The sequence below is a fragment of the Hibiscus syriacus genome, unplaced genomic scaffold, assembly GCF_006381635.1.
Source record: "Hibiscus syriacus cultivar Baekdansim isolate YM2019G1 unplaced genomic scaffold, ASM638163v2 tig00111008_pilon, whole genome shotgun sequence".
Taxonomy (NCBI): Eukaryota; Viridiplantae; Streptophyta; class Magnoliopsida; order Malvales; family Malvaceae; genus Hibiscus; species Hibiscus syriacus.
In genome coordinates this window covers 329,459-466,690 of record NW_024062951.1, presented here as the reverse complement: position 1 = coordinate 466,690, position 137,232 = coordinate 329,459, and the positions used below count along the sequence as shown (strand labels likewise).

At 33.1% G+C, this 137,232-nt stretch overlaps 9 protein-coding genes, 1 long non-coding RNA gene and 6 pseudogenes across 12 annotated transcripts; 6 read left to right on the top strand and 10 right to left on the bottom strand.

The window, feature by feature from the left end:
* Positions 1 to 2,602: 2,602 nt before the first annotated feature.
* LOC120149711 lies at positions 2,603 to 7,437 on the bottom strand (annotated as a pseudogene).
* Positions 7,438 to 9,458: 2,021 nt separating this feature from the next.
* Positions 9,459 to 19,438, top strand: LOC120149582 (calmodulin-binding transcription activator 2-like). Its single transcript, XM_039162315.1, has 13 exons — positions 9,459 to 9,632; positions 10,609 to 10,728; positions 11,115 to 11,230; positions 11,369 to 11,457; positions 12,150 to 12,192; positions 12,334 to 12,505; positions 12,636 to 12,752; positions 13,992 to 14,296; positions 14,837 to 15,364; positions 15,802 to 16,487; positions 16,726 to 17,266; positions 18,208 to 18,531; positions 18,984 to 19,438. The coding sequence occupies exons 1-13, from the start codon at positions 9,593 to 9,595 to the stop codon at positions 19,104 to 19,106; spliced, it is 3,204 nt and encodes a 1,067-aa protein (XP_039018246.1). The 5' UTR covers positions 9,459 to 9,592; the 3' UTR covers positions 19,107 to 19,438.
* A 574-nt stretch (positions 19,439 to 20,012) lies between these two features.
* On the bottom strand, positions 20,013 to 20,765 carry LOC120149584 (tobamovirus multiplication protein 1-like). Of its 2 annotated transcripts, XR_005518480.1 has the most exons (4): positions 20,715 to 20,765; positions 20,506 to 20,551; positions 20,366 to 20,429; positions 20,013 to 20,273 (listed from the first exon to the last, which is right to left on the bottom strand). XR_005518480.1 is itself a non-coding variant. In XM_039162317.1 (3 exons), the coding sequence occupies exons 1-3, from the start codon at positions 20,580 to 20,582 to the stop codon at positions 20,175 to 20,177; spliced, it is 240 nt and encodes a 79-aa protein (XP_039018248.1). In that variant the 5' UTR covers positions 20,583 to 20,671; the 3' UTR covers positions 20,013 to 20,174. The 2 variants fall into 2 exon arrangements, 1 of the variants encoding a protein (XP_039018248.1); XM_039162317.1 differs by lacking the exon at positions 20,715 to 20,765 and having other exon boundaries at positions 20,506 to 20,671.
* A 12,068-nt stretch (positions 20,766 to 32,833) lies between these two features.
* LOC120149583 (protein EXORDIUM-like 2) lies at positions 32,834 to 33,921 on the top strand. Its single transcript, XM_039162316.1, has one exon. It carries the CDS (start codon positions 32,886 to 32,888, stop codon positions 33,765 to 33,767), a length of 882 nt encoding a protein of 293 aa, XP_039018247.1. The 5' UTR covers positions 32,834 to 32,885; the 3' UTR covers positions 33,768 to 33,921.
* Positions 33,922 to 35,747: 1,826 nt separating this feature from the next.
* Positions 35,748 to 36,734, bottom strand: LOC120149850 (annotated as a pseudogene).
* A 568-nt stretch (positions 36,735 to 37,302) lies between these two features.
* LOC120149851 lies at positions 37,303 to 37,880 on the bottom strand. Its single transcript, XR_005518493.1, has 2 exons — positions 37,664 to 37,880; positions 37,303 to 37,557 (listed from the first exon to the last, which is right to left on the bottom strand). It is a non-coding gene; the product is annotated as an uncharacterized LOC120149851 (long non-coding RNA).
* A 16,553-nt stretch (positions 37,881 to 54,433) lies between these two features.
* On the top strand, positions 54,434 to 55,931 carry LOC120149571 (annotated as a pseudogene).
* Positions 55,932 to 57,714: 1,783 nt separating this feature from the next.
* On the bottom strand, positions 57,715 to 59,405 carry LOC120149853 (annotated as a pseudogene).
* Positions 59,406 to 63,326: 3,921 nt separating this feature from the next.
* Positions 63,327 to 64,075, bottom strand: LOC120149770 (vegetative cell wall protein gp1-like). The gene has a single exon (XM_039162478.1). It carries the CDS (start codon positions 64,057 to 64,059, stop codon positions 63,643 to 63,645), a length of 417 nt encoding a protein of 138 aa, XP_039018409.1. The 5' UTR covers positions 64,060 to 64,075; the 3' UTR covers positions 63,327 to 63,642.
* Positions 64,076 to 85,938: 21,863 nt separating this feature from the next.
* Positions 85,939 to 88,236, top strand: LOC120149710 (annotated as a pseudogene).
* Positions 88,237 to 93,117: 4,881 nt separating this feature from the next.
* LOC120149822 lies at positions 93,118 to 93,956 on the bottom strand. Its single transcript, XM_039162531.1, has one exon. It carries the CDS (start codon positions 93,922 to 93,924, stop codon positions 93,280 to 93,282), a length of 645 nt encoding a protein of 214 aa, XP_039018462.1. The 5' UTR covers positions 93,925 to 93,956; the 3' UTR covers positions 93,118 to 93,279.
* A 421-nt stretch (positions 93,957 to 94,377) lies between these two features.
* LOC120149824 lies at positions 94,378 to 95,040 on the bottom strand. The gene has a single exon (XM_039162532.1). The coding sequence runs from the start codon at positions 95,023 to 95,025 to the stop codon at positions 94,414 to 94,416; it is 612 nt and encodes a 203-aa protein (XP_039018463.1). The 5' UTR covers positions 95,026 to 95,040; the 3' UTR covers positions 94,378 to 94,413.
* A 5,707-nt stretch (positions 95,041 to 100,747) lies between these two features.
* On the top strand, positions 100,748 to 107,548 carry LOC120149823 (annotated as a pseudogene).
* A 755-nt stretch (positions 107,549 to 108,303) lies between these two features.
* On the top strand, positions 108,304 to 127,547 carry LOC120149819 (guanosine nucleotide diphosphate dissociation inhibitor At5g09550). Its single transcript, XM_039162527.1, has 15 exons — positions 108,304 to 108,459; positions 108,733 to 108,795; positions 108,926 to 109,009; positions 109,544 to 109,651; positions 109,753 to 109,925; positions 110,120 to 110,231; positions 110,367 to 110,447; positions 110,536 to 110,598; positions 111,388 to 111,489; positions 111,602 to 111,726; positions 111,887 to 112,097; positions 112,236 to 112,310; positions 112,461 to 112,584; positions 116,258 to 116,267; positions 127,536 to 127,547. The coding sequence occupies exons 1-13, from the start codon at positions 108,373 to 108,375 to the stop codon at positions 112,512 to 112,514; spliced, it is 1,338 nt and encodes a 445-aa protein (XP_039018458.1). The 5' UTR covers positions 108,304 to 108,372; the 3' UTR covers positions 112,515 to 112,584; positions 116,258 to 116,267; positions 127,536 to 127,547.
* Positions 114,059 to 116,432, bottom strand: LOC120149825. Of its 2 annotated transcripts, none has more exons than XM_039162533.1 (6): positions 116,065 to 116,432; positions 115,877 to 115,972; positions 115,732 to 115,772; positions 115,462 to 115,579; positions 114,795 to 114,875; positions 114,059 to 114,321 (listed from the first exon to the last, which is right to left on the bottom strand). In XM_039162533.1, exons 1-6 carry the CDS (start codon positions 116,257 to 116,259, stop codon positions 114,265 to 114,267), a joined length of 588 nt encoding a protein of 195 aa, XP_039018464.1. In that variant the 5' UTR covers positions 116,260 to 116,432; the 3' UTR covers positions 114,059 to 114,264. The 2 variants fall into 2 exon arrangements, with proteins under 2 accessions (XP_039018464.1, XP_039018465.1); XM_039162534.1 differs by having other exon boundaries at positions 114,303 to 114,321; positions 115,482 to 115,579.
* Positions 127,548 to 127,743: 196 nt separating the features above from the next.
* On the bottom strand, positions 127,744 to 129,698 carry LOC120149816 (probable boron transporter 7). Its single transcript, XM_039162525.1, has one exon. It carries the CDS (start codon positions 129,696 to 129,698, stop codon positions 127,770 to 127,772), a length of 1,929 nt encoding a protein of 642 aa, XP_039018456.1. The 3' UTR covers positions 127,744 to 127,769.
* Between the last annotated feature and the right edge of the window lie 7,534 nt (positions 129,699 to 137,232).

Below are 137,232 nucleotides of genomic sequence, written 5' to 3'. Positions count from 1 at the left end.
AACATATCAACTTAAACTAGGATAAAAGTGTAAAAATATTTTTTTATTAAAAATTATAATAAGTGTACATGTTAATCTATAAAGTTTAGAATAATTTTTATCCAAAAATTAACATTTTGTGATATAAAACTTTTAAACTCGTAAATAATTTATTTATCATATAATTATATTATGATTAAAAAATTATAAAGTTACAATTTAATTATATTTTGATTAGTAAAATGATAATTTTAAATTTAATTTAAATAAACCTTACTGTTTTACTATATTTAAATAAAATGTAAATATTTAATTCTACTCAAATGTGGAAGCTATGGTTGTGACATTGACAGTGAAATATATAATATCTTAAGATTTATTATATTGATTGTTTATTTTAAACTTGTCATGAATTTAATTTAATTCAACCGATGAACCTATCAAATGACTTCAAGGATAAAATGAAATGTTATTTTTTTCAAAATATCTTTTTAAACAATTGCATTTGTAAGATGTATTAATTAATAAAATTCTGAATAAATATTACCTTATAATCATATGATATTATTAAAAAAATTAATTTAACTGTCTCAAACCGAACTCTGTTGTATAGTAATAATATAAATTACAATTTTTCTCTTTGGATCTTGATAAATCTCGTAAGGTTTTATCACTTCTAAAGAATATTTATTCTCCGAAAAGTGTACTTATATGTGTTGTGATGTGAAATCATATTTCTGGATATGTTTTTAAAAGTAAAAAATAAAAATAAAAAATCTTATAGGAATTGTAGAGTTATAAAGTAATAATTTCAAATTATGCTCTTATGGTACGCTACGAACGCCACATAAACTAAATCAGGTTAGTTCGTTATAGTTATTTTATTTTATTTTGAATAATTTAAGATAATTATAAGGTAATTTATATTTAAATTTTTTATTAATTTATTGACGATGTGCTGCTCAAATCTAAATCTTCTAAACAAATAACATTTCCTATTACCATTCAGACCATTTAATGAGTTCATGATTGAAATTATTCAATAGTTACAATATTGATATAATGATAAATGACTTACATTATTATAAAATTTAAATTAATACTAATTCTGAGTTTAAATCTGACAATTTCCCACTCTCTAAATATTAAAAAACAATAATCCTTACAAATAAAGTTGTTAGTTGAAATTATCCACACACAAAAAGTTGTTAGTTGAAATTAAATACCATTCTCTCTCATTATTGGGTTGAATGATGAAAAATTCATAGTTGCACTTGACAAGAGACATAGCATACAATGGTCTCTTTCATCTTAGTTGGACTTGGTAATCAATTGGATCAAATTAATCTTAGATTAAATTAATTTGAATTGGATTAACCAGTGTTTAAAATTGAATCATTTTAGTTTTAAATTTTTAGCTATAAGCTATTTAGATTTAAAACAAAAAGATAAATACAAGTTTTACAAAGATCTAATATAAGAATGACTCTATCAACCCAATTTTCTCTATTCACAGATACTGAGATTTAATGTCTCGTTTTACTAGATCAATTTGTTGTTGATAGATTTCATACTTGAATCATAATTGATAGGGATTTAATTTAAAATTGATCGATTTTTTAAAAGGTAAACTATACGAATAATCTCTTATGTATTCGGTCTAATCAATTTTGGTCACCAGTTCAAGAAGAAGAAGAAGACATGTGGATTACCTTTTATTTTTTTAATTGCCAACTTATACTTCTATTAATGTGTTAACAGGAGTTAACGGCAGAAGGCCTAAAATCGAATGGACCGAATAACGTATGGGACCAAAATCACTTTTTTTTTTACCGATGACCAAAATTGATCAGACCAAAAACATTAAGAACTATTCGTTGAGTTTACCCTCTTTAAAAAAGGTAAAAAATGAAAATAAAGAAAATAAGCCCAAGCTTGATAGAGAGTTAAATAGTTTGGATTAGTAGAAGTGAGGGTAAGAAACAGAGAAGCGGGAAGCTATGGAGGAGATGAAGGGCAAAAAAAGAGAAGAGAGATGAGCGGAGTCATGGCTTCAAATCTAGAATTCTCTACAGAAACTACTTCTTAACAAAGTCATTTTTTGTCGACGAATATACCTTTTTCCCAAAGCCCGAACCACCATTAAGGTTACTCTTCATTGTTGAATTCCTAATCTGGGTTTTTGTTAGTAATCTGATCTACAATCAATTAGTTAAGTGGATTAATGACACCCTCAATTTCATACTTACTGTTTCAGCCCCTTCAGAGAAACGACTGGCCGAGGCTGCCCAAAAGGCGGCTGAATCACGTGCTCAGGAGATTACAAAAGAGCTCGATAATACCACAAGTAAATCCCATCTCAATCTGTGTTATACCTAGTTTCGTTTCAGGCTGTTTTATCAAAACAATGATTGGTTAGTTTTTCCTTTTTGGGTGCAGAAGTATTTGAAGTGTAATAATCAGGAAACGTGATCTTACTTGGTAAAATAAACCAAGGACAAAATCATTTTGTTTGGGTACAAAAGAAACCGCAACCTCTTAAAAATGACTTCAATTCGCACACCAACTAGGCTTAGTGTTCGAGATCATTATAACTACAAACTGTAGAATGTTAGATCTCAAAAGCAAATAACATTTGAGGAGCCTATCCTATGAAACATACTTGAAGATGAGAATTTCACACACCTTACTTTACAGCCTGTATAACATCCTACGCTGCAGCGGCTACTCTCAATTTATGCAGATGCAACCTCCTTAACTTCATCATATGTTCAAGTTGCCTCATCAAAGGAATACCTATATCAGCGGAAGAGATAAGATAGATGAGGTTCTAAAGCAGGCATATGCCGAATGTAACCAGGCAAACTGAAAACCAGCTTATGATGCCAATGCATTATTGAATTGAATTAATCAAATATGCAATCTCTAAACGCTTTCACTGTTCTAGCTTTTCCGAACAGGTTAAAGAAATCAAATTGTAAAATACGGGTAATTAAAAGCATCCATTGTCCAATGGATTCAGATATTATAAGTTTACTTCAGGATAATTAATGATAATAGATATCTTACAAGTTTATTTTCGAACTAATTAACAGTACTGTAATAATCTAAAACCAAAACCCATCAAGTGATAAAAGGGAATATTGTTCTCCCTATAGGTCATGTTCTGCTACTTTTCTTATGCAATTAAGTCCTTTTCAAATTGACAGGTGAACCACCAATGATAACCTAGGAGTTGGTATTATCTATGAATGAACCACAGCATAAGTGAAAGTGCAAAACACGTCTACCAGAAAAGAAACATTACCATTGCCCTGATACTGCTTAGCAAACGAGTCTTGTAGGTGGATCATAATAATATCCTAAAGTGCTACTGTAGTAGTACCTGAAAAAAAAATAGCAGATAAGATCAAATATTACCCAATAGTCCAACACCAAGATACATATTTATTTATTAGTAATTCTGCCTTCAAAATATCTCTCACTGCTTCATAAAACACGACAAAATCCTAGAAAAGGAACTCCTGAAGAGAAAAATATATATCCAAATCCATTTGAAACTATAGCATATGGAGGCAGAAAAGGATCAAAGAAGGGTTACCCTGAAGACTCATCATAGACATAATCATTAAAGACATCTCCGGCTGCAAATGAAGCGAACGAAAAACTAGACAAGTAAGTCAAGCAACATTTACTCTTTATTTAATCCAAAATGCTTCGTAATATCAAAAACAAATTATAACTGACAATACATACTCTCAGAAAAAGTGTTGACAGCTTCTGATGATGACTGAATGTCAGCGGAGGAATTAGGCTCAGATGACAGTTTAATATTTTCACCATCGTCATCATCTGCAAACATATCATAACTGTCGGCAGCATTACTTGAAGCTTCTGCAGAAGTTATATTTGAATTAGAAGTACCCACAGCCGAGTCAGAAAGTACGGAGGAAGCTACTCCAGGATAATTTGCATCTGTGAGTATATCACTTCCCAAGTTGGGATGAGAATTTGCCAGTCCAGCATCAGTAGATAAGCTTTTGCCCCTGGCCAGAGCTAACTTCTCATATCCCTCTGCAAGAATAGATATCAAGAGCATAGTTAATAAAAGCTATTCAAATATACACCTGCCCTAAAAAAATTATGAGTAATACTTATATATGACGAAAATTTCTGCATAAACCATCGATATATATGCATAAATAGAAAGAGCATCTTAAAAGAATATGGAAACAGTGCACCAACCTGCCTCAAGCTGGAAAACTTCTTGCTTCTCATGGTACACATCTGCATAAAAATAAATACGCCAATAAGTACAAACTATGGCCAAAGATAAATACACCTAAAGCTACGCCTACACCTGCTTTTAAAGTTATCACATGAAGTGGAGGGAAAGTTATATATATATATATAAAAAAACAGATTCACTTTATTGGAGATAACGGGCTATTGGTGATCAACAAAACCATATATCTCAAGCTAAGATTCAATCTTAAACAAGTATAAATCTGCTTACTAATCCTCTTCCAGGATAAGTTATCATATCCATTAGCAAGAACCAGTGTCCAAAAAGGTAAAGGTGACATTTAAGGTCCTTAGTTCAGTTCAACTTTGCCTCAACACTCTAAAAACATTAGTCATCACACCTTCTTTCGTTTGGGATGGAGAGATGGTTGCATTAAAGCTAAGAATCTTTAAGGTAACTTCTCAGCCTAGTGAAGTAGAAGCACAAGGAAGTGCTGACTTAACTGAAATCACCATTCTCCATTAACTTAATGGCATCCTCAGTTAGCTTGTCAAATACAGCTTTGTCTCAGCTGACATTTTCTCTTTTCTGTTATTTGAAGTTCCTTTCAACCTTCTCAGAGCTTGTAAAACCTGTCAAGAGAAAATAAAATTAGCTTTAAACTGTTCCCTTGTAACTTATTCAATTACCGAATAGATAAACATGTCTAATATCCTGTGCATGTGGGATAGAGCTTAGAACTGAAAATGAGAAGTTCTTTTTCCAAAAAAAATACTCTCTATCTACCATTCAAAAGCAACCGTGACTTTTACCAAAAAAGGAAAAAATATCTAGAAGAGATTATCTACAATACTTGACAGCCTTAGTATAATTTATGCCCTAATGTGAGCAGGTTTATGAACCCAGATTAGCCACATAAGTTCTGACCCTGAATAGAATTACTGTGAACATCTAAAATAAGCATTACAACTCAAATAAATACATTAAATTCCAGCATAAAATCATAATCTAATATAAGAACCAGGTACGGAATCCGCTATTCACTTTATAGTTTATATATAGGGCCCTGATATCATGAAAATCAAAGCTAAATGGAACCCAAGGTTTAGTCCAGTTGGTACATGCAATTCTTAAAATGTGACCTCATCATGTTGGACATTCGGACCCCAGCATCTACAACCCCTTTCCTATCCTAGACTGTAGCCTCTTCTGTATGTAAAAAAAATGCAAATTCTGTAACGTGTAACACAATTGTTCTTTGGAAGTATACCATTTTTTTCTCTCAGAAAAATTATTCATCATGATGTACATTACCGTTTCTCCAGGTTCAAGCACATCAGCAATCCGTCTCTTTATTTTCCCAATGTCTTGAGCGGAAAGTTCCTTTGCGGCAACTTCATTATTTTCACCATTTGTTGTTACAGATGCTTTTCTTGTATTTTTTACATCAGCTTCAACACTATCAAGCCAGGCATCCTACAATAAACCCATGAGATAGTCAACAGAAGCTCTGGTAATTATATTCACCATCTTCAGGTCAATACAACGCTTTACCTTGATTTCCTTGTCGGCGACATATTCAACAAAGTTCCCTTCCGCATCAAAGTATCCTTCTTCTCTTTCTTTGTCAAGATTGAAGGGTTCTATTTGAACTCCATCATCAATGAAGTTCTCATTATCCTGCAAAAAGAAATTCCTCATCATTAACTAATCCTTTCCCCTGAACCAAAAATTTAGGACTCTAGCAGTCATCTTGACTGTAAAAAATGCTCCCAATTCAGGAAAGAAGCATCATAAAATTAAGAGCTCGCTAAATAACAAAGTTCAAATCCAGGTGCGTGATAGTTCAGAGTGGCACTAAAAATTGTAAGAGGCAACACCTAAACTACAGCAAATTGAAGATGAAGATGCTTTTTTGAATTAGAAATGAATAGGAAACCACCCTTCTACCAATTATTAGAGTCAGAGACTAAACTTGGAGAAAGCTGCTGTACATAACTGGCAGACCACCAAAAACTATATAAGAATACAAAGATTGAGAATAATATTCTACCCTTTGAACAGCTAGGATAAATTGGCATTAATTCAGAAAACATGGAGCGCATAATCAACATCTTATGGCATGTTCATTCTATCAAGTTCAATACAGAATCCAAAATTGGACAGACTAAGAGCACAATAAACTTACCTCATATGAAACTTCAGCAGCCAAGACATCATTAAGCATTCCTCGTCCATCTTCAGCAATAGTTCTGTAGTAATTTCACTGCGGCATTTGGCACATTCCATAGCGGCAAAATGAGGATCCGTCAAGTCAACCAAACCGTCTTCAATATCAACTCTATTCACGGCTTCTTCTCCAGGTTTACTTTCTTTCCCTTGGGAAACCTGACCCTCTTTGCCTGTAAATAAACATACTAATTTAATTCTAAAATTCAAACAGTCAATTAAGCCACTGATGTAATGAGAAAGGTGACACCTACTACTGGGTTCAAACCCGAGCAATCTCAATCCCTTCCCTCCCCCTTAAAAAGAAAAAATTATAAAATTCAATTATAAACGATTCCAGGAGAAATGGAAGGAAAGAAAGGGGAGACATAAAAGTAACCCCAGTTTCCTTCCAGGAATTTAACTTATCGATGCTACCGAAGACTTGACTACAATCGAAAGGGGGAAACAAAAAGCTTAATTCAAACCCTAGAAAGAAACAATAAACTAAGAAGCACCCTAAAATATATTGACAGATAAAATTTTCAAGAAGAGAATAGGATATAAACGGAGAACGAGCATAACTACAAGATTAAACAGCTGCTTCAAGATATTGAAATATGAAAGGGAAAACGAAAGAGGATTGGAAGAAAATAATTACGCAGGAGGCTTGTTGAAGTCTTGGTCTTCGAAGAATTGGCGCTTGAGATGAGAGCGCGGAGGGTTTTCTTCCATCTCACCTCCAACGTTTTTTTGTTTGTTTGTTTTCCCCTCAAACGATTAACTGACTTCGAGGGTTGTTACGCCGAGAAGTGAGAGTGGGCGAGAAAAATAAAGGGTAAACTACATTAGTTCTCACTGAAATTTTAGTAATTTTTTCTTTTCTTGTTTGATGTTTCAAAAATAATGATTTATAATAGAATATTAGGGTCTGTTTGTTTCCCGTAATTCGAATTACGGAATCGATTTTCCCCGAATTCCAGTGTTTGTTTCACGTAATTCATTTTCCGGAAAATGTTTTCCCGTGTTTGTTTCACGTAATTCGTTTTCCGGAAAACGTTTTCCCGTGTTTGTTTCACGTAATTCGTTTTCCGGAATGTAATTCATTTTCCTAGTAACAGAATTTCCTTTGTGTTTTCTGTAAAATGACTTACGGATTCATTTTCCGTAAGTCATTTTCCGAACTTTTCACTTCAAAGCAAAAATACTCAAAATAATTTTATTTTATGAATTTAATATTTATAAAATATTTTAATATCATTTTCATCAAAATATTAATTATTAAAATATTTAAAATATATTTATTAATATTTATAATAATATAATATTATATTTTTAATATTATATAAAATAATCAATTATATTATAATAATATAAGATATTATATTTTTATTTTAATAATATATAATAATTTTTTTTATATATTTAATAATGAATAATATTATTTATATTTTCAATAATATTTTAGTAAAGATATTAAAATATACTAATTAATATTTTTAAAATATAATATAGTACTATTACTTTAATAAATAATTAAATATAATTTATAAAATTTTATTTCACTAAAAATATACCGAAAAAATGTTTAAATAACATCTTTCAAACATCATAAAACGTTTTCCAGATGTTTTCCAGAAATGTAATTCATTTTCCAGAAATGTAATTCATTTTACAGAAATGTAATTCATTTTCCAGTAATTCAAATTCCAGTAATTCAAATTCCAGTAATTCATTTTCTGGAAAACCAATTACAGCTAAACAAACAGACCCTTAATGTAATGTATTAAATCAATTGATTTGTCACTATTTGATTATGAGACAATAATTTTAATCAGTTTTAACTCTTTCTCTTTAAAGAGGAAGAGTTAAAGTTATAGAAATCTATAAAATTAAAGTAGGATCCCCTCTCCTCTTATGTGCTTGTTATAGTCAAATAACTTGATACAAACTCTCTCACAAAGTAAATTTGAACATGTTAGAACAAGCAAAAAGGAATGATATCTGACGTGAAAGTCTTTTCCCGATGCTATATTCCATCCTTTTTTAGGTAGATCAGTACTGACGGATTCACATATATGTTAGGATATTTATGTGTCTATATTGAAATTTAAATTTCTTTTAAATAGTATTTATTTTATTGATGATATTTATTTTAAAATTTTATCTGTGTTCACTACATACATTGATGCATGTTTGTGTTAGGGTGGCTACATACCCACCTTGAAAGTTGATTTTGTTTAGTTAATGACCTATTTTATTAATTATGCTCACCATAAATTTTTATTTGTACTCACTCCATACGCAGATTTACGCTTGTGTTAGGGTGGGTACGTGCCCACCTTGAAATTCAAATTTCCTTAAATTAGTAACTTATTTGTGCCCATTACATAAATTAACTGATCATATTCTCATATGTAATGGGGTAACGGGGAGGTAGGGTAGTAGGCTGTTCCCAACGCCATGTTGAGAGCAACTTCCATGGAAGACCTCCGGCAGTCAGAATTATGAATTGCCCACCGTGGGACTCGATCCCACGACCACAAGGTTAAGAGCCATTACATATTAAGATGAATTTGAAGATGAAATTAGACTATTTAAAAGCTTGGGAACCAATTTAGAAATAGAGTCATAGTTTAGGGATAAAAATTAGAATAATCAAAAGTTTAAGTATTAATTTAGATTGAGAGTCATAGTTTAGGGATGAAATTGGAATATTCAAAAGTATGAGGATGAATTTGAAAGGAATATTGTAGTTTGGGGACATATGATGCAATTAACTCTTTAATCTTTAAATCAATGTAACCCGTCAACGCCATATGTCGCGTACCAATTCGTCAACTGATTAAGCTTGCTTTCCATTCCATTCCACGACATGAACTTTCTCTGCCTTTCCGCTTTTCAATAAGCAGAAAAACAAAACAAAAGAGAAAAGAAAGCAAAATACCAAATCATTTTTCATATTTGTTTATTTCATAAAGTCTAACTACTTGAAAACAAAAACAAAATAAAACCCAGTAAGACAGTCAAAAGGCAGAAAGACCTCTCCTCTTCTTTCGTTCCCATCCTTTGCTTATCTCAGCAATCAAACAAATCAATTCCAAAAAAAAAAAAAACAAATCAAATCAAGTCCCTCGATCTTTTTTTTGTGTTCAGCTCATGGCGGATCGAGCCTCCTACAGTTTGGCTCCTAGATTAGGTTGGTTCTCTTCCGGTCTCTTTCACCTACTTTTTTTAATTATATATTTATAATAGGTCTTCAGATTTGCGTACTATTTCAACGCGTTTTTAATCTCAATTTTGCGCCTAGTTCCGTTATTGTCATTAGTACTTAGTTTTAGTTTTAAATTGATCCGTGATAGAATTGTGTTTGTTTTAGTGGATATTTTACGGGGCTTTCCCTTGAGGAAGTTGGAGTTAGGTCTGGAGTTATAACTTAGTTCAATTATTGAGGAAAATGGAGATTAGTTTAGGGATATAACTAAATTCAGTTACTAAGGCTGGATGGGAGGAATTGATAAATTTTTAGCATTGAGGAACTTATTATTATCTGAATAAATCTGGATTTAGGGTTTGACTGTTCAATTATATAATTTATGATGATTTGAGCTTTTCTTGCTTGCATTGAGGAGTATAATTTATTTTCATAATAACTTCAGTTTTGAAGTGAGAACACTTTGTATAACTTTAGAAAGCTTTGAGGGGAAAATACTTAAAGACACTATCAAATACGCCACTAGTCTGTGCTTTGGTAGTGCAAATTCATGCTTTGTTTATCTGCTATAAACACAGGAAGTTTCGCTTGCATCCTAGGTTTTGCTGACTGAAGCTTTTGCATTATGGGCAATTTGTAGTTTTAACTCTCTTAAGGCACTGTGAATGCTCCAAACAAAATTTAACAGCGTGACTTATTTTTTTGTATTGCAAATAAATTTGTGAGTGATTGGAGTTATAACATCATTCATTATTAGACTTTCTTAACTTTTGAAAGTGGAATATAGGTGAAGAGTGTTATTTAATGATAATATGATTGAAGCTTTTTGCTAAAATAGTTCCCTCTATCTCTTGGACAAGTGTGAACTCTTAATATGAATGAAGTTTCTATTTTTCCATGTCATATGTTTTCTTGTGCTAATATATCTTTTACTAATTATATTTTGTTTCCTGATTTGTAGATATTGAACAGATATTACTAGAAGCCCAGCATAGGTGGTTAAGACCTGCTGAAATTTGTGAAATTCTTCGAAATTATCAGAAGTTCCAAATTACATCAGAGCCTCCTACAAGACCTCCAAGTATGAAATTTGAAAAGCATTTCATGGTTGGGACAAAATTTCATGACAATTTATGTTTGTTGTGAATAAACATAATTATATTATGAATTTATGATTATTAAGTGCTTTGATAAAAGCATACAGGAATAATCATTTCAGTAGTATATTGATGTTGTTTTGAGTGTTCCTTACTTTTTTTATTATTATTTAATCTTTAATTTTTGCTTTCTTGTACTGTACATTCCTAAAAAATTGTTTTGTTTGATCATTAAAGCTGAATAAAAATGCTTTAAGAAAACATGCAACGTGGATATTATCATTGTGATTTATTTTTATTATTGTTATGATATTATGGTTGATTTAGGGTTAAACAGCCAAATGGATTGACATGAATTTAAACTTTGTAGGTGGTTCGCTCTTTCTTTTTGATCGAAAGGTGTTAAGATACTTTAGGAAGGATGGACATAATTGGAGGAAGAAAAAAGATGGGAAGACTGTGAAGGAAGCTCATGAGAAGCTGAAGGTAAGTAATGCAGCCATAGAAAGATGAAGTTTTCTTGTTCTTGTTATATAATTTTATCAGTTCAGGACGTCTTTATTTAGTGACTATACTATCGATTGGAAATTTTGCCTAAGAATAACTTCTTTAAAACTATTTTAGGTTGGGAGCGTTGATATGTTGCATTGCTACTATGCCCATGGAGAAGAGAATGAAAACTTTCAAAGGCGCAGCTATTGGATGCTTGAACCGTATGGCTTAATTATATATATATATATATATATTATATGTGTTTGTGGTTAGTCATAGACATTGTGGGGATGTTATCATGTTCCTATACTTTTATGTTTCCTCTCTCTTTTGGTTTATTTCTTTATTCCAGTTAATTACACATATTTTGCTTTGCAACTGTGTGCTAGTTCCGCAGTGCATAGAAAAAGGTACTTCTATGAGTACCAGCTATGTGGGCATAAAGTAATATCAATTTAACAGTGTTCAATAATTGTTTTATGCATGAGCCTCATTTTCCATGTAAAGCATGCAGGTTTTCTTAGAAGCCTCTACTGGTTTTTAATGTGGGAATTTGTGGAGTACAACAGAGTATGATTCATTTTCTTTAAAATCTGTCACAATGGTTGTTGCATCATCTTTGCTTACATTGACTTTTACAGCAATTGAGGAAGTCAATATTTAAATTTCTTTATAAGCGTTTTTAGGCTGAGTAATTTCAATCAACAATTTATTAGCAATTAATGTAATTATTCTGTGACTTGTGTTGTTTGGAACCCTCCTAGGGCAATGACTTCATTGGTGGTCTGATATGTATATGTAATTTATTTATTTAATTTTTTTTGGGGGGAGGGTGATATTTGGAATTCCAAATGTAATTTCTTGTCCCTAAGCGTTGTTAATTTTGGTTTGAATGGTTTTGTTACTATTGTAGGGACTTGATGCATATAGTTTTTGTGCACTACTTGGAGGTTAAGGTAACCACTCACTTCTTTTATTTCTGATGACAATTTTATCTTGACTAGGCCGCTGTTTTACCTCCTTTGAGCAGTCAAATCTTCCACATGTTAAACTTTTCCTTTCTTCAGATCTGACTTTATTGGTATCTTTTCCTTCAGGGTAGTAGAACAATTGGAGGCATAAGAGAGACCAGTGATGTATCAAATTCGCAAACAAGCAGTCCTTTGACTTCTAGCTATTCTGTTACTCGTACAAAAGAACCTTCTGCAAATGCAAATTCAGCAAGCTCAATTACCAGTTTAACATCCTTATGTGAAGATGATGATTCTGGTATTTTTTTATCCTGTGCTCTGTCCTATTCACATCCTTCTGCCAATATAGTGTAATGGTATTAAGTTCCATCTTTATTCTCTCATTATGCATACAAATTTCAATTCCACTTATATGAGGTACTATGCAGAGGATAGTCACCAAGCAAGTTCTAGATTCCATACATCACCCCAAATAGGAAATGCTACTGTGATGAACAAGTTGGATCCCAGTTTTTTTAATCACTATTCTCCACATCCCTTTCAAGGTAAGCATTGTTGTTTTATATGTCAGCTCGTTTCTATTGATTGCTTTATGCATTAATTTTTTGCATGATGTTGCATTTGAGTGCTTGGTTTTAAAAAGCGTAAAGCGCCCTAAAGCGCCTAGGGTCCTAGACGCCGAAGCGCTAAGCGAAAGCGCTCGCTTTATGCACAAGAAGCCCCAGAAAGGCCGAAATTCACAAAAAATACAAAATATTTATAAATTATCTTATAAATACTTAAATATCAAAGTGTCAATACATATATTCAAAACTTATAAGTACTTAAACACCAAAATATAATTCTCAATTTACTTATAACTTATAAGTTATAAACACTTAAATACTTATATACGATTAACCATACGACTATACGAGCATACTAATCTCAAAAGATGGTCTACACTAAAAGTAGTCTAAAGTGAGATGAACAAAAGTATTTTTCTAAACCCTCAATTTCTTATAACTAAAAATCCTCTAAATCGTCATCGTCATCAACTCGGACAACACCATCTCCTTCATCACTAGACACTCCAATATCTTCTTCCATCTCATCTTCATCAACTAAGCATCTACGAGATGGTCTACTAGAGATAGGATTATGAGAAGGAGATTTACCTTTATCATTTCTCGATGGTCTGGCTCCATCATTCACTACTTTTGATGCTATAGTTAGATAACTAGGCTCATATGCACCGGAAGCGTTAGCAACATCACTCTATGTCAAATCCTCACCAACAAACACCGCCTCATCATCATCTTCATCTTCTTCCATTCTTCCCATCAACCACTCATTGCTCTCATCAATATCTTGCAAAAGAATGGGATCGATCTCCTTACTTTTAGCTCGGCGCTCCAAGGCATGATTGAATTTCACAAACACCATGTCATTCAATCTAGATTGTGCCAATCTATTTTGTTTCTTAGTGTGAAGCTACAAGAAAAAAAAACCAAAACTGATAATTTAATAGCCCGCTAAACCCTAAATAAGCCCAAAAATCGTATCTGCTAAAGCCCAGAATCGTATCATCTAAACTCGCGATTAAGCGCCGATTAGCGCTTTGCTAAAAGCGCTGCAAAAGCGCCGATTACTACCGCTTAATGAATTCGTAGTGCTTTTGCTATGCTGAAGCGCCAGGGGCCTCGCTCGCGTCGCTTAGCGCTTTAATCGCGCTTAAGCGGCGCTTTTTTAAACTAAGTTTGAGTGTGATGGAAACTTGAAACTCTTAGAATATGATTATGAAGGCCAAGTATCAATTCCTGGAACAAATGAAGTTTCACATCTTCATGGAGATAGACCTGGGGATATTAATTATGGCTCTTGTATGACCGGATCTCAAAGAACACTTGATTCATCTTGGGAACAAGACTTGGAGCAATATATGCCTGTATATACCGATGCATCTTTTAATGCTTCACCAAATTCTAGTCAACATGATGCTATTAGCACTAGCCTGCAACAAGAAACGGTGATGAAAGGCAAGCTATTAACTGTTGAGAGTGCTGGCGGGGAGTTTGGAAATCCTTTGCCAACACAACCACATTGGCAGGTATTCTTGGTAGTTTCATTTTGTACCTTAGGTATAAATCATTTAGTTTCTACTTCATGTTCATAAGTTTTGGATCGTACCTTAAAAACTGCTATTTGTAATATTTTTCTTCTGTATATTACCTATCATATTATGTAGAAATTGTTTGAAGCAAAATAATTAATTATTAACAAAAATGGTTTATTGGTATCATTTTTTTTAGTGTTAAATGTTTATATAATTCGGTTTATTGCTAGAAATTGTTATTCTTTTTCACTTTCCTTTATTGAGCATACAGCATTGAATAGTGTCAGAGCTGAATGAAATTTAGATGGTTATAGTAAATTGTCGGCTTTCAATTTTATTTTTTTTAACTGATGTGTAATGCCTAAAGGATTGATTAGAAGTAATAGAGCATACAGTCACAAAATATCCAATTCTTAACCAAACTTCTTTTTCTATATTTGTTTTCTGTCTGCACTTTTGATGTTTAGACTTATTGGATCTTTTGTCAAATTCATGATATATATATATATGTTCTAATTCAAGTACATCTTTCAGATTCCTTTGGCTGACAATGCCTTAGAGTTGCCCAAATGGCCCATGGATCCATCATCAAATTTTGATTTGCCATATGATACTAAGTTATTTGAGCAGAATGCTCCTGCTTTTCATTTGCCAAATGCTCTTGAGGATTTCTCCGAGCATGATGACTTAAATGATCGGCATCTGCATAAAGATCAACAAATACAGAGTAGCAATGCAGATCCTAATTCTTTCATGAGAACATATCCTGAGAACGATATGCGTTTGGATGGAAATGTCAACTATGCTTTGTCTCTGAAAAAATCGTTACTTGATGGAGAAGAAGGCTTGAAGAAAGTTGACAGTTTTTCACGATGGGTTACTAGAGAACTTGGAGAAGTAGATGATCTGCTTATGCAATCCTCATCCGGTATTGCCTGGAGTTCTGTTGAATGTGGAGATGTTTCTAATGATGCCTCTTTGAGCCCCTCTCTCTCTCACGACCAACTCTTCAGCATTGTTGATTTTTCGCCAAAGTGGGCATACACAGACTTAGAAACTGAGGTATGAAAGCTTTTGTTAGATTTGAAAAGTTAAGTTTCTGCAGCGACTAGCATAATGAAGATTTTATTTAACCACTTGCTTATTCTCTTGGCCTTTTCCTCACCTGTTTCTTATTTAAAAGTTGATAAATTGTAATGTTTTTATTACTTGTGCATTCTTCGATTTTATTCTTCGTCTTACTTTTGGCTGGTACTTTGAGGCGTGCATAACCGTAGCATGCTAACTGCTTAAAGTTCTCAGTGGCTTCATCTGCTAATGGTTTTACTCTCTTTTGCTTAGATTTAATTATTACACCTCCAATCACTCCTCCCTCCTTTAAATGTATAATTAGCTTTTGGTTTTCTAGAATTTTGTGATGTCCATTCTTATTTGATAGATGCCCAACTTAGTAAAAAATGGTTCCCCCCCCCCCCCTCATTTTTTGCATAATGAAACAGGTGTTGATTATTGGGACATATTTGAGGAGTCAAGAGGAAGTAGCAAAATGTAACTGGTCATGTATGTTTGGGGAAGTGGAGGTTCCAGCTATGGTTATCGCAGATGGTGTTCTTTCCTGCCATGCTCCGCCTCACAGTGTTGGGCAAATCCCTTTTTATGTTACATGTTCCAACAGGTTAGCTTGTAGCGAAGTCCGAGAATTTGACTACCGTGCAGGATTCACTAAAGAAATAAATATTTCAGATATCTATGATGTTGTGTCAAGAGAAATGCTGATGCGATTTCAGAGGTTACTTTCTCTGCAATCTTTCAGTCATACTAATCATCACTCTGAAGGTGTTGGGGAGAAGCGAGATTTGATTACTAAAATTATATCAATGAAAGAGGAAGATGAATGCCACCAGATTGTTGATCCCTCTGAAAAGGATTTGTCTCAACATGAAGAACAAGAGTGCCTCCTTCAGAAATTGATGAAAGAGAAGTTGTACTCTTGGCTTCTTCACAAAATAATGGAAGATGGTAAAGGACCAAATGTATTAGATGAGAAGGGTCAAGGTGTACTACACTTAGCTGCTGCACTTGGTTATGATTGGGCAATGAAGCCTACTGTTACTGCTGGAGTTAGTATAAATTTCCGTGATGCAAATGGATGGACTGCACTTCACTGGGCTGCTTTCTGTGGAAGGCAAGGACCTCTAAACTTGTTTCTGTTATATGCACCTAGAGTTTTCAATTTATAATGTGAAAAATTCTCACTGAACTGACAGTAATTACGTATGTATTGTGGTTATAAAATCATTTGGCAACATCTTAGGTGTAAATGAATGCATTAATTTCGTGGCTTTTTATAAAGTAAATGCTCTATTAGAAGAAAAACTTGTATACTTTGGTTATGCGTCTGAATCTTTGTTTGCAAAATCCAGAGAGCAAACAGTTGCTATTCTAGTGTCCCTGGGAGCAGCACCTGGAGCTGTTACAGACCCTACTTCAGAATTTCATTGGGGCAGAACTCCTGCGGACTTGGCTTCTGACAATGGACACAAAGGAATTTCGGGTTTCCTTGCAGAATCTTCTTTGACCGGTTTCCTTTCTTCTCTTACAATGAATGATAAAAAAGAAGCTGTACAAATAGTTTCTGAGCGAGTGGCAACTCCAGTTTATGATAGTGATGTACAAGACCTATCACTGAAAGACTCAATTACTGCTGTATGCAATGCTACACAAGCTGCCCATCGTATACATCAAATGTTCAGGATGCAATCCTTCCAGCAGAAACAGTTGAGTGAGTCTGGTGACGGTGTGTCAGATGAGCATGCCATTTCACTTCTAACTGCAAAAGCACGCAGGCCATTGCAAATTGATCGTGTCGCCCATGCTGCTGCAACACAAATTCAGAAAAAGTACCGTGGTTGGAAGAAAAGAAGAGAATTCTTATTGATCAGGCAAAGAATTGTCAAAATCCAGGTTCATTGCTGCTTTTGTCTTTGCTGATGGCTTCATTTCTTGGTTTATATTTTCCTTTCTCTTCTCTGAACTTTTTCTTTGGAAAAGGGTTATTTTATAATCTGATCGTATGTGTTTGTTGTATGGTGAATTATATGCTATCCTGTGTTTGGAAATCTTAAGCGACAATAATTTGATGTTCGAGGTGTTACATAGGCAGTTTTTTTATGATTATGATTTTACACTTCTTTTAGAGATAATAACATGAAAGGGATTTGAGTATCTCATATTTAGGGGGTTTGGCCATTTCATTGAAAGTGATTGTAAGCTTGTAGTGGATTGGATCAAAGACCAAGCTTTAGTTCCTGTTTTCCTTACAAATTTTGTTAAGGAAATTGTGTCTATTATTTCTGTTAGAGATTTTATTGTTAGGTGGATTCCAAGATGTTGTAATTGCGAGGCTGACAAGCTAGCAAAGGAGGGGATCGGGTGATTTTGCATTCTGTTTTCAGTTGGGGATTGTTTTACAGATATGTTACTATAGGAGTGTGTGATGTCTTATGTTGTTTGTAAAAGTGTATTTGAGTCTTATGTAATTCAACTAACATTAATAAATTGAGGTACTCTTTTCCTCCTTCCGCTAGTTGGTTCTTACCTTAGGGCAAAGAACCACTAAGAGGGAGGTTTTTAATGAGACCTCCTATTCCTATCAATTTTTTTTTTTTGCTGACTGCTACTGTGATGACTTTTACCATCTTTTAATTGTATGAGTGTTTACTATATGTTGTGTGTTATTTTTGGGTGATTTATATGTTGTTTATTCATGAAAATTTGGAAAAGTGAATTCATCATCTTATGAAAAAGTGTAAAATTGCTAGTTTAAGGATTTGTTGATGTATTATTTACCTCTAAGCTTTAAAATCTTGAATTCGAATAATGATTTGAAATTTTATGGTGCGAAGGCCCATGTTAGAGGACACCAAGTGAGGAAACAGTATAGAACAATCATATGGTCCGTAGGAATTCTGGAGAAAGTTATTTTACGGTGGAGACGTAAAGGGAGTGGCTTGCGAGGATTTCGACGGGATGCAATTACTAAGGAACCTGACCCACAGTGCACGCTCTCGAAAGAGGATGATTATGATTTTCTCAAGGAGGGAAGAAAACAAACCGAGGAAAGGCTGCAGAAGGCACTTACTAGGGTAAAGTCCATGGCTCAGAATCCTGAAGGACGAGGCCAATACCGAAGGCTGCTTACATTGGTTCAAGGGATTCGTGAAACCCAGGTAAATGTTATTTTCTTTTACATAGATTTCTACTTTAGCGACGTTTACAATTCAGCAGACTTCAATGATGTTAGTTAGTTACCCTTGACAAGTTGATCTGTCCGATATTTTGTCTTTGCACCTTGAACTTGTTTTGTTTCTGTCATTCGCTGTTGCTTCATCTGGATGTTGTTAACTGGCCAAGGCCAACTATAATCTGGCTAAGGTCTTCTTTGATTATTCTGAGACCTTTCTATTACTTAAGGCCAATCAATGGCTTGGTCTGATCTATCTTTCCTTTGATTATTAAGATCATTGCAAGCGTCTCATTAGACCGATTTTAAATTCTTGAGATTGTATACCATAGTTTTAATTGTGAAAATGTGTTTATTACTCAACAAATTCGCATTCGACAGCCTTTTTACCTCGATATCTTATCAAAACACTGACCATTTTGAGATATTTTTCTACAGAATTGCAATATGGTACTGAGCAGTACAGAAGTGGGTGATAGTGAGGGAGACGGCGATGAAGACCTCATCGATATTGGCTCTCTTTTGGATGATGAAACTTTCATGTCTATTGCATTTGATTAAGCTCCTTCAAACCTTGCCCCAACATATCCAACCTGTACATAAACTGGTACAGCAGCTACGTAGCCAGCAGTATGAAGGGTTTTAACTTGGGTTGTCTGTCAATATGGCATCTAACGTACATGGTTTGTTTGTAAGTAACATGGAAATTCTGTTTTACTTTTTCAGGTTAAAAATAGTGTTTTTAATCCCATAAATTCGTTAATTCAAGGGTTAGAGTGTAGTATTTATTGATTCCTGGGAAGATTTAGTTGTAAAATCTGTTGAGAGGAAGGGATTATGAGTGACATTTTAGAGTGTAATTATAAACATATTGATCCCCTGTGTGTGCTTATTTTCTGCTTAAATCTCTCTTCCTTTTTTATCACATGAGAAAACAAAATGCATGTTATTTCTCCATGCCACTTTTGAGTTACAGCAACAAAAAGTTAATGAAATGGATTTCTATTTTGTGCTCATTAGTGAAGTGGATTTCTGCTCAAGAACAAAACAAGTGTCGTGAGAGTGAATGTACATATCGAGTCCTTTGGCATTGAGGAAATTAGAGCATTGGCACACGTCCTCCCATGCACTTCACACATTTTCCTCTCCATTTTATTCTTCCCTGTTTCTGGGCACAAGTCATTTGATTGGATGGTGCTGATCGGAAACTAGCTTTGGAGGTAATTTCCGAAGTATAAACAACACCAAAGCTGACGAAAGAATCTCTACCAACTGCCAAAAAAGAAGTAACACAACTGCCGTCAATATCTATTAACCTAAAGTGTTTGTCAAAGAACACCAGCTTTAGTTATCATCACACAAGAACCTCTAGGAAACAATCATGTACGGTCAATATTCATAATGCATTGAACGTCTTAAACAAACTGGTGGAACATGACCGAAGTTCGATCTAATCGTATAGCATGAATGAATGAGTTGCACACTCCAGAAATCAAATGTACCACGTAGTAGATAAGGTTTAGGAGGGGATGGTATATAACATCGACATCAGCATCCTCATCAAAGGCCGAGACCGTGACCTGCAAAGTGAAACCAATAGAAACAATCTCTTGTTATGTATAAAGAAGTTTATGTAGTATTTACAATTTTATTTTTTGATCCAACATGGCTCACCATGAGGCATCTTATGACGAAACTAGCACAACATATCCCTGTTACGAAGCCAACCTGCCATGGAAATAAGGTCGAAAACCATGTCGAGTGACAGATAAACAGTTGAAAGGGTATCAGAAGTCTTTACAAATTACAAGTTAACAAACCTCAAGCAGCTTTTTTTGACGACCTCTGGATTCGATAGGGAAGCGTCTCAACATGAAGAACAATCTAAGAATGTAAAGAACAGAAAAGCGAAGAAGGAACAGGAACTAAATTCTGTCAGAGGGTTGATATCGACTCTTACCTCCCACCATATAAAATGAACCCGGATGCAGCACAAAGCGAAACAACTGCAAAATGCAAAGCAGTACGCCAATGCATCAGCTTTTCAACTCACCCGAATATGTCCGTTTACTTCTTCGGAATCTATTCATTTGTGAACTTTGTACAAACGGTTACTCAAACCATGTCATGGCATTAAATTCAAAGCAGATTTAAAGAAGAAAAACTTACTTGAAATGAAGACTCAAGCAAATTCGATTGCAATCAGGCTTTTACTTAATCGTACGGATTTATCAATCTCATCCCACCAACCAAGCATTCCTACGACATCTTTCAACAATGATGTTTTCCCTGCTAGAACAAAACCCTTTACTCTCACCATCTGAAGGAACTTCCCCAACTGTGAAAAACAATGGAAAATAAGTAAATAAAATGAAATTTTAAAAAAAAGCAGAAAAATTAGAGAATAGAGAAAACAGCCATTGATAAATGGGAAGAAAGTAATGAGAGAGGAGAAGGGGATGGAGGGTGGGGACACGTGGAGGGAAGAGAAGGAAGACACTTAGGTAGAAGTATGCCACTTGTGGATAGAGCATAACGGTCGAAACATGTACAATTAGTGCCATATTCGTGGATTTCGCTAACGGACAGTTAACAACATCGTCGCTAGAAAAATGTTCTAAAACTAAAGCTCAAACTTTAACCGGATATTGCTGTTGACTTGACTTCGTAAAAATTATTCAAATAATAAATTCGATGGATTATTAATTGTCACACTGTATTCATGTGTGTTCATCACGTAAGGATACGTATGTGAAATTCGTAGTTGAGACTAAGCTAGGCAACATTTGTTAAAATTCAATCAAAAACTTGTAAGAATTTTAATTTTTAAGTCAGGGGACCATTGAACTTAAGATGATATTGGAAGGACTAAAAGTGTAATTTTTTTTCCTTTAGAGAAATCAAATCTAATTTTCATTGAATGTTTTGCTTGTAGGCGTGGGTTATGGGGGCAAAAGGTAAATAGTGACCTAATTTACCGCGTTTCCTTCATCTTCTTTTCTTTATTCCTTCTCTCATATTTTCCTTAGAATTATAGCTTTTAAGCTGGTAAAGGATCTATTTCGATCAACTAGCTTATCATTTTGGGATGAAGAAAGTAGGATATGTGATCTCCATTTCTAAACCTCTAAGAAAAACTTAACATCTTTCATGAAAGATGATGTGAAGCAGGCTTGAAGTTTTATAAGGATTTAGGTCAATGGGATTGTTCTAAACTTTATCCCTAACATCTATGAGGTTCTAAAATTGTGTCATTACTTTCTTTAAAATTGTGTTTAATTTTTATTTCATTTTAGTGTTTATTGATTAGTGAAAGAGGGATGAGAATCTTCTAATATAAGGGAAAAGGAAAAGATTTGTGAAAGCTAATTAAGAGAGTTTTCGGTTGCTAAATTTGAGGTAGTACATTTTGAACTGTTAAATGTTTGTTGTATTTCATAAATTTGATGCTTTGCATGTTGGTATAATGCATATTGGGTGTTTTGAATGTTAAGCATATTTTAATGATCTTGATGATGATTTGTTGTTAAAATATGTTAAAAATGGTGTTAAATAATGTCTTAATAATCCCTTAGACTTTATGCTATGATTAAAAACAAGTGTTAGAAGTGTTTGGAATTGATTTTTCGAGTCTTGTTAAGAGTTCTATGGATTGTAGAATAATATTATTCATAGAGTATTGATACTGTATGAATTTAGCATTGAGAATTTGGATTTTAAAGGGCTGATATCAATACTGATTCATGTACTATCGATATTGTATGAACAATATCGATATTCCCTTGGACAATATCGATATTGAATAGTTCAAGAGATTTAAGTGTGTTATTTTGGTATCGATACCATCAATTCAGTATCAATACTTCCCATTTGGTATTGATGCCATTGAGTGAGTATTGATACTCAAGTATCCATATTCTTACTCAAGTATCAAGTATTCATGCTCTTTGTTTGAGCATTCATACTCTTTGTTTGAGCATTCATACTCTGGTTGAGTATTCATACTCCCCAATGTTAAAAGATTAGAAAGATCTCATGATGCACTAACTATGATTTGCTATGAAATGAATAAACAAACTTAGTAAGAGGCCTTAATTCATGAAATGACAAAAATACCCTTAAATAATATAAATAATCAAAATACACCAAAGGCCGACTAAATGGGTTTTGAAGGTATAAAACATGAGAAATTGAGGAGAATAGCCTTAAGGCTTATGAATGAGTCTGAGCAACCTTAAATAAGTTAAAATGACAATAAATTTTGTGCGTATAAAAGATCAAAATACCCTTAAAGAGATTAACTACGAAAACATTCATAAGGGTTTAAAGGCAAATCTTTAAATGAATAAAAATAGTGAATTATCTATAGGGTTTATCAGTATGTCAATAAATCTAGGTGTTGAGACTCGTGAAAATGTCTTGAAGATTAAATAATTAAAATGCCCTTAAGAGTAAAATGACAAAAGCTTCTTATGTGAATAAGAGAATGATAATTTCTCATGACATGAATAAATCCTTCGTAACCATATGATGAGAACATATTAAGGGTCATAAGCTACGAAAATATCAACATATTCTTGTATAATGTTCTAAAAGAAAGAACGAGTTATGATTGAGAATAATATGAATAAAAACTTGAGAGGAAATGTTTGTGTCTTATTGATGCATACATGTTATTATTGTGTATGGCCTATGGCCTTAAGATGTTTCTCATTAAATTAGCTTATCATTTTATCGTCTTATTAACATTTAACAGTTCATACTTGTTCTTTTAACAAAATCTAAAATTTAATACTTATTTTATAACTTTTAAAAGTCAAGTGATAAAAAAAATCATTTTCACAAAATTTAATAATTATTTATAAATTTTATTATATTTTATATTAATAATGCATACCAATATATGATATTAATAGTGTATATCAATATATAACACTCGTTGTAACATCCTATAAGCTTCGGCCTGAGGCTAGAAGAGCCCATAGCTGTTTTTAACAATTGGGTTTTGTTGCCCCAACTCCAAAGATTTAGTAATATTTTTCGACACCTAATGAACACTCCAACGTCTAATTATTAGCTAAAACCTAGTCTATAGATCTAGTAGTATCGGTTTCATTTATAATCTGGAGGGATAAACTTGACGGTAAACATTCAAACACTCTCACATACGTCGTGTCTAATCTAAAACCTTTAAAACTAATAACTATTTTTAATTATGGAGATCACTTCAACTTATGAAACATTGACCGAATAATCATGTTGAGATATGACTGTGAACAATACATATTATAATAGGCACCACTTTATTTGTATTAATTACCTTTAATTCAAAGTACGTATCAACGTAAATTTAATTAAACGCTAGCATATAGAAGGATAAAATGAAAATGTATGAAGATATTGGGAAACAATGCATATATTTGACTCCAATAAAAAGGCGTGGGTGTGTCGACCGACGACTTTTCCCTTTGGCCAAACAGCTTGAATCCACTGTCGGCCCATGGCAATATAATGCCAAGCTGCTGGAATAATATATTATATTCTTTGTTTTGTTTTATATGACATTTTTTTCCAATATTTATCCCAACTCTTAGTATGGATTGGAAGTAAGGTGGGCAGTGATAGGGTAACTCCCTAAATCCTGAATTGTGTGGAGCATTGAAGTTTTAATTCACTAGTGACGTGGTTGGTGCATGAATCCAATTGCTTATCTTGAAAAAGTCCATATCAATCGAAGTGTTACCTTTCTTTTCTTTTACAACCTTGGGAAGACCCACTCCAACCCCTATTACTTCACAATCCAACAACTTTTCTTAAATTGGTAGTGGAACAACATACTGTTATATAATGTATATTTGGGTACATACATCATCAATCAATAAAATAATATCATATATTATTGTACTTCTTCCAGACTTTTCATATAAATTAAAAGAGATAAATACTAAAAACCCATCACAAATTCATTCCTCCTATTAACATATATTACTAAAATAAAATAAATACAAACAATTCACGATTTTTCAAATGGTCATCATTTGATAGGAATTCATGAATTTGTGAAATGATAGGTTGAAAAACAGTCCACAAGAAGAGGGGTCCATATGATTGGCTTTACTTGGAATGGGTTTGATTTCTATTTTGTTCTCTATAATATTGATTTTCCGGGAAGGCATGCAAAGCACCAATAAAGTCTTTGCAACCAGACACAAATGGGGCTATCAAAATCAATATCATACGTCAAATTATATATAGGGTTGGGTAATGCTTATTTTGACCTATAAATCATATTGGTTTTTAATTTAGAATTAATTTTTTTATTTTTGTGTATATAATATTTCAAATAAAGGAAACAGTATTTAAATTTAATGGTTGGTTTCAATACATAAGAGTAGAATACCAAGGTTGTGCGGTCGACGGCTCGAGACGCATCGGAGCTGGTGATATTAGCACTAATACCCACATATTTATGGAATTAATTGCCGACCAACTCGTATATTAAGAACCCCCGGCTTAATTCAACTATAAAAAAAATTCTCTAGAGCTGATTTGTTTTTTTATTGGTGGTAGTAACTTGAATAAAGGGAAAAGGTAAGCAAATGTTGGACTATGTGTTTGGATTAATTAAAATTAAACCAGATGCCTCTAGGGTTATAAATCAATGAGTCAAGCTCAACTCTCGATAAATTAGACTCAATTCAAAAATTTTAAAATTGAGTTTGACTCGACTTGAATGTTCGCGAGTTTAAAATTATAAATCTTGATTCAAATTTGAAATAAAAATTGAAGTTTGTCTCGAGTTCAAAACATTCTCAGGCTTAGCTTGATTAAAGCTCGAACTCGAGCCGATTCAAGCTCAAACCTGAACCTTAAGTATATGAAAACCTTATATTATGTTTTTTTTATATAAAAATAACATATAAATGCTAATATTATTAATAATTTAATTTTTAAAAAATAAAAAATAATATATATTTTTCCAATTGCCTGTGAGATATTTTAAGTTAAATATTAAATAACTCATTTTAACTTATTAAATAATTTACGATCTATTATCATGAACGGCTCTAAATGCCTTTTTTTATGGATATAAGTATTTATAAACACATAATCAAATAATTCTAGCCATCAAAGACGATGAAACATAAAGCTCTCATATAGTCACACACACACACATATATATATATATATATATATATATATATATAAGTTTGTATATTGTTCTTATCACGTCGGATGCATTAAGCTTCTCGTATATACTCGTTACTTTTAAAAAAATCAGTTTAATGTGTTAAGGGAAAGAGAGAGAGAAATGTATATCCATTTAAAAAATCAGTTTAATGTTGTCGATTGGCAATTAAAATAGTAATAAATCGCATAAGATTTTGATTTTTATTATAGGGTTTATAGGGTATAAAACGTTGATTTGTCGTCGATCGATCGAGAGGTGAGGTTTGATAGAGCTTCGCCGACGACAAATGGCGACTATCAACATGAGTTTAGTGGTTGAAATGAAAGTTTTCAAAGTTTTGGGTTACTTCAAAATTTATGTGTTTTTTTTTAAATATATAATTTTTTTTTATTTTTATATAAAATTTTAAAATTATCATATTATGACACGTGTCACTTAATAAAGAAAATTAACGTTCCGTTACGGCTTAACTTATTTTTAATAACAAAATAAAATATTAAACACTAAACTGAAACAAACTAAACATTATTTATTAAAATAAAAAAATATATAAATTAAACACTTTTTATATATTTAAACTAATAAAAAGTTATATAGATTTCTAAAACTCCTTATAATGTAATGTAGTGTTCTCGTGTTAAGCGTGTCTGGGGTGGGCGGCGTACCTCCCACTGTGAACATTAATGTTGTGTCGGTCCATGGGAAGAGTCACGCCGAAGGAGTGGACCATATTCTTTTTTCAATTCTTTATGGTTTAAAAAATAATGGGTTTCATTTACAAAATAATTTTGTACAAAATAATGCGTTTCTGATTTTGATTAAAAGAATTTTAAAAAATTAAATATAAAAATTATTTAACAAAAATGTTATTATATATATTATTGGTAGTTAAATATAAGAAAGAAGACAAATGTACTAACAATTAATTGATCTAGTGAGATGAGACAATAAATCCTTTAAATAAGATCAAGAGTTTGAATCCTAATATTATGAATGAAGCAACTGGGTTGAGATCGGTCCTATAATGGAGTCTCTGCAGCACTTGATTTATATTAATCACTACACTTTTAGGGATATATCGATTTTGACACTGAACTTTTAAACAATTTAATTTTTTATCACTATACTTTTTCGGCCGCCGTCGACAACCAATTACTACCCGTCACTGATCGTCTTTTATAGTAAAATCAATACCAAAATATTCTCATTTCACTCCTCATTCTTCTCATATAATTAATTTTCCACAAAACCAACTCAAAATCGACGATAATAAACAAAAAAAAAGTGTACTAGTTTTTTAGATTTTGGAGACTTTCTTAGATTACAAGATTTATAGTGTTTGTTCGTAAATTTAAATGGTGAAAAGTATTATTTCGAGAAGATGAATAACATACCTCAAAATTAGTCTCATCGGATGGCTAGTGAAAGATATTTAAATATTAATATGTCGAACTTTTAAATATATTTTCGTCGATTTTAAGTGTGTTTCATGAAAAACTAATATTTAGAGAAGAAAAATGAGTGAAATACAAAAGTTTTGGTATAGATTTTGCATTGGAATAGTTACACAAAATGATATTATTTTGGTGTGATAAACCACATCAATAATCGTTAATTATGTTATCGTTGCGTTTTTGACTTAACATATGAGTAGTATAAATGAATGTAAAACTAAAGTTGACTATTATAATTGACCAAATCAAAAATTCAATAGTATATACACGAGGGAACGAGCGAAATTAAATGATATCTAAAGTAGTTTTTTCTTACTTTTATTATTATTAAGATCTCACTCAAAGAGATAGACTAAGCTGAATGTTTGAACATTATGATTGATAATTTTTTTATCTACGGTGATGTCATGCTTTGGTGTGTTTTCTAATTTTTCCAACACATTATGTTCTATTCGATTTTTTTTATTTACGCGTTCAATCTTTTATTTATTTATTTATTTTAAATTAATCATTGATATCTGATCTATTGACCGACTAATTAAGATTGGGTACTGCAGAGGCGAGAGCGACCCTCTCAACCTAGTTTGTTCCATTCGCAAATGCCAAGATTCGAATCCCTGAACTTGCTTAATGGACCTAGTGTCTCATTCCACTAGACTAACTGATTGTTGGTTCAATCTTTTATCCTTTAATTTTGTATTTTAACTTATAACTATTTTTACTTTGTATTTTCATCAAATTCTTATTCAGTTTGATTATATAGAGAACACATTATAATGAATACCTTAACCTATCAAATATGTTTCATTTAACTTTATTACAAATATTATGTATATGCGCTGTTTTTTTTTATAATTTTATTATTCCTCACAACTAAACTCAAAGCCATTGTCTCTCTATTTAACTTTCAACATTATAAAACTAAAATAATATTTTCAAGAGATGTTGTGCGTAATAAAAACACTAAGCACTAGATTTTTACTTTTTAATAAAAACAAATACACTCATCGGGAAATCAAAAATGATATTTTCAAGAGATGTTGTGCGTAATTGATTTATTATTATATTTATGAAAAAATAAATTTATTAAAAAAGATAATTAGTAGTATAAACTTCGAAAATGAATTTGAAAAGCATGAAAAATCAAGTAATCCAACTACAGTTGTCATATTTGTATATAATTTCCGATTAAATTTAAAAAGTTCCCTTCAAAACGTTAAACAAACATAATAAAATATAATAAATTTGACTCAGTTCGGTTATAATAAATTGGATTTTTTAAACGATAATAGTTCCTATAAAGTTATCCCTCGAGCTCGAGATGAACCGTACCTACCGCACCACGAGTCGGCTAATCAGTGGTTCGGCCGAGTTAAAACAGTGGGTCGCAGATTGAGGCATAGGAAGTAGAACCGCAGCATTTAGGTGAGCATTGCTATTAGGCAATAAATTGATAGAAATATGTACTAAAAATAAAAGGTTAAACTATGCAATTTAGTTATTAAACTTGTACTTATTTCTATTTTGATCGTATAATTTTTAAAATTTCCTATTTAATCACTCAACTATCTGTATTCATTTTTCATCATCTCCCTTTAGTTTTCATCATCTTCCTTTAGTTGCTTGATGACAATATCAAAATATTACTATTTGGGCATGATTATTTATAAAATTATCTTGAATTTTACTTTATTTTCTTTCTTATGGTTGACTTTTTTTATCATTGCTCGACTCATTGACCATCGTTTGAGACTTAATTAGTATCAAAATATTTTCTTTTCTCTCATTTTTCTTATTACCAATTTAGTTTTTCTCAAAATTAATAGATCTTAAATAAAATCTTTGACATTGTCTTGATTTAATATGCAACATCTAATGTTTGATCAATGTGAAATCATGATACATTATTTTTCTCCATTTTGATCTCCATTGTTTGAATTTGGAAGAAAATATGTTTGATAACGCTAAATCAAATAGAGTTCGACAATTTGGATTGGAGAGAAACGTTATATTACTTTTTTTACACATTTACTTAAAAAATTTAAACAACATAAAAAACTTAACGATAAAATGACGATAAATGAATTTTGAAAGTTAGATGATAAAATTAAAAGTTTTAAGAGTTAACTGACCAAAATAGAATTAAAATAAAAGTTGATTGACTAAATATGTAATTGATCTAAAATAAATTGATAAAATTGTATATGCTTATTGTAAGATTATTTATTTAATATAATGTTATTAAAATTATATAACTTCATCACTTTTAAAATATCATTATGCGTTATTAATTAGTTATATTAATGTCTATTAAAGATATATGATAATATATTAAAGCTGTACGAAAAGAATTTTGAATTCATGGTTCTAATGATGTAAATGTTGTTTTTCTTACTGGTTTTAAATTTGAGTAGTTGTATTTAGAGATGGTATGGATTGAGTTGAGTTGAATTTTTAGCCAATTTAATTTAACCCATACCTAACAACGGATACAAAAATAATTTTGAGAATGAGCACAAATATATTAATAATAGAAAATTTTATTATGGGAAGACACAAATAAAATTTTAGGGTAGACACCAATAATAAAATAAATAAATACTATAAATAAATTTGAATTTCAGTGAGGACAAATACCCATCCTAAACAGGCATTGCATCCGCCATTTATCTGACTGAAGACCTAACCCATATTTTAAGATAAAATTTGAACTCAAGCCAACCAAAATTAACCGAACCTGACATAAATATTTTTCATATTTTTTTAATTTTATTCGATAAAATAAGAATCTAATTGAAAAATAATATACAAAGAGTTATTATTACAATTATTCTTAAATATATAAAGTATAGTTAAATTATTTTTTAGGTTAGATAATGTCGAGTATTTCTCATCTTAAATTCGAATATGACTTGATCCAAACTTATTATCTAAAAAACTTGACTCAAATTTATTCTCTAGAAAACTTGATCCAAACTTATTCTTTAAAAAATTTGACCCGACCTAAATCAATTTTTTTAAAAGCGGTCGAATAGCATCAAGTTGAGTCAGAACTCACTAGGTGGAAACTCGTTCGATTTGAATATCGTGTCCATACCTAATTGTGTTTATAAAGTGTGTGCATAGTAAATTACTAAGAAAGATTATAGATAAATACTACCTAATACTCGTATTATATTATTATAAATAATTATATATTTATATTATGTATATTAAATTAATAAATAATATTTGTATGGAATAAATTAAAATTTTAAACGCTCGTGAATGGGTAAATTACGGTTATGGAACCATTTCCTCAAAATATGAAGAAGAAAAAAACTCTACTGTTATGGAAGTCTGAACCTTATTATGTCATCATTCATGTGCGCCACCCTCTCTGACCACACCATTTGATCATCATGCTCTACAGGGTGCAGAAAGCCTTAGCCTATTCGCCCGAGTTTCATTATTTTAACTTGGTCTAAATCTTACTTTAGTCCCCTTTATTATACTAAATTATGAAGTTTAATATCATATTTTAATATCATATTATTTAATTTTATTAATAGATTCAAATTGACAAATCATTAATTTTGTTCATTAAAATGATGATTATATTACCCTTTAGTTAAGTAGTTAAGATTAATTTAAAACTCAATTAACTATAAAAAAGTTTAATGTTAGTAAAAAAAAATGTTACCACTTCAACTACAGCTACAAAAGTTGTTATTAATTTAAAAAAAGTAATAACATTAAAAAATAGATGATCCAAGTTCAAATTAGAAAAAGATTAAATCTAAAATGTTTGTATAGTGGTGGGACTAAAACCAATATTAGACCTATAGATTTAATCCTCCATCAAGTGCATGAAGAATCTTGAAAGTGGTCCCAGGGTTCCGGAGATAAAGCTTAAAAAATATCATGAGACGTGCCTTCATTTTTTAAATATATTTTTTCGAGTATCAATGGCGCTGATCGTGTCTGGACCACCCTATCTAATTTGCTCTTGCCTTCAAGGATGTTTCTCGGTTTTACTTTAATTTTTATTTATTTATAGTGAAAATTAAGCAGTCCACACCATGTTTTAAAATAGCGGACGAAAACGTAACAGTGTCTGTTATTTCATGGTAGTATTACCGTTCAAAATTGAAATCTGAAAAAATAACAGTGTACAGTGGATTCATTCTAAAATCGATCGATTGCATTCGTAATCTATTGAGTAACGGTGAATAACACTGATAATGAGATGCTATTACCGTTATCTACTGTTAATGTGAAAAAAAAAGATGAATCAAAAGTTTTTTTTTAAAAAAAAAGAGGAAAGGTTGGAAGGAGGGGGAGTTGAGAGATTAGAGAGAGCTTTGAAGAGAGCTTTATTGGGAAACTGGAGAGAGTTTTGCTGTGGGAGGGGGAGTTAAGAGACCGAAGAGAGTTTGCCGTGGGAGGGGGTAGGGATATTAATCTGCGTGGGAGTGAGTTTGGGTGAGGGAAGGGGAGTTGAGAGTCGGAGAGGGGAGAGATGAGTTTTTTTTTAAAGAATTTTTAAAATTATTTGAAGAGATGATTTTTTTTAATATTTTTTAAAATATAATTTTAAAGGATATATTAATTTGACACCCCTTTCACTTTATAGAATTTATAATTTAATCCTTAGTTTAAAATGTAAATTTTATTTTTTATTTAATTTAGTCATAATTTCAGTAATATAAAATTTTGACATTTAAATTTTACATTTTTATTTTAATTATATTTAATTTAATTATTTTGTGTTCTTTAAATTTATTCAAATTTCATTCGATATGGTAAAAAATTTCTTATCTCATAGTATAACAAAATTTATTTTTATACATTTTAATTTTTTAGACTTTTTCGTATGTTGATAGTACTATTTCTTTTAAATAACAATGTATTCAAAATCTCATCGTTAATTAATTATCTTATCCTATCATCATATTTTTAAAGTATTCTATTTGGTTAAACTATATTATACATATGTCATTTTCGCTTAAAAAATATTATAAAAATCATTAAAAATGATTCATTATAATTATTTTTATAATGTTTTAAGATATGTTGTGCAAAATTTTAAAAAATTCACGATCGCATCACTCGCAGTGACCGCAATGGCATCCTTATGTCCGCAATTACGATAAACGCGACGCGACCGAAAACGTGACCGCAAACGCTATTTAAGTCCTTGATCCACACCATAGAATCAGATTCCAATATATATATTTTTTAAAATATTAAAATATTAGTAATTTTATTAATTTTTTAATAGTAATTGATTAAAATAAAATTAAAACATAAAAATAGTAATAATTTTGAAAAAAAAAATTAGCTGATCTAAACAAAATTTAAATGATATTTGAATGACTAAATATATAGTTTATCTATATAGATAAATAATTGAAAAGAAATAATTAAAATGTCAGAATAGGAACCGAAGCACACGCAAAACTGGAAAAAGTTGTGTCCCACAGTTATATTTGCCCTATTGAGACCGCCACGTCACCATTTCAACTCCTCACCAGCCAGCCTGGCAGAAACCCTCTTTACATTTCAAATCCAAACATTGCTCGCCACGTTTCATCTGTCTGACGTCGACACGTCTTCTTCTTCCCCAAAATCTCCATATAATGCAACTCCCTCTCGTTTTCTTTAACTCTCAAAGTCGATATCTTTCTCAAGATTTTCCCACATCTAAAACTAATGGCAGCTTCTGTTTACAAACTTGCCACTCTTTTCCTATTCTGTATCATCCCTTCTTCCGTCTGCGAGCTGGTTCAAGAGCAGCCTCTGGTGTTGAAGTACCACAATGGCCCACTTTTAAAGGGCAAAATCGCCGTCAATCTCATCTGGTACGGCAAGTTTACCCCTTCCCAACGCTCCATAATCGTCGATTTCATCATCTCGTTGAGTTCCGCCAACCTCAAGCTTCCTTCGGCATCTTCATGGTGGAAAACGACTGAGAAATACAAGAGCGGTTCATCAACCTTAGTTGTGGGCAAGCAAGTCCTCCTCGAAAACTACCCACTCGGAAAAATCCTTAAAAACCCACACTTGCCGGCCTTGGCCGGAAAATTTATCGGCGTCAATACTATCAGCATCATCCTCACGGCCAAAGATGTAGCCGTCGAAGGCTTTTGCATGAGGTGCGGGACTCACGGGTCTACCCGTGGTCTGGTTCGTAGTGCCTTTATCTGGGTCGGAAACTCTGAGACTCAGTGTCCCGGTCAATGCGCCTGGCCGTTTCACCAGCCTATTTATGGTCCCCAAACGCCGCCTTTGGTTGCTCCCAACGGAGACGTTGGGGTTGATGGAATGATCATTAACTTGGCCACCCTTTTGGCTAACACTGTTACCAATCCGTTTAATAACGGGTACTTTCAGGGGCCGGCCAACGCGCCATTGGAGGCGGTTTCGGCTTGCACCGGGATGTTCGGGTCGGGTTCGTACCCGGGATATCCGGGTAATCTTTTGGTGGAGAAGACTACCGGGGCGAGCTATAATTCAAACGGCGTTAATGGCCGGAAATACTTGTTGCCAGCGATGTGGGATCCTCAGACATCAACGTGTAAGGCGCTGGTTTGATGGGACACGTGGCGGGAATTAGTGGTGAAGGGGAAACATATGTAGATATTTGTAAGTATGGGTTTGTTGTAAGTATGGGTTTGTTGTAGTGGGTTCACGGGATGGGTGAATTGTAGTTTGGTATGGCCCAAGAAAAAGAATTTTGATTTGGTGTGAAAAAGGAAAACAAAATATGTGGATGTGAGATATAAATAATATATAAAAAATATTCAATAAATTAAACGGTGCTCTAGTTTCTGCGTTTTCTCTGGGTTTTTAATGTTTGTCACAATTATTAATGTAATTAAAATTTTGATTTTATAATAATCAGACATAAGTTAATAATGTCCTTTTCCTAAAACTAAAAAGCTATGAATAAAAAGTTTTAAACTATAAAAAATAATAAAAATATTTAATTTTAATTGAATTCTGTGAAATATTTATTTTAGAAGAAGAAAATGTATTTTTTTTAACATTTTATGAGATAACTTCTTCCGTAACTTTAATTTGTGATTTTCGATAATTTTTAAATATCTTAATTTCTTTGAAATATAAATAGATTTGTTTCTATTTATTTTTCATTCAAATATTTTAATTAGAATTTTAACTTTTTTTATATAATTAAGATATGATCTAAAATGATTAATATTTTGTCTCTATATCATAACAAATGTTTAAGTTATGTATTTAATTTATGATAATTGTAAAATTTTATTATAATTTTAAGTATTTTCACTTTTAATAAAAGTAGCGATTTCTATTAAAAAAATTAAATTCCAAAATATTAAAACAAAATCTACCAAAACCCGAAACCATACCAAAATAAATTAGACAAGCTTGGAGTAAATTTTGTGCATCAAATAATTATGAAAAGCATTAGTCTAAAATGCTGATAATTAAAATCCATGGAGAAACAAAGTACCAACACCAATACTAGGGATGGCAAACGGGTACAGTTTCGTAGATTCCGCACCGCATCCGCTCCAATTGGAGCGGGGATGAGTATAATTTTAGCGGGTAGTGGGCGGGTGTGGATTTATAAAGTGGTACCCGTCGTGGGTGGTGGGCGGGTAATGGGTTTGAGACATTACCCACCCCGCATCCGCCCGCCCCGCATCCGCCCGCCCTACATCCGCCCGCCCAGCTAAATATCTATTAAATTTTGGACCATTATGAATTTAGGTGTAATTTTAAAGACTAATTTATAAATTTGAATATTATATAATATATAACATATAATTTAACTAAATATTAAGGATATTTAGTCTTTAATCTGGTATTTAATTAGGGAAATATTCAGCTCTTTGATTAAACCCATAATCCCACTAACCACGTCACTTTCCATGTTCTTTAGCCCATGCTGCCCATCCAAACACAAATTAGCCGTACTATAAGCATTAACATCAAAAGCAGCAGTTTCCATGTTCTTTAGCCCCTCAAAACTCATATTAGGCGCACTATGAGCATTAACATCGAAAGCAACACAACAATCCAGCTCTGCGACTACATGCTCCCTACAATATGTCTCCATAACATTCGTAGAGCCACTCATCTGACAAATTGAAGCATGCGCTGCTACCCCATCACGAACTGTCTGCGAACCAACTCCAACATCTCATTAGTTTGTTGTCAGGCGGGTCTAGATGGGTATGTCGCTAGTGGGTAGTAGGTGTGGGGATGGATTTGAAAATGTACCCGCGTGGGCGGGTGTGGATTTGAAAATTTGTACCCATCATGGGTGGTGGGCGGGTGGTGGATTGAAAAATAGTAGGTGGGTATGGGAATGGGAGAAGGGGTATCCGCACCCGACCCGCCCGTTTGCCATCCCTAACCAATACTCTGGAGAAATAAGCACAAGGCCAAACGAATTCAGCCAAATATTGAAAAAGGGCCGCTCAACATTAGGAGAATAAAAAATAAACATGGCAGAGACATAATTTGTGACCAGTTCAACATCATAGAAGTAGACCAGAATTTGTAGTTTGGCAAATCGACTCAATTTGATGAAACAAAACCACTCAAACTTCCCAAACACTCGGAACAACTAGTATTGTCCAAGTACCAAATAGTAGGGGCTGTGACGCGTTGCCATTCTCAACCTCGGAACCTTCCTGCAGCATATAGGATGAAGTTTAACATGCTTTATTGAGGTTGCAAAACTAAACACAAAAGTACAATGATTTATTGAGATATGAGAAGCTGATCAGAAATTTAAGATGAGAAAACCACATCTGCAAGACATACCCATTTTCATAAGGAGCAAAGAAATACGGAGCCATGAATGGATCCCTAGGTCGCGTAAAAGGGTTGGACCGACGTGGACGATATTGTTTCATCCCAGGTACATTGGTCCGTTTTGCAGTCACCTACAAAGATAGCACTGTGTTTTTAAACAATTTATAATTGAAAGTTTTAAAGCAAATACCCCAAGTCCAATGGTGTTTTACAATTTTTCATAGTACAGCCACTGTTTTCTTAATCTTGAAAGGAAAACGGAGCAAGAGAATGGAAAAGGACAATTAGGCTTTACCTTCAACTGCCTGCCATGAAGTTCAGATTCATTCAAAGAAAGAGCCTCCTGAACAGCCTCGGCTTCAACAAACTCTACATAAGCATAACCCTTTGGCTGGCCGAACTTGTCTGTACGAATAGTAACCCTATTTACAGTCCCACAAGACTGGAAATATTGTTGAACTTATTCAGGACTGCATGAATAATCGACCTGCATTCTCAGAATGTTTTAAATGTAGCCAGTGAAATGTGCACAACGGAATACTAGAAATTAATAATTACAGCAACAAGAAACAAGTTGATAAACATTGTTCAAAATAGAGACAAAGTAGCCAACAAGGTCACCTGTGCAGCAAGTATCTACTTACTAATCACCTTTGCAAGAGAGGTAACACCAGCCTCGACAAAGACCAGTTACTAGCGTACATATTTAACTGATCAGTGTGCTCTGATGTTTCTAATTAGGGAGCCAAACTAAAGAAAGCCAATGGTTAAAATTTCTTGAGCAATTAATACTCACACAAGTAAGAAACTGGTAATAGATGAGGTCAACACATTGATCAATGATATAAGCAACAACAGCCTAAGAAAATATGATAATATTGATAAAGTTGCAGAATAAATAATTAGATGCCAGAAGCCTCCCTTGAAAAACTAACATTTAAGAGTGAAGGAAGGAGAAAAAACAAAACCTTCGTTCATTTTTTGTTTCCATTTTTAGGGTTAAGGGTGTGTTAAGACAAAAGAAAAATGGTTACGAAAAAAAAAGTCATCCCTACTTGTCCCAAGTGATGAAATAAAAAGTGATCAGAGACCCCTCACCATAAGAAGAGCATAGAGCACCAGCAAAAGCACCACTCTGGTTTGCAAATAAAACTGCAAATATCCACCGCTAGTCTTTACTCAGCAAAGGGCATCCTTTCAACTGATTTGAGACCGATTTTCAGGAATCTTGAATCAAAATTCGTTTCTCCATTCATCCCAGGCCAAGTGCTCAAGTTAAAGCAAGACAAGAATTTTACAATGGTAGTACCTTTTTCCCTCCCACTTTTTCCAGCTATCTAAAGTAGTCAATTCAAAGACTTTATCAAAATCCTTTCTTTTACAGGCTTTATGTAAAACCTTTTTGTTTTTTTCTTTTCAAAATTTGACTCAAAACTTTTAACACACTTGCTCTTATCCTCTCTTAACCACATAAATATAGTATGACCTGTATGTTTTCCTAGCTCAAGAACGTTTCTATTGGCTATTTTCACCCGACCACAGATACTAAATCAGAAAAACTTGAATGAAGCTTCACCTGCGATTGTAGTAAAAGATAAAGTCAACAAAGGATTCTAAACTGAGAATCCTTCAGCATGTTAAATGCTCGAACTTTATATTTGATACATAAAGGAAATGATCACTTGTAGTAATAAGATAGGAAGTTGCAGCGTTTCTACACGAGAGTGGTGTGAAGAGAAAAAAGGTACATTAAGCTTAAATAAATTCGCACATCTATCAAATTAAACCTGTTGGGTTGTCCATCATAGTTAAATATGCCATGAAGAGAATGTAGTCAAGTTACCATATTCTAACCCTCCTAACTAGCAGCATTGTTATCGGATCCTAGAATTTCAGATTTCAAAGACACTGCTCACTCTTATAATAATTAATAGACCTCAAAGTGTATTAACTTGGTAAAGGTAAGGACTAAGGAGAGGACAGAACATTTTAGGATGATGCGACGGACGAGATCAAAGAAGCTCCAAAACGCGAGGAGGAGAAACCAGAGTGAAGTTGCCGTTATCGATGGCAGTATTTTACTTCTCTGGTTATTTTTGTTCCACCATCCCTTCGGTTTCTTGTTCTGATGCCTCGGTTTCTGACCCATTGAAGTATTGCTAAAGGTGTGTTCTAGTAGTTCACTGGTTATATTCATTTTACAGTTGAAGGTTTCTAATTGCAATGAGGCAGCCTATGTGCACTATTTCCTAGTTTTTTTAATAGAAGTCATTAGTTTTATTAAAAGAAAATTATCCAGAATTACAATGAATGTTTAAAATCATAATCGTAAACTAAACATATAATTAGAATATATTTTTTATAATAATTGATACAAAAAACTAACCGCTCGAGATTATACAATGATCATATAAAGAAAAAGTTAAAATCCCAACCAAAATTTTCGAACAAAAATAAATACATATAAATTTAATTGTATCGATAAATGAACCACAAAAGATAAACAAAACTATTGTGATATTTTCTAGTCTTAATGTTTGGAAGATGTTTTCTTGGAATTATCATATTATCATATTTCTTTACTTAATTTTGTTGTCATATTGCATTGTGCATTGTATTATATGCTTGTATCTATATTATTATCCCCCTTTCTTGCCTTATGAAGCTAAGAGGATCATCTCAAGAAATTGGTCGGGGATGGAATTTAGATTAAAATTAACTAAAAAAATCTCCAATCAGGTGGTGGCACATGTCTCTAGTGAAATGTATCACAATAATCTGTTGACAAATGTACCTCCTGTTTGAAGGGTTATTTTTTTTGAATTAAATTAAAATTAGGACTAAATTAAGAGAGTATGTAAATATTAAGAACTAAATGTATAATTATATCAATTTTATTAATTGTCACATTACCATCTCCGTTACATGTTAACGATTATTGGTTTGATTAAGTAATCTGATTGATGAAATCGAAATATTGATTGTGAAAATAAAAGAGAGCAATAGTGAAATGATCACCCGTATAGTATATGTATTAGATTTTATCCAAAGATATTGGCAAACAAAAATACTATATGTAAAAATATATATTTGTAAAACATATTCCAATAATTAATAGTAAATATTGTAATAAGGCATTACATATGAAGTTATTAGTTTTGGATTTGATTCTCAAGTAAAAATTTATAAAAGTCTGAAACGATTACACAAACTTTAGGGGATTTATATATAGTATAGAATAAGAGAAATTGTAAAAAAATGGGGAACATGCATTATACATTATAAAGAAATGTTTTAAAATATTGTGGGGGCACACAATAATTTTTCCAAATCCTTCATGGCACCAAAGGATTGAACGGTTTCTCTGCACGTAGATTTTCATTCTCAAACCATAAAAACTTTTGATTAAACTTGTCCTTGTATGTTGGAAGCGTAGGTGAGCACTCAATAATTTTACAACTATAACTATTATTGATACGAAGCAAAATACGTTATAACGATGTTACCTCAATATTATAATATTAGCTGCGACTAGTTTACAAACACAACCTCGCTATTTTAAACTTTGCTAAGCTTTACCCTCTCTCTCATAGCATTGCTAAGCTATTTATCGTCCTTGCTTTTCTAAGCTTTTTACTCATTCATTTTATCTCACTTGTATTTTATATCTTTCGTACATCTCATATTTATAGGAAACTAAATCGCCTTGAACTGCTGCTAGACAATTCCTTGTCGTGCTATAATTCCATGCAATTTTGATTTTTCAAAGTCCATCCATTCTATTTTCCACATGTTGAATAATTGTAATACCTCAAATTTTGTCTGGTGACTAAAAGGTAAGTTTTGAAAGTTTAGTGGCTAAAGTATAAATTTTGAAAAATATAGGGACTGATACTGTAATTTTTAAAAGTTATATATATTAGCCTGTAAATGAACCATTTTGATTAAAACAGAGATTTTAGTGGGAATCATATTTTTGGTATGAGAATTTTGGTAAAAGCTATAAAGCAGTAAAGTTCGGTATTGAAATCGAATATTAATATTGAATTGGAATTTTATGAAAATTTGAAGGATGCTATAAAATGGTTGGAAATATTATTTGTATATCATAGAAAAGTAAAATTTAACATGAATCAATGGAATTAAGGTCGCTTTTTTATGTTAAGTCAAAATTTTGGAATTAGGTGACTAAATTACAATTTTCAAATATTGCAAGGATAAACATGAAAAATCAGAATTAAGATATTTTCTTTATGGATTTGATGATGTAAGGGATGATGTCATGGAGTGGCATGGATGAAATTATTAAGTTTTATTAAGGGCAACATGGTAAAGTGCATTAAATGAATTTAATATTCATTTATATTATATAATGACATGTATATTAAGGGATAAGGTCTAGTAAATTGAAGAAAAATTTCAGTTTCTTTTTCCTCCAGCCGTCAGACTCAATTTACAGGGTGAGAAGATTTGTTTTTAATTTTTGATCCATTTTTATTAGAATTTTAAGTTAGGTTATTAAGATAAAATAACCTACATGAAATTCTCTTTCATTTGGTATAAAAATCTTCATGTTTCATTCTCAAGTTGGTAAGATATTGATGAAGAGAAGTGTGCTTTTTATGATTAAAGATTGATTCTTGATATTAGAAGTGTTGTAAAAATTGATGAAGAACCTAAGGATTCAAATTAATGAAAATAATTTAGATTTTTGAATCTGGAAGTGAGTTTGAAAATTCACCATAAATTATATAAAAATTATTTGGAGGTGATTTTTATATATTGTGTTCTTATATCAATATATTTTTGTTTAAAACAAACGAGGATCAATTTCAAGATGTATACAAAAATATATAAATTTTTAACCAAGGAAAAGTTAGACAAACGGGCAACAAATTCTGCACAAAACAGATTCTATCGGTCAACTTTGAAAATTCACCATAAATTATACATAATGAATTAAAAGAATTTCTTTATATGGATAGATTCGTATTCGAGTATAGTTTTCAACGGAAGAAACGAAATTAAATTCCAGTGTGTATATCAATACAGAATACTGATTCTTTAAAGGTAGTGCGAGTTGTCTAAATATGGAAATTTTATAATTTAAGTAGAAATGGATTAGAAGCTGAAGAATAATGTTTAAATGCTTGAATATATTTTTGGATGATTGGAATTGTAGTTAAATGGAAAGAGACCATTTTGAATAAATTGGAAATGTTGAGAAGAATTCTAAAAGAATTCATTTTAATTGTTAGATGGTGAAATTCGAAAGGTTTCAAAAACTTGGGGACTTGTTTGCAAGTTTTTAAATGAAGAAGTATTATTTGAGTAAATTATTGAATGTTGAAAAATTTATTAGTATTCTGAAATTTGAATTAAATTTTGAGCTGAAGTTTTACAAATTTATTGAATTTGGTGGTTGAAAATCGAAAGTTAGGAAGTTTGAGTTGAAATTATAAATGTTTGAAATGTTGATGTAATGATTTGAGTATTTTATTAAAGTGCTGGAATTTTTATATTCAATGTACAATCAGCATAATGGAGAATGATCATTATGAATTAAATGGAAAGGTTGAGGTGAATTCTAAAAATAATTAACAATTTGTGGCTTATTTATGTAATTTAGCAAAGATGAAGGGTTAAAGATGAAAATAAATATTCATGAATTTGGAAGAGTATTTTTGAGAAGTTGAAAATTATAATGGAAATGTGATTTAGTTGATATCGATTTAATCTCGATTTTTTATATATTTTCGAATGTTAAAATCAACTTATGCTAGTACGATACTAATATGTAGTTCGAATATTTTATGTTATAATTTGTTATTGTCAGACTACGATAAATCTAACAATCTGAAAGATCCGAAAGGAAAGGACAAAACTCGTGACTAGGACTATTATATAAAAGTTCTGTAGTGAGGCAAAGCTGAATGCATTTATTTATTTAACTATTTTGATCGATGACGACTTGCGATAAGTCAACCTCATTTCAATTTACAACATGATTTATAAAGTTTATAAAGAATATTTTTATAATATTCTATATCAGTTTTATGAATGATTTAGGGTATAAAGTACCCAAGCATAATATTTTTATGATGGAATTATTATGATACGTCAGCCCATTGTGTGTAATAGTGAAAATTGTTGATACATTTGGCATGCCATTAATTGAGTATTTATCCATTATTAGCTTTGGTACATTCGTGTATCAATGTTATTATATCAGCTTTGGTATATTTGTGTATCAATGTTATCATATCAGCTTTGGTACATTCGTGTATCAATGTTATCATATCAGCTTTGGTACATTCATGTATCAATGTCCAGCACCGTTGGTACTTATTCAGGTTATGATGGCACTAAAGTGCATCATATCTCAATATCAGTTACAATTTGCACTGTGTTTTGCATAGTGCGCACCTTACTCATGTATCTTATATTCTCATAAATATACATTGGGCTATGAAAATGAATATGCAAGTTGTGAATGGGTTCCAGTTGACAGAAAGCATGATATGCTTATTTTATCATATATGAATTATCAGAATTTTCATGAGTTCATGATTTAAAAAGAAATTTCAGGTCTCAGTGAAGAAATCGACTTGTAAAAGTTGGTTTGTCAGTTTAATATTTTAATTCAAATTATTTTATTTATGTGTATGATATTTTCAGATTTTTCTCACCTTAGATTATTACTGTCTCACTAAGTTATATACTTAACGCGTGATGATTTTCATGCGTAAGGTCTGATTGAGATACAGACGTTTTATGAGGAGCCTTCCAAGCATCATGTGCAGATCATCTATAATACCAGTATCAGTAAGACATCATTGAATTTTCTTTTGACTAGTAGTGGCATGTATAATTATGTCAGCGATTTCTATTTATCGTATTTATTTTTAATAATTTGTAATAATAAACTAAAATTATTTTAGTTTATTTTACTTAGTTTAGTTTTATCGGTATCTATGCATGACAAGAATTTATTACATTATTAGGTTTTTAAAAGATTTTACGAAAAACATGATTTAGTAAATTTACTTATTAACAAATGATTTTATTTCCTGTAACAAAGAAATAACTTATAAGTTGAGATATACTTTAAAATAAAATTTTAAAGTTAGAATATGAGTGTTTTCAAATGAAACAAAATTTTAGGCAATTTCAATAAATGTTTTTAATTTGACGTGATATATTTGACTCGTATATCAAGATATATACAAATTAAGAGTGTTACAATAATTGTCTTAATTCTTAAGTAATTCAAGAAGTTTCCCATCCATGTTGGTTGCTTGCTACGTTTTTAAATCACTTCCACATTGTCAAGTGTTTGCCGTTATGTTTGACTTTTTAAAATCTTTTGTTGATAAGTAACTCATATGTTTCTACATTTTTCTTGTCGACATATGATTACAAAGTTGAGTTTGATTTCTAACACTCCCCCTTAAACTTAATTTTTCATTCTGAGCTTTTCCCCGCTTATTATCTCCAACCGATTTTTCATTTTCTAAGATTTATTTTCTTGTTGATATATGTCTCTACTTTGGTCTCGACCTCTAAATTTTCGTCGTCCTTACCTAATGTTTGACTTTTTAAAGTCTTTTATTACTAAATAAATTCATATGCTTCTACATTTTTCTTATCGACATATGATTACAAAGTTAAGTTTTATTTCTATCATTGTACCATATAAGAGTTATCTATAAAAAAAAAACTATGGTTTGATACGGCAACTTTGCAAAAGAAGAAGACAAATTATTGTTTTGGCAACATCCAACAATTAATGACATATTGCTATCAAAAATTGTGCCTTACTCCCCCTCTTTCTAGCCGTCGTTAGTCTCGTCATGGCCGCCACTTCTTTGTTCTGTTCTCAGCCCTGGCAACAAGAGATGAATCGAGAGAATTATTGGGGCAGTCGCCAAAAAAAAAATCATATTACTATATGTTTTAAATGTATTTTTATAGTTTTAATGATAATTTATTTTCCTTCTTTAAATTTTAAAGAAAATTTAAGAGTCCTTTACTAGATTTGTTGAGTTTGTAGTATTTTTTTTAAAGAAATTGACATTAGATTTATATTCAAGATGTTAAAAATGAGTGAACTATAAGTTTTAGGGTCAAAAAATCAGCGATGAAGATGACCAAGGCCGAGCAACATTGACCTGAAGTGATAATGGTAAGGGGTGATCGATGACAGGAGACTTGGTCGAATTCATTGGTTAAATTGATATTTCATATAAAGTTTAGGAATTAAAATGATATGATATTTCATCTAAAATTTAAGGTCAAATTAAAAATTAATCTCTTTTGACTAATTTGATACATTCACACAAACGAACGATTTCGATAATAAAATAACATTCCTTAAATAACCGTCTCCCTCTGTCCATCTTTGCTCAAAACCACATTGAAGCTATAATATTTCAACTTCTTTCACATCCATTCATAACAAGATAAACCAGTTAATCGAATTTACTGAGTGAACGGCGGGTAAATTTTTTTGAATGCTGCTGCTTTAACCATTGAAATACCAATGTGTCGTAACCGTCTTTCGGTTGGGCCTCAGAATTGGGCTTCGACTTAGAAAAATGTGGATTGGAGTCGCTACCGATCATTTATTTAAAAATAAATGGGTTGATCGGATACTCTATTTCTTACTTGATCTGCGTCTTACCAGAAATATGTCGGGCTCGGGAGTCGGTTACGGTCAAGGAAGGATTAGCACCCTTGAACCGCCCTTTCGGTACTACGTAATTTCCAGTTGTCTTAATTAAGAAAAATAACAAGTTAAATTAAAAGGTAAAGTTTTGATCCTAATTACTTACCTTTGATTGATTTGAAAGTATCCTTAAAAAAAATCGAGAAATGTGTTAGATAAACAAGGTAAAGAAAACAAATAAGATATAAGGGAAAAATAAAATAAATAAATAAGATAAGAAAAAGAAATAGTAAGAAATAAGACAAAAAAATGGGTCCTCTAGGTTAGTAGTATATAATATAATGTTTAATAATAATAATGATAAAGACACAAGGTTTTTTTTTAAAAAAATAATAATAATAATAATAAAAAAAACGAAAATAATAATAAAATATATATAAATATATAAAGTTATAAGATATATTACATAAATAAAGAAATAATCAAATAAAATAATTAATATATATATATTTATAATAGGTATATAAATAAACTATTAAAAGTATAAAAATATATACGACTAGATAAAGATAATTACAATATATATAGTAATATTAGACTTATAAGTAAATATTAAGAAAAATATATATATATATATATATATATATATATAATAATAAAATATAGTAAAAAATAATAAAAATAATTTTATATATATATATATACATATATAATAATAACATGAATAATAAAAATAATGAATAAAATCCATATAATAAATAAAGGGACTAATATAGATTTTTAAAAAGCTCTTCTCATCCTTTAACCGAAAATCAAACTGGTTTTTAAAAATAAACCTCGGGGTAGATCTACGTTCGAAACCCCACCTATTTTGGTCATCGACGCAACCCACGTTTTGGGTTATTCGAACCAAATCTCAAGAAAAATAACGTGCACATTGCAAAAGAAAGAAAAAAGAAAATGCTACCTTTTATTTCATTTTCGAATCCTTTACAATAGTTTTGCCTTTGTATCTTCCCGTGCTTTCCTCTATGTTTTGTGTGTAAATCGTCTGTTACAATGGTGAGTTACAATGGCTATTTATAGTGCTTGTGGATCCTATCTTTAGGAATTTAAATCTTAGTAGAACTCTATCATATTTTTAGGAGTTCGAATCCTAGCAAAATTTTATCCTATTTTTAGGAGTTTGAATCCTAGTAGGACGAAAATGTGTGTTGACAGCTGCCCCTCTTTGCCCATAGTCGTGTAACGGGGATAGGGCAAAGATTAAAAGACACACTTTTCGTTCAGTGGAGTTGAAAATTAACTATGATGTTTCAATAACTCCCTGTCGAATTGAGTTACGGATGACTCCTCCATCGTGAAGTCGAGTTCATCTTGAAATGATATGAAATTGAAGCCGTAGTTCGGAATTTGAATTAGCACGTGGCTTCCCGTTACCCTTCAGTCTTCTTCTCGGTTTAAAGACCTTGGATCGGAATCGAACTCAGAAATCTTCATTGACAGATAGCTTTTTCTTGACTTAAGCTATGTTGTTTTAAAATGGTTGTTTGTCACTAAGGCACGGCTAACCCAGGTCATCTTCTCGACTTGAAAACCTCGACTACAACCAGAAAGTAGTGCAATTGATGTGTCATCGAGCTGAATGGAGTCTAACTCGATAATTTTGATGGCAGATAATCCTTCTTCGAGTTGGATATCCTTCGTCGTGAAGTTGAAATCCAAGTAAGTAGCATTGTTCCGAGTCCAATATCCTCCGTCGTGAAGTTGAAATTGGCTCTGGAACCGGGAAATTGTTTATTGACAACCAGCCGTCCCTTCGTTGTGAAGTTAAACTTATGTTGTCTCGAGTCCAATATCCTTCGCTGTGAAGTTGAAATTGACTCTGAATGAAAATTTGTTGACAAGCAGCGGTCCCTTCGTCGTGGAGTTGAACTTGCGTTGTCTGGAGTCCAATATCCTTCGTTGTGAAGTTGAAATTGGCTCTGAGATTGGGAAGTTGTTGTTGACAAGCAGCGGTCCCTTCGTCGTGAAGTTGAACTTGCGTTGTCTGGAGTCCAATATCCTTCGTTGTGAAGTTGAAATTGGCTCTGAGATTGGGAAGTTGTTGTTGACAAGCAGCGGTCCCTTCGTCGTGAAGTTGAACTTGTGTTGTCTCAAGTCCAATATCCTTCGTTGTGAAGTTGAAATTGGCTCTGAAATTGAGAAGTTGTTGTTGACAAGCAGCGGTCCCTTCGTCGTGAAGTTGAACTTGCGTTGTCTGGAGTCCAATATCCTTCGTTGTGAAGTTGAAATTGGCTCTGAAATTGAGAAGTTGTTTGTTGACAACCAGCCGTCCCTTCGTTGTGAAGTTGAACTTGTGTTGTCTTGAGTGTCACGATATCCTCCGTCGTGGAGTTGAAATCGCGGATGTTTGGCTTCGAGCTAGACATCCTTCGTCGTGAAGTTGAAATATATTCTCGAGCAAATTGTGTCGTTTCAAGAGAAACTGTCTCAAGGGAGACAAAATTTGTTTGAAGGAAAATATATTCAAATATTTCATTAAATTGTTTTCAAAGTTTATGTTTGGAGAGAAACTGTCTCAAGGGAGACAAAATTCGTTTCAAGGGAAACTATCTCAAGCGAGATAAAAATCATTTCAAGGGAAATGTTTTCAATGTTTATGTTTCAAGAGAAACTGTCTTAAGGGAGACAAAATTTTCTGTTTCGAGGGAAACTATCTCAAGAGAGAAAAAAATCATTTCAAGGGAAATGTTTTCAATGTTTATGTTTCAAGAGAAACTGTCTCAAGGGAGATAAAATTTTATGTTTCGAGGGAAACTATCTCAGGAGAGAAAAAATTAATTTCAAGGGAAATGTTTTCAAGAGAAACTATCTCAAGGGAGACAAAATATTCTGTTTCGAGGGAAACTATCTCAAGCAAGATAAAATCTTCTTAAAAAAAACAGCCTTGAGTGATGAAATGCCTTCTTTCGAGTGAAAATGGTCTCAAGCGAGACAAATCTTGTTTTAAGAAAAACAATCTTGAGTGAAATAAATCTTCTTTCGAGAAAAACAGTCTCAAGTGAGACAAAGTATGTTTTAAGAAAAACAAATTTGAGTGAGATAATCATCTGCATTAAATGAGACTGTCTTAAGTGAGACAAAGTTTATATTGGAAATGTTGAATCTGGAGATGAATGTCGATCTTTCAATCTGTCGAGTTGGCTTTTAATCTCATCTTCTCCTGAAAGATCTGTAAAATGTATATGGATGTAACTATCCTGATGATGTATGCTTGATGTATGCCCAAATGAAATTTTATTTGCTGTTGAATTTGCCCTCAAGGGAGGAAAAATCAAGGTTTTTATTGCTCATGATGATGAATTCAAAGATGCAAATTTCATGCGTCATGTATGTACGTGTTGATGTATATGTTGAGATGTGAGGGGAATGGTTGCGTGTGCAGACTTCATTCTGACTTAATTTGTCTTCATTTCCATCAGGGTGTACTCTTGCATACCTCAAGACAATTTTTCCTTCCCTTATCAAATTTTACCCCAAAGATGGTTTTATTTGCCTCTGTTTCGATATTGAGCTTCGGAGCGATATTTGTTGAATTCCAAGATATGTTTCCAGAGAACTTATCTTGTTTGAAAATGGTTTTTCTTCTTCTTATTTTCAAAATTTTGAAAATTATCGAAAGGAATTTTTGAAAATGTTACTTCTTTCTAGGTTTCACAATTGAAGCAAATCATAAAACATGAGTTCATTGAATATCAAAATAATCAAATGCTCTTTTAATCTTTGGTAGCTGCAAATCTTTGACAAATATCAAGATCAAAAAATTGGTTTAGAGGTGGGTTGGTTTCATCGATTTGGTTATCGTGAAGATCATGGCATGCCCCTCTTTCTTGATTTGGTATTTTGATCGGAGGCGAACAAAATGACACAACTAGCATAATCAATGACTAGACCTTTCAGAACACTTTTGTTTCAGTTCTCTGAAATCTTCCATTTGTTCAAGTTTTGTAAGCTCTTCTAACAAAGTAGTGCAGAAATATCGGTCTAAAAATGAAATCCTTGAGTGCTCGTGTGAAATTGACTATAACAGGTGTTTCTTAACTCCCTTAGTCCATCATTTAATTTGTCGTTATCTGGCTAGCCGAATCCATAAAGTTGGGGCGTTCAACCAATTGCTTTAGAGGAACAGCTTAATATTATAATATTTTTATCAGGTTTAACTGAAGGGTTCATCTCATCACAAAGTCTTCAGCCTGACAAAAGCAGTGGAGCAAACACCGAATTGCCAAGTGTCCGAGCAATGTCATGGTTTGAATGCAATCTATTCATAAAGCCAGGGCTTTTGAGTTTCCTCTATAACCAATTGTCTTAGTGGAATAGCTTAATATTATAATCACCTTTATTAGGCTTAACTGAAGGGTTCATCTCATCACAAAGTCTTCAACCTGACAAAAGCAGTAGAGCAAACACCGAATCGCCAAGTGTCCGAGCAATGTCATGGTTTGAATGCGATCTATTCATAAAGCCAGGGATTTTGAGTTTCCTCTATAACCAATTGCCTTAGTGGAATAGCTCATCTTTACAGATTTAATTTCTTAAGATTGCCAAGAAAAACCTGTTATAGTCTAGGTGTTTTTGAAAGTCAAGGGATCTCATCTTTAGAGTTCAATTTCCAAACAACTGACCTAAACTAGATTTGCTTACTCGACTATTCCATCTTTGAAGATCATTATCATCCCTGAACATCATAAACAAGGGTATAAACCAATTAGTTTTGCAATCTCATGTGCTAGTTGCCCTATTCTGTTCGCTCTTAATACGTGTCTGAATACCAAACCTTGGATGGACTCTTCATGAGAAGAGAAAACTTAGCTCGGTAAGAGAAAAATATGTAGTCTGATGTATCTTTTAAATTAGGACCAAGGGGTCTTTGTTTTCCAGGGTTCAATCTTGTCATTTGTCAAAGATTTACAACCTCAATTATTAAACAGTTTTTAATTGAGGTGATATTCAAGGAATTCAAGATTAAAATTTGCTCATCTCCTAAGAAGGAAGCATTTTATTTAAAATGTTTAAACGTCAAGTGACTTAAAAATGTTCACGCATAAGAAGTACGAAAGAAAAACAAGTTCAAACAAGATGATATACTTGATAATGCAACAAAATTCCTAATGGATGCCCCATATGACTCTCGATCAGAATGCCCCATTACATATTGAAAGTGAATGCCCCTGAATCGATCAGATCTTGGACCTTACGTTTCAATGCCCCACAATTCTCAGTGGTGTGCCCTGAGCTTCCAATATGATAGTTGCATACGGCGTTAATATCATGACCTTCAGGATATGGGGCCTCTCTAGGTTTGGATTGAACTAGAGTCACAAGATTTTTCTCAACTAGCGTTGGGAGTAACTCCTCATATGTCATTGGGATTGGATAGATGCAAATCTTTTATTTCCTTGGTTATCTCTGAGTTTGTTTAGAAGTACTAGACTGTACAACTGCAACAGTTTTTGGACTTGAGACCGTAACACCTTTGTTGGCGTTGTAGGTACTGACATTGTTGATATCTCCCTCAATTTTTCCTTGTTTTATAGCTAGCTCGATCATCTCACCAGCCATAACTAGATCTGAGAAAGTTCCCGATGTAATTGCCACCAGGTGCCCGAAGTAAGGTGCCTTCAGGGTTTGTACGAACAACTTTCTAGTTTCTTTTTCATCCAGGGGTGGATGAACCTGCACAGAAATATCCTTCCATCGTTGCGCATATTGTCGGAAACTCTCATTATGCTTCTTTTCCAGGCTTTGCAGCATAACCCGGTCTGGTCTCATATCGTTGTATGCTTATATTGTTCTAGGAAAGACTTGGCTAAGTCTTTCCATGTCTTGATGTGAGTTTGGCTGAGGTGATTATACCAGCGGATAGCTGAACCAGATAGGCTCTCCTGAAAGCAGTGGATCAGGAGTTGATCATTCCCTTCATATCCTGTCATCTTCCGACAGAACATAGTGATATGGGCTGATGGGCAGCTGTTCCCATCGAACTTCTCAAACTCAGGAGCTTTAAACTTTGGTGGAAGCACCAAATCTGGAACCAGGCTTAGCTCCCTTGCGTCCACTCCATTATAATCATGGTCCCCTTGGACTATCTTCATTCGATCTTCTATCATCCTGATCTTCTCTTCCATCTTTTTCGCTTTGTCATCTTCATTAAAATCCGGGATACTGTAATCATCCGGATGATTATCAGGATTAGTTTTGGAAGTTTGCACCTTTATAGCAGATGGTGCTTTTCCTTTGACAGCAGAAGAATTTTCTTGTGGTCTGGATAAGATCTCGGGTGACATAATCACCTGTGAGGTTGGTGACATGGTTACCCCTTCGAAGGGACTTCCCCCTTCTGCACTAACTTGCTGTAAACATGATAACTTGGCCACTATTTGGTCGACCAAGGATTCCTGGTTTTTCTTGATGGATTCCAGAGTGCTCTGATTGTTTTGAGCCATCTTATCTTCCAGTTCTCTTTGTAGTCTTGCTATGTTCTCCTCGAATTTTTCCATTCTGGCCTCCATTTATCTTTTATTTGCTTGGGTATTATGCGGATGATGCGTATTTAATGTCTGTAGTGGTAGACTTGGTGTTTTCTCTTTCGCTTTCTAAGACATGTTCTGTTTGTTAATACGAATGTAAAAACATGGAAAATATAGAAATAAACATGAGATATAGAATGCAAAATATGCAATGCATGATGTATGCAGCTTAGAGGCACTGATCCAGAAAAAGTGTTCATTATTATAAATAATCTTTATTCAGACAAAAAATATTATCTTGTAAGAGACATAAAAACAATCAAAGGTACACTCGGATTAAATCCTCTAAACCCCAAATAGCTTCTAGTAGATTGACAAGTCTTCTGCCTTCATCCGTTACTGGTTGAATACCTTGTCGAACCACTCCGGCTTCCCTTGCCAGGCCATGAAGATGACGGGCTGCCTTTTGTACTTGATCTAGGAAGTCTCGGATGACTGCGTCTCTGGCTAGTGTACTCTTGAAAGGTTGACTTTTGGTGTGCTTAACGTAGACCCGCCCTAGTTTGATGTTTTCACAGTGTAGCAGTGTGGTGTATTCTTCGATAGTAGGCACCATGTCCTCCCAGTTAAAAGTGAAACAACTGTATCCCGGGTTCCAGAATTGGACCATGGCTTTAATCAAGGGCTCATCAATCCTAACGTGAAGTGTAAAAGTGCAATGTCACCGTATCATTGGCTGAACTTCTGTTTCTGATCATTCTTCCAACTGTCCCAGATATCTTGAAGCTCCTGCACATTGTTCTATTTTAGGCTGATAGATGCGTAGCTAACCAGCTCTGACACATAGCTTTCTTGAAGGTTGTCTCCCTTTTCTTTCTGAGTCTTCTCGGACCATAGTCGTACCTCAGGGTTCTTAGTCTCTTGTATTACAACACCTTTGTCCATTAATGCAGATTATTTATGGTTAACGAACACATTTTTTTTGGTGGATCAACACCTCTTTTGAATGATGCAGATGATGGAAATAAAATAAAAGAGAGGAAAAAATGAAAAGAGTTAGTAAGGTAAAGATAATAATCAAAGCAATCATGAAAATAAAAGTCATACCCCACATGATATCTACCCCACATGTTTATTATTCCTACCCGGACATGATCTCTATCCCGCAAGTTGATTTTGAACAAGTCCTAACCGCATAAATTTCTAGTTCACATGTTTTGAACAGAAAGTAAAGCAAAAAATAATTTCGGCATCCTAGGGTTTAAAATGAGGTTTTGGGGTGGGCCCTAACTCCTTGTAGTCTCCGGGTTTAGGTTCTAAAAAAAAGGTACTCGAGTTCTCCTTGCCGGGTGCCCCCTTGGGCTTACCAGACCCTTAGTCCTAAACCCATCACAGGCTTCTGTGGACTAAGTTAAACTCGAGAGGAAACATTTCCTTATGCCCATACGGAGAATAAATTCACACGAATGTATAAGGTATATGAATCCCGAAGGTTACTTGCTAGGCTCATACGATGAATAAATTCACACGAAGGCGTCGCTTTCACCCCCACTTAAAACGGGTTCGGAGCTCGGGTATAGAGCCTTTGGATGAAAAATCTTTAAGGGCTGAAATCATTAAAAAATGGTCAGTACAACTATTTACTCGAAAATATAATCAAAAGTAAGTAATAAGGATCGAAATGTTACCTTAAAATTTAAACTTACCATTTTCATTAAAAAGATAACTGGAAATTGCCTTAGCCTGACTCACTTACCTGTGTCCCCAGCAGAGTCGCCAAGCTGTCGTAACCGTCTTTCGGTTGGGCCCTGGAATTGGGCTTCGACTTAGAAAAATGTGGATTGGAGTCGCCACCGATCATTTATTTAAAAATAAATAGGTTGATCGGATACCCTATTTCTTACATGATCTGCGTCTTACCAGAAATATGTCGGGCTCGGGAGTCGGTTACGATCAAGGAAGGATTAGCACCCTTGAACCGCCCTTTCGGTACTACGTAATTTCCAGTTGTCTTAATTAAGAAAAATAATAAGTTAAATTAAAAGGTAAAGTTTCGATCCTAATTACTTACCCTTGATTGATTTGAAAATATCCTTTAAAAAAAATCGAGAAATGTGTTAGATAAACAAAGTAAAGAAAACAAATAAGATATAAGGGAAAAATAATATAAATAAAATTAAATAAATAATATAAGAAAAAAAAATAGTAAGAAATAAGACAAAAAATGGATTCTCTAGGTTAGTAGTATATAATATAATGTTTAATAATAATAATGATAAAGACACAAGGTTTTTAAAAAAATAATAATAATATAATAATAATGAATAAAAAAACGAAAATAATAATAAAAATAATATAAATATATAAAGTTATAAGATATATTACATAAATAAAGAAATAATCAAATAAAAATAATTAAGAATATATATATTTAATAATAGGTATATAAATAAACTATTAAAAATATAAAAAATATATACGACTAGATAAAGATAATTACAATATATATATAGTAATATTAGACTTATAAGTAAAATATTAAAGAAATATATATATATAATAATAATAAAATATAGTAAAAAAAATAAATGAAAATAATTTAATATATATATATACATATAATAATAATAACATGAATAATAAAAATAAATGAATAAAATATTCATATAATAAATAAAGGGAGTAATATAGATTTTTAAAAAGTTCTTCACCTCCTTTAATCGAAAATCAAACCGGTTTTTAAAAATAAGCCTCGGGTTAGATCTACGTTCGAAACTTCGAAACCCCACCCATTTTGGTCATCGGCGCAACCCACGTTTTGGGTTATTCGAACCAAATCTTAAGAAAAATAACGTGCACATGCAAAAGAAATAAAAAATAAAATGCTACCTTTTATTTCCTTTTCGAATCCTTTACAATAGTTTTGCTTTTGTATCTTCCCGTGCTTTCCTCTATGTTTTGTGTGTAAATCGTCTGTTACAATGGTGAGTTACAATGACTATTTATAGTGCTTGTGGATCCTATCTTTAGGAATTTAAATCTTAGTAAAACTCTATCATATTTTTTAGGAGTTTGAATTCTAGCAAAATTTTATCTTATTTTTAGGAGTTTAAATTCTAGTAGGACGAAAATGTGTGTTGAGATAATGGCCTAAACTTGTCCGTACCAGCTAAGAGCGTTATCCGTCCAGTGAGAAAATATTAGTTGATGAAGCAAGTTGGCCATTTCTTTTCATGGCAGCAGCCAGCGATTGAACATAAATATGCATGAACATCCCTTCCCAGTTCGCTATTAGGAACCGTGTCTCATTCTCTTTCTCTCCAGCCGCCGTCAGTCTCGCCATGGACGCCGCCACTCTGATCGGTTCTCAGCCCTCGAAACTGACAAGCGTTAAAGCATTAGCTGAATCGCTTCATCTTTCTTCCATCCCTTCCTCTTACACCTTCCCGAAACATGCAAATGATGAAGCATATTCAGGCACAACCGAATCAATCCCCATCATTGATTTCTCTCTTCTCACCTCTAGTAATCCTGTTGAACGCTCCAAAATGATCCAAGAGCTTGGAAATGCCTGTCAGGACTGGGGCTTCTTCATGGTATAAATTTATATCTCCATCGCATATGCCGCACTGTACTTCTCGTTCAATCAATTTTAGCTTTTGATAATTTGGTTTTGTTTTGCCTCAGGTGACCAATCACGGGGTGCCGGAGAGCACGATGAAAGCAATGATCGAGGCCTGCAGACAATTCTTCGAGCTAACGGAGGAAGAGAAGGGAGAATATGAAGGGAAGCATGTGTTGGATCCAATAAGATCAGGTACCAGTTTCAATGCATCAGTGGAAAAAGTCCTATACTGGAGAGATTATCTCAAGATTTTTCAGCACCCTCAGTTTCACTCACCCAACAACCCACCTGCCTTCAGGTTTTTCTCACTTAAACTCTCATTAACTGCAGCTTACGTAATCATATTTGGCATATTATCATGTGATTTATTAGAATGGAATTTAAGATGTTTGAATGCTATATATATATACATACATAGCCAGTAACCCAGTTTTACCCGAATGCTGTGGTTTCAGAGAAATTGCTATGGAATACAGCAAAAGAGTCCGGCAAGTGGCCAAAGAATTAGTGAGAGGAATATCTGAGAGTTTGGGGTTAGAAGAAAACTACATCGAAAAGGCCGTAAATCTGGAAAACAGCCTTCAATCATGATAGCAAACTTGTATCCGCCATGTCCGCAGCCAGAGCTCGCAATGGGGTTGCCCGCTCATTCAGATCATGGCCTTGTGACTCTCCTAATCCAAAACGAAATCGGAGGCCTTCAAGTGCAGCATAATGGGAAATGGGTCAACATCCACCCTCTTCCCAATTCATTTCTAGCTAACATTGGAGACCATGTTGAGGTAAAAACTCCAAATTCCTCAATTTTTTCCCCATCCTGCTTTTGTTCATTACTTCTTTTACTTTAGATTTTGTGCAATGGCAAGTACAAAAGTGTTCTCCATCGAGCAGTGGTTAACAACAAACATGTAAGGATATCCATAGCACTGTCGAATGGACCGGCACTGGATGCAGCTGTTAGCCCGGCTTCCAAGTTCTTGGAAGATGGTTGGAGCCCACCAGCATATGGAGCAATGACATATAGAGAATATGTAGAGCTTCAACAGAGCAACAAGCTCGACGGGAAATCTTGCTTGGAACGTATACGAAACTCATGAATGTAGTTTCTACTGTTAGATTTATCTGTATTAAAGTAGTTAAGTTCAGCTATTTGATTAAAGTTGGTTTGTAATCTATTAATTAATCGGATAGAGCTATGTAAGTCGAATAGTTGTAATGCACTTGGGATCTGATTTGTACTCAATTAATAAAGGTATAATGTCAAAATTCGTACTTTTACATTTAATTGAATAATTATTTGGTCTCTATTTTAATCACTTTAATCATCAATGTTTCATTTTGGTCAAAATATAAAACTTATAGTTTAATTATTAAATTAATTATAAGTTCATTGTTGAAAATCCGAATCAATTAAATTAAATTGGTCTAGTGCCCCTTTCTAATTGCCTCCTCCACATCATCTTTTGAATATACACACTGTTCGGTCTCGAGCCCCCTCTACTTATGGGGTTCGTAGTAGTGGATGGTGTTCTATTAAGTCATTCCTCGTAGGGGGAGGTGGCTTCAGAATTTTAGAATTATCATCTTAGTAGAGGATCTCAAAAAATGACGTGTTGAGGGGCGTGTAGATGGTTTAGGCTCCGAATGATCTCCTCCCTGTCAGTCAATCACGTGAACTCGCCAACGATTGTTCGATCGGTCCCTATTATCTCCCTATTACCCGAGAAAGAGGAGCTTCAGTCACCTTTGATTCACCCTCAAGGACTCATGAAACCTCGACAAAGGCCTTTGGTTCCTCTTGGTCCGTTGCTCTGCGAGGTTGATTGTGGGGGAGTTGAGCTCTAGCCAGTGGTAGCTATGAACCCCATTTCCTCCTCAATATATATGTCAGCCACCTCATACAACTAGTTAATTTTTGTTTGATTGTTGCTTATCAGGGGATACTTCAAGGGCTCATGTTGAAGCCCATAAATGTAAATAGAGATTACCCACCCATTTGTCAAGTCGCAGATATTGTGGTGGCTCTAGAGAATATCCTCGTGTAGCCCCTCAAAAGTCCATCAGGCCTCTAGACCGATTAAGCAAACTGGCTTTCAAGCGATGGATGGCCCTGTTGGCCAAAAATTGACTGATGAACATGTGTGACAACTGGCTTGAAGTACGAGGGGTAGGAAGCTGCCAATATCTGGGGGCATGAGGAGACTCTGCTCCTCCACAACCCAATCCCATCTGACATTGTTTATAGCACGGTGGTCATTAATCTGCCTTTGTATGATCTGTATATGATTTCTCTACTCGGGTCGACATGTTCTTGCTCACTCCTAATTTAGATGAAGGGCCGCAGTTGGAGGTTTTGGTAAACAGAAGAAGAGATATACAAGGAGTGGAAGAGGAAGAGATTGAGAGAGAGAATTCGAAGTTCACTTTCTAGCTATGCATCTGACTTATATATGAACCTTAGTATTAGTATCAGTGTCAGAGTTGGGATAATGACGACTATCCATAGGCCATCTAATCACACATATATGACTTGTTAGGTCGTAGATTTGGTTGTTGAAGCCTCGACTTTTATCTCTTGTAATTTCACCCTAATAAGGTGAAATTAAGTATAATAGGGATAAGATTAAAATCAACAATAAAATATAAATCTAAACTTAAATATATTGCAAGTGCTGCAATGAAAACAAAATAAATCATTAAGACATTAGATTGAATACGAATATAATAATAATAATATTATTATTATTATTATTATTGTTATTATTAATATATAGAAATAGAATAGAAATTGATCCATTATGGGTGGTCCAATGCATTCACCGGAGCCTTTCTAAACTCCCTTAATGATGGTGCGTTTAAGTCATTTTCGCTTAAAAGCATCAACGCACCGAGCTCCAGACTTCCAGTGACATCAAACGGTCCCTAAATTACTTTGTTTCGTACAATTTCCAAGCAAGATTTCCCGTTGAGCATGCTGCCTTGTTGAAGCTCTAAATATTCCCTATATTTCATAGCTCGGTATTCCGGTGGGTTCCGCTCATCTTCCACCAACTTCGAAGCAGGGCTAACAACTGTATCCAGTGCCGGTCCGTGCGGCATTGCTATGGATATCCTTACATCTCTGTTATTAACCACGGCCCGATGGAGAACACTCTTGTACTTTCCATTGCTCAAAATCTTGCATCACATTAAAACCATGTTTGATTAATCAGAATCAAGTATTTAAATTATAGTTGTGGTCGAATTTTTGGTTACAGTGAATTTGTGGTGATTACGGCAATAACATGTATTATTAATGTCATTGTAGGTATGACGTTTGTGCATAATGATTTCAGAAGATGCTTTTATCATTATATAACAATCATTGTTCTAACAACAGACCAAAAAAAACAATAGGATGGGGATAAAAAGCGTGACGAAATTGGGGTTTACCTCAATGTGGTCACCAATGTTGGTAAGAAAAGAATTGGGAATGGGGTCGATGTTGATCCATTTCCCATTGTGCCGCACTTGAAGGCCACCGATTTGGTTTTGGATTAGGAGGGTCAAAAGGCCATGGTCTGAATGAGCCGGCAACCCCATCGCGAGCTCCGGCTGCGGACACGGCGGATAGAAGTTGGCAGCCATGACTTGCAGGCCATTTTCCAGGTTTAAGGTTTTATCAATGAAGTTATCTTCTAATCCCAAACTCTCAGATATTCCTCTTAGTATTTCTTTGGCTACTTGCCGGACTCTTTTGCTGTATTCCCTAGCAATTTCTCTGAAACCATATGCATTATGAGGAGTAAAACAAAGTGGGTCAAATTATGTATTTAGTCATTAATCTATTTTTGCAATTTTTTTGTCACTTGATTATTTTATAAAAAAATCATATTTAAATATATATTTTGACCGTCCGTTAAAATTTGATGTATCATTATAAAATAATATCCTATAATTATTGAAAAGATAAAAATTATTATATCAACATTTCTGTTCATTTTTTTAACATAGATGAAACCTGAAGGCAGGTGGCCTGTCGGGTGAGTGGGACTCGGGATGCTGAAAAATCTGAGATAATCTCCAGCATAAATTTTATCCACCGATGCATTAAAACTGGTTCCAAATCTTATCGGATCCAACACATGCTTCCCTTCATATTCTCCCTTCTCTTCCTCCGTCAGCTCGAAAAATTCGCCGCAAGCCTCGATGATTGCCTTCATCAAGCTCTCCGGCACCCCATGATTGGTCACCTGAGATGCTCAAACAGACCAAATTACATCAAAAACCTGAAACTGATTGAAAAAGAACTCTATATGAGCGTGTATATATGTATATACCATGAAGAAGCCCCAGTCTCCACAGGCTTTTCCAAGCTCTTGGATCGTTTTAGACCGTTCATCGGTGTTACTGGAGGTGAGAAGAGAGAAATCGATGGTGGGGATTGATTCTTTTGTGTCTGAAAATACTTCATCATTGGGGTGTTTTGGGAAGGTGTAAATGGAAGGGAGAGAAGAAAAACCAGACGATTCAGCTAGTGCTTTAACGGTCGTCGGCTTTTGTGGTGGTGATGGGTGAGTCGCAGCCATGGGGAAACGGAGTCACGATTGTTGATGGCAAACTAGAAAGTGAGAAGGGGACGCATGTATAGTACGTTCTTGATAATTCTATCTTCTCATTTTTTGGGTGCTGCCAAGATAAGGTGGTGTCTTTTTTCTATAATATGATTGTTGGTTGCGCATAAAATCTGTGTTTCTTTACTCTGCTTAGGGACATTTTTTGATTATCCAATAAAACATCTATATATTAATTAGTAAGGTATAAGGAAGTTACATATTTATTCACCCAAATTTTAGTATTTCTATTGGCCATTAAATTATAAATATTTTTAATTTGACTCGTTTAGGTCAATCGAATGTTAATTCTTTAAGGAACTGTTATTATTCCTTAAAGTCCTTAAGGTATAAGGAATTGTTGTTAATTCTTTAATGTAGTTTTATTGTTCAGGTAAATTTATGCAAACCCCCTAAAATGCTTCTCTCAAATTCATATTTTTTAAGCTTATTGAGAAGGATGTTTGCCCTTGCTGGAGAAGATCAGGCTTAAGCTTTAGCAATGGTCGAGCAGGATGCTAAGCTGGAAGACTGCAGCTTATCAGGCCTGTGTTGATTGGCATTACTAATTTTTGGTGCAGACAGTTGATTTTGTCCATGGTTGTGATTAACAAAGTTAACCAGTTATGCATGTGTTTCTTATGGAAGGGTAGAGATGTTAGCGTTGTAGGTGCAAAGGTTAATTGGTGCACTGTGTGTTCCCTACAAGCAGAAGGGGATTTAGGTTTAAAAGATGTTCGTTGTTGGAACAAGGTTTGTGTGATTTAGCTTATGAGGGCTCTGCTTGCTGAGGAGGATTCCCTTTGGGTGGCTTGGGTTCATTCCTATGTTCTTATGGGTATTTTTAGGTGCTAGATGTAAAGCTGATGCGAGCTGGAGTTTGAAGAAGATGTTCAAACTTAGAAATGAGGCTTCTGGTGTCCTTACTTCAGTCTCGAGTGGTTAAATGATTAATGCAACCTGGATATGGAGATGGATTCGAGATAAGCGGCCTCGTGTCCCTTGGTAGAAGCTTATTTGGTTCCTTATGCACATTCCAAAGCATGTTATCATTGCATGGCTGGCTATTTTGGACCGTCTGCATACTAAGGATAGACTTTTAAAAATGAACATTATGGTTGACTCTGTCTGTGTGATTTGTGTGAATGCTTTGGAATCTAGGAATAAACTTTTCTTTGATTGTCAATTTCCTGTGACATTTTGGGGAGAATATTACGTTTGTGTAATGTTGCTAGAGTTGTTCGCGGCTGGGATTACTAGCTGGCTTGGGCCTGTGCTTTAAAAGATAAAACTCTGTGCACTTTCATTATTAAAACTGCTTGGAGTGCTCATTTACACTGCGCTTGGGAGGAAAGGAATCACAGACAATTTAGGGGGAGATCTCATACTGCTAATGAAGTTTTTGAGGTTATCAATGATATTGTTAGGATTAAAGTTAGGGTAGATGCATTGATATTTCTAAACCTGTATATGGAAGGTTCTGTAATGCTTGGGGTATAGTTTAGTCTGGTTGGCTACTTTGATTTTGTGTTTTTAGCTGGTTCTGGGTGTTGGTGTTCCTTGTTTTTGTGTGGCTAACCCTCATATTCGTATATTGTAGTAGGTTTTTTTTTTCTGCTTCTGGGATAAATAAAAGCATTTTATCCAAAACAAATTCAGATTTTTGGACTCCTTTTGATTCACCTATAATAATTCGATTTTTTTTTGAAATAAAAGCAGCTAAACAAGGAAAATGTGAAAAATCCATCCTAAAAACTCGAACAATAGATAGATACAAAATGATATGTCCGCTACGACAAACGAACCACGATAAGAGATTAAACTATTGAAAGATCACCAATAAAACGCAAGTCAAAGCTAAGCATCTTGAGAAAATTATATACGAACGTAGGTTGCATATCTAAATCCAATTCGAGAGTCGAATATCTGAAAGATCAACGGGATAACAAACAAGCGTCATCTTGATCAATTATGACGATCTCAAATCCAACCTTAAAATTAAACAACAAGAATAACCAAACAATTGAAAAAGAAAATAAAAAAATGTCAAAAGTAATGAAAATCGTGCCATAAAGATAAAATTTATTAAAAACAAAAGAAAGATAAAGATAAACAACAACAACAACAAAACCCAATTCCCATATGTATGGGGTAAGGGGGAGGTAGGGTAGTAGGTTGCCCCCAACGCCAGGTTGAGAATAGCTTCTGTGAAAGACCTCCGCAGTCAAAAAATTAAAAATATAGATAAAATGCAATGCATTTATAAATAATTACATAAATACATAGCTAAACAGTATTCATATGCAGTCATTAATACCATATGTGCTTCTGTAATGGGGAGTAATCCCTGCAAAATAATCCCTGCGAAAGAATCTCTGTATATAGACAGAAACATAAGACCCGACTAAATTTATACAGAGGAAACATGACGAGAATGATACACAGAAGACAACGATATCAAACCCAGTTCTAATCATTCATAAATACCAATAACAGAAAAGTATAAAAAGTATAAAGATAAAGGATAAGAAAATAAAGAAATACTGGTGGCGGCAGCAACACTAATAAGAATTTATACTTAATTAGATAAGAAATGAGCCCAACTAACTATTGAAAAGGTTATCTTTGAACTTAAGATTAAAAAAAAGGACTAAAAGTGTGATTTACCTATTGCGAAAGCCAAAGGGCTGATATCTGATTAATTGATGTTGAATATGATTCATAATGAATAGATGAGCCCAAGAAGAGGCCTTAATGCATTACAAGATTGAAATATTCCCAAGTGTCAAATGATCAAAATGCTTTCGCATACTAAAATAAGCGAAATGTCTTTGCGTATTGAAATATTTGAAGTTAAAAACTGATTAAATATCCTTATTAATGGAAAAAAATAGATATAATTGTACAAATTAATATGGATATGATTCAGTCGAATCAAAATTATGTATGATAATAAAATATTCTATCTAAATTATGATTTTTTTTTTTACAAAAAAAATATTTTATTAATAATATAAATAATGTCGACGAAAAGTCAATAAATTTTCAACAATTACACCAAATTAACTTAAAGAAAAACAAACAATCAGCAAGCTACTGTGCACTAGTCGTTTAAGAGTTCAAATTTTATTTAAATAAACTCATACATACCAATGGTTAACTCAAATCCTTCATAGTTGTCTATCATTTTTAATATATATATTATAACATTATATATTTAGTTTCCATATGATACAAATTACATAATATACTTAAATAAAAAAAAAACGTATTATGAAACTGAAAAACAAGATGAATCGGACTTAGGTATTGGATATTGAAGTTAAGCTTAGTCATATTTTAAATGAATCAATTTCTTTGTTTAAATTTATTTTTTTTAATTTAATATTTATTTTTTAATTAATTTAGGGTAAGTACAAGGTAATATCTGTTCAAAGATAACTCTTAACCATTTGATATGGAACGCTCATACCCGTAGTAATCATGGTACTCGAACCTAATACCTTAAAGAATAGCACACATGACGAATTTACGTTGTAGGTGGGAGAGGAAATTATCCCCAAATTTGATGGTTTAATTTTTTTTCTAAATTATAAATATTCCCAAAATTATTACAATTAAGCCTTTGTATTTCTCAAAATTTATTGATTTAATTATTTTTAGGAGTCACCTCTAATTTTTTTGGTTTAATTATGTTCTAAGATCCGTTAATTTTAAAATTAATAAAATTGAACCATAATTTCTTTAAATTTTATGATTTATTCAATTTTAATTTATTTTAAAGTTAATCAACTTACTCTTCAAGGTTAAATCCGACTCGTGCCTGATCACTCACACAAATAATATATGTAGCTTGAGAAAATGTGAAACAAAATGCAGTAATTAGGAAAATTGAAGGCAAGTTCAAAGACCAAAGAGCTTCTCATGTTTTATTATTAATCATAACTTGACTTGTAAGCAACACACGACTCAAACAAGAAAGACTGAAAGGTAGAGAAAAGCAGCAGAGCCCATCATAACAAGCGCCCGAAACGGAGGAAAGTATTGGCAGAGATGTTAACGGCGGAAGTGGTGGCAGTGTAGGTGAAGATGGTATCGGACGCAAAGAAGGTAGCTTCTCTGTTTTTTTTATTACTAATCATAACTTAACATCTAAGCAACACACGTACGACTCAAACAAGACTAACAAGTAGAAAAAGGCGGCAGAGCCCATCATGAGAAGCGCACGAAACGGGGGAAAGGTTCAAGTTATTGGCAGTATTGGAGGAATTATGACTGGCGGAGGTCTTGGGAATGGAGGAAGAAAAGATGGTAATGGTGGAATGACTGGCAAAGGTAATGGCGGAAGTCTTGGGAGTGGAGGAAGCAAAGATGGTAATGGTGGAATGACTGGCAAAGGTAATGGCGGAAGTCTTGGGAGTGGAGGAAGCAAAGATGGTAATGGTGGAATGACTGGCAAAGGTAATGGCGGAAGTCTTGGGATTGGAGGAAGCAAAGATGGTAATGGTGGAATGACTGGAAAAGGTAATGGCGGAAGTCTTGGGAGTGGAGAAGGTATTATGTTGATCTGCTGGAGACGGCGAGCTGCCATGCTAAACTGGATGCATGAAAATGAGAATGCAACGAGGAAAGCTAAAACAAAATAATTTGAAGAACCCATTTTTGAAGGAAAAATGGGTAATTTCAGTTTGAGTTTTGGTTGGGCAAATCAATGAGTATTTATAGGCTGATAAATTAAGTGGATGGTTCAACTGGCAACTGTTGAGGACTTTTTCTATTCATTTTGGTTAATTTTTGCTATCAATCTTTATAAATTTAGTCATTGTTAGCCATTATACTTTAGTCGTGCATTTTAACTATATTACGGGTGAGTATTTAATTAAGTCGAATCGAGTTAAAAATTTCGAGTTGGTAAAGTTGATTAGTCATATTTTATAACTCAAACTTTATTTGAATTTTTTTTAGACGAGTTCAAAAATTCGAGTCAAATTGTTAGAGTTTCTGTATAAATTTAATAGTAAATATTTATAATGTTTAATTATGGTACTATTTGATTACAATTTAAACAAATTTCTATAACCATATATGGCATACATATAAATTTCATCATATGTAATATACATATATCACGCAGAATTGAGGGAATCGAGTCGAACTTGAAAATCAATCTACTAATTACTAAAATTTTTGAGTTATTTGAGTTATATTTTATAATTTGATTCGAATTATTTTTTAAAGTCGAGTTTATAGAATTAAAGTTAATGAAGTTTAGTCGAATTTTTTATCGTCGAGTTTTGCTCACTCATAATCTATATTTTATAAATTGTTTCTTTAGTTCTAGAATAAAATATTTACGGATTGTATTCATACTAGAATTTTAAACTTCAAATTAAATTAGAGAATAATGAATAAATATAAAAAAATAACCATAGTAAAGGATTAATAACAAAATATAAACCATTTATTTTCTATTATTTTTTCTACCTTCTCGTCTCTTTCATTGATGGAAACTAATTAGAGCTTTTGGAATAATTGAGGTTTTAATGGAATTAAGATACCCAACCCCAAGTTGATCTCATTGCTTGCTTATCTAATTTTAGTTCAACTAAGCCAGTTTTGAGGTTTTGAGATCATGACTTTAACTGACGATAGACTATTAATTTAGCTACCATTCATATTATTAAAAAGTTTTAAAGCTTACCGGTTGAAGTGAATTAGATTATAATATGTTTTAAAAAAGTATAGTTATTTTTAGTTATTTTTTAAATTTATATAAAAGAAAGAAAATAAAATATATATTAATATATTGTGTTTTTTTAAAATAAAATATTTTAATTGTTTTCTAATCAGATTAATATTAAATATTTTAGAATATTTTACAGTAGTTTGAGTATTTAGTCCATTAAATTTATATAAAACATCAAACGTTTACTCTCTTTTTTCATAAACCATTTCACTAATTTGTCGAATAAATTGTAAAGAATTACTGTTTTATACATAAAATATATTTAGATAATATAATAATTAAGTGATTAAAACAGAACTAAAGTGATAGTTAAATGATTAATACATAGTTTACTGTTAAACCATTGTCTTCTAGATATATTTTAACAAATATTTAAACAATACTCCATCTGTCTCATTATATGAGTTTTTATTGACTTTTTTTAAAAAAAAATATAACTTATTTATTTAAAAATATAAAAAAATATTTAAAATAATTATGGTCAAAATTTTACATTTTTTATTTTTAAAATATCAATAAGAGACAAATTTATTAGAACAGAAGAAATAGTATTTTTATGTGAAAACTATTTTTGTTTATTTGAATTTTAAAATTCTAAATCATAAACCTTCAATCTTGATTTTGTTGATTTAAATTTAAATTTAAAAATAATTGATTTGATGATTAATTAAGTAAAAATTCAAGGTTAATAGACTTAATTTCAAATTTTGGGCACCTTTAAGCGTAGTTTTTTTTTAACGAGTTAGGATAATTAAGGCTAACAATAGAATAGCTTGTGCAGGGCTGTCAAAAGGTTTATTTGTTTGTTTGTTTTTTTTATTGATCTAGAATAATTATAAGATAATATCTGTTTTAATAATCATTTAATAATAAAAGTTTAAACACCGTTGTAGTTTTTGGTACTTGAACCTGAGACTTTTAATAATAACAATTATTTTTTAACTCCTAAGATAACTTGATTCGTGCAGAACAGACAAAAAATTATACCAATCTACACAATATGATTATCATTTATTCATTTATTAAGTTATTAATGTTGTCCGGTTAATTAAAAAGGTTTGAATTTTATGATTATTTAAATGGCAAGTGTACAATGTATTATTATTTATAATTAAGTTAACAGTTGTTTTCAATTATTTAAGAAGTTTGAATTGAGAATTAAAGGGCAATTATGTAATGTGAATTTATTAATTTGGATATTAATTTAATTAAGAATTAAAGGGCAGTCATCTCATAAAAATGTTAAATTTTCATATATTTTAGGCATTTTCTTATATTTTCAATTGATAATTTATTTTCATTCATTAAAATTTTACAAGTTTTTATTCCCTTATAATTTTATAAATTTATTTTAATCTTGATATTAGATTTTGAATTTAAATCTAGATAATTTTTCATATAACTACATGTTTATTACCTAAACTATTACTTTTGTCTCCTTTTGATATCTAAAGTTTCATTTGTTTAAAAATCATACGTAAGGTTTACTTTTTATTTCGTTTTGGTACCTCGCCTTTCAAAATTTGTACGTGGTATTTTTATGGGTAAATTACATCATTCACCACTCAACTATCTTCTCACTCCTATTTTGGTCACTAAATTTAAAAAAAATCAATTTAACTACTCAACTTTTAAATTGCTCATGTTTTAATCACTCTAATTTATTTTATTAATATTTTTTGTGACATGAATTTTTTTATTATCTTATTATATATAATTAAAATAAAAATAATCTTGAAAGTTAGAGTGATTAAATTAGGGGTAATTTGAAAGTTAGGTAATTAAATTAAAAAAATTAGACTTTAGTGACCAAAATATGAGTGAGAAGATAGTTGAGTGATGAATGATGTAGTTTACCCATAAAAATGTGCCATGTTGTAACAGTTTCACTAAGTTTTTAAAGGGAGGTGTCAAAATGAAACAAAAATAAATGTTAGGTATTATTTTGAAATAAATAAAAGATTAGGTACCGAAACATAACAAAAATAATAGTTTAGGTACTAAACATGTAGTTTATCCAATAATATATATATATATATCAAATACATATATTAATTTTAATTAAATTTATTATTTTGACTCCTAAATTATATGAAACATCACACAAATCTTTCATAAAAAAAAACTACTTCCTAACTAAGTCTTAACTAACTATAAAATAAGTAAGTCACTATAATAAGTATGTCATCTATATACAATATCAGAAATGAAACAATGTTCTCACTATTTTTTTTTTGTAAACACAAAATTAATCTTCGTTTGACACAAATCCAAAATCTTTTATTACATTAAAGTGAAGATGTCAGCTTTAAGAAGCTTGCTTTAATCCATAAGTATAATATCATCGTGTATTGTAATGAGAAATTTATATATCTTAAGTACATGGTGTTCTCTTATAGGCCTTCGTAGTGGTTGTGTTTCCAAAACATTTGATTCTTCTGCAACAACTTAAGGAATTTGTTCTTGTTTAATCTTTGATCTAATGATATGTTTTCTCGAATTTTTTCCAGTTCAATGTTTTCATCTCTTTCATTTTAGAGAGAAAATTTTTCCCGAAGAATATTTATGTTCGAGCAACAAACACTTTTTTATCAATAGGATTGAAGAAATAACATCTTTTAATTTTTTAAGATATATTTTTAAAGATGATGCACTTTTAAGATTTGAGTTCAAGTTTTATAGACATTGATGTTTAATATAAGTTTCGCAATGTCAAATCTTAATAAAAGACGTACTATGATGTTTCTCAGTCCATATCACATATAATGTATTTTGAATTGACTTAGATGGAACACAATTTAGTGTGAAGACAATTATTTCAAGTGTATGCTCCTAAAAAAAACTTGGTAGATCACATTGACTCGTCATTGATCGAATCATATCTAAAGTAATAATGCCAACAAATGCCCATAACATTTGATAGAATATAATGCATAATATCAAAATAATGCCCTAACATTTGATTAAATAGTCATTGTAGCTTGTATTCTTTTATTTTGGAGTATTTTTGCACTAACATTTGACTAAATAGTCACTTTAACCCTTTTTTTTTGTTTAGAGCATTTTGCCCCCGCTCTCAACGTTCCATTTTAATGCGAAATGTCACTATTTAGAGCGTTAATCGTTTGTTGACTAACGTTTTTTCCACTGAGGGACCTTTTTGCTCCAAAATAAGATGTTATGGGCCAATACTCCAAAAAAGAAGAAGAAGAAGAGAAAATAGGGGTCAAAGTGACTATTAATCAAATATTAGGGACATTTTTAGATGTATATCGAATTAACCTATTTTTTAGGATCACTATCGCTTTATAATTGACTGTTGAATTAGTTTTCAAGTATTTATAATTTTACTCATCATCAAATTATAAATACAACTTATGATATATGTATGTTATTTCCATTATATTTTAATACCTATGACACATGTAACATAATTAGTCAGTTCATTTATGTCATATTATATAATAACATTATACACATGTGTCAACAATGGTAGATTTTAATCCAATAAGTTAGTTTATAATAGACTTTTATTATACCCGAATTGAATTATATCAATAAATCACATACCGATGGTTGTATTAAAAAGTTAAATGATAATAATAAATAATCTCAAAATAAAATAAATATTATTTATAAATAAAATAATGTGTAAAATTAACGAAAAGGGGAATATAATTTAATCTCAAACCATGAACGTTTTAGTGAGTTTTCTCTCTATTGTATCGGTAATTTTATATTCTTAGCAGATATTGTATATAAGAATTTTTGACGTAAAGAGGTGATAGTATGTATTTTTGTTGGGATTTACTCTAGGAAAAATATGTCGTATCTTTCTACGATATTTTACTAAAGATATTTAAATATTTCAAAAAAAAGTACATACTTTTTTACTTGAAAAAAGTGGTTAAAGAAATTTACTAAGCATTCATTTGCTACAAAAATGCCTTCCGTTAACTAAAAATTTAATGGCATTATTATCCTAAGTATTAGTTGCCGTTAAGTTGACTTATTATAATGTAGCAATCAAAAAGTTTTTTTTTTATCACGGCCTAACTTGAGCAAAATTAATGAGGAAATTTAAATGGTTTTAAGTTACAAACGAAAGAATTTTTCCTATTTCGAGTTATGAACGAACCACTTTAACAATGTTCTCCTATTCGGTCGTACATACAATAATGTGTTAAAATCCACAAACCCTTTATACTTGGGATAAATGTAGATTCATTAATTGGTCGAGTGTAGGGATGGGCATGGGTCGGGTTTTTGGTCTACCTGATCCGAGCTGAAAACAAAGAATCCTCCACCCGAGATCCGACCCGACCTGATCAAAAAAAGATTTCACCCGATCCGAACCAATCCGATATATAACTTAAAAACCCGACCGACCCGACCCGAAATAATAATAAAAAATATTATTTCAACCAAAAAAAGATTTCGTTGCGATTCTCTCGTTGCGATAGTCATTTCCGCGTTGCGATTCTCATTATCTCGTTGCGATTTTCATTTCAACCAAAAGACAAAAATAGTGTTGCAAATTTTAGTTTCAAGAATAAACTACTATTTATGTTTATTGTTTTGTTTTTGGTATATCTTGACAGTGTAGTTTTTGGTATATCTAACTTGGTATGTATATTGTTTTTTTGTAGAAATTTTTTTCGGCTTCATTGACATTAAGGAATAAAGTTAGCCTAGCCACTACAATTGCTTCGAAGCTTTCACCTGCACAAAGAAAATTGTTTGAAAAACCTGCTTCGGGCCATGGCTGAGAGTACAGCATCCGGGTGGAGATGCTAGTTTGACCCATTTGTGGCTTCAGACCATGACTAGCGATCTACCCGACATTATACAACGTGGTGAGGAAGAGATATGGTTTCATTTTCCACCGGCGTATACTTGTTTTGGGCGGAAGGAGTTCTGCTTAATCACTGGTCTACGATTCGGACACGATGATGTAGGCCGGTACACTCGTCATATCACCCGCCCATCATGGTTATCCAGGGTTTTTCCTGATGAGTCAATAGAGAAGCCGAACTTACACGTCGACGACATGAAGAAATTATTTAATAAGAAAGATGGTTTTACTCGGATGAATAACGTCGATGTTATCCGAGTATGCCTTCTACTACTTTTGTATGCTGGCTTTTTAGGCAGAGAGGCCAGACAACCTATTCCTCAGGAGCTAATATTATTGGTAGAGGACCTAAATGCATGGAATCTGTTTCCGTGGGGTTCGTATATATGGAAAGCTACCTGGACTAAGTTGTCGTCTGCCTTGATGACCGCAAAAGTTTGCGGGGCGATGGGTCGAAATACACTTTGTCAGGCTTTGTTTGGGCCTTTAAGGTAAGAATTTCTATAATGTTTTCAAATTATAATTAATTATTTAACAATTACTAATGTTTGTTATTTATTGTTTGTAGATTTGGATATTCGATGCCTTTCCCGCCATGAAGACATATGCAATAAAACTTCAAATGATATTCCCAGGGCTATTTCCTGGAAGAGGAAACGTCTGTTGGATTGGGAAGACTTAATACCATATGCAACAATAAATAATGTAAGTTAACACAAATACTATCATATATAAACAAGTTATTATAGTAGACGTTTAACTTTGTTTGAGTTTTTATATTTTTAGGAGGCCAACATTCCATTAATGAGACTGACACCCACGGAGGCTGAGCTTGCCACTGATTGTGGCAAGCTAGTCAGCGTTTTCTTGATGGCACGAATGATGAGCAGCCTCCACTTCCTCCACTTCGAGAGCCATCACCTCACCCAGAGCCATCACCTGATCGACCCGACTATACACCTCTACAACAAGAGCCATCACCTATCCCGTCACATCATCGAGCCTCTTCTCCACCATCACCTCATGATAGGCGACCGGCAAAGATGCCACGACTTCTATCTCCCTATTCTCCACCTCCACGGGATGAGTCAAGGGAGTTACGTGATGAGGTCAATGCCTTGCGTGAGGAGATCGGTACTCTACTTGATAACGATGGTGCATGGCTGAGTGTCTACTTTACGTGGTGAGGTTGCCGCTCTAACGTGAGATGGTAGTATCGTGCAGAATGAGGTTCATACTCTACGCACGAGGTAAGTTTAAGATTTTCCATATTTAACTTGATGATAATTTACTCGTATTTCACTTAAATTAACCATTTCACTTAGATTGCTTAGTAAATTTTATTCGGTTGCCTGCCAAAACTGCTAAACTTTTTACTTTAACACTGTGAAGTTAGTATTGTCTGTTTTGTCTTTTGGTTGAAAGTTTGAAATATTTATCTTTGTTTTCACTATTTAAATATCATGTCTGTTTATTTACTGATATTTGTATTTATTATTTAGCGGACTGATAAGGTGGATGCTTTAGGTCGGTTTTTTCTTGCACGAATAAGTTCACGCATAAGACGGCGTGTACGTGCTATTAAGTCTCCGTATACCCCAATAGTGCGAAGACACCGCAAAAAAAGCCCGACTCGCCTGTCATCCCTCAAGAGTCCACTCCTATCGTTGAAGAGGCCCTATCATTCCTCGAGTCCCCTCCCACCGTTCAAGAGGCACTGTCATCGTTGAAGAGGTCCCTCCCACCATTCAAGAGCCCGATTCACATGGCGTCATATGTAGGATTATTGAGAAACCCTCTGACGTGCAGACATGATGGATTCAAGTTGGCTCTCGTATGAGTTACCCGGCCAGTACCATACCGGTATCTGAAGAGGAGAGGAACAACTACCGGACACAATTCTGGATACACCCTTTGGGCTAAGACCGCAGTTGATTTTTATCTACATGAGCGAAGCCAGGGGTGTTTCACTGACATATGCAAGCTCAATGATGATATCTATTTTTGCTTGATCGGTCTTGGTGGGGCGTATTATTAGGGGTCGAAGACAGGCTATTTCGATGGAGGGGTAAGTCTTATTTTTTCTTATTTTCATTTGATTATTTTTTTGTAAATTTATGTAAGTTACTAATATATGTCTTTTTTGTAAAACATCATATCGATGCGTGGGTGTCACGTCTTCTATAATTAGGAAACTTAAGGAAAATAAAATAAATACACGATATACATTGCCGACTCTTTTAACGCCGTTCACTTGAAGAATCAACGAGATGAATCATTTGCGTTGGGCAATTGACAAGCTAAACTTTATCCTGCATGGTGGAGGTCGATAAGGTTAGTGTTTTTAGATTGAGTTTAAAGGTATTTAAGTGCGCAAATGAATGAATTATTACTTATGATTGCATGTGTTTATCCCTGTTTTGGAACGTACCATTGGCTTCTCGTCGAGCTTCAGATCCCATCCCTTAAGGCAATAGTATATGATAGCATGATAAATTACATATCATTGGCTGATTTAAGAGATATTATTAAGGGATGGAGCTCTTTTTGGCTAAATTCTTGGATGCGATAAATTATTGGACTCGTTCTGGAAACAAGAAGCCAAGAAGCTCAATATTACAGTTAGCAGAGACGAGACGCACCACAACAAACGAAAGGACCCAGAGGGATTTGGTCCTCTCGTATGCTTGGCGTGGACCGTTTGATCACAGGAAGTATAAAGTATCTACCTCCCACCGATAGATAGAGCTGCAGTAGCTTGTGTTTTCGACATTATATGGCTAGATCGATATACGAGACGCTGCCTACCTGCATCCGCGTTATAAAAATGTCCATAACAATTGGTATGTTATAGGCTAGTGGTTTGAAAATGTTTGGTTAGTACCTAGAATTCAATAATTTGTTGTTTGTAGGTTTTAGAGTGTAGAAAGTGTTGTTTGAGCAAATGTTTGGTTTATGCAGTTAATCTCAGAAGTGAGTTGCGTGAAAATGATGTATGGCTGCAAAAGTTGATTCAATAGTAGAAGTGTTATTTTCTCTAATATTATTGCTTATTTTTTGATTTTTATTGATTTGTAAAAGGTGATTGTAAAGTTGATTGTTTAATTGATGTTAACATAATTTTTATTTGTGCTTGTTTATTGATTGAAATGTAATGGTGATTTGTTGATTCAATCTGCATTATGTTGAAGGCAAAAAGTACTATCGCAATGCGAAATTAGCGTTGCGATTTTCATTTCGCATTGCGATTCTCTCGTTGCGATTTTCATTTCGCATTGCGATAGTAATTTCCGCGTTGCGATAGACATTAAGATGATTGCCTATTAAGTGATAACAACTGAATAGATCATAGCAATTTTCAAACTCAAGTTACTAATACATGCCTAACTGAAAATGTTAAAAGTTCACACATAAAATCTACATAATACAACGTTTGCATTTAAAAATCACCTAAGTTAACAGTCCCAAAAGGTGAAGCCAGTTGTGATTGGGATTTTAAAGATGTGAAATAGGGTAGACAATCTCGGCATAAGTCTGTCGATATACTTCTGTAGTGTAGCAATCCATAGCGTATGTGCTTGAATCATCTTGGTTTAGATGAAGAGCAACTTTTATAACATGGCCACACGGATAACCAGATGTTTGCCATTTCATACAACTACACGTCCTTGCATTTAGATCGACAAGCCCATTTAAGTTATTATCCAGCACTTCAAACAAAGTGTTTGAACATGGTTCAACTCTCCATGACGTTGACTTCACAACACGTTTCGTTATCTTTTTTTCAGTCCATGGTGTAACACGATGTTCCAATGTTCCTGTAAATTTAAATAAATAATACTTAGTAAAATATATGATAAGTTACGAATTTAAGAAATAATACCTGCATGGTTTCTTTTCTTGTAGTACCACTGTTGAATAGAGGCTCGAAAAACTCCATTAACATAGTAATGGTAATTTCCCGGAATGACGACTTAGAGCGTTAATTGATTCTGCGCTATTAGACGTCATGAAACCATATCTTGCTCCAAGTTGATGTACTCTTGACCATCTTTCAAACCTGACATCTTCTAGTGTTTGAGCACACTGAGGCAAAACACGTCTTAAACAGTTATATGCTTATTGAAATCCACTTCCCGATAAGCCTTTACAGCCTTCCAGTATGTCCATTTGTGCTTTTTTATACCAACAGACCTTGATTTTAGATTTCTATACAAATGACACCACAAAGTCCATGAAAAGCATATGGGAAACACCTTCTAACAGCGTTGTCAATTGAGTTTGCCCTATCGGATATGATTGTCAGATTGCTAATAGGACCTATGCAATCCCTAAGATGCCCCATAAACCATGTCCATGAATCAGAGGTTTCAGATTTGCCAACCCCGTAAGCTATTGGCAATATCCCATTGTTAGCATCCATGGCTACTGCTAGTAAGTTTACTCCAAGGTATCGACCTTTCAAATGTGCTCCGTCAACTATAATAACTGGGCGCATGCAAGTAATAAACGAACGAATCTACAAAATAATATACACAAGAAATATAATCATTTAAATGTGAAATGCATGTAACTAACAGAAATGAGTCAACAGAATTATATTGATTTACTAACCGCAGCACCAATGGCGATAAACAACAACTCAAAGCGTCCATCTCTATCTGTTTTGATATGAGTTACCGACCCAGGATTTTTTCAGCTTTAAATTGTGACAATAAGCCGGCAGTTGGGCAAACGATGCTTCTGGCGACCCCCTCAACAATTTCAAGGCATAACATTTGGCTCTCCAAGCTTGATAATATGATATACTAATCTTGAACCGAGCATTCATGTCAGTCATAATTTCATGTCCCCGATATACTCTGCCATTCAAAAACATTAACTCAGCCAGAAAACCACCCAACACCTTTTTGTTTGCCTGTCTATGGTGAGGAAAAACTTGGGTTCTTGAACATGTATGTTTATCAATAAAAGTCCTAACTTGAAACATTGCGCAATCTTTTATCCTCTTTGTAATCATACGCCACGTACAGTTTTTGTCAATCGTACACCTTGTTTCGAAACGATCTTTGCTTGATTTGTTAACTTTTAGTTGATAGCCATCTTCCACACATTTCGTATACAAAGCTATCTTCAAGTCTTCCTTTGTATCAAAACAATCATCTTTCTTGATACGAATAACTTTTGTGTAACAATCAACTGCTTTCTTTGCCAACTCTTCTTCCGGTAGCTGAAGTAATTCTGGCATATTCCAGTTATACTCCCGTGGCATTTTCTTTTCTTCGAGGACTTTTTCTTCTTCTTTTTCTTCTTCAGGATTATATGAATTACATAATGGATGTTCAACATGTTCATTCACAGTCGAAACTTCCTCCTCATTATCATCAACAACATCTTCCTCGGCAACGGGTGTTTCATCATCAAAATTCGGGTATGACCAATATCAAATCATTACACGCAGGGTCTGTTTCTTCTTCTGAAACATCATCAAAATCCGTGTATTGACCAATATCAAAGTCCGGGTATTGACCAAGATCAAATTTCGAATACTGACTAGTACTCATAATTTTTTCTCTTGGCTCATCATCGTCAATTGGTCAATACGAAAACCGGAATTTGGTGCTGAAAGTTGATTTGGATTTGGATTAGAGAAAGGCTGTGGGTTTTGAGACCCACTTAGTTGATTACTACCCGCTACTGACCCAACAATACTACTTCTAGGTTCAACAACATATAATGTAACATCATCACTTGAAACATTAATGTAAGCAATGAATCGTTCAACATCTTCATTGTCGGTTAACAAATAAACTTTACCATTTCTCTGATAAGATAGCCTAAATCCACTTAGGGGCTCTAAATTCAATTTCTTTGAAACACGTAACATTAGGGTTTCATAAGTTAACTTCTTTAATGACAGTTTTAGTTGAAGATTCATGGGTAAAGGCATATATTGTAAAATACCATGAACATTCTCCCATGACCCTCCAAAACACAAATCTATCCAAACATGATCAACATTAGATGATTTCATGGTTGTAACTAAACAAACGAGATGCGAAACTAAGACCTGTTGTCGGATGGGGAAGGATGTCGTTTGATATAAGAACGGATGTCGCCGGAGAGAGTGATAGATGGAGATGGAATGAGTTGCGATTTAGGGATTTAGGTTATGAGTTGTTGCTGCTGCGTAGATATATACACAAAAAATTTGGCTTGCGAAACTAAAACCTGTTGCGAACTTTGAAACTCGCATTGCGATTCTGTATTATCTCGTTGCGAAAGTCAGAATCGCGTTGCGAAAGGCAATCATTTGACCATCGCAATGCGAAATGCAAATCGCAACGATAGAATCGCAATGCGAAATGAAAAAGGCAACGAGGATTAACGTGCATAAACTTTTAACAATTATTGAATTCTAGGTACTTAACCAAACATTTTCAAACCAAAAGGAGTATATATGTTAACAAAACTTGCATTATGTGTATTTTATGTGTGCACTTTTAACATTTTCAGTTAGGCATGTATTAGTAACTTGAGTTTGAACATTGCTATGATCTGTTCAGTTGTTATCACTTATTAGACATTCATTTGACTATCGCAACGCGAAAATGGCTATCACAACGCGAAAATGGCTATCGCAACGCGAAAATCGCAATGCGAAATGAAAATCGCATTGCGATTTTCTCGTTGCGATTTTCATTTCGCATTGCGATTTTCATTTCGCATTGCGATTTTCTCGTTGCGATAGCCATTTCGCGTTGCGATAGTCTGTTTTGCCTTCAACATAAAGCAGATTGAAAATCAACAAATCAACTATTACATTTCAACACAAATTATGTACACATCAATTAAACAATTCAACATTTACAAATCATCTTTTACAAATCAATTAAACAATCAAAAAATAATAATAATTCTTATTTCTTCATCAATTATTGAATCAATGAAACCACAACTTTGTGACCCCGTACATCCATTTCACGCAGCTCACTTAAGGATTAACCTGCAGAAACTAAACATTTGCTTAAACAAGACTTCCTACACATCTAAAACCTACAAACAACAAATTATTGAATTCTAGGTACTTAACCAAACATTTTCAAACCAAAAGAAGTATATATGTTAACAAAACTTGCATTTGACTTACCAATTAACAATGGACACTTTCATAACGCGGATGCAGGTAGGCAGCGTCTCGAATATATTGCTCTAGCCATATAATGCCGAAACCACAAGCCTACTGCAGCTCTATCTCTATCGGTGGGAGGTAAAAACTCTGTGCTTCCCGTCGTCAAACGCGCCAAGCAAAGGCATACGAGAGGACCACAATCCCCTCTGGCTCCCGGCGATTGCTGTGGCGCGGTCTCGTCTCTGACAACTGTGACATTGAACTTCTTTGGCTTCTTGTGTCCAGAATGACTCCAATACTTAATCCCATCCAAGAATTTAGCCAAATGAGAGCTCCATCCCTTGAAAATATCTCTAAAATCAGACAGTGATATGTAATTGATCATGATGTCATACACTATTATCTTCAGGGATGGGAGCTGAAGTTGGACGAGAAGCCAGTGACGACGTTCCAAAACAGGGATAAACACCTGCGATCATAAGTAATAATTCATTTATTTGCGCACTTATTTATAAACACCTTTAAAAAATTTAAAAAATAAACACTAACCTTATCGACCTCCCAACATGCAGGATAAAGTTTAGCTTGTCTATTGCCCAACAAAAATGATTCATCTCGTTGATTCTTCAAGTGAACTGCGTGAAAAGCCGTCGGCATTATTGTATATAGCGAATTTTTTTATTTTTCCTAAGCTTCCTTATTATTAGTAGACGTGACACCCACGCATCGATATGCTGTTTTACAAAAAAATACATATATTAGTGAATTACATTAATTTTTAAACAAATTAATCAAAATCATATATAAGACAAATATAAGACTTACCTCCCCATCCAATAGCCACTGTCTTCAACCCCTAATAGCACACCCCACCAAGACCGATCAAGCAACAAAATATTTCATCGTTGAGTTTGCTGATGTCAGTGTAACACCCTTGGCTCCGCTCATGTAGATAAAAATCAACTGCGGTCTTAGCCCAAAGGGTATTATCCACAATTGTTTCCGGTAGTTGTCTCCTCTCCACTTCAGATACCGGAAGGGTACTAGCCGGTAACTCATACGAGAGCCAACTCTCATCCATCATGTCCGGAACCGGTGGGGGTTTCTCAATACTTCGATATATTACCCCATGTGAATCGGGCTCTGGAATGGTGGGAGGGACCTCTTCAACGATGACAGTGGCCTCTTGAACGGTGGGGGGGAATCTTGAGGGAGAATAGGGGCCTCTTGAACGATTGTAGGGGACTCTTGAGGGATGACCGGTGAGTCGGGCTTCTTCTTGCGGAGTCTTCGCACCATTGGGGTGAACGGAGACGTAATAGCACGTCCACGCCGTCTGATGCGTGAACTCCGTCGTGCAAGGAAAACCCGACGTAAAGCATCCACCTTATCGGGCCGCTAAAAAAAATTAATACATAAATCAGTAAATAAACAGACATGATATTAAACAAAGACAAATATGTTTCAAACTAGCATTGTATTCACCCAAGTCATTATTCTATCATAGTTCACAAAATGCTCAGATAACATTCCAGAAGTAAGCACTTATATAAACATTTAAAAGGGCAACATATATAAACATTCCAGAAGAAGAATAGTTTACTTTCGCAACACGAAACTTAAAATCGCAACGCGAAAATGACTATCGCAACGCAGAAATGGCCATCGCAATGCGAAATGAAAATCGCAACGACAAAATCACAACGCGAAATGAAATCGCAACGACAAAATCACAACGCGAAATGAAATCGCAACGACAAAATCGCAACGCGAAACACAAATCGCATTGCGATTTTCATTTCGCGTTGCGATTTTGTCGTTGCGATTTCATTTCGCATTGCAATTTTGTCGTTGCGATTTTCATTTCGCATTGCGATAGCCATTTCCGCATTGCGATAGTCATTTTCGTGTTGCGAAAGTAAACTATTCTTCTTCTGCAAATTGAAACTTGAATGGATTGCATTACTTCAACCAAAAGACAAAAACAAAACCAAAAACAAATACTAACAAAAACAGTTTAGCAATATTGGCAGCAACCGAATGAATTACGAGTATGAAAAATCTTAAACTTACCTCGTTGCGTAGAGTATGAACCTCATTCTGCAACGATGCTACCATCTCACGTAGAGCGGCTACCTCACCGCGTAATGTAGACACCTCAACATGCCATGCACCATCGTCTTTGCGTAAAGTACCGACCTCCTCACGCAAGGCATTAACCTCATCACGTAACTCCCCTAACTCATCCCGTTGAGGTGGAGGTGGAGAACAGGGAGATAAACGTCGTGGCATCTTTGCCGGTCGCCTATCTTGCGGTGATGGTGGAGAAGAGGCTCGATGATGTGACAGAATAGGTGATGGCTGTCGTTGTGGAGGTGTATAGCCGGGTCGATCAGATGATGGCTCTGGGTGAGGTGATAGCTCTGGGCGAGGTGATGGCTCCCGAAGTGGAGGCTGCTCATCAACCATTCCATCAAAAAAACGCTTACTAGCTTGCCACCAATCAGTGGCAAGCTCAGCTTCCGTGGGTGTCAGCCTCTGTAGAGGAGTGTTGGCCTCCTAACAATATAAAAGCTCAAACAAAGTTAAACGTGTACTAGTAATAACTTGTTTATAAACATATGGTAGTATTTATGTTAACTTACATTATTTATTGTCGTATACCGTAGTAAATCTTCCCATTGCAAGGTTCGTTTCCTCTTCCAGGAAATAGCCCTGGGAATATTATTTGAAGTTTTATTGCATATGTCTTCATGGCGGGAAAGGCCTCAAATATCCAAATCTACAAACAATATAATAACAAACATTAATAATTGTTAAATAATTACTTATAATTTTGGAAACATTATATAAAAATTCTTACCTTAAAGGCCTAAATAAAGTCTGTCAAAGTGTATTTGGAACCATCGCCATGCAAACTTTTTCGATCATACAAGGCAGACGATAACTTATTCCATGTAGCTTTCCATAAATACGAGCCCCACGGAAACAGGTTCCACGCATTTAGGTCTTCTACCAATTTGATTAGATCATTTGGAATAGGTTGTCTGGCCTCTCTGCCTAAAAAGCCGGCATGCAAAAGAATTAGAAGGCATACTCGGACAACGTCGACGTCATCCATCCGAGTAAAACCATCTTTCTTATTCAATAATATCGTCAGGTCTTCCACGTGTAGATTCGGCCTCTCCAGCTCAGGAAAAACCCGGGATAACCATGATGGGCGGGTAATGTGTCTAGTGTACCGACCTACATCATCGTGTCCGAAGCGTAGACCGGTGATTAAGCAAAACTCCTCCCGCCCAAAACACGTATACGCCGGTGGAAAATCAAACCATATCTCTTCATCACGACGTTGTATAGTATCTGGTAGATCCCTAGTCATGGTTTGAAGAAATAGGTGTGTCAACATCGCATCTCCACCGGGATGTTGTACTTTCAGCCATGGCCCGAAGCAAGTATCCTCAAACATTTTTCTTTGTGCAGGTGAAAGCTTCGACGCAATTGTTTTGGCCAGGCTGACTTTATTTCTTAAGGTTAATTGAGCCGAATAAAAGTTCTACAAAAACAATAAACATACTAAGTTAGATATACCAAAAACTACACTGTGAAGATATACCAAAAACAATAATAAACATAAAGAGTAGTAGTTTATTCTTCAAACTTAAATTTGCAACACTGTGAATTTCTTATTTGTCTTTGTTTTTTGGTTGAAGTAATGCAATTCATTCAAGTTTCAATTTGCAGAAGAAGAATAGTTTCTGAAAATGAAAATCGCAACACGAAAATGACTATCGCAACGCGAAACTAAAATCGCGTTGCGATTTTCATTTCGCGTTGCGATTCTCGGTTGATTTAATAAGCAATCTAAGTGAAATGGTTAATCTATTATTGAAATTACCAGTAAACTTATCATCAATTTCAATATGAAAAACCTAATAATAATGCAAAAATTTCAAAAAGAAAATAATTAAAAAAACTAACACTCGTTGGTTGATTTGGTTGATTTTCCATTTCTGATTATGAGGGTGGCTCTGAGAGATGGAGATAGACGGATTTCGCCGGAGATGGGGACGGATTTCGTCGGAGATGGGTGAGAGAGTGAGAGATGGAGATGGGACTGAGTTGTGATTTTAGGTTTTAGGTTATGAGTTGCGATTACGGGATATACTGTGGACGGTTCAGTGTTCCAATATATTAATATTCGTGTTTGGAATTTAAAAATAAAATACTTGGCCAGGATACTAATGGCGCTTTGAAAATCACATTGCGAGTATGTATTATCGCGTTGCGAAAGTCAGTATCGCGTTGTGAAAGTAAGTATCTCGTTGCGATTTTGTATTATCGCATTGCGATAGTCAGTATCGCATTGCGATTTTCCCAATTCGCGTTGCGATTTACTTATTCGCATTGCGATTTTCCCAATTCGCGTTGCGATTTACTTATTCGCATTGCGAATTGGGAAAATCGCAACGACACTGTAGACCATCGCAACGCGATTTTCAACTATCGCATTGCGAAAATGCAACGCGAATTTGCGATAATGGAGATCGCGTTGCGAATTAGCGATCGCATTGCGATTTTGTTGGTCATTTTGGCAAATCCGGAAAAAGTTGGTTAAAATCGTATATTATATGGGATTTTTGGTCACTGAGGTTATTTTCTCTATAAGATAATATATGTTTTAATAATCATTTAACAATAAAAGTTCAAACACCGTTGTAGTTTTTGGTACTTGAACCTGAGACTTTTAATAATAACAATTATTTTTTAACTCCTGAGATAACTTGATTCGTGCATAACAGACAAAAAATTATACCAATCTACACAATATGATTATCATTTATTCATTTATATTAAGTTATTAATGTTGTCCCGGTTAATTAAAAAGGTTTGAATTTTATGATTATTTAAATGGCAAGTGTACAATGTAAATTTATTATTATTTATAATTAAGTTAACAGTTGTTTTCAATTATTTAAGAAGTTTGAATTGAGAATTAAAGGGCAATTATGTAATGTAAATTTATTAATTTGGATATTAATTTAATTAAGAATTAAAGGGCATTCATCTCATAAAAATGTTAAATTTTCATATATTTTAGGCATTTTCTTATATTTTCAATTGATAATTTATTTTCATTCATTAAAATTTTACAAGTTTCCCTTATAATTTTATAAATTTATTTTAATCTTGATATTAGATTTTGAATTTAAATCTAGATAATTTTTCATATAACTACATGTTTATTACCTAAACTATTACTTTTGTCTCCTTTTGATATCTAAAGTTTCATTTGTTTAAAAATCATACGTAAGGTTTACTTTTTATTTCGTTTTGGTACTTCGCCTTTCAAAATTTGTGCGTGGTATTTTTATGGGTAAATTACATCATTCACCACTCAACTATCTTCTCACTCCTATTTTGGTCACTAAATTTTAAAAAAAAATCAATTTAACTACTCAACTTTTAAATTGCTCATGTTTTAATCACTCTAATTTATTTTATTAATATTTTTTGTGACATGAATTTTTTTAATTATCTTATTAATATATAATTAAAATAAAAATAATCTTGAAAGTTAGAGTGATTAAATTAGGGGTAATTTGAAAGTTAGGTAATTAAATTAAAAAAATTAGACTTTAGTGACCAAAATATGAGTGAGAAGATAGTTGAGTGATGAATGATGTAGTTTACCCATAAAAATGTGCCATGTTGTAACAGTTTCACTAAGTTTTTAAAGGGAGGTGTCAAAATGAAACAAAAAATAAATGTTAGGTATTATTTTGAAATAAATAAAAGATTAGGTACCGAAACATAACAAAAATAATAGTTTAGGTACTAAACATGTAGTTTATCCAATAATATATATAATATCAAATACATATATTAATTTTAATTAAATTTATTATTTTGACTCCTAAATTATATGAAACATCACACAAATCTTTCATAAAAAAAACTACTTCCTAACTAAGTCTTAACTAACTATAAAATAAGTAAGTCATTTCTTATAATAAGTATGTCATCTATATACAATATCAGAAATGAAACAATGTTCTCACTATTTTTTTTTTGTAAACACAAAATTAATCTTCGTTTGACACAAATCCAAAATCTTTTATTACATTAAAGTGAAGATGTCAGCTTTAAGAAGCTTGCTTTAATCCATAAGTATAATATCATCGTGTATTGTAATGAGAAATTTATATATCTTAAGTACATGGTGTTCTCTTATAGGCCTTCGTAGTGGTTGTGTTTCCAAAACATTTGATTCTTCTGCAACAACTTAAGGAATTTGTTCTTGTTTAATCTTTGATCTAATGATATGTTTTCTCGAATTTTTTCCAGTTCAATGTTTTCATCTCTTTCATTTTAGAGAGAAAATTTTTCCCGAAGAATATTTATGTTCGAGCAACAAACACTTTTTTATCAATAGGATTGAAGAAATAACATCTTTTAATTTTTTAAGATATATTTTTAAAGATGATGCACTTTTAAGATTTGAGTTCAAGTTTTATAGACATTGATGTTTAATATAAGTTTCGCAATGTCAAATCTTAATAAAAGACGTACTATGATGTTTCTCAGTCCATATCACATATAATGTATTTTGAATTGACTTAGATGGAACACAATTTAGTGTGAAGACAATTATTTCAAGTGTATGCTCCTAAAAAAAACTTGGTAGATCACATTGACTCGTCATTGATCGAATCATATCTAAAGTAATAATGCCAACAAATGCCCATAACATTTGATAGAATATAAATGCATAATATCAAAATAATGCCCTAACATTTGATTAAATAGTCATTGTAGCTTGTATTCTTTTATTTTGGAGTATTTTTGCACTAACATTTGACTAAATAGTCACTTTAACCCTTTTTTTTTGTTTAGAGCATTTTGCCCCCCGCTCTCAACGTTCCATTTTAATGCGAAATGTCACTATTTTAGAGCGTTAATCGTTTGTTGACTAACGTTTTTTATCCACTGAGGGACCTTTTTGCTCCAAAATAAGATGTTATGGGCCAAATACTCCAAAAAGAAGAAGAAGAAGAGAAAATAGGGGTCAAAGTGACTATTTAATCAAATATTAGGGACATTTTTAGATGTTATATCGAATTAACCTATTTTTTAGGATCACTATCGCTTTATATAATTGACTGTTGAATTAGTTTTCAAGTATTTATAATTTTACTCATCATCAAATTATAAATACAACTTATGATATATGTATGTTATTTCCATTATATTTTAATACCTATGACACATGTAACATAATTAGTCAGTTCATTTATGTCATATTATATAATAACATTATACACATGTGTCAACAATGGTAGATTTTAATCCAATAAGTTAGTTTTATAATAGACTTTTATTATACCCGAATTGAATTAGTATATCAATAAATCACATACCGATGGTTGTATTAAAAAGTTAAATGATAATAATAAATAATCTCAAAATAAAATAAATATTATTTATAAATAAAATAATGTGTAAAATTAACGAAAAGGGGAATATAATTTTAATCTCAAACCATGAACGTTTTAGTGAGTTTTCTCTCTCTATTGTATCGGTAATTTTATATTCTTAGCAGATATTGTATATTAAGAATTTTTGACGTAAAGAGGTGATAGTATGTATTTTTGTTGGGATTTACTCTAGGAAAAATATGTCGTATCTTTCTACGATATTTTACTAAAGATATTTAAATATTTCAAAAAAAAGTACATACTTTTTTACTTGAAAAAAGTGGTTAAAGAAATTTACTAAGCATTCATTTGCTACAAAAATGCCTTCCGTTAACTAAAAATTTAATGGCATTATTATCCTAAGTATTAGTTGCCGTTAAGTTGACTTATTATAATGTAGCAATCAAAAAGTTTTTTTTTTATCACGGCCTAACTTGAGCAAAATTAATGAGGAAATTTAAATGGTTTTAAGTTACAAACGAAAGAATTTTTCCTATTTCGAGTTATGAACGAACCACTTTAACAATGTTCTCCTATTCGGTCGTACATACAATAATGTGTTAAAATCCACAAACCCTTTATACTTGGGATAAATGTAGATTCATTAATTGGTCGAGTGTAGGGATGGGCATGGGTCGGGTTTTTGGTCTACCTGATCCGAGCTGAAAACAAAGAATCCTCCACCCGAGATCCGACCCGACCTGATCAAAAAAAGATTTCACCCGATCCGAACCAATCCGATATATAACTTAAAAACCCGACCGACCCGACCCGAAATAATAATAAAAAATAATTTTTATTCAATAAAAAATAATTTTTATTCAATAAAAATAGTGACTTAATTGAATATATATATAGGGGTATTATTGCAATTATTCCTAAATATATATGGTAAAATTATATATTTTTCGGGTCGGTATTTTTCACCCTAAACCCGAACTCGATCCGACCCGAACATCACATTTAAAAACCCGACCCGAACTCGATTTTTTTTTAAAAAAATGACCCGATGGAGTCGGTCGGCTTCATGTCCCATGCACATCCCTAGTCGAGTAATCAAAGATACTCATATTATCTCATTTTGTGTAAGTTTTAATCTCAATATTTACTTTATAATATGATATCTCTTTATTTAATAAAAATAATAATAGGGATTAATCTATTCTAATTTAAACGATTTTGTCTAATCATTTATGATATACTGTTATCTATTCTAATAATTTTTATTAACGGTGTTTATTTTTTTATTACGTGTTAATTTTTATTAACGATGTTAATTTTTTATTACGTGTTAATTTTTTACGACGTAAAAATATAAGAGTGTTTTAATGACAAGTATACATATTTATTTGAATAGTTTAAAAAAATGATCACTCAAATTAAGTTTAAAAACAAGGAGAAAAAAAAGGAAGAGTGAAATATCATGATTTTACACTAAATACATAAATGAAATTGTGTAAGAAAACAATGTTAGGAGGCCCGAGGGAGGGTTGATCACCATGCCCTTCATTTTCTGTAAGTAAATCAATTTTGTATGTGTATATACACAATTACATACACATTCTGTTTGTTTTGATTTTTTTTTTATGCAGCAAATGAGATCTGTGAGAAGTTGGCGGTGGTGGGATTTAATACTAATATGATAAGCTACTTAACAACACAGCTTCATATGCCATTAACCAAAGCAGCCAACACTCTCACAAACTTTGGTGGAACTGCAAGCTTGACACCACTGCTTGGGGCCTTCATCGCCGACGCATATGCCGGTCAGTTCTGGACTATAACAGTCTCTTCCATCATCTACCAAATAGCAAGTTAAAGAGATGCTTGCTTTATTTTGGTGCCTGCATGCTTCTAGGATTGAGTTGTTAAGCTAGCTTTCCTTTTTGTCTTAGGGGATGACATCTTTGACAATATCAGCGATACTTCCACAACTTAGGCCACCACCATGTAAAGGTGAGCAAGAGTGCCAACATGCTACGGCAGGGCAATTGGGAATCCTATACGGATCTCTCTTGCTAGGAGCATTGGGATCGGGTGGAATCTGACCTTGTGCAGTTGCATTCGGGGCAGACCAGTTCGATGAAAACGGACCCGAAACAATCAACCAAAACATGGAAATACTTTAATTGGTACTACTTCGTGATGGGGGCATCAATGCTGTTGGCTGTGACGATGCTTGTTTACATTCAGGATAACATTGGATGGGAATGGGGGCTTGGAATTCCTACCATCGCCATGTTTCTGTCGATTATTACTTTCTTCGTTGGCTATCCGCTTTACCGACACATGGATCCAGCAGGGAGCCCATTTACCCGGTTGCTACAGGTCTGTGTGTCAGCTTTCAGGAAGAGGAAGTTGGCCATGGTTTCGGATCCCAACTTGTTGTACAGAAATGAAGAGCTTGACGCCTCAATTTCTGTAGGTGGAAAACTTGTTCACACTCAACAAATGACGTAAGTTGTTCCAAACTAGATAAGATTACATTTCATTGATTTTCTTGCAACGTTTTCTTTGTTCTCTAGGAAAATATCACTTCAGTTTTCATTGCAAGTGGTTATCTTTGAAATACGCAGTGAACGACTCAATAATTTGTGAATTGTACAATAATTGGCAGAAGAGGGACCACCACAAGCTCAGATCTTATTCACACTGCATAATTTAAACAAAAGCTGCTAATTTGGTACTGTAAGTGGTGAAATAAATTGAAAAGCCAATTTTTCTTGTGTTTTACAGATTCCTGGACAAGCAGCCATTGTAACCGAAGAAGATATTGTAAAATCCGGACAAGCTCCTAATTTATGGAGACTAAACACTGTCCATCGAGTAGAGGAATTGAAATCGGTGATCCGAATGGGACCAATATGGGCGGCAGGAATCCTGCTCATCAGAGCCTGTGCTCAGCAAAACACATTCTCCCTCCAACAGACCAAAACCATGGATAGGCACTTCACCAAGTCATTTGAGATCCCTGCTGTTTCCATGTATGTCTTCACCATGGTCTCAATGCTCTGCACCATAGCCTTTATGACTGCGTTTTAGTCCGTATTTGTCGAAGATACACAGGGCTTGAACGGGGTATCACCTTCTTGCATCGGATGGGAATAGGATTTGTGATATCGGTATTGGCCACTCTGGTAGCAGGCTTCATTGAAGTGAAGCGTAAAGAAGCAGCTCTAGCACATGGGCTTCAAGACAAGGCTAATGCAATCATTCCTATTTCAGTGTTTTGGCTTGTGCCACAGTACACTCTTCATGAAATAGCCGAGGCATTCATGTCGATTGGGCACTTGGAATTCTTCTATGATCAGTCACCTGAAAGCATGAGGAGTACTGTAACCGCACTGTTTTGGACAGCGATTTCAATCGGAAATTATGTGAGCACGATGCTGGTTTCTTTAGTTCACAAATTCAGTGCTGGAGCTGATGGATCAAATTGGCTTCCAGATAACAACTTGAACAAGGGGAAATTGGAGTATTTTTACTGGTTGATCACTGTCTTGCAAGTGGTTAATCTTGTTTACTACATATGTTGCGCTAAGCTGTATACTTATAAGCCGATTCAAATCCATAACAAAGACAATGAATCCGAGGAAGATGGAGCGGAGCTTGGAAGCAAGGTTTAGTATTGAATCTGAATTATAGGCATGTAAGTTTGTAAATAATATTAGTAAAACAAAACCAGACACTAGTTCTAGCACTACATTTTGTAGCAGACCAAAAATAAAACTTGAGAAACTAGTTTCTATTTAGCTTATCTATAGCTGGCCATTATTTTTCCCAAGGAAAAAAAAAATCATCACTATGACAACTTTGAAGAAAATCCTCTTCTTTGTTCTTTTGATACAATGCACCTTATTGACTGAATCTTCTCGTCTGTTGGAGAAGAAAAAGAAAACTGATGGTTACGGTGACGATATATTTAATGTCATCAACTTTGGAGCTATTGGAGATGGAGTCAAAGATGATTCTAAGGTTTTTCTTTACATGCTTATATATGTATACGTATACGTATATATTGTAGCAGTTGTTTAAACTGTTTGATTGTTTATTATTTAGGGCTTTAAGAATGCTTTGGATTAGGGACGGAGCTCCCTTAAGTCCCAAGGGCATCTCGGCCCTGTTAAAATTTATATATTCGATATAATTTCGATTTAATAGTATTTTGGTCCATGTAAAAATAAATATTTAAATTTAAAAAATATAAAAATTTATTAAATATTTAATCAAATAGGGGTCGAACTAAAAAATATAAAAATTTATTAAATATAAAAATTATTAAATATTTAATTAAGTAGGGGCCCAACACCGATGTCATTCATATCCAACGTTCCACTAATGTCTCTATTGACATGATCATTCAAACCGGTTTGTTTCTTTGGTTTGTTTCATTTTATATATGGTTTGGTGTTATATATATTTGTTTTAATATTTTATTTATTTTCTGAATCAGGTGAAGATTGTATATCAATTGGAGACGGTTCTAAATACATAAGCATTAGTGACATCAATTATGGTTCAGGTCATGAAATTATGTAAGTTTTCTTTTATTCTCGTACATCTTTTTGCAATGATCTTAGCTCTTGCTTTATGAAATTAAACCTTAATATTAATTCTATTTTTCTTCTAACTTTTCATTGTCACGCGAAGCATCATCTTTTTGCAATGATCTTAGCTCTTGCTTTATGAAATTAAAGCTTAATGTTAATTCTATTTTTCTTCTAACTTTTTATTGTCACACGAAGCATTGGAAGCCTTGGAATTATTGGAAAATTTGAGAATGTTGAATTTGTTCATGTAAGAAATGTTTCTTTCAATGAAACAACAAACGGAGTCAGAATAAAGACATGACATGTACATATGTAATTATTTACTTTTTATTTTTCTCTAATGTTAACATTAATATTTGCTAATAAAGAGAAATACTGTTGTGTGTTTAGGGAGGACATGGACATACGAGAAACATCAAATTTGAACATATAACTTCTCATGCTTCAACTCGTCCTATTGTTATAGATCAATATTATTGTCCTCGTAAGCATTGCAAGAACCAAGTAAGTGATTAATTATAGGGAAATTAGTGTATTTTTGGATGGTGTATTATTAGATTTCGGGTTAATAAAATGATATATTTTACAGGCATCAGCTGTAGAGATTAGCAAGATAGCATATGAAGAAATCTGAGGGACATCACGTAAAGAAATAGCAGTACAACTTTCATGCAGTGAGTCCATTCCATGCAAAAACATTGCCATGAAGAACATCCATTTGACAAATGTAAACCAACACGACAGCACTCTATCCTACTGCCGCAATGTTGAGGGGTTTAGAAGTGGAAAGGTTCATCCAGATGTACCTTGTTTAAAAGAACATGATAGTTTCTAGTATTTTCTTTCATTCTTTCTAAAGCGATGCATTTTTTTTCAAACTTATAATTATTTAAGATTATATATCAAGTTAAATTAATTTCCTTTCTTTTCAATTATCCCATATTTGTCAAAGTTTATTGATTGAATCTATGTTACAACATCCTTCTCCACCATTAAGTCGATTTTCCCTGAGGTTGTATATCCAACTTCCATAAGATTTCAGGAACGATATTTTATCATTTTCGTTTACGCTGTGATGTATATATGTATGTATGCATACTCGTACGTACACCAATTTAGGAGTGCATTGGGTATGTAAATGTTTGCACTCTTTTACAACTACTCAATAGAGTTAAATATCTTTAGCGGAGATTAACTCGCAGTAAAAATTATTATTGGAGATGATAATTTTTTTAAAAAAAATTCAATGTGATCCTCAGACTTAAAATAATCAATGTGACTCTTTGACCAATGATTTCCGTAGTTAATTGTTACGACGCTGAGGTGGAGGTCCATGGTAAGGGAAATGTGTTATAAAACAGAATATAACAAAAGCTGCGAGGTTAATGGATTCGAGATACCATCCAAGACTAGAGTCATGATCAACGCATGGGCCATCCGGAGATATCCAAATCATTGGCCTGAACCTGAAAAGTATCGAACTCTATGAGTTCTTAAGTAAATATTTTCTACTTAATATTGAAAGTTTAAAATTGTTTAGGTGCGGATGCAAATGACATGTTCTCTCAACAATCAACTCTTATTTCCTTTTCTAAATTAGACCATTCAAGATTATTATCTTCTCTGTCACCCAAACATGGAAAACCGACACTCCGACAGCTAAACCAAACATGCAAAACTCTTGTTTACGAAGCATATCTTTTACAAGCTCTGCTTGGACATGAAACAACTAAAGAGCTCTGCTGTGGGATTCACAGTAACATGTTTTCACTTAATTTCTATTAAACATGGAATATGGAGACCATCGACAGTAAGTAATTTGTGCCGAAGATAACGAGCAAAGCATTTCAAACTCATTCTAGCTGTGCAAAGCTTAAGATGCCATCTCAAAAAAATTGCATCAGAGATATAACCACACATTTGGCAATGCTGGCATTGCGTCCAATAGCAAGTTGACAATTACCGGATCAACTCTGTGGCTCATTGCCACTTTAATACAGAAGAATCGAATTACTTCGATTCCATGTCTAAGATTAACCAAATACTCATGGTACACTTCTAAATAGATGGGAGATGCTTAGTAAAACAAATTATAGGAGATACTGTCTTTTATCAAGTTCATGGATACGTACCTTTTTGCCCTTGAATAAGACAGCAATAAGTTGTTACACTCTTCAATTGTTTGGTGTGGTAGGCAGGAAAGAAAACTGTTATATGGCATCCCAAGTGATCTGCGATCCACAATCGATACTGCTATTGTACATCTTCGCAGCATCTAAAACTCACCAACATTTCACCACTACAAAGAACCAAAGGATCCTCCAGTTTTTGACAAGCAAAGCTTAGTTCACAATTAGATTAAAGGCCATGTGTCTTCCCAGGCCAGCATCATACAACACCCTTAAGAGTCGATTACAACAAGCCAAAACCTCATACAAATTACAAAAACAGGTTCCAATAAAAAATTATCCAACCAGCAACTCGTTACAGCATATCTTGCTCACTAAATTAGATTTTAGGAAAAATAGAAACCTTTCGATGCATTATCAGTACAACCACAGAGAAAAGAAAACCATAAACTTACAGCACACATAACAGAAACATTTAAGATCAGCAGCCATCCATATTGCAACAAACTACAACTAATGATTAGGATGAATGACTTGTTGGGCTCTTTAACATCTGACCAACAAGTTAGCTATTGCAATTTAAAAAAACGATGTGTTAAAAGACAATGAAACTGAAAAAGAGAACAGCAATTCAATTATCAAAAGGCTACGCTTGCTTGGTGAATGGTGACAGGAATGCTGATATTTGATTAAAATATTTTATACCAAAGCAGTTACCAGCTATCAAAAAATAAAAACAATGGGAAAAACAGATTTTAAGTCTCTGCATAAGGGCAAGAAGTTTATCAAGCAATGTACAAAGGATCTTCCGAAGAATAGATTTCTGGAGATTTAGCACAATGTTACAAACGCACATATGATATTACTGCCTATTACAAACGCGCATATGATATTAATGATATTAATGACTGCATATGAATACTGTTCAACTATGTATTTATGTATTTATTTATACATGCATTGCATTTTATCTATATTTTTAATTTACTGACTGCCGGAGGTCTTCCACGGAAACTACTCTCAACCTGGCGTTGGGGGCAGCCTACTACTCTACCTTCCCTTTACCCCATTGCATATGGGAATTGGGTTTTGTTGTTGTTGTTGGTAAATGGATTTTGAGTCTATAAGAAGAAATGTCTCTCGAAATTGGTATAAGCAGCTAATGACTAGAGGATTAGCATACCAGCAAGTTTGAGCAGCATCTGCAACTAGAATATGAAATTGTGTACTTCAAACCAGAGTCTGACAACATCAATTCGGATTCCTCCACTTGAAGTTAAAGGGTGTATTTAAGGAATTCGCGACTCAATAAATCTGTGTTTAGGACTTATTTATGGAGCAAATAAAGAGAAGAGCATCTGTCACTAAAACAATAGAGGCCCCATAACCTTCGAAACTCACTCTTAGACCAAAGGGGGCAGATTTGCAAACGCAAAAGAATTGGCAACTAAATTCATAGAGGTTCCATAGCCATTGAATCTTAATCCCTGTAATTAAAATCTTCTCAAAAGCAAGAGTATCAAACTTAAATAGCTCGATTCCACTTTTTTCAAAGCATATTTCCAACTTTATTAAATCTAAGCCTCAGCTTTTTTCTTTTCCTTTTAATAAAAGAGGGGAGCAAGCAATTATCATGACTAATAACTCTTTCAACACAAAAGAGAAAGAGACCAGTCAGAAAACTTACTGCCTATTCCTGCCACTGCAAGAATCATGATTGACAGAACATTCCATCTTCAATCCACAAATTGTCATGATTTTTACCAAACTTTCTAATGATCCTCCCAAACAGGAAATTTAATTCAGAGTATATAAGCAGCACAAAACGATCAAAATATTGACAAAACATGCTGCTACAAAATATACAGTCGGATTCAACCTCAAAGAGGTTATAAAAGGAGCCCTAAGCATCTGAACATAGTTAAATACTACAAGCATTTAATTACAACAACTACAACTACTGCAAGAAAAAAAAAGTTATCTTACTTCACTAAGCAGCCTTAACTTTATCATCCCCGACAGCCGGAAGTATAGGCAAGCTACTCAAAAACTCGTCAAGACCCTCAAAGAACCCATTCTCTTCAATGTTATCCTCCTCCCCATAGCCAGCGTGATTCCCCTCATTCCTCCTTGGCACCGGCTCTTCCACTTCATTACTAAACTTTACATTCAAATCCAACTTCCCCAAATTCTTTTGCCCCCTTCCCATCTGCTTCCTCCCACTATTAACAACCCCCCTTTTACTCGATTCAGCAGTTGGCACACCATCAGGCACTGCAGAGACACCACTCAAATTCCCACTACGATCAACATCAGCTTTCTCATTAGTCGCCTTCTTCACTCTCTCACTCTGTGGTTTCTTAGCATTTCTCCCCACAGACCCTTTCCCTTTGGCATTCTTCACCTTCTTCCTCTTCTCATTCTGCCAATCATCATCATCGTCATCAGAAGTCCCAATCGAGTCAGAAAGATCTAAATATGCATCATCATCATCATAATACACTCTTGGAGCAGACTTTTTGGCAGTATTTGGGCAAGTATACATGGTCGAAATAGGTGACCAACTGGGAAAATTACCGCCCCTCGAGAATCCTAATGGGAAAAACCCCCAGCAGCTGAAATGTGTCCTTTCCATTTACTGGAGGCGACGGTATCACAACCGCATGAAAAGCTCTCCTGCAGTTCTTAGTCTGACACTTCAATGTACAATCCTCGTACAACTTTAAATACTCATAGAGAACGTAACAGTATGGACAAGCTGTCCAGAAAGTCAACCCATCTGACTCAGTGGCTTCTCTAGGCTGAGTCACACTAGTTGGCTGTGTCTGACTATTCTCCCTAAGAGGAGTAGTTGTTGTCTGGTTAATTTGACCCGCCAGAGTTGGCTCAGCCAGATTAAACTGAGTCGAGTTATCGGTTCCTGTTTGATTCTCCTGGGTCATGCGAAAAGGCTCAGGCCGATTAAACTGACTCGTCTGTATAGGCTCGACCTGACTAATCTGGCTGGAACCGACTGATCCTGACTGATTAACCTGACCCGTCCCAGCTAAACCAATCTGATTCATCTGCCTCCTCCATATCGGCTCCGGCGGCTTGTTATTTAGACCCAACTGCCCTTCTCCTTCTAAAGCACCATGCCCATCTCTATCAGTACTTCTAGGGCTTCTTCTCGTGAAAAGCTGTTGAGTAACTTGCGTCGTCGTTTCTTTCTGTGGAGTTTGCATGAACAGCGATTGGGTTTCCTTCGGCGCAGGAGGCGGCTGCATGAACAGAGTCTGCGTTTGCGGTAGCTGCTGTGGCTGAAGATTGGTTGTTGTTGTTGATCGAGTTGACTCACCTGACCAAACTGAAGGAACCTCAACTCGTTATCGTAAATGGCCTTCTTAGAAGGGTTGGACAACACATTCCAAGCTTCAGAAACGAATCGAAACGCCTGATCTGCGAAAGAAAGCCTGTTCCTCCCAGGATTCAAAAGAAGGGCGAGTTTCCTGTACTGACTCGCCACGACTTCCATGGACTGAGTTAAAGGAACGAGTTGGAGGATCCCGTACCAATCATGAGGATTAGATTGCGCCGTTAAGAGAGTGTCCGTCACCGCAAGTATTTGGTCGGCAAGGATAGGGGCCGATTCACGGGCTCGGATGGCGAAGGTTCGGGTCCCGTGCAAATCACGCGCCACCAACAGTTTCTCAGCTATGGACAGCCACCGTTCAGCCTCCGCAGAATTGCCGTCCATTACCCCCCAATCCTTCTCTCCGTCAAAGAATTCCTTCTTTTTTAATGGAGGAAACTCTCTGTTTGGCAATAATGGAAACGAGCAGAGAAAAATGGCAGGTGCATTTTGTGCATGGACAAAACAAGACAGTTGCTCCGGATAAAGCAAAGAATGATTTCGTTTGGTTTAGATGGGATATGAATCTTCGTGTATGGGTATCATTGTCATTTCAGGTTCTGTTTGCACTGAAAGGAGTAGAGAAAATTTTACCGATCTAGTATTTTTCGGAGAAGCACCGTTTTTACCCTTTTTCTTATATAAATGTTAGATCGGTAAAATGTTTTAAAATAGTGTCTTACGAATAATTAATTTCTGTCATGGTATTTTTGAGTAAAAATACCACGAAATATTAAGAAAGTAAGTGTGTTTTGTTTGGTGGAAAAAAATAAAATTTAATTAATTAATCATTTTTATTTTCTGTTTTTTGAAAAATTAATTCTTATGACTATAAAAAAATTTATGTGTCTTTCAAACTTATCATTTACTTCAAATAATTATTTTTTTCTTTTTTTAATAAAAAATTTCATTAAATCCTAGAAATAAGATAATATAATATTTTTTCCAATAATAATAATAATGAACAATAGTGTCAATAAGTTTTGTCTCGTCTTTTGATTTTGTCATTATTTAACTAACATGTTTTTGTTGAATACGTTTTTAAATTTAATTGAGCTTCAAAGTTATTCTTAGATACGTTAAAATAATATATATATATATATATATATCGAGTATAAAATTCTTATAAATCTATATTTTATTATGTTTCTGATACGCTGATTGAATGGATAATCAGTGAATTAATTGAATAATTAGGAGATATTAATGATTCAAAATATTGTGGAATCGAAGATAATGAGAAATTATTTAGTAAAATGAGATATAAAGATCAACAAAGTAATGAGCAAATAGGGATGATTTCGTTTCATATATATATTTTTATTTTAAAATTAAAATATAAAAAAGTGGAGGAACTAAAATAAGTATTTTAAGAAATCAATTTTAAATGAATCTAATTCTCAAAAATTATTTTGAATGTCTTATTATTAATTTTATTATAATTATTATACTTTTAATATTTTTTAGTTTGATCCTAAAAATATAAAAAATTTAAAATAAAGTTATTAGTAACTACGGATAATTTTGTTAAGATTAATTTCAATTACTAATCATTTTACTGATCATTATAAAATTAACTTCATTTGACTAAATTGATATCGATATTTCTTAACGAAATTTCAACTACAATATTTTATTAATTTAACTGAATTAATCGATGTAAACAAATCATTATATAAAGAATAAATTAAAAAAGTAAATCGAAATAGATGTGGATGGAATTATTTTTTTTACTGACAAATATTGACTTGTTTGAGAAAGTTTCAATGACTTTTTAACAGTTTGATACTCACTTCTCATTCGTTTTGAGTTTTGTACACCACAAAAACTATACATCTACCCAAAAATAACCCTTACATAAATTAATTATGTGTCAGGGTTATGAACATGTCTATTAAAAAAGTTACGAACATATGACTCGTAAAGTAAACAAAATTTGATAATAATATTTTATATTTTGCCTTAAATACGTTTTTATAATTAATGCCGTCCATATATTTTAGAGGAGTAGACCAACCGTATGTATGTTCATGATATGGATGTGACTTAAGTCTCAACCAATGTGATATCATGTGGAGTCATTTGATGTAAGTTCCTGATACAAATATGGCCTCAATCTCATCTAAAATACATATGTCAATAGACTAAAAGGTGTGAGTCATGTGATGCACGTGTAATTCCAGACTACACCATAATGCCTACTTGTATGTTATGGATGAGTGTTTGATACATGTGTGACTCGAACCTCGTACTTGATTTATGTATTGTCATTATGATATCGTATATCATTGTTGATTTTAGTACATAAGGTTAGATAAATCATGTATTATAAATGACTATTATCTGACGTTAAGAGACATTAGATAGCTTGTTATTAGCAAAATGACTATAAGCATAAAACATAGAATCTTGGATTAATAAATGAATGATAACACTCTTGAATAGAGTACGAACTAATGTTAATAGTTATGATATTCATAAAATTAAAATGGCATGACTTATGATACTCTCTAGGCTAGAGAAAATGCTTGAGTCTTGACGACTAGTTAAGGAATACTTATATTATGCTTGATATCATTATGCTCGATGTCTTTATGCTCATACCTGATCTGCATGCTTATGCTTATAAACCTCATGAAATATAGTATAGTAAATGTGTGCTTCCGAGCTTTGTTAGCTCAATGTTCGAATTGTTTTCGTGCGTAAATTACAAGTTTCAAGAATCACGGTGGAACGACAACAATATCATTGAAGGAATCTTAGCATAGTACCAAAGTACAAGGATGATGACTTTGTGGGCATGTAAAGATTATGATTTTTGTAAAGGTTGTCAAGTTGTAATATGTGGGTTTATGTATTTGATTTCAAACAAAGAGTTCCACTTTTATCAAATTGTTATATTTTCGTACTTTGTGTAAATGTTTTAAAAGTTGAATATGATTTAAAAAAAAAAAAAAGTTCACCCTAATTGCTTTCACAATTATATCTTCCAATTGCTTTCACAATCAATTTTCAAAGGTTAATTCACCCTACTCATAGCGTATCCAAGCTCACTACTCAAATTTTAAACTAAAACCCCTATATCAATACTAAAATGCATTTTAGAAAACTTGATTTCAATATTAGAAAGGTGGTTTCAAAATTGGAGGTCAAATTTTGAATATTTTAAATATTTTTGACACTTTAAAGATGTTTTAAGATTATAAGTCGAGCCAAAATAACTTAAAAACTATTTTTTACCATTATTAAACCATTTGATCATTTATTTAAGAATATATTTTTTTAATAATTTAATAATTTGTTATATTAAAATCAAATAGTTAGTTATTCAATAAAATCCTTTCATCTTGGATCTGATTTGGTCTCAACTACATTTGTGTCATAAGTCCAAACACAAAAATCATCACATTTAGGTACGCAATTAACATATGATTCACTTTATTAAAAATAATTGAAAAATATAATAAAATACTAAAATTACAACATGTCTAAAATAAAAACCATAAATATATAAAATAATTAAAATTAAAAAATATAAAATAAATAAAAACATGATATCCATAAAACGTTAAGAAGCAAGGTAAATATGACTGAACTGAACCTATTAAATGACCTTAATGATAAAACAAAATGTTGATCTCTTTAGAGATCCAAGGTTTAAGTCGCGGCGTTTGAAGGGTGTGTGTTATTAATATAGTAAGAAAATTCTGAAACCATTTAACTCGAAAAAATACAGTGATATTTAATTTCATTAGTTTAAAAGAAATTTTAGCGATATTTAAATCGATAAAGTGATATGGGACAACTAGATGAGTTCATCGGTGCTTAGGATGATCATAAAAATGTCGTAAAGTGCTTTTTTTTTTCTTTTACTCAACAAAGGTTGTTTATTATTGAAGTGAGAAAGAAAATACATGATCACCTCATGCCCCATTAAAAAAAATCCTTCAAAAAAAAAGGGGAGAAAGAACGCATAAGGTGATGAGGACTAGGGGTGTAAACGAGTCGAGTCAAGTATTGTTGAGCTCGACTCGACTCGAAAACTCGTGAGCTTAAAATTTTTAAACTCGACTCGAACTCAAAATCCTAAACCAAAGATCGTGAGCAGCTCGAAAAGGCTCAAAATAAAATAAAAAAATTCTTAAACTTAACTAGATTGAAGCCTCAAACTCAAACTCGAACATAAACCTTAAATACATGAAAACCTTACTGTATTTTAAAAAAAATCAGCACATAAATGTTAATATTATTAATAATTTATTTTAAAAGAAATAAAATCTTAATATATTATATTTTCGAGCTGCTCACGAGCTTTTCGAGTCGAGTATCAAGTAGCTCGTTTCGGCTCTTTAATAATTCGAGTCGAGTTCATTCGATCCAAGTATTTATCGAGTCTTGACCCAATCGATCTCGAGTAGCTCGCGATCTGTCTCGTCTCATTTACAGCCCTAATGAGGACCCATTACAATGTAAATGCCTGAAATATACACAAGGCACAACCAACATTTCAAAATCAAGACACATTCCAGACTTCTAAAATCCCTAGAAAAAAACCCAGAGAACGATGGTTTTGGTTAACGACGATGGTTAAAAATGAATAAAATCCCTAATTTTTTGTAAAGATAATGGCGAATTGAAATAAAAAAAATTAATAAATTTTAGCTTCTACGTCAATACTAAACCACAACATCACCTTATTATCAATGAATTAACGATTCAGTATTTATATTTGAGCGAAAAGCAAAATTTACTATTAAAACTAAAATATTTTAAGATTTAGTCGTAAAATCAATACAAAATTAAAATTTGTTGGAGCCTCGAAGAAGTAAACGGGTACGAGGGTAGAAAGGAGTCATAATTTTCTGACCACCATTCAGCATGGTCTATATGCACGGAATACCCAAACCTCCACCCTCAGAGGTCTAATTTATAGGAGGCCCTTAAACTATATTTGTTTTACGAATTTACTCTTTTTAATATAATATGACCATTTATAATTTCTCAACTTTTTGCAAACGACTTGACTTGCAATTTAGTCCTCAAACTATTCCCCATTTTTTCACCATACACCTTTCATTTTTGTCTTATTAACCCTAAAAATTATCGACATCTAATATTAATGTGCCTCATTTTTATTGGTCACTTATTCATTTTAAGATAAATTATTATGAAAATGATAGTTTAAGAGGTAATCCGGGAAAAAAAATTAGAATGCAAAGTGAAAAAATGATATACTTCAAGGGTTAAATTATTAATTAGGCCTTCAAAATATATATTTTCAATTCTAAGACTATTTTTCCTTTAATTTTAATTTGGCGTGATTTACTTTTTAAACATGTAATGACGTTGTGTGTGTATATATTCTTTTATGATTGAATAAATCTTATATATTTTATTTATTAATATATAAAAATTGTCCAACTATATAAAAATATAAATTCATAAATACACACATATATCAATATATATTTAAAAGGTCATGTAAGAAGAATAAATATATTTGATTGGTTAGTCAAGTTGTTTATCTTTTTTCCTTTATATTCTTTTAGGTTATGGGTTATTGACTCACCAAGAGCAATCACATTCCTCCCCTTGAATCCCCTTTCCCCTCTAGATAGGATTATAATTAGATTTAGATTTTTTCAAAAAAAATAATGCAAAAAGCTTCTATTAAGTGGTTTTAATGATAAAGAAAATATTGCTCTCTATAGAAAAATCGAATTTAAATAATTACATCTGTAAGGTATATACATATTGTTAATAACTAAAAAAAAAATTTAAACAGATAATACCTAAATATCACTCCAAATTGTCAAAAAAAAGTTACGTAAAAAAGTTACGTAAGGATGCACGTTCCGAAAAATAGATGGGTTAGAAACGACAGATAATTATAATGAATGAGCTAAATTCACCAACAACATATACAAGGACTACTTATAGAATTCACCCAAAACAAGGCAATTGAAATCTAAGTTTATTTCTTTTTCTATCTCCAAAACTACGTAATTTTTGTTTTGCAGGTTAGTCCCTCACTCCTTGTTTGGTACATAAAAGGAATCTTTCCACATCTTTACTTCTTTCTTTTTCTTTTCCTTCCAAATTCTCTCTCTCAAAACAATTGGTGACTTTGTGCCTGGTCCTTTGTGAAGTGTCACCACTCATAAAAAGCAGATATGTTATGTGAAAAACCAGAAAAAAAAATTCTGTTCAATCCCTCCACTTGTTCTTGCTTCTATTTTCCTTGCTAAATGAGCTTGGCTTGGTAGGTTTTTCATGTTCTTTTTTCCTCCTTTGGCTACTCTATGTTTATCCTTTCTAGCTAGTTTCTATTCCCCATCTAGGGTTTTCTGTTTTCTTTTGCTTTTCTTAATTTGGAAAGAAAAACTCTAAAGCGATTAATCTCTTTGATTTTTATATCATTGATTCCTTTTCTACGCATTTTCCCATATCCAGAAATGTTTTTTCAGTTCTCGAACTTGCTTCTTTCCTTGTATTTTGCTCGATCTGTTGTGAGAATAATTTTTCTCGTTTCTGGGTTTCTTCCCCTAGTTTGATTTCTTGTTAATAAAATAAATCACCTTGGTGAGTTTTCATTTCTGATTAGCTTTCCGATTGGATTTTTGTGTTTTGATTACATTTTAATCTTCTTTGAACACCCTTTCTGGTAATATTACTTTGGTTTGATTTTGTATGAAAGGTTTGAATAAATTGGACGATGACGAGGCAGAAAATCCAGATCAAGAAGATCGACAACATAGCGGCGAGGCAGGTGACTTTCTCCAAGAGGAAGAGGCCTTTTCAAGAAAGCTCTCGAGCTTTCCACTCTCTGCGACGCCGAGATAGCTCTTTTAGTGTTTTCAAACACCGGCAAGCTCTTCGAGTACTCCAGCACCAGGTAAAATTGCTCTTTCTTCATCCATTTTCCTCTCGTATTTGTAGTATAAAATTGCGATAGTAACGTGACCGCTTCGTAACATTTTTCAAGGTTATTGCAACACCGTAAATCAGATCTACAACATAAAAATATAATTATTTTTAAGAAATAAATCACGTCGTAACATACACAATATTTGTAACCACAACCGTAACTTAGTACCATGGTTCATCGTGCTTTTGTGCTTTGATTCTTGCTCTATCGCTCGGCCTGCTTTTTATATAGGAAACAATGCTTGCTGATGCTTGTAGATTATAGAGCGTGAGAGGGGAAATTTTTATTGCATTGAATGAAGATCTTTAGAATCAAGAAAACTGTAATCCATAATAAATGTACTTGATTCTTATATATTTATATTAAAAATGTTTCTTCCTTTAACAAAAACATATGTAGTAACACTGTAACTTGAATCCCAAGAGATTCTTAAGATGGAAGATGATATCTTTTACGTGAAAGTCTGATATTTTATTTTCTAATTTGAAGGTAATTTTATTTTGTTCTGCAGCATGAAATCCCATTGTCAATATCTTCCAAGCTCATAAAATATGGAACATAGTAGACTTGTACAAAGAAGAAGAAGGTTTAGTTTTGGAGGTCTTTCGAAACATAGTACTCCAAAACTGTGGAGAAATAGGTGGAGTACTCAAAAAAGTTTCTGATTTGAAAGTGATCATGCTTTTGATTTCACAATGTAAACCATTGTCAATATCTTCCTAGCTCATAAAATATGGAACATAGTAGACTTGTACAAAGAAGAAGAAGGTTTAGTTTTGGAGGTCTTTCGAAACATAGTACTCCAAAACTGTGGAGAAATAGGTGGAGTACTCAAAAAAGTTTCTGATTTGAAAGTGATCATGCTTTTGATTTCACAATGTAAACCATTGTCAATATCTTCCTAGCTCATAAAATATGGAACATAGTAGACTTGTACAAAGAAGAAGAAGGTTTAGTTTTGGAGGTCTTTCGAAACATAGTACTCCAAAACTGTGGAGAAATAGTTGGAGTACTCAAAAAAGTTTCTGATTTGAAAGTGATCATGCTTTTGATTTCACAATGTAAACCATTGATTTAAGTATTTGATATTTATTTAACCCTAAGCATAGCATCTACATAATAAAAAAATGATCAAATTTAGCTGGACAACGAGCATATCTTTGCTATTATGCATATATAAACTACATATATTTCACCACAAGAATTAGTAGCTCTCATATAAACAATGAGTGTTAGCCTCTACATAAACTAAGCAATTACTCATTATGGATTTCTGTGTGTTTTAAGAATGTTTCTCGAGCTTTGTCTATGGAGGTTCTCTTGTTTTGCTTCTTGTTCTTTTACTTCTCAAGTCCTTGGCATGGAACCCTATCTTTGCAATACATACTTAGGGTATAATAGAATGAGTTACAAATACTGAGAAATTGCTCCCTATAATTTTTGCTTGCAAATATATGTCAAATATCCCAAGTACGAGGCAGGTGATTGAAAGGAGAAATCTGCAGTCAGAAAGGATTGACACATTGGATCCAATTCCATCCCTTGAGCTGCAGGTTAGAACTTTGAACATCTTTTTATCCTTTTTTTCTTGTTTTTCTTTATTCCGGATATTTCACCTTTGTTTTAATTTTCAATCCTATAGTTATATATATATATATATATATATATATGTGTGTGTATGGGTATGGGTATACATCCAAACATACAATTGTGACAAGGAGAGGATCTTTTTTCTTCTTAATTTGAAGATGTTTCTTATTAGAGAATTTTTTCTTATACGTTTAAATTTACCCCAATTTTTCTTTATATTATATATTATTTTGATATTTATATAACAATTAAAATTTTCTATTAATACATAAAATAATCAAAGCATTTAAGCATGTATTCAAGGATAGACTGAATGGGGTGAGTGGACTAAAATTTTAAATCTTTATATATTTTAGATATTTACCATTTATAATATATTTTTGTCTCTTAAAATTTTATAAATTTATCCTCTTAACATAAAATTATACGTTCGTCCCAACCTACGTCTATGTTACATGAAGCCAACAAAGTTGACTTTCTTAACTTCGAATTTCTTGCCGTATTGCTTTAATTTTCATTTCTCATGAAGTAATCATATCTGATATATATATATATATATATATATATATAATAAAAAACACACGAATGGTGAGACACAGTGAAGGTTGGGGAGTGTTAGCACACAAATTTATATATATATATATATATATATATATATATTCATATGTATTTGTATATTAAATTGATAATTTTAAAATAAATTTTATTCATGTCTATGATTTAAGCTTATAAGTTGTAATAAAAAAATAAAATACATTTCTTTTTTTTCATTTTGCTACCTATCAATTCACAAACTCTTCAAACTAATTATCACAAATAATAAATCATAATCATCTAAAACTATTTTTTTAATATTAGTTTTCTTACCTCAGTCTTCATCCAATAGAGTTGAAAGATTAATTTTACGGGTTAATTGCTAATGTAAAGACCTAACTTATTAAGATTTGCTCACATTAGGACTTAAGCTTTCTAAATGATAAAATATGGATCTAACATTTTTAAATCTACTCAAATAAGGGTCTAGCCTTTACCTTAATCGAATGAGGTGTCTAACATTTTCTAATATTTTTAAACAAGGGCCTAACATTTTTTAATCTGCTCAAATAATCTCTAATTTAATTAAATTTAATGATATGACAACTCACATGATAATCCATTTTATATTCATTGGGCTGTATAACTTCTATTTTAAATGAACAATTTTGATTTTTTAATAATTTTGTTGTGCATTTTGAAGTACATATACATTGTTAGACATGCTGACAGATTAGAACTGTTACAAGTTTTTTAATGTTCCATCAAGTTTAATGTCTAAAAAACAATAAATTGACTAAATTTTAAAGATTAATTATCAAAATGATACAAAATGAACAAAACAATATTGAGTTTGGTGGTTGTAGGGCATGAACAATGTTGTAAGGGGTTGACGAGGGGTGTGTAGTCAACATGGAGAGACGATGGCAACTGTTGGAAATTGGGTAATGACATTCCACATTGGGGAATGGGTGTTGGGGAGGATCAAGATTTGGGAGAGGGATTTTATGTTGGACCAAATTGATGGAATTTTTAAATATTAAAGATTTATTAAATTATCTCAAATTATGACCAATTTGATAGAATGTCTAAGTTTTGAGGACTAAAACTATTTTTATACCATGTCACATCACCATTTCCTAAGTCATCAGTCCAACCTAACGACATATGACCAAAACAGAAAAGAAAAATAACGTTAGATATACTTTTGAAAAAAATAGTTGAGTAACCAAAACATAAATGTAGGAACAGGTAGGTGACGAAATATGTAGTTTGTCCTAAATTAATGGTTATTTAAGTCGATTAAAGACAAAAAAATATTGTTGTAAAATATGTTAAATCTCTATTTGAGCATATTTGAAATGTGAGGTCTTTATTTGACTATTTAGAAAGGTCATGCCCTTATTTGGACAAATTAGAAAATATTAGGCTTTTATTTGACTATTTAAAAGATTGTGTCCTTATTTGAACAACTCTTAAAAGGTTAGATCCTTATGCATTATTTTGCCTTTATACTAGTTTTCATCCAATTCTATTTCCAACTTTACAACTTAAATTGAAAGTTTAGAACAAAGTTTGTTAATAAAGATTTCCATATTTTCTTTTCTTTTTATTGTTTATGTTATTGTAAAATGAGTATTTGCTGAATGACCATTAAAAATTCCAACATCAAAAAGAAAATTTTATTTATCAATTGATAAAAGTAATAGTTTTGTATGTTTTTGTTTTTATTAATATAGTAATTGCTTGTATGTTTTTATATTAGTAAAACATAATAACGTATCTTAATTCATATATATATATATATGGTTTATTACTGATATTCGATCTATTAATCGACTAATCTAAATTAAGTATTGCAAATGTCTAATATGGGGCAACCCTTTCAACTTAATTTTTTACATTCATAACGTCAAGATTCAAACTCTTAATCGTATTAAGGAGTCTAGTGTCTCATCCCTCTAAACAAAACAAATAAATATATAATCCATAATAACACAATAAACAAAACCAATACACATATAACTTGTTTTAATACATTTTCTATCATTTTCATTTCTGCGAATCAAATTCATCAAAATTCGTCATTCAAAATACATACTCATGAATATCACTCAATTTTGTGTCCAAATAGCATAGATATTTTTGTTGTATATGTAATACTTTATTAAAAGTTGATTGACTAAGAACTTAAGACCTTGAAAAAAATGCAACTTGAACACATTCCATTTCAATGGAAGATGAAAACCATTAACCTGCTCCCTTTTTCTTCTTGTTTAAGCTTCAAAGCAGAAAATGTGCCATGTTGAGCAAGGAAATAGCAGAAAAGACACGAGAACTAAGGTAAATCTGAATGTTATAGTTAGGGATTGACCGTCTCTTGTTAGAGTATTTTTTTTATCATTACAATGTATGAGCTCATGCCATGCATGTGATGTTGTGCCATCCTTTGTTTGATAGACGGCTGAGAGGAGAGGAGCTCCAAGGGTTAGATTTAGAAGAATTAAAAGAGCTAGAGAAATTACTTGAAGGAGGCCTTAACCGAGTCACGCAAACAAAGGATGAACGATTCTTCAAAGAAATCAACACCCTCAAAATGAAGGTAATAAAATAGCTACCTTGCAATAGTTGATTCTATATATATATATAAGTATTATATTTATGCAGGCATAATGTTAAAAAATATCATTTTTAAAAAAATGATCTTATGTTGATTAAACTGTATCTTTGACTCATATTTTTTTGTGCATTTTGACTCTCAATATTTAATTTTATGATAAAAAGGTCCCTAATGTTTGATAAATAGTTACTTTGACTCCTTTTTTTTTTTTGAAGATTTTGGCCCCTAACATTTCATTTTAGGATAAAAATATCTTATTTTAGAGCATTAACTATTTGTTGAGTAATTATTTTCATCTCCATAAGAATCTTTTTATCCAAAAATAAAAATTGAGGATCTAGATACTTAAAAAAGAATAGAGACTAAAATTACTATTTAAACAAAGGGACATTTTTTTGACATTATGCTATTTATATATATAAAGATCCATCTACTTTATTTTATTCCCAATATTTTGTCTCTCTTTCTTGGTCAAATGATAAATTACTTGTTCCATTGTTGAATATGAAGGGAGTAGAACTGATGGAAGAAAACCAGCAATTGAAAGAGAAAGTGAGTGTATATCATCTGGGGCAAAAACTTTAGTTTCTTGCATGCTTTCATTTCATTTGACGGCAAAAAGTTGATTTTTGTTAGATGGAGAATTCACCTCATGTGGCTGAGCAAGGCCAACCATCAGAGACCGCCGGCCATGCATGGAGAAGCTTTAGCTCTGACATTTCTCTCAGATTGGGGTAAAACTTAACTTATCACCGTTCATAGTCAGGGATTTAAATTTTGGATACGGTAGCGTTTTTTTATTGTATTGCGTTTATCGCGATTGCGAATATAATGGATATTATTGTGATCACTGTGGGTATCGCGGTTGTATAATAACAATTTCGGACTGTACCGTTGCCCTTATATAGCGGACCGCTATTTAAATCCCTGTTCATAACGACACGAAAAACTCATTTTGTTGTAGTGATTTATGCCATAGCTTTGTCCGAGTTCATGTTGGAATGCTTGTTTGTTGCAGGTTACCTTACCCTAACTGAGTGTTGAAAGGTTAGAGGGGATGATGCCAGAAAGTGTTCATCATTATCATCTTATTATTGACTCCTGTATGTATTATAATATTTATAACCAATTTATGGCCACTAGTACAGTTTGTTCCTGAGTAATATTTATAGCGAAGTGTATGAATTCCATTACAGTATACTTGGGTTTTCCATGCCTCTTCAACTGTATAAATGGTCATGTGATCAGCCACTTTGGGATCTCAGTAACTAATATATATATATATATACAGAAAACAAGTTGGAACAAATTTGTATTATATTATTTTGGTTTGGATCAAATTCAAATATAAATTATTTAGGTTTGGGACTTGAATCTTTTTGGATCAAGTCATTATAAAATAATATTTGTTTTAAAGTCTCTCGATTATTTGACAATAAAATTTCAAGCAGTCTTATAGTCTCTGATTTTTGAACTTGAGATCTCTAAAAATAATAATCATCTCTTTAACCACTGATGTAACTTAATTTGTACACTAATAAAAAATTAAAATTTTCATAGACCGAATATTGATACTTACTATAGGTGTTAACTGTAGATAAAATAATTAATATATATAATGATCATTGAAGTTTATATTAAATATTTTATCAATATACATATATTATATTGATATTTTATTAAAATATAAATATCGTATTTTGATATTTTAAATGTAAAAATATCTGGTTAAATAAATTTTCAAAGTAAAGATATCAAAGATATTCTTGCCAATGGAAAACTAAAGAAGGCCATGCATTCCACGCGCACAAAATCGCGTGAATTTAGTACTTTCCGAAAGCTTTAGTCTCGTTACTTTCCCGATATAGAACTGTTCCAATATCATAACAACCAAAAAAAAAACCCCCGAATTTTCTATCCTTTCCATCTCGCTTCCACCTCTTTAAAGGGAAAAAGAACAGTAATTGGGAAGAAAGATTGAAGAAATACAAGAAAACTCATATTGTGAGGTTATTCAGCAATGGATGAAACGTACGATGTGATAGTCTTAGGCACCGGCCTTAAGGAATGCATTCTCAGTGGTCTTCTCTCCGTTGATGGACTCAAAGTAGCTCCCTATTCACTCCTCTGTACATTTTTTACATATCAAATTTGATTGTTTTTATGTTTGAAATCAATTTGGAATCTGGTTTTTTTAAAACCATCATGGACACTCTCCTATGGATGTTTTTGTTTCATTTACTGAATGTGGAAATTTGTTTCTGGGTGTTGGTTCAAGTGATGAGCATAAATGGGTTAGATTTGTTAGGCTATTTTTTTCTTTCTTTCAATACTGAATTAGTTATTAAGCTGGCATCTAAGTATTTGCACTTCAAAACAGGTTCTGCATATGGATAGAAATGATTATTACGGTGGAGAATCAACTTCTCTTAATCTCGTGCAGGTCATTTCTTCTTTTGTTATTAAGTGATGGAACTTATAATTTTGTTTTTAACCTTTATCTATAATGTCCTTACTATATTGGTTTCATCTGACATTTTCTGAAAATTGCATTTGTGGACCTGTGGTGATAGCTCTGGAAGCATTTCAAGGGAAATGACAAACCTCCGGAACAGCTGGGCGCAAGCAGGGAATATAATGTTGATATGATTCCCAAGGCATGCGAACAACATTTCCCTTTAACATTTTGCTTAATTACTAGGAAATTTGAAGTTTTGTTTAGTACTTAATTGTCTGTTGGATGCATATGTATGTACGTATATATGATTGCATGCATGCATCTTGGGTTGCAGTTCATATATGCATCTTAGGTTATATAATTATATGTTACGTACACGTAATAGAAACAGTATAGTTATCCCAGGATTAGTATGAATTCAACCATTTCGTAATGTTTGTTTAGCGCATCGTACGTCTTCAAAATGTGCAGTAACAAGCTATCCATTAGCTTGCAGTTTATTATATATATATATATATATTAGGTTGTAGTTCATATATGTTTCTAAGGTTATAATTATATGTGTGTGTGTGTAATTGAAACAGGAAAGTTTTCCCAGGATAAGTATGAATTCAGAAAATAACAATTTATTTATGTTTGCTTTGGGGACTTTGCAGAGACAAACTATTTACTAATGAGTGTGCTATTCTTGTGCTAATTAGTTATGTTATTGATGCTTAATTTGGTTTCACAGTTCATGATGGCCAATGGCAGTCTGGTACGTATTCTCATCCACACAAATGTTACCAAGTATCTTAACTTCAAGGCTGTGGATGGCAGTTTTGTGTACAAGAAGAAAAAAGTAAGAGTAGCTTTATTTTTTTTTCAGTGTATTCTAAATATAAGTTCAAACGTCCTTCTATCACCTATATAACAACTTAAAAAAATTAGCATAACCTGTAGATCTATAAAGTTCCAGCAACTGATGTTGAGGCGCTGAAATCACCATTGATGGGGCTGTTCGAGAAGCGTCGTGCCAAGAAGTTCTTCATTTATGTCCAAGACTACGATGAAAATGATCCAAAATCCCATGAAAAGCTTGATCTGACTCAAGTAACAGCCAGGAAACTTATCTCGTGTGTACCTCATCCCTATTTCCCTCTAAATGCTTGCTCTACCACTAAAATTTACTACGAAATTAAGAAACAGTATATGCAATGCAACGGCTATAAATCGGTATTTAAACTTGTAGGTTAAACTTCTTTATAAATTCTAATCTGTATTGATTACAAATTACTGTTCTTGATCCTTGCTTATTGTTGCAATATAGCAAGTATGGGCTTGAAGATGATACAATTGACTTTATTGGTCATGCCTTGGCACTCCACAATGATGACAGTTACTTGGATCAGCCAGCTTTGAGTTTTGTTAAGAGAATAAAGGTAAACGTTTGTTTCATGTCATATTTCATCTTTGTTTAGCATTAAAATATATCTGCTTAATCTTGTTCTTCAATGGCCGCCCATACTTTTTTTAGTCACTATATTCTGAGTATTTAGGCATTTTTCTTGTAAAAGCTCTATGCAGAGTCTTTGGTACGGTTTCGAGGAGGATCTCCTTATATCTATCCACTATATGGACTGGGAGAATTGCCTCAGGTATGTCTTTTACATCTCTGGATTATTTCCTTTTTCTAGTTTAAAAATATACGAGGGGCTGACTTGTTACTGGGGCCTCTATTGGCAGGCATTTGCACGTTTAAGTGCTGTGTATGGAGGTACGTATATGCTCAACAAGCCAGAATGTAAGGTAAATCTCTCACAACACTTTAAAACCTAGAATTTGTTTCTCTTTCACAGGGCTGTCTCGGACATTTTCAAGACCTGATAAAAACAAAAAATAGACCCCTATAGGACAAAAACACATTCTATTATTTTGAACGATTAATTTAATATTTCACTGATAAACCGTAAAAATATGATCAAAATTTTGTCAAACACATTATTTTCATTGTTTTGTTAAGAAAATAATACACCTTAATGCAACTAAAACAATAAAAGACAACCACTAACTTACAAGATTGTCACTTTGAAAAATCTCGTCCTCCGAGCTTTCTTTGAAACAAATTCATCAATCAAATCTTCTTAAAAAACTGGTAAGATGTCGAGACAGTAAGCTGTGAAGGTGGAAGGTGGGGCCTTAATCTAGAGCTCATGCTACTCCCCATGAGCCGGGCCTGCTCTTTGTCCTCTGTATTGTACACGTAAACAATTAGTGATTAGTGGTTAGAACTATGGAGCTCATATAGCATCATGCAGTATTATGCCTCCATGATGGATCCATTGGAGTACTATCTATAAGGTGAATATCCTTATAATTTGTGGCCATATTGCTCCGTCTCTTCATGTTTTTTGTAGTACCATGTTCTGCCACTTATTTGGACCTTTTATGATTCTGAACTTTGGGGGCATCAAATCAAACCACTTCATGCCTTATTCTAGTTCAAAAAATGTCAAGTAAATAAGCAGAGCTGAATTGAGGGTGCCTTTACATTTTCCTTGTGAAATTCTTATCAAAGGTTTGTTTCTTGAATTGTAGGTAGACTTTGATGGTGATGGGAAAGTCGTTGGTGTAACTTCTGAAGGCGAAACCGCTAAGTGCCATAAAGTTGTTTGTGATCCATCTTATTTGCCTGATAAGGTAACCTCCGGCGAAACTATGCTGCACTCTTTCTTCCTTTGGAGACGAATATGAATCCTCGAAAAAACTAACTATATCTACATTTCTTTTCATGGAATCGTCAATGCAACAGGTTAAGAAGGTTGGGAAAGTTGCTCGTGCTGTATGTATAATGAGTCACCCTATTCCTGATACCCACGATTCTCATTCAGTTCAGGTTATTCTGCCTCAGAAGCAACTCGGTCGTAAATCAGACATGTATGCTTCTCTCTCAACTAGTTTCAGATTTTTTTCCTTCGAATATGGGTCGCTAAAACAGAGAAAACGACACAATTGCAACAATTAAATACATCGCATTGGTTTCAGGGTGGTGTCCATGATGTGACGTGAATTTTGATGTTTATTTTGGCTACTGCAGGTACCTGTTTTGTTGCTCTTATGCTCATAATGTAGCTCCCAAGGGAAAATACATTGCTTTTGTTTCAGCAGAAGCTGAGACCGACAACCCTGAACAAGAGTTGAAGCCTGGAGTGGCTCTGCTGGGATCTGTAGATGAGATATTCTATGACACTTATGACAGATATGTGCCGACCAACGACCACAGTGCCGACAACTGCTTCATATCTTCTGTAAGTTAAAAGATGGAATAATTGAAAACATGACCTCATTACCTCATACCTGAGATTTCCTATAGCTTGTGATGATTGAGATCGCCATTGTTGACATAACGAACCCTTCATCTAGTGTTTTGTTGATTCAACTTACAGAGTTATGATTCGACAACACACTTCGAAACCACCGTGATCGATGTGATGGAGATGTATACTAAGATCACCGGAAAGGTAGCAGTTTCATTTTCCAAATGTTTTTCACTTACATTAATCTTTCATCTTACCGTATTTATAGTAACATAGTATTCACCTTTATCTGTTCTGCAATGGTGTTGATGATTCAAACACACTGCCAATCACCATTGTTGTCATGTTCTTCAGGCTCTAGATTTATCGGTGGACCTGAGCGCTGCTAGTGCTGCTGAAGAAGAATGAACAAGTTCTTCAAACATGTTGGCCTTCTCATGCAATACCATTAGCAAAAAAAAAGCTTCAAATTATTTTTTCTGTAATCAACTAATATCCGATTATTTAGCCTACTCTAGATTGGATATTGCAGATCATTGTATCTGCTTAGATGAAAAACTATGATTAGTTTTTCTTTCATCGTAACTGCTTTAAATGCTTTATCCAAATTCACTTGTGGGTTGGTGTAACATGTTCTTGAACCAATATAATTAACAATTCTTTTTTTTTTTTGGATGCATTATTCTAATTCTTTGAAAGCCTTGTATTTTTAGTTTTTACATGACTTTGAGTATTTTGATATATTGATAATGTAATTTTTAAATTTACATTTAAGGGTCTGATTGATACATTAAAAATATATTTTGGAAAATGAATTACATTTTTTTTAAAATAACCTATATGTAAATGATTTTCACTATTTGATAATTTTTTAAGAAATTATTCATTATACAATAAATAATATTATTAAAGTATTAAAACATGTACGGATCTAGGATAGGGATGGAGCTTAGGCCTTAGGATGTCTTTCAATACTTCATCATTGATCTAGAGATTGAATTGGAATTGGAATGAGAAATAACTCTAAAAGAAAGGTATCCATACTTGTAACTTCCATTCTTTGCAACCAAGCAGTGACGGATGTAGTTTATCTCCGGGATTTACAAGTGTCCACCTGAAATATGATTTTTTTTTTACGTTCATTTTTGTTGCTGGTATCCATCTGAGATTTTGTTTGTGTCCACTCATTTTGTGTTATCAATATATATGTGTCCACTCTAAAAAATATTTCTGAATTTTGGTGTTGCTGTGAGAGTCTTATAATATATATAAACTTGTTTAATCTCTTGAAAGGGCTTTGTATATGTTTTGATACTTTAAAGAACCTCCATGGATTGAGGGCTAAATACCAGTGATGTGCTCATCTTCTGGTTAATCGATTCTTCTTAGTCTTTACAGTTTCGTTAACTAATTCAAACATTCGCAGCAATTTACAAGGTGAAGGGATTTGGAGGAACAGGAGTGGTTGAAATGGTCATGTTCCCTGCCAGCACGTTGGGTGCGATTGTATCCTACATAGCAACAAGGTTAACCTGCACGATTCTCTCCAGTATAACCAATTCAAACCTTCAACACTTCTTCTGTCTGCATGTATTTCCCCCCACGTTTGATTTCCTATTTTTAGAGAAATTCTTCTCCAAATTTACAAAAGATTATTTGCAGAAATGGGTAAAATAGGATTTTTAGGGTTTAGGAGTCTTTAAAAAGAGGGAAGTCAAACGGATAATCAATGTGATTGTCTCGCATGACCAAATGAGATACCAGGTCAGCTGGTTTAACACGCCACATCAATATTTTGTTACCTCCAATAATAATTGTTAACATCAAATAAAAGCTTATTTAATCTATAATTCAAACCTTCTTGATTTTATGGTATAATTAGAGGGGTCTACTTTATATAGAAATCTGGTATATATATAGAAATAAAAGACAAGAAGAGAAAATGAAGGTTCTGAATCAGAAATGTGCGCAAATTATTTAATATGCAATCCGAAAGAATCTTACACGAAATGCTATTCCTAGTCTCCTACTTGAAGAAAGCATCAGACAAGGAAGCATCTTCAAGTTGAACAATTGTTTTTGTGTGAGCTCCCTTGCCTGCCTCTCCACAAGAAAACATAATACACAACAGGATCAACATGTCCCATGCTTCATTCTCTCATCCCCTTTCTGCCAACAACATTTGTTCAAGTTCTTCTCTTCGTCTCTCCAATTCCTGCACATCAACACTCAGACATTATTCTAGTTTCTTTTTCTTTGTTTTGAAAAATCATGAAATCAACACCAAATTGCTAAATCTCCAATATTCATCATCGTGTAAGGTGTCTATTAATAAATATTTAGAGCAATGTTAGCCACTGCCATGTAATTAATGCATTACTTCTTGAACTCAGTTAAATAATGTGTTAATGCTAAAAAAACCTTTCCTAAAATGATTACTTAATATTCCTTAATTGGTGCTCAATATCCAATCAAAATCACTTGAAATGCACTACAACAATGTGTTCTTACAGTTAATTTGTCAACTTAAGAACACTGAGTATAATGTGGTTGGAGAGGTTTAAATCCTTAAAGAGGCATTCACTGTATGACTAGGCTTCTAATTGATCAAACAAAAGAATCCATAAAAAACATTCATCAAGACAAGATGTAGACCAAAAAGGCCAGATTTAAAGTTTCATAGCTTACCTCCAGATCCTTAACTGCTTGTTCCCTTGTAATTTCCTTTTCCTGGCGTGAACGTTTGAGCAAGCCAATGCATAAGAGTCCCTGACAAATTATTGATACAATCAAGTAGTAAACATAAATTCAACTCAAGCCACAGCTCTGAACCCCTGACTTCATTCCACCCCAAACTATATTTTTCAAGACATGAAAGTGGATAATAAACCTTAAACCTATATTGCTTCAACTCTTCATTTTTTTTTCTTCAACTATCCATGTGCATGTGTTGGACATATTTTCAGACATAGATGATCATATCCTCCAAATACATGGGAGAAAAAAGAACTTACAAAAGTTAAAACATACCCGTGTTCGACACAGACATGTATCCGACACAACACTCACATCCTAATATGAGTAACATAGCCCTAAATTATAATAACTGTTGAAACAACTAGCCGATTGATAGGCACCATGAAACTAAAACCACACTTAGAACACAAGATTAAAGAAAAAGGAAATACTAAATCTGTAGTTCAGTTGAATTATCATAAATCATAATCTTAGCCAGTATTCCTTCAACCTTCATATGCGATTTTAAGTTAGATGGGCCTAAATGAACTTGTGGGACTTGGTTGATTTAGCCTAGAAATTCTCACCGAAATATAAGACGGTAGGCTCATTATCTTACCGAAAAAACATATACTAGACCGCAAGCAAGGAGCACATAGCTCGCTATGTTCTGAAGAAGTACAAGATCCCGTTGACTCGATGAATATTCAGGGAAAGCTCTCGTCATAACTGCAACACTGAGGCGAGTAACAACAAATTTAAAAAGATTTTTTTAAGAGCGATTATTCAACAAAAAATTGTAAAATCAAGTATTATTGCAATCTAGAAATTTGGCATTACAGGGTAAAAAAAGAAAAATGGAAAAATCTTACTGCAAAATAAAACATACAAGATTTGAAGCATACCCCTACAAGCCCAGTACTCCAAAACCTGCATATTTATGTTGAAAAAAATCAGCATTTAATGATTTATCAGAAATTAATACCATATCATCTTCGAGGATATAAATTACCATCCAAAAGGAAAACCCTAACCTTCCAGAACTTGATTATGAATCCCCATTCTGTTTCCGCCAGAACCACAAAGAAAGCAATTACAACCGCGTAACACCGGAAAATCCCATCAAAAACCTAATTAAGGATAAAGGGGAAAAAGGGTCAAAATTTATTAAAGCGAAAGAAAGAAATAAAGAAAAATAATAGTAATAATAAAATATACATACATCGGATCCATTCTTGAAAGATCGAACAGCAGAGAGAACATTAACGGCAATGCAGAGAATGGCAGTGAGAGAGGTTATAACGCTAAAGCACCGGCAGACCACCAGAAAAGGGTCGGGTCCCGACCTTAGTCTGGCGCTCGGAGGCGGTCTCGGCAGCACAGGCTCGCTGCCCTCTGGATCTTCATTTCTCGACATTTTTTTCTGTTCACCTATTTCCCTTGGATCTGATAAAATCCCTAATAAATCAAATTAGTGAAACATTCTTGGAATCTCTTGGGGAATTCCTTGTTTTCTCTGTGATTGAGTGATTCGTTATGGAAAGTGGGATTCTTTCACCTGCCATTCAAGCCAAGTAAACTTTCCGTTGCCACGTGGGCGACAAGCAGACACCTGAGTCCATTAGATATTTTGGATAAACTATGCCTAAAACTACTCAACTATGGATGAATTCTAATTTTATCATTATTTTAATTTTATCGATCAAAATATTTATTTAATTATCTAAATAATATTAATTAAATAACTAATTATTAAAATTAAAATTTTGATATAATTTCACATTAATATAATATACATAAATATGAGCTAAATGTTTAATTATATCAATTTTTTAAATGTCACATTATTTTTTTGGTTAAATGTTAACCATTAATAATTTAATTAGCATCATTTAAATAATTAAATGATTTGATTAATAAAATTAAAATATCGATGTCAGATAATTGTCCTTCATAATTAAGTGATCAGAATGTAGTGATCTTAATTTTTTTTTGTAGCGGGATCTATAGATTAAACATAATTACCCTCTAATTTTATCTTATCAACGATAAATGATTAGTAATTCAAACGCTCATTTTTAACTAAAATTTTATATTTTGAATTAATAATTTTGATATGGATCCAAAAATCACCTCATTATCTGTACTAGCTTTTTGAATTTTTTTGTTTATGTTAATTTGAGTAAATTAATTTAGATATGGACAGCATTTCTTCTCTACAACAATAAAGCCAGTCATGCCCGACCTAACTCATTATTTTAAATATTTAGCTGACCCTTATTCTCATATGTAACGGGTTAAGGGGAGGTAGGATAGTAGGCTGCCCCCAACATTAGGTTGAGAGTAACTTCTGTGGGATACCTTCGAATTATGAATTACCCACCGTGAGACTCGATCCCACAACCATAATATTAAGAGCTTTATGCTTTACCAACTGAGCTAACGGGCAACTCTGACTCATTATTTTAAAGTACTCTCCAAATATTCCAATCCTAGCCTTTGTATGTTGCTCTTCATATTCTTTTGGGCCACATTGCTTTTCGTATCCTTTCCCATGTGTCACATGTTGGAGGTATCATCATCAAGCAACTGCAATAGTCTATTGATACCAAAATCCGAATTGAGGATGCTCCGACCGAAAGCCACGACTGGGTTATTACAATCATAGGCCCCAACGCTGTCAATACCAGTATTATGCTGAATTTTATAGGCGACGATGGTGATAATAGTATAGTTGAGGAAATTGAAATGTCTAAGGTGCAAGAACCATTGGTAAGGATGTTCAAGAGGATCTTGAAGGTGACGATGGAGAGCGCTGGAGCGACTTGAGGATGGTCACTTGTCGATTGTTGGCGGAGGTTAAACAAGTTGGGGGCATGGTAAAAAATGACATAAAATAGTGGACAAGATAAGTGAAGATACTGAGATAAAAACTAGGATTTTATACGACAGCCGTAACATGTATATGTACCACCCTTAATCCGTATATATCTCGTAATACGAACTAAAGATGTTATATCAACTTAATTTATATTTGTTGAACTTAGATGCTTAAAAAAATTGTTTCATTTAATACTATTAATACTAAAATTAGACAAAACTAAAGAAAATAACTCTAATTACTATTACAAACTCTTTTAAAATAAATCTGATAAAACAAACCAACATATATAAAGTACATGCTACTAACAAGTCAAAGTTGTGATATCTTACTGATATTGTCGGAATGTTAGATTTTCCATAAGATCTTGGCATGCTCCTCGATCTCACTTCACGTCCACTACTTTATCTTACGCATGAAAATCATCAAGTGTTAAGTAAAACTTAGTGAGACAGAAGTATAGCTAAAACATAAAATCCATAAAATATAAACAATAAACTGAAAATTTAAATAAAAATAATTAAAACTTCAAATCGAGCTAGTCAGACTTATTTCTTTCTAAAACCTAAAAATAATAATCTCATGCTTTTATAAAAAATCATGTAAGTCATCATCAAATATCATAAATAATTTTTATTCTTTTCATTCGAACATATTTTATAATTTTCTTTTCAATTTTATGCTCTTTTTTATGTATTATTATAACTTTCACACTTATTGTTATAGTTCAATGTATATATAAGAAAATATAAATTACGTGAGTATAAGATACGCACTAGGCACAACACGGTGTCGAATCATAACTGAAATTGCGATATGATGCACTTTAGTGCAATCATAACCTGAGCACCAACAATGTTGAACATTGGTACACGAATGTACCAAAACTAAACTGATAACTGAAAAATACCCACTAAATGACATGTCAAATGTACCTACGACTCTCAATACAACATACAATGGGCTTATTTTTATCATCATAGAATCATTTATTAATCTACGTTTGATAACTGTAAAATATCTGATAATTGTAACCAGCTGATAACTAAAAATCATCTGATAACTTTAAATATCTAGAATTCATTATCATAAATATCATACTTAGACAGTTCATAACCAAAATCATTCTAAAACTTGATGAAAAATATTATAGAAATATTACATATTGAAAATGTATAAATCATACTGGAAAATAAAATGAGGTTGACTTATCGCAAGTCGTCATCAATCAGAATAATTAAATAAATAAACTATAATCATTTAAACAATTTACTTATAAATCAAATGTAAGACTCAATAAGCTTAAAAAATTGCTTCAACTACACAATTTATTGAAATTTCATATTATAACAGTTTGCACTACACTCAAAGAAATATTATTTTGTATTAATATATATATATATATATATATATATATATATACATATATTGAAAATTTATTCCGTTTGCACCACTGAAAACTAGATTTGACTTAAAATTTAACCATATAAGGCACTCCATCTAGTTCTACTTGTACAATTTATAGCGAATTTTCAAAATTGACTGACATCTACTATCATGTTTTCTGACCTATCACTGATTAAAAATCCATATCTTTTTGTATATTACTCGAAATCAATTATCGTTTGTTCTAAACGAAACTAGACTGATAGACATATCCAATGGTATAAGATTCATCCTCTAATAGTTTTTGTAGAATTTCTAATAATTCTTTAAACTTACTGTTCAAAACATAATTTCTAGGCAAATTTCACCAACTAGTGTCATTGACTTATTCACTAGTTCACTTACTGTTCAAAACATAATTTCTAGGCAAATTTCACCAACTAGTGTCATTGACTTATTCACTAGTTCTATTAGCTTACTAAATAAACATATAAACTTGAATCACACTTCACGTAACATTGAGAGTCACTTCTTAAAGTAACTTTGACAACATCACATAATAGCACAAGATATTCGAACTATATGTTAGTATCATACTAACATAAGTTAACTTTAATAGAATTAAAGTCTATAAAATAAAATCGATACTAAATCATATTTCCATAAAAAAATTCAAACTTCCCAAATCCTCATTCGATTCCATAAATATTTATTTCTACCATCAACCCTTTAACTTTTCAAATTTTATATTTCAAATCACTAATTATGAATTCTTCTTAGAATTCATTTCAACCTTTCCATCTTGTTCATAATGGTCATTCACCGTTATGATCACTTTTTATTAGTTACCCAAAATTTCCAGCAAATAATTAATACACTCAATCCGATACTTAAATATTTGAAAACTTGTAATTTCATACTTCATTTCCCTAACCTTTTCGAATTCAAACCTTATCAAACTTACAAATTTGATCCCAAATAAATACTCATACTTGAATTTTCAGCACTCCAGCAGTATAGTATCCTACTCAAATGGTACCTTTACATTTAGCAACTTGTAATTAAGTCCCCATTTTCAAGCTTATTCAAGTTAACTCCTAATCTAACCAAATTTGTAATTTGGTCACAAATCATCATTCTAACATTCAAATTCAGCATCCAAACATTAACTTCCAGCATAGGACCATAATTTCACAACATTTGCGCACAAACTCCTCTAATTTTCCTTTATTTGTGATTTGGTCCTTAACTTTTATTCAATCTTCAATTTGGTCCAAAACTTGATTTCAAGCACTCAAGATCACTTCTAATATCATTCTAAGCCATTAGGAAACTTATGAAAATTTTTCTATAATTTCTCCTTTTAAGTTGAATCTCTCCAACTTCTATAATTTAATCCTTAACCTTGTTTCAAACTCAATTACACTATCTACACATCATATTAAATCAATTCAACACAATTCCATATCATTCATAAACAAAACATATTTTTTCTCCAAAAATTTCCCTAGGGTCGAACCTACATAGAGTAGTTGTGTTTGATTTTAACCAGCTTTTAAACTTAATTTCATCACCACAACACTTCCCACAACTTGAATAAACTTTAAAATACAAGAAATTAACATCCCCTTCACCAACTCAAAATCAACTTAAACATAAACCATAGAAATTTTTATATCAAATGAAAGAAGGTTTCATGTAGATGATTTTATCCTTCATGAACAAACTTTAATTCCTAACATAAATGGACCAAAAATAAAAAAGAAACTTTCTTTCACCTTGAACATAACCCACGACTGAAAGAAGAAAGCATGAATAAATTCTGGACTTTTCTATGTATTAATAACCTTTACACTTGTACCTAAAAGATTAAAAATGAATTAAAAATTCATTTCTTGTAAAATGATCAAATTACCTTTAATGAATCCTTTGATTTTCATTCATGTCATACTTTTATTTATAATTTAATATTCTAAAATAAACAAGAAACATACTTTTTGAATTTTTTTGAATTTTCCCTCTAAATTTCCAAAAATTCAATTTAATCCTTAAGTTCCATTGTTTCATAAAACAGGGCAAATGAAACAAGGCAAATCCTTTTAACCTAACTAATCTACTTCGATTTTTCACATTAAAAATACCCACACAACATTTATAATCTCATACTACAATCCTTCAAATTTTTGTAAATTTTTGATTCAATCCGAATATCCGATTATTTACTGAACTTTACCGATAAATAGTTTTTTATGCAAATCACGGATCAAAAATCTGACAGACACGAAAATCCTTCTTTTAGATAAATTATTCATTTACGGGATCAAAATATATAATTTTTTAAAATTATACTTTAGGTCCCTAGATTCTTTTAAATTTATACTTTGACTATTAAATTTTCAAAACATACATTTTGGTCACTCTCTAAAATTTGGGGTATTACATTTTAACGCATAAGCTACCAACATGTGTCAGTCTTCCAGAGGAGATTATAGAGATAAAATGTTTATTACGGTGTTGATAACAAGTAAAATGTGTCAGACTTATGTCACGGAATAATTCTTCTTTGACCCATGCGACACATAGTCTCTTGCTTCTTAATGAGTCTCTTGCTTCTTAATGATTAAGTCAACTTAAATCTTTTAAAAAATATGTTTGGTATAAGCTAATTATACTAAGTGTACTTTATTTACTTTGGAGAATATTTTACAAAGTATACTAAACGTTTGAGTGCTTTGAATGGAGAAACAGGTACCTTTGGCAAGTAATCAAGGTTCCTTTATATAACTTTCCATCTTCTTAGTAAATAGTGGAGATTAATTTGATTATACGGTCCATATTTTACATTTAGGACTTTTTTTTTACAAATCTAGAATAATCTATGTTTGAGAAATTCTCCATGAACTTCTAGAATCTTTCATGAGTTTCTTCAGTATTCTAAAATCTTCTTCATAGTTCTAAAACCTTCTATGATGTTCCAAAACCTTCCACAACATTCTAGGATGTGACTCTCTAATCTAAAAGATTCAAATGTCACACAGGATCATTAAAGTGATTAACTAATATATATATATATATATATATATATATATATATTAATCAATTCACTCGACATTTAAATATAACAATTTATAAAAGCAGAGCTCCTTTATTTGAAAACCATATATATATAATAAAGATTATTATAACAGACACGAATAAAAATTACAACCACTACATGCCTACTCAAGTCTTTATCGTTGTACTTGGGTACTCCTATTGAGACTCCTCCAATGACATAGTTGTCGCATCGTGATCCACGAAACCTATAACCCGAAGTTGTAATAATTTAAAGGGTGAGCTATTAATCCCATTGAGTATTCATCTACTCTAGTATATTTCATAAAGTTCATAAACATAAGCATGCAGATTAGATATAAGCATAAAGACCTTGAGTGTAACATAAGTCTTCCCTAACTAGTCAACAAGGCTTAAAGTATCTCCTCTAACCTATTGAGTATCATTCATCCATTAATCTAAGACCATATGACTTATGCTTATAATCATTTTACTAATAATCGATCATCTAATATTCGTTAGCATCAGATAATAATCAATTATAGTACATTAACTCATTTAGCCTCAAAAACTAAAATCAATAATAACATATGAGATCACACAATCAAAAATATTGTATGTATATATATATATATATATATATCACATAATATCAAATATCAAATATAATATACAACATACTTTAAAGCGGAACAACTCGCAAACTGACATCACTTCTAGCCTTATTAATAAGGTGAATTTAGTGAGCACATAACTTTAGTCAGATGTTTACAAATTATTTCTCATATTGAAGAAAACATTACAGACAATAATATATATGTAAATATCGCAGACCAGATCAGATAAAAAATGTAGTCACAAATGAAATCAGAAGCAGTACTTATATGTCTATATAAATATATATATATATATATATATAACAAATAAGTTGTATAACAGATGGATTGTATAACAAATGGATTGCATATGTATCAAATATTGGGTATCCGGATAGTCTCATGCCACCAAGGCCATTTGGTTATAAAATCAAATCATCTCAAAATGTTCGTAAAAGGATATACATTTAATATTGATGTTTCAACCACTGGACTAAATCATCAAATTTAGAAACAAACGAATGTTAACTTAGGCCTAACAAAGTGTTTGAGGGCTAAAATTATTAACATCTTGCCACTTGACACATAACGAATAATATATCGTCGCCTAAGCCACACAATAAATGGTTGTCCCCATGATTAATCATAGAGGTCTAAACTATTTACCCTTTTGTGCAATCCATACTTTCTATCCATTTTATTCACTTAACTACGTAGAGGTATTTTCATAATTTTTCTCAACACGGGTATTATAGCAATTTTCACTACTACAAATATTTTAACCACTTTTCTATACAAGACAGCTCAGTTATTTCATTCTTCGAGGATTTACCAAGCATATAAATCATAAGAGTATTTTAGTCATCTTGACACATAAGGACAAATTAGTCATTTACCTCACTCACAATTATATTAAACAATTAAGAGTTCTAGAAAGAGCACTTAATTAGTGGTCAGTGTCTTAACCCCTTTTCTTACGTATTCGTAGGCTTTCCTCATCACTTATTAAGATTAGGAGTATTTTGGTCATTTTACTCATTCGAGGGTATTCCCATTTTCACTAAAACTTAATAAACAATCACTAATATTTTACATAATTTCTTAGAGTCTTATGCTTTCATATGTATTTTTATATCATTATTAATCACTAAGAGACAAATTGGTAATTTTACTAGCTCCCTACTCGGATAACACATCATGCATACATACAGGACGTGTAAAGTATTATATTTATAAAAATCATGAAACAATGCAAAGTTCGAGGTACTCGCTTCAATTTCCTAAATTTGACCTACCGACTTTAATTCCAAGCTTCTAACTTTTTTCCCACGAACATGAATAGTCCAAAATTTCGTACACGACTTCCCTTGACAATATGATAATTCATTAACATCCAATTTAATGAATTCTAAGGACTAAACCGAATCAATTCCAACTACTAAACCTAACTATAACTATATTGAAATCGGAAGGCAAGACCAAAACCTTACTAAACTCGAGGGATTGATGTCGTAATTTTCCCTTCAACCTTAAAGTCTTCCGTTGACTTATTTCCATTCACGTGAGCCCTAAAAAGCTCTGTTTTAAAAACCGGATCGGACCGGCAATTCAATCGGGAACCGTTGTCTAGTCCGGTTTAATTTAAACCGGTTGAACCATTATTAGTGAATCGGTCAGAACCGCTGAACCGTTCAAATCGGACCGGCTGAAAACCAGAAAAAACAGGAAAATCGGAAATTTTGTTTTTTTTTAAAAAAAAAAATTAAACCAAACGTTGTTTGTTAAACGAGCCAAGTCGAACTCGAGTATTGCTGAGCTCGACTCGAACTTGAAAACTTTAAAAGTAAGCTCAACTCCACTCAAACTCACAAGTTAAAAATTATCAAGTTTAACTCGGACTCGAAACATAATATTGAAACTTGAACTCAAAAAGGTTTGAAATAAAAAAAAATTGAGAATATCAATTGAAGCCTAAAATTCGAGCTTGATTGAAGTGAAATAATAGTTCACTCAATGCACCAAAAGGCTCCATGATTTTGAATGCCAAATTACCTCTATTATTTATAGAAGTTAGTTGTGATGCTCTTCTATGTTTCTTAGCAATGTGGGATTGTTTTGTTCTCATATTTTTACTCTTTAGACTTTTGGGATGCTTTTCTATGTTTCTTAGCCATGTGGGATTGTTTTTAAAAAAAAATTAAACCAAACAATATCATTTTGTTATGATTTTTTTAGCCCCAAATTTATTTTTTAATTATAGTTATATAATTATATTTATTATTTAATATGTTTTACTTTAAATATTATGTTAGAGTTAATTTGAATCATTTTGTTTCACTTTATTTTATGGTTTTTAATTTATATATGTTATGACTTGTTTTGAATATAACTTGTGATATAAATTTTTTTTATTAAATATTTTTGGTATTTTTATTTAATTTTTTTAATAATTATGACGTCGTCCAGTTCTTCCGACCGATCGAACCGGTTCGACCGGTTGAACCAGTGAACCGGTAGCATGGCCGGTTCGCTAACCGATCCGGTTCTGAAAACCATGCTAAAAAGTAAAATAAAAACTTTTCATTTAATTTTTTATTATTATTAATAACTTACCGTGTATTTATATAATGGTAATAATAAATGAAACTTTCATTACTTTTCCCTTTTATAATATATATATATATATCATTAACCTAAAACATTAAAACTGTAAAACCCTCTGTTTCCTGCTTGTCTTTCCCCCATTGTTCTTCCTGCTCGACTTCCCTTCTATTTCTCTCTTTATTACAAGTTTGTTCTTTCTTTTATTTTCTTTTTCCACAATAACTATCTTAAATATAATCTCAATTATAATATCATAGTTTCATGTAAATTACTATAATCATATTATTATCCTCAACTCAAACATATTTAAATATTTCACAACCCAAAATAATAACACAACACATGCATAATAAGCAACCAAAGACCACATTACAATTTACATGGGCACATCAAATAAGTTGAGTATTGCCTTTTTATATCAAAAAAAAAAAAAAAAGGAGAGGAAGAAGAATAAGCTCAAGCTACCCCTCTACTACCTTTTCTTTAACTTGAGGAGACTCTTCAACTTCTTTTACTAGCCAAAACACCATTAAAATATTTCTAGTTAAAAACCTTGAATGAAGGAACTAAAAAGGATGATTAAACAAACATAAAATGAATGAAAATAGAATGGAGAAATCCATTCCTTTCTTATGCTCTGCAAAGATATTATTTTTCCATTAGACACCATTTCTTATTGTTCTTGAGCTCAACTTAGAGTTTTTGAAGAGATGAAGAAGAAGCTTACCTTAACTTATGATGAATGATTGGAAAATTTGAGCTAGAAAAAAATGACTCCTTGATAAGAAGCTTACCTTAACTTATGATGAATGATTGGAAAATTTGAGCTGGAAAAAAATGACTCCTTGATAAGAAAAATCCCTTCTTTGGTGAGAGATGGAAGAAATAAAGATTTTCAAAGCCTTGAATTTAGAAGAAATCAAGAGATGGAAGAAGGGAATTTGATTAGCACATGAACTGCAAAAGATTGCGTATTTCATTGGTTTTGTAGAATGGATTGAGTAGAACAAAGATTGTGACTGATTCTGCAATAGGACCGGAGGAACTGTTTTGAGATCGGACTAGCCCTTCTCGGAGAATCCAACCGGCAGCGAAATTCGTAACGAGATAAATGGAGTTGTCGGTTTGAATGTTGCTTATACATAATTTTCCTTGTTTCTTTTCATGGTTCACCACTAGGGAACGAAATCTAAAATTAAGAACAGATGATAACAAGAAGAGATGAAATGGAACCTTGTAAGAAGAATCAGATCGGATGTGACCAAGTCTTGGAAAGCATGTTGTCTGGTTCTTCTCTTGGCACCAATTATTGGAAAATTTCTCAGAGGATGTAAAGAAAATGAAATTAAATTAGGCAACGGCACATAGTTTCTGCCCAACCAATCACCTTTTTTTCTCTTCGGCTCTCGTTTATTTTAGTAGTTTCATTTGGATAAATATGATCTTAACATTATCTCTAATATTTTCATAATATATTGCTTTTTAAATTATTTCATGGAGGATGATCCAACCTTAATTCAATATTTTTAAAAAAATATATTTTCATAAATATCAGATCAAATGACAAAAAATAAATGAAATTTTTTCAGTTAATTTTATATACATTATAATCATGTATAGAAAATAATTTCTAAAACTTAATCCAATAAATCAATCGCCAGCCACGGTTGTGCATACTCATCGGACAGTGTGAGGCGAAAGTGAGGAAAAATAAGATTGAAAAAAATATTAAGAAAAATGATAAATTGATAATTTATTCCTAAACTATTTTGGGTTATGAAAAGGCTCATAATTAATATTTTATCTAAAATTAAGTGGTTAACATAAAAATTAAATAATTTTAGTAATGTGTCATGCCATCAAACTAACAACATTTAATGCTCTAATGACCAAAATTTAATAAAAAGTTATGTAAGTGACCAAAACTTAACTCTTTTAAAATTTGATGAGCAAAAGTGTACAAATAATAAAGATAAGTAACCATTCCGATAGTTTACCCTAGTTAAAATTAAGCTATTCTTTACGTATATTTCGTTAAATAATGTTATTTAAAGTTTATATTAGAAATCAAAGTTGGTTAGTTATATTGGAAAAAAACCAAAATTTGTTGTAAAAAAAATATTATTCTTTTAGAGATCTAGAGTTCGAACACTTGCTTCTGCACGTATTGAGTTTTATAATCACCATCCTAAATTATTTTAAAAATTATAACTGAATTTTTAATATTTCAATTAAAAAAGGGTAAATATTTGAAACATCGAAAGCATCCATTTCCTCATCTTCACTGTTAAACATCCTAGAAGACATGCCTAATGTTTAAACATCATTAATGGTTGTTTCTTCAAACCAGGCAGATAATTACAATCATCAGTAGGTTGTTCTTGATCACGAGTTGCTCCATTTTCTTCAGCCTGATGCAACGTTTACCCTATGCTTCAACTCTCCTCGGCGGGTAGTCATCTCATCCAATATCTCAGCATCATAGGAGTCGTCGTCGGTACACTCACTGGGAGCAACAAAAGCTTCCCCTTCCCTGAGTGGTATATTCAGGTTCCTTTGCGGCGTACCGACGACTTCTTCATACTCAGAGGCATCGAGTCGGCGAAGATGCTCGGGGAGGAAGAACTTGGGAAGGACGTGCTCCCTGATGCTGATGAGGAGGAAGAAGGGTAACGGGAACAAGATTCCAGCTATAGGTATCCATGTGACTCCAAAACATATCAGAAGATATACAAATTGGAAGAGTGTAAATTTCAAAATGGCCTTGAAAGGCACAGATTCAAGAAATGATGCATGCATGCCTTCAAGTACTTTGTAACGCCTACTAGGAGTAATGAAGAGTAGCAGCATCCGTTCCCAGAATTGGCTTCCGGGGAGGCTGTCGATCGCCATATAAGCGAAGTATCCCCACAGTACCGATGTAGGTATCATTGTCAGTATAGGCACAGCGCACATAGACAATCCCACAAGCAATGACTGCAACAGGTTGCTTATCCTCTGCTCGTTAACTCGAATAGGCAAACGAGCATCGATATGTTTCGCGGGATCGAAATGATCATCCATCACAGCATCTTTCAAGCCCTTCAACTCTTTATCCACAACAGAGGGAGAAGGAGACGCATCCATCTCTAAGAACACCGCTTGCATCGTCCCGTAGATTTCCGATTTGCTCGCTTGTTGTGACATGCCGTCCTTGGCACTTTTCACCATTTTTTCCCTCATCATCTGCCTCTTGAGAACCGCGAGGCTCTTAGTGTGCATAGGAGACTGTGGAAGGACCCCATTTGAAGGAGGGAGGCCAAGCAACCCACAAATCAAAGTAGTGATTCCCAGCACAAGGATGTCATAATGGTATGCACTAGGCTTATTGAGGTTGAACTCCTCTTGTTGAGCCAACTGTGAAGCAACACTATGATCAAAGAAGTATAGTCCCGCTACCATCAATGCCGGTACAATGGCGGCGAAAATGTACGGTACCGGAACCTCTCCCATATCCTTTATCACTGTCCAGTGATACAATGATGCATCTTCCCAAAGACGTGGGCCGAACAATCTCCTAGGAACGCCGGGACTAACTTCACGTGGTATGGTATATGAAAGAGCCGTCCAACACAATACCGTCATCGGAACGCCATAGTCTGCAATAAAACCTCGAAGACTACTCGTTCCGTAAGGCCATGATCTCGCGTGTCTACTGAGGGAAGTGAATAGAACCCCAAATGAGAAAATGATTGCCAGCAAGCCATTTATGTACAGCCAGGGGAACTGATATTTCTCTATCATTGGGTTTTCACCTTTGGGAACATTGAACTCACTCACCACTCCCTTAATAGCTTCTTGAAGGAAAAGAACAGTTATTAACATGCCGAATAGCTCTCCTGCAACTCTCGTAAACCTGGTGATTATGTTGCATGCATTGAAGACGGCAAGAAGAATGAGCATCAAAGATGTCCATACGCAAACCCATGAAGTCCAAGCCAAAAACAGCTTCTGCCCCAACTCTGGTCTTCCTTTGCTGAAACTGTACAAATAGGTGTACATTATAACTGTAGGCTCTGCAACTCCTAATATCAACAATGGCTGCCCACCGAAGATGGAGTGAATGACTCCACAAATAGCTGTGGAAGCCAATGTTTCCACAGTGCTAAGGGTGCCATCTGTTTCTAGACTCAATTGCTCCCCAAAGGCAATAACAGGAAGAGCAGAAGCAAAGAAGATATACACAGTTGGAGCTAATATACGAAAGCCTGGCCAAATCCAATCATGCTTGTAGTACTTTCTTCTTCCCTGGATATCTTTGATTATCCCCTCCATTAGACTTGCTAGGTTTCCCATTGCCAATGGAAAACTAGAGTTTCCAAAGTTGAAGATGATCAACTAACACAAAAATGGAACTTTCAAAATTTTCCTTGAAATGATTTCTTTGTTTACAGAAAATTTATGAATGTGTAAAGAGAGCTTGTGAGGCCAATATATTCAGAAAATTGAGTGCGACTGTGGCGGGTTCTTTTCTATTTATGATGGAACTGATGGATAAAACTGGAAATTGAACAAATCATTTTCAGCTTTCGAATAACATAAACTGACGTTAAAAAACCAATGCCTCAACTGGTTTCTAATTCAGTTATAAATTGGTAGTTTAAACTGTTCATTTAGTTTAGTCGGTTAAATTAAAAATTGAGATTTTATTAGTTTGATTGTCAATTCAGTTCGTACAATTGTAGACTTTTTTTATATAAATTAATTTTCAATTAAATGTGATATATATTTCTTTTGATTTTATTTTTGGTGTATTTTTTGAAAAATCACCGGCGATCGGTATATTTATTGATCTAACATCGGTCGGATTATATTTCTCGATCTAACACCCGTAGCAGTAAAGTGCGCTCCTGAACCGCGTTATATGCTGATTTGGCGTCACGTAGGGTATAGCACGCCCCTTGTACCGCGCTATATGTTGACATGAGTTACACGTGTGTATAGCGCGCCCCTTGATCCACGCTATACGCCACGTAGGGGTATAGCGCGGATCAAGGGCCGCGCTATACGCCACGTAAGGGTGAATTATATTTAAAGCGGTCTCTGGTCCGCGCTATATATTTTATCTAAATAATTACATATAGTGCGGTGCATGTACTGCGCCTTATATGGTTATAAATACCTTCCTCCGCCGGTTAAGTTTCTCACATCTCCTCGCATCTCTCCTCTCAACTTATAAATTTATACAACAATTCCGTCAACAAGTAATAATTCTGGCAATCTTCTCATATTTGATTTAGAAGTTCGTGCGATTTTTCGTTATAAGGTAATTTTGTTATAATTTTTTAATTATACTTATTGTTTATTATCATTATTTGAAAAAATATTATACTAATTATTTTCAAATAATTTTTATGTTTGTAAAATTGAAAAGCGGGAGCATACGTCGAAATAGTTTTGCGGTGCAAGTAATAATATAAAATTATATTATTTAAATTATTTACGTTGATGTGTAAAAAATTTATTGTGTTATATTTTCGTTCATATATAATTTATTTAATTAGGTTTGTTTCAGTTATTTTTTTCTTCAGATATAATATTGTCGCACTTTTAAACTCAAAGAATGGCGCGACTTTCAGTTATTGTTTATTATGATGGTGAAATTCGAGAAGATGAAACCGGCGTTGTTTTCGTATCAAATGAGCGTGTTAAAATAGCATTCAAGAGAAACATAACTCTTGAGGAGCTGATAACGAAGATTTCGAGGAAAATTCATGTTGGAAGTAGTAGAAGAATGTCGTCGTTGCAGTACAGATTTCCAACATCATTGTTGCCATTAACTTATACAGCGTTCGAACTTTCAAACAATGATGATGTTCAAATGATGGTTGAAGCTCAAAGTAATTATTCAGACGCCGCTATTGAGATGTATGCATATTTTGTTCAAGTGCGTACTGTTTCGGGTCAATCATTAAGCTCCCACTATGGGCTGGCTGAACAAGTTGATCAAGTTGACAGCCCGACTACAGTAATTTGTAATGATTTTAATGTCATAATGGGGAGACATTCATCCGCAACTCCTTACGATATGTACTGAGGTGGGTCCACGAACAATCTGTATGGCAACACCACGTCCAGTTCAAGGGGAAGACATTCATCTGCAAATTTCTTTGACCTTAATATGGAGATGTCATCGACGCAACAATCTGTGCAGTTTCCATTTGACACGATGGCTTCAAGCTCCATGGGGAGGCATTCGACTGCGAGCTTTTTCGATCTCAATATCGATATGCCTTCTAGTTCAAGGGGAAGACATGCAAATAGTAGGTTCTTCGACCTAAATGTGGAGCGCATGGAGGAACCATTATCTCCACCAGAAGAACCGCTTCGTGAGCCTGGTACGGATGGTGCTAAGACCGGACTATTCATTCACCCAGAATCATCGCAATTCAACTCCGATGATGATGATGTAGATGAAGTTCCAGGAAATGTGACACAAACTGACCCTCCTGCACACATGTATGAAGCTGATTATGGTGTAATGTACGGGCAATAATTTACGGATATGCCTCATCTCGGTGACTATGGATATTACTCATCAATAAATAATGGTGAGTTATCTTTAGGCATGGAGTTTTCAAGCAAAGAATAACGATGATGACTATCAAAATTACATATCCGTAATTCTGTTCAGTCCAGAGTCACCGATCGACGATCGAAAATGTATGCTACTGTGCCCGACGCGAAAACGGATGCAATTGGATGGTTCGCGTATCGAAATGAAGAGGAAAAACAACATATGGAACTAACAATACAACGGTCCTCACACATGTTGTGCTGGAGGGGTCAACCAAGATCATCCCAACTTGGACTCTGAAATGATATGTCAAGCCATCATGCCCTGGTAAAATCAAGCTCTCATATAGCTATTGCATGTTGATTTATACAATCGCAGTATGGGTACAATGTCTCCTATAAAAAAGCTTGGTTGGCAAAACAAAATGGCATTGTCAAACTTCATGGCGAATGAGATGCATCTTACAACGAACTTCCAGGTTGGTTTAGGCTGGTGCGGACGTTGAATGTGGACTTCGAAACCTCTTATGCATACCATAATGATTGAGTTCTTCACGATCGAAGCCAATTTTATCGGGTTTTTTGGAGTTACCCACAGTACGTTAATGCTGCCAAATACTGCAAGCCTGTGGTCCAGATCGACGGGACTTTCTTGTATGGAAAATACAAGCAAGTTTTATTATTGGCAGTTGTCCAAGATGGCAATCGCACATTCTTCCAATTGCTTTGCTCTTGTCAAAGGAAAAGATACAGATTCTTGGGCTTTTTCCTCTGAAATTTACGTGCACATGTTATCACGGGGGAAACATTTGTGTCATTTCAGATCGCGAAGCTGTGATCAACAGCAATGGAGTCTTTGGGTCCAATGTATCAACCACCCTTTGTCCAACATAGGTATTGTCTCCGACACATTGTTGCGAACTATCATGGAAGGTACAAGAAGAATGATGAGCGTCAATTAATTGTGCGCATGGGTAAGTGAAAGCAAGTTAGTAAGTTATACATTTTTGATCATTTTAATTTTGCAAAGAAAGTAAGTTAGTAAGTTATACATTTTTTGATCAGGTTACGAACTACTTCCTCGAACGTTTGAATCAATGATTCAAGATTTGTGGGTGAAGAATGAGGAATGATACGATTACATCAACCTTATCGATAAAGAAATGTGGACGAACGCATATGATGGTGGATATCGATATGGACACATGACGACCAACTTGGCTGAGGTAATCAATTCAATCTTAAAGGGTGCACGTCACTTACCTGCAGCGGCTTTGGTAAAACTATATATTTTTGTTTGGGGGCACTTTTTACGAAGCTCGGGGGACAAGCTCAAACCTGGATGCAAGGCGGTCATGCCTATCACCCTAGATTAGTTGCAGATCTACAGAAAAAAATTGCTGCATCAAATGGAATGTCTGTAACAAGCTTCTCTAGAAGGCATGAAATGTTTCGTGTCACAGAGTTGTCGCGACCTCTTCAAGGGATTGAAGCTGTGTCATTAAGAGTAAATCTAAGGGACAGAACGTGTGACTACGAGTTTTTTCAAGCTCTGAAGTATCCATGCTCTCATGTGATAGCAGCTTGCTCGCATACACGTCAAGACTATAACCATTTTGTGGATCTCGTATACCTACTATCTGAAGTTTTTAAGGTATACGAATTTGAGTTTCCCCCATAAGTAATGACAAAGACCCTGATGAGGTTCAAGATTGGCTTCCAATTGTACCAAATCTGAGTTTATTGAGGGAGCGTGGTAGTCCAAAATCCAATCGAATTTATTGCAATATGGATATTCGAGAAAGATCTATACAAAGAAGGGCCATTGTAGAAACCCAGAACACACTAGAAATCCACTTCTGTTATCATCAAGTAATAATTGATGAGGAAATGATGTATTTGTTTATCAAATAATAATTCTTGTATTTTAATTTGCATTTACTTCAAGTTAATGTCATTCGATAATCGCTGATGACGATTAAAAAAACGAACACAATCATAAAATTTTATCAAACTAATAACAATTTGGTATTTAAATACAACAAACTTACAATAAGAATTAAATGGTAAATGATAACCAATACAATAACTGATATTAAATGGGTAAAACAAAATTAACTGAAATATATTAAAAAAATCCAACAAATTTAACAAAATAAAGTAAGTATTAAATGAGAAATAATAAAAATTTACAATTAAACAAAATAAAGTAAATACAAATATAAAAAAAATCTATCGATGTATGCACCGCGAATGTGTTCTACAGGGCGGTGGTTGTCGGTCTCGAGGAGGATTTCTTCGTATCACTGGTTCTGACTCCTCGCTGTCATCATCGTCGTCGTCATCGTTGTCGTCGTCGTCCTGAGCATGTACATTAGGTTGATGAGAGCTGATGACGATGAAGCACCTCCATAGAATAAGGACCCTGGAGGTGTAGACTGACTATCCACCGACCTGCGAAACTGGGAAAACCCAGACATCGCTGAGTGTAAAAACTGTACAGGAGGTATATGTGCTGCGGCCATGGGTGATGAGGCTGAACCCGCCAAATATCTAGTATATGAACCCCAAGTCAGATCTACAAACATACCCATAATAGCCTCCAGGAGGGGTCATCTGTGACGGTGGCGGCGGCGGGGTCATAAAACCAGGTGAAAGCGGCGGCGGCGACGTCTGCGCTCAACTCCCGAAAATTGGCATCTAACCAATTTAACATTATCCTACCTCCGATAAACCTTTCTGGGACACGTCCTAGATTATCCTGACACAAAGTAGTCCAAGAACCGGAAGCTATCCCTGATATCACATCTCCATCCACCGAAAGCCCCAGGTGCATAGAAACATCCTCAAGCGTGATCGTGCACTCTCCGTACGGAAGATGAAATGTGTGGGTCTCCGGCCTCCACCGCTCTACTAAGGCAGAAATAAGGTCTGGTTCTATCTTACAGTGACTCTGATATCTACCTATGTAACCAAATTCAGCCTCTACTAAATACGGCAAGACACGACTATGTATCACTAACTTAAGATTCCTAATAAAAGGATCTAATACACGGTCCTTCTCCTAAAAATAAATAATTACAAAAATTAATTCTTAATCTAATAATCATGCATTAAATAAATCACTAATTATTTATAATAATTTAAATTAAATTAAACGTTAAATGTTACCGTAGCAGCAAGTGTCGAGATATATTATCCATCCAAGCGAAGTGACTGCCTTCCATTATATATCTGCAAAGAAATTATATTAGTAAATATAATAAAGTAAAATACTTAAATAAATTAAATAATATTAAAAATATTATAAAATATACCTTAAACAGAGAGAGTATTTGAGAGAAATTGAGAGAATTTGGTGTGATGAAAGTGATTGAGGATGGGGGTATTTATAGGGAGGATTGGGGGTGTGGACAGGTAGGTAATTAAAGGTCTAACGCCCCATGTACCGCGCTATACCCCATGTGTCAGATAACCAGGTATAGTACAGCCCCTGATCTTCGTTATACCCCTACGTGGCGTATAGCGTGGATCAGGGGCCGCGCTATACCCACGTGTAACCTATGTCAGTGTATAACGCGGGGCAGGGGGCGCGCTATACCCCACGTGGCGCCAAATCAGCTTATAGCGCGGGGTAAGGGGCGCACTTTACTGCTACGGGTGTTAGATCGGGAAATATAATCTGACCGGTGTTAGATCGATAAATATACCGATCACCGGTGATTTTTCGGGAAAAACTCCTTTATTTTCGATGTATTGGATTTGCTATGATCAATTTTTCCAAAGTTTTAAATTTTGGTACCACCTATCATATTTTTATATATAGTTTATAAATAATAGCATATATTATAGGGTTGTTAATTGAGTTTAGTAATTTGAATGTAATTCTGTCGAAATTTGGTTAATGTTTGATTTAAATTGATTTAATTTAAATTTGAATATGGTTTGAGATTTTAACAAGTAGAGTAAATTTTAGCTCAACTATAAAAGTTTATATGTAGTTCGTTAATTTTTTTATAATTTTTAAGATATTATTTACCTTATTTTTAAAATTTATTATTTATTGTTAAACTTTTTATTCAAAAATAATCATAATATGTTAATGTGATGTATTTGTGGATTGTTATTTTAACTAAGACTTGATAAAAAAAAATAGACCCATTTTTGCACAAATGGTTATTTCGCCCTTTATTTATTTTAATTTTTTGAGCATTTTATCCTCAACATTTTAATTTTTGATAAAAAAAACCATCTTAGTTAAAAACGTTAGTTGGCTAATAATTAATCTATGCTAATGGCGTGATATGTGTCATGTCACCAAAAATGATAACATGACGTATGCTACATCAACAAAAACAATAATATGACATGTGTCATGTCAACAAAAGTGATGACCTGACAAGTGACATGTTAATAAAGATGATGACGTGTTTTGTGTCACGTCAGTAATTGAACACTTGTGAAAATATCATTTTAACAACCTGAGTTAATTGTTAGTCAAATTAACAGTTTTCATCAAACATAATTTATTTTGACAAAAAATTGAAACTTTAAAAGGTAAAACACTCTATAAAAAAAGAATGGGGTGCAAAGTGATTATTTGTACAAATATTCGAGGGTAATTTTTTCATTATGCCTTATGACTATAATATGTTAGTTTAATATATTTATAAATTGTTAATTTGAAGTTTAGACTTTGAAATTATTTTACAAATTGTTTTGATACTTTTTTTGTTAATTTATGTTTTTGTTAATCTCTATACAATAAAGCTAAATTTTATATAAATATTTTTTTAAAATAAAGTAAAAATTATAGCAACTTAACGAGCAACGAGTCTTTTAAATGAGCATGAGTTAAACAATAATTTATCGAGCTTATCAAATATTGAGTCTAGTCCAACTCTATTTGAGTTAAGTAGAGCACTACTCAATTCGTGATCAACTCCCTCGATAAGCACTCTTAATTAATTAAGGGCAAACTATACAGATGATCATAGTGTTTTCATTTTGATCGATTTTGGTTATCGGTTAAAAAAAATTATTTTTATACGTTACGTTATTGGTTCGTTCAATTTTAATCTTTTATTCGTTAACTTTCATTACCTCCTTAACGGAAGTGTTACGTGGTAGGCTGCCACGTAAATTAGTAGTAGGCTTAGAGGATTCATTTTGGACACGTTATAAGAATATGATAGGCAATGGCAAGAGAAAAGGAAACTTTACTGGTTGGTTATAGTTTTAATGATGGAAGAATAAGGAGGACACGTGACCAAATATGCTGTTTTTGTTTAAGTTCTTAATTGCCAACTCAGAT

Bases quoted from the DNA above. Each gene is read 5' to 3' on its own strand.
- LOC120149582 (XM_039162315.1), top strand. From the start codon at position 9,593: ATGGCGGATCGAGCCTCCTACAGTTTGGCTCCTAGATTAG. The intron at 11,458-12,149 runs GTATGGCTTAAT...TTACTATTGTAG, and splicing joins AGCTATTGGATGCTTGAACC to GGACTTGATGCATATAGTTT. The intron at 12,506-12,635 runs GTATTTTTTTAT...GGTACTATGCAG, and splicing joins ATGTGAAGATGATGATTCTG to AGGATAGTCACCAAGCAAGT.
- LOC120149584 (XM_039162317.1), bottom strand. From the start codon at position 20,582: ATGCATTGGCGTACTGCTTTGCATTTTGCAGTTGTTTCGCTTTGTGCT. The intron at 20,430-20,505 runs GTAAGAGTCGAT...TTACATTCTTAG, and splicing joins TTCATTTTATATGGTGGGAG to ATTGTTCTTCATGTTGAGAC. The intron at 20,274-20,365 runs GTTTGTTAACTT...TTTCCATGGCAG, and splicing joins GTCAAAAAAAGCTGCTTGAG to GTTGGCTTCGTAACAGGGAT.
- LOC120149583 (XM_039162316.1), top strand. From the start codon at position 32,886: ATGGCAGCTTCTGTTTACAAACTTGCCACTCTTTTCCTATTCTGTATC.
- LOC120149770 (XM_039162478.1), bottom strand. From the start codon at position 64,059: ATGGGTTCTTCAAATTATTTTGTTTTAGCTTTCCTCGTTGCATTCTCA.
- LOC120149822 (XM_039162531.1), bottom strand. From the start codon at position 93,924: ATGGAAAGGACACATTTCAGCTGCTGGGGGTTTTTCCCATTAGGATTC.
- LOC120149824 (XM_039162532.1), bottom strand. From the start codon at position 95,025: ATGGACGGCAATTCTGCGGAGGCTGAACGGTGGCTGTCCATAGCTGAG.
- LOC120149819 (XM_039162527.1), top strand. From the start codon at position 108,373: ATGGATGAAACGTACGATGTGATAGTCTTAGGCACCGGCCTTAAGGAA. The intron at 109,926-110,119 runs GTGTGTACCTCA...GTTGCAATATAG, and splicing joins ACAGCCAGGAAACTTATCTC to CAAGTATGGGCTTGAAGATG. The intron at 110,448-110,535 runs GTATGTCTTTTA...CTCTATTGGCAG, and splicing joins GACTGGGAGAATTGCCTCAG to GCATTTGCACGTTTAAGTGC.
- LOC120149825 (XM_039162533.1), bottom strand. From the start codon at position 116,259: ATGTCGAGAAATGAAGATCCAGAGGGCAGCGAGCCTGTGCTGCCGAGA. The intron at 115,973-116,064 runs GTATGTATATTT...ATCCTTAATTAG, and splicing joins CTTTCAAGAATGGATCCGAT to GTTTTTGATGGGATTTTCCG. The intron at 114,322-114,794 runs GTAAGCTATGAA...GTTGATGTGCAG, and splicing joins AAGCAGTTAAGGATCTGGAG to GAATTGGAGAGACGAAGAGA.
- LOC120149816 (XM_039162525.1), bottom strand. From the start codon at position 129,698: ATGGGAAACCTAGCAAGTCTAATGGAGGGGATAATCAAAGATATCCAG.